Source organism: Solanum lycopersicum, chromosome 7 (assembly GCF_036512215.1).
Source record: "Solanum lycopersicum chromosome 7, SLM_r2.1".
Lineage (NCBI taxonomy): Eukaryota > Viridiplantae > Streptophyta > Magnoliopsida > Solanales > Solanaceae > Solanum > Solanum lycopersicum.
In genome coordinates this window covers 56,496,380-56,640,558 of record NC_090806.1, presented here as the reverse complement: position 1 = coordinate 56,640,558, position 144,179 = coordinate 56,496,380, and the positions used below count along the sequence as shown (strand labels likewise).

General features: G+C 33.3%; 4 protein-coding genes, 1 long non-coding RNA gene and 1 pseudogene across 6 annotated transcripts; 4 read left to right on the top strand and 2 right to left on the bottom strand.

The window, feature by feature from the left end:
* Window positions 1-1,639: 1,639 nt before the first annotated feature.
* Window positions 1,640-4,588, top strand: LOC101252200 (cysteine proteinase 3-like). The gene is made up of 7 exons (XM_004243659.5): window positions 1,640-1,865; window positions 1,947-2,074; window positions 2,159-2,277; window positions 2,574-2,647; window positions 3,645-3,909; window positions 3,988-4,119; window positions 4,187-4,588. Exons 1-7 carry the CDS (start codon window positions 1,678-1,680, stop codon window positions 4,358-4,360), a joined length of 1,080 nt encoding a protein of 359 aa, XP_004243707.1. The 5' UTR covers window positions 1,640-1,677; the 3' UTR covers window positions 4,361-4,588.
* Window positions 4,589-44,006: 39,418 nt separating this feature from the next.
* Cyp-3 (cysteine proteinase 3) lies at window positions 44,007-46,291 on the top strand. The gene is made up of 7 exons (NM_001309384.1): window positions 44,007-44,210; window positions 44,295-44,416; window positions 44,674-44,789; window positions 45,024-45,097; window positions 45,178-45,442; window positions 45,581-45,712; window positions 45,817-46,291. Exons 1-7 carry the CDS (start codon window positions 44,023-44,025, stop codon window positions 45,988-45,990), a joined length of 1,071 nt encoding a protein of 356 aa, NP_001296313.1. The 5' UTR covers window positions 44,007-44,022; the 3' UTR covers window positions 45,991-46,291.
* Window positions 46,292-49,478: 3,187 nt separating this feature from the next.
* Window positions 49,479-52,756, bottom strand: LOC104648441 (uncharacterized). 2 transcript variants are annotated; one of them, XR_742469.4, is made up of 3 exons: window positions 52,290-52,756; window positions 50,940-51,065; window positions 49,479-49,906 (listed from the first exon to the last, which is right to left on the bottom strand). It is a non-coding gene; the product is annotated as an uncharacterized lncRNA (long non-coding RNA). The 2 variants fall into 2 exon arrangements; XR_742468.4 differs by having other exon boundaries at window positions 52,328-52,755.
* A 17,077-nt stretch (window positions 52,757-69,833) lies between these two features.
* LOC101264950 (uncharacterized) lies at window positions 69,834-70,815 on the top strand. Its single transcript, XM_004243883.1, has 3 exons — window positions 69,834-70,166; window positions 70,296-70,441; window positions 70,689-70,815. The coding sequence occupies exons 1-3, from the start codon at window positions 69,834-69,836 to the stop codon at window positions 70,813-70,815; spliced, it is 606 nt and encodes a 201-aa protein (XP_004243931.1).
* A 15,811-nt stretch (window positions 70,816-86,626) lies between these two features.
* On the top strand, window positions 86,627-134,659 carry LOC109120708 (protein FIP1-like; annotated as a pseudogene).
* A 141-nt stretch (window positions 134,660-134,800) lies between these two features.
* On the bottom strand, window positions 134,801-141,227 carry LOC101252792 (uncharacterized). Its single transcript, XM_004243661.5, has 15 exons — window positions 140,692-141,227; window positions 140,321-140,563; window positions 139,892-140,016; window positions 139,528-139,738; window positions 139,199-139,324; window positions 138,875-139,131; window positions 138,230-138,337; window positions 137,309-137,450; window positions 137,057-137,222; window positions 136,701-136,858; window positions 136,290-136,613; window positions 136,057-136,131; window positions 135,852-135,921; window positions 135,583-135,740; window positions 134,801-135,357 (listed from the first exon to the last, which is right to left on the bottom strand). Exons 1-15 carry the CDS (start codon window positions 140,956-140,958, stop codon window positions 135,208-135,210), a joined length of 2,580 nt encoding a protein of 859 aa, XP_004243709.1. The 5' UTR covers window positions 140,959-141,227; the 3' UTR covers window positions 134,801-135,207.
* Window positions 141,228-144,179: the final 2,952 nt, after the last annotated feature.

Sequence of the window (144,179 nt, the reverse complement as noted above, 5' to 3'; positions counted from 1 at the left end):
GACGCACAACTTGAAAGGTATGTAGAAGGAAAAACACACCATTCCCTTATAAGCAGAAAATCAAACAAGATTTACCATCTGTTAGTTTTTTATTTGTTAAATTTTGACTTATTACATTTATTAAAAAAATAATGATTGATAGAGTAAATTTATCATTTTATCCCTATTAATTAATAAAGTCTTATACGTATTGATTCATTATGTTTTTCAAATGTATCAATAAATAGCTGACCCATAGGTAACCCCTTAAAACTGCAACCTATTTTCACTTATACACCTCAAATAGGTTTTGTTCATTTTAAACAACTCAAGTAGGGCTCCGCTGTGTCATTTTGACAACAACTAAAATTACTAAATGTGTGTGTAATACACTTCCGGATAATATGACATGATGACTAATTTGAAGTTAACTCTTCAAACATATGAAATTTAAGTGTAAAAATAATAATTTTAAAATAAATTATTAAAAGACTACAATTTTTCAAAAAAATAAAATAAATAAAGTTACATATTTTCTACTATCCCACCCACCTTACGTTACCCCACCCCACCCATCAGCCTTACTTTCGTCCCTTATGCCTCCCGGGCAAATTTTTTGGTTCTTCTTCCATTTTTTTAAAAAAAATTATTAGATTTTAATTCCCTTTTTTTTTTGTTGGAAATTTAATTTTGAGAACCATTTTATCAATAGCAAGGTGAGATTCTGACAAATATGAGATTCTTCTTCTACTTTTTTGAAGAAAAAAAAGTGTTAATATTGTAAAAGATGTTTTCAAAATTAGTGTCATGATTTTTTTGTAATTTGTTCTTATAAATGTTTTTAAAACTAGCGTGATAGTTCTTTTATTTCAATTTTTTCATATTTTTAAGGGTTTTCATCATTCCGAAGAAGGAGGAGGGAAAAAATATTTTAAAATCCAAAAAGAACTCCTCACGCTTTCATAATGGGTGCAACACATACAATATGTCAAACCAACAAAAAGTGTCAAATGACACAGTGAGACTCAACATGAGTTGTTTAAAATGAACAAAGTATAGTGAAAATATTTAATTGAAAATTGGTGTCAACTTTAACCGGTTTCTGATGAGCTCAACCTTAATAAATTGAGAGTATAATAGCAAGAAGAAAATTTGTCCTTGTTTGATTTGTCAAAAGTGATAAGTAAAAAAGGTGATTACACAAATCTCATAGTGATAAGAGTTAATTACATCATATCACTAATCTTTTCCAAATTGCAAAATCTCTTAAATTAGGCCGAATTCGAATATATTCCAAAAGGTCTCACTACATCATGTCCCGATTCGGATACATCGCTCAATATTTTGATACATATATCGTGTTTCGATTTAAGATATTTCACTCAATGTCTTGTTACATCATGTATGTCTCGATATATCGCATAATGTGATGTATCTGATTGATATATCGCATAAAGTAATGTATTTTAGAATAGTAGTTATGACTTTATGTAATTTTTCCAAATGGTAAAGAAATTTTAAAAATATAATCAATAAGTTGTGTATTTAGGTAATTTTTTGAAAAATTAAATTATAAAATATTTGATAAGTAAATAGAGATAGAGTTTGTATAGGACAAAAAAAAACCTCAATAAATTGGCCAATGTTCCTACCAGCTTCATTCATCCAATCCTATTTCCGGTTACAATTACAATTACAATGTCACGCTCCTCAGTCCTATTGGTTCTCATCGCCGGCCTTTTCGCCGCTACGATTGCCGGAGCGGCGACCTTTGCTGATGAGAATCCCATCAGACAAGTCGTCGTTTCGGAAGAAGTGGAGAGCGGAATTCTTCAAGTGGTTGGCGAGAGTGACGACGCTCTCTCCTTTGCTCGCTTTGTTAACAAGTAAATCACTATAATAAATAGTAAATGAGATTGCTGTAATTGTATATGTAATAATAATGTATATTTGAATGTTTATAAAAGGTATGGGAAAAAGTACGACTCTGTTGAGGAGACCAAGCTAAGGTTTGAGATATTTGTGGAGAATCTGAAGATGATTCGATCACATAACAACAAAAGATCATTAGTATCATACAAACTCGGTGTCAATAGTATGTATAATTGTAGTTAAAATATATATGAAGTTGTTTTGTTATAATGTCGGCTCCTCATATATACTATGTTTTGTGTGGCAGAGTTTACCGACCTAACATGGGATGAGTTCCGTCGAGTGAAGTTGCAGGGGACACCTCAAAACTGTTCTGCCACCACAAAGACCAATCTTAAGTTCACTAACGGTCTTCTACCAGAGAAGGTACGTTCAATCAGCAGAATGAACGTACATGTTATATTATATTGTTGTACTTGAGCCGAGGGAAATTAATAGTCTACCTTCGCGAGGTAGCGTATATGCATTTTGCGTTGGATATTGGTAAGAGTTTCTAACTAAAAATTAAATAGGCGGTAGGTATACGTATCTGCACCATTTCTCATTAGAGTTAATGAAATGTTTACAAGATGCATAATGGAGTTGAATTATAAAGATAGGAACTTAACGCTAAACACGCAATGTATTTTTTAACTGCAAATTTCCAATTTTTGTGATTATAGAAAGACTGGAGGGAAACTGGTATTGTTAGCCCAGTGAAGGCACAGGGAGACTGCGGAGCTTGCTGGACATTCAGGTGAGAATCATCATAGGATAATTATCAAAAATATATCTAATTTTTTTTTTTTTTTTATAATCTAAACTATTGACACTATGAATTTTAATATCTAAATTGTCATTTATTAGTTTGAGATACACAGATCAATGGTATGTGTAATATACTTTCTTTTACGTGAAACCTTGACACATGACATTTCACATGAACTTGACAAAAAGTAAATAATAAACTATTAATGTTAATTAAATATTAAAGTATTACTATTCCAAAAAAATAATTTCTTTTAAAAAAAATTCAATTTTTTTTACCACTCTCCAACACCTCCTCCTCCCCGTCCTTTTTCTAAATTTCTTTCAAAAAATATTTTAAGAAAATTCATATAGTGGTTTTTAAAAATATATTATAAAAGAAATTCTATTCAACCCTATTTAACATCTACTCCTATATTTTTTTCTTTTCATATTTTTCTCGTTTTATGTTAGATATGAACATTTTTCTAATTGTGTATCGAATAAAACATAAATAAAAAATTAATTCTAGAAAAGTCTTGTGACGATTAGTAAAAAATATTTTTTGATATATATATATAACACAAAACGGAAAAAAAAAATAGAAGCAGGGAGTTAGTTAGGTGGAGTGGGTAGAATTTTTTTTCTTAAAACTATCTAAATAAATATTTGAGGAGGGAAGAGATGAAGTGAAAAAAAGAAAGTGATGGAATGGAATAAGAAAAAAATTTACATTTTATATTATACAAAAATGTGGGTATATTTTAATCTTTAATTTTATTTTTTTGTCCATGTAGAGCGATATTCTTTTTTAAAAGATAAAAGAAGTATATATTGGACGCACCATGATGATGATGATAGTGTTATAAAAAAAAAATAGATGTGTGTTTGTTAGATTAATAAATTCTAGTAACAGTTAGATATGAACGTCAAAAAAGTTTAGTTAGGACACACTTATATAATTAGATGAAATGGAAGGAGGATATAAGAGTGGTGTTTTGTTGCAGCACTACTGGTGCACTTGAGGCAGCGTATGCCCAAGCATTTGGGAAGGGAATCTCTCTATCAGAGCAGCAGCTTGTGGACTGTGCTGGAGCTTTTGACAACCATGGCTGTAATGGAGGACTTCCATCACATGCATTTGAGTACATTAAATACAATGGGGGTCTTGAGACGGAAGAATCATATCCATACACCGCCAAGGATGGCATATGTAAATTCAAACCACAAAATGTTGCTGTCAAAGTCATCGATTCAGTCAATATTACCGAGGTAATACTATTTTGAACATGATTGAGTTGACTTGTTTTTTCATTCATACATAATCAATTATATTATATTATATTACAGGGTGCTGAAGATGAACTGAAAATTGCAGTTGCATTCATTAGACCTGTTAGTGTTGCTTTTGAGGTGATAGATGGTTTCAAACAGTATGAGAGCGGAGTTTACACCAGCACTGCATGTGGAAACACTTCCATGGTAAGTAATTACGAATTTGATCACATACCTAGTAGCATTGGAGGATGATGTTAAATTAAATTGGCAGGACGTAAACCATGCTGTTCTTGCTGTGGGTTATGGTGTTGAAAATGGTGTTCCTTATTGGCTCATAAAAAACTCATGGGGAGCAGATTGGGGTGACAATGGATACTTCAAAATGGAGATGGGAAAAAACATGTGTGGGGTTGCAACTTGTGCATCCTATCCAATCGTGGCCTAATTATATGAATACTTGTATTTCCAACCGTCTCTCTCGGATTCTTCAAAAGTACACACCCAACCGTTTGACATTTTTAAAGAGTCTGAGCAACATCCATATTACTAAAATAAAACAATCCACATTATCGTCTATCTCTATGTATCCATATTACTAAAATAAAACAATCCACGTTATCATCTATCTCTATGTATGTGGACCAGAATAAATATGGAAAACTCTCATATTTGACATCCTTTTCTTTATTTTCAGTAATGAACTTATATTTATACTTCATTTTGTTACGTTGAATTCCTGCTTTTACTGGATTGCTTTTACTACGTACTTCCATCTGCCACCTGATTAATTTACAAGTTAATATATATAACAACATTATTATATATTGCAAACTAATTTATGTATCAATTTAATTTGATGTTTTCTTCCATGGTTAGTTTGAGTGTTTAAATTAAATTTATCGATAAGTTTAAGCAGCTACTAATGTGTTCGTAATGTTTATGTATATATTCTAACAATTTTGCTGAATGCATAAAAATTGCTTGATAGAATGTCCTTGAAAATTTATTCTGAAAACCTGCTTTTCAAAAGCTTTAATTCAAAGTTAAATTTTACTCCAAAAGGAAAAACAGAAGTCTAATTAGCTGCAATTAACTATTTATCGCACTGTTAATATTTTCTAATTCTAAGTTGAGTATTTTTTTATACAAAATAAATTTTAACGACTTTGCTAGATCAAATTTCTAAAGTTGAGTGATTTTATTGATATTAAAATCTAAGTTGAGAGATTTTTATTGATACAAAACAAACTTTAATGACTTTGCTAGATCAATTCCTAAGTTGAGTGATCTTTTAAGATTTAACTCCTAGTATATGTGTCTGAGTGTTTGTCACCTCATATGTACAATATAACTCGTTGTAGAAAATAAAATTCTCATTGAAAAGATAATAATCAAGACGGTAAATAATATCGCAATAATCATAGTATTTTATTTTAAATACTGATTATTACAATCTCTATGAATATTCTAATTCATCTTTTCAAATATAAGTTCAAGAGTCTTTGAGCTGGATCTTAAATTTGTGAATTTGATCTTCAATTGCTTTTGAATTCAAGGGATTTTGAGTTGGATCTTGAGTTGTGAATTTGATGTCTTATTTTTGAATCTAGTGATCTTGAGTTGTATCTTAAACTTGAGTATTTGAATACTTCAACTTGTATAACTTGTTGAGAAATCTTCAATGTTTAACTACGAGCTCAAAACGAAGACCCCTATTGTAAATTGTAAAATGGATAAGTTGCGATGAAAATATACTTTCTTTGGCCAATTAAATTTAAATAATGTAACAATATTTGATTGATCGGAACATATCACTAATACATACACATGCATGACACATTTTTATGACCCTTGATTTGGTTAGGCATGCTATGTCATGTATATGACATGATCTTATTGACTTCTCGGTTTGACTAACATACCATGTGACACCTAATTAGGCCTCTAGAATAAAATGACATCTTGAGCTTTGACAAAGTGGGCTCATCATTTATAATAGGGAAAATTTCATATATGGAAAACGGATGTTATGAAATTACATTCCATGGGTATAGTTTACATAATTACATTACATGAGTAAAATTAAGTTTGTTAGGTGACTCTAAATTTGTATAAAACCTTTTTTTTTAAATTAAATTTATACAAAAAAAATATTTTCAATAAATGGTAACAGTAGCACAAAAGATGCTAACAATAAATTTACATAATCCCATGATTTAAGAAAAACATTCAAAATCAAATATTTCACCAAAAAAGAATTCTAAAGCTATAGAAAGACAATACCAGTTCAAAATCAAATATTTTTCTAATTTTTTTTTAGATAAATCTATGAAAAACACACACACAAAAATGTATTTATATATAAATTGATTATATTGTATATATTTGTGAAATTGTATATAATTTTTATATAATATTTGTGTGTAATTGATTTTATGTTTTAAACTGTATATGACCATCATATATTCTTTTAAATTTTTTTGGATAATCATTTTGTATACAATATTTTATTATGTTCTTATTTTTTCTTTTTGTATAATTCTAGAAATTTGTATAATGTACAATAATTTTGGTATATATATTATAGTTATATATGTGCATATGTGATTTCATGTTTTTTTTAAAAAAAAAAAGTATTAATGATTAAACTAATTGTATATAATATTCATTTGTTAATTGTATATATAGTAAGCTTTAAATATGTTTCTATATTTGAGGGTGTAACGTTTATATATACAATATTTTATTATGTTCATAATTTTTTGTATATATCGACGAATTTGTATAATGTATTATAATATTATAGAGTGATTTACAAATTTCTTTATACAAAATTAAATAATTGTATACAAATAGCTATTGCCTCATAAGACTTTGTATATGTTACCTGAATATACAACCCACTATATACCTAACTTTAGTAATTGGTATACAACTAATAAAATATACAATTAAGAATTGTTTCATAATACTTTGTATATATTAACTTGATATACAAATCACTATATACATAACTTTGTAATTTGTATATAAATTACACTACCTGATGTTCCCGATATTCTTCATATTTTTCCAGTTCTTATAAGGCAGGTTCAATCTCTTCTGAATCAATGTTCATGACTTTTCTCTTACTTCCACCTTCAACAATCTTAATGCCGCTAGATTTCCCGTTGTTAATGACTTTATGAATTGCCATTGGGTCATTTTTTTTTCATGGATCTCATTCTTCAATAGATTGTTCAAGTTAAACTTGTTTATGTTTTGTCATAGACCCTACATTAACCCAGAATCATGTGTTAACCCAATTGAAACGAAGGTGATTATCAACAACATTGACATGCAATGACATACCTCTCGTAATCCTCATACATGGACAGAAATCATCTATTCTGATTTTGAAAGACTTGTAAATTAATAAGTAATAAAGATTTTTAAAAAAATATATGAAAAAACTAACAATCATACTACATATACAATTGTTGTAGAAGGAATCAAGAAAAAAAATATTGAAAGTCATGAATTTAACAGTTACCTACGAAAAGTGAAAGAACATCGGAGGAAGAAGGTCAAAATTTCCCCAATGGAAATTCAAATTAGAAGGGAAGAGTAATTTTAGGAAAAGATATGGAATGAGAATAGGAGAGATAAATTTGATTTTGAATAAAATTATATAAAAAATTTCGGATGACTATTTTTATTCTGTATACAAATAGATAGTGGGTCCCATTAATTATGGCAAAAAAATTGAAACTGCATTTATTGACCGTAAATGAATTAAATTATACTCTTATTAACTAATTACACAGGGATGTTTGCCATCCCATGTAATTTTCCCTTTATAATATTAGCCCAACAAAATTGAAGTCCATACTTTAGATTTGTGTCTTGAAGTTCAATTGTTATGATTTCAAATTTAGGCCATCGATCATATAAGAAAACAAATTAAGGAGCATAAGAAAAAAATAACATTAATAGTGACCAACTTGATGCAATTTTCTTATGATTGGTTATGTCATGACCCAATTATTTTTTATCGTGATGACATCTAACCCCAACCCGTTTGGCAAACCCTAAAATCATTTTCCAAAACAAAACATAAAATTTAAGATACGTGAATAAATCCAGTAGTAACTTCAAAGGATAAAAGTTTTAGAAATAGTGTGAAAATACCAAAATAGCCCAAAATATGGCAATAAAATTCATAAGGTTGTAAGACAACAAGAGGGTAAGCACTGGCCCAACATGTCAAACATTTTAATTTTTTCTTTAACATAATACTTAGTGGTGCAGATGCAACATATGGTTCAGCTAGAGATAAAACTTGACGTATATTTTCAAATGATTTTTCTATTAAAAAAATATCAAATGATTTTTCTGTTAAAAAAATATAAAGGATTCTACATTACTACAAAGCAAATGCCCATTATATGTTGAAAAACTTTTTTGTAGTAACTTGAAATTTTCCAACCTAGCTAGTTCAGATTTGAACGAAATTGGAATTATTAAGGTGTAGAAAAATCTGCTAACAATCAGCTGATTTATTTATAATTTTGATTACATGAGGAGACAGTTAACTCGTTAAGAAATATGTACGATTTTACGGAACTGAATTCAGGCCAGCAAAACTCTCGAAATCGATCTTAGCGTAAAGGGTATTTTTTGAGTGTCGTTGGTTAGAGGTGTGTTGTGAAATGTTTTCACCGGTTTCGTGCAAGCCGTCCTGGCAGGATTTTGATCGCTCTGGCGGGGCTGCTGTAATGGGCTCGACGCGACTTAAGGTCGTTAATAAATCTCTAAACGACTTTATTATGCACTTTTTGACCTTTTGAGCTAAGGAACAAACACTAGGCGAATCTTACTCATGTTTCACCATTCTTGAGGCTGAATGTAAGTTTTTCACTCCCCAGATCCATTTTTTCAATCCGTAAAATGTAACAGAATGAAAAATTAATGGTGGTTGAGAATTATTGATCTAGTTCTATAGTGGAAACAATCCTATTTTGAATACTTAGGATCATGGTATGATCTAGGATTCATAGAATTGTTGAAAATACGGGTAATTAGTGAATGTATATTGATTATCGTTTTTTTATTGATTGTTTGTGGCCAAGAACAAGCAAAATGAATTCGGAAAGGGGAGGATAAAGATTCTAAAGATTTCAAGCTTGTCTCGAGGTAGGTGATGGTTGTGTTTCTATGATTCTTTGATATATGTTTGTTCTTGCTTCGTTATGATATTTTTATGTATATGAATATTGCATTATTGATCACACTTGTAGTAAATAAGATGGACGAATGACCATATACCATGAATCATTTTTTGATTATATGACTTGAGAGTATACTTGTGTTTGTTATTGTGTTGTGTTGAAGGATTGAATTGTCACGTTCTGACATAACTAACTGGGATCAGTTGCCACATTTTGACATAAAAAGGGGATCGGATTGCCACGTTTCGGTAAAACTACGGGATCGAGTATCACGTTCTGATATGCTTACAATTTGGGTTTGGGTTCCATGAGAGGACCAACTACTTGACATAAATGTGTATCTTGAGCATTGTGAAAATGTGTGCCGCTCATAAATGTTAATAATATTGTATATGTTCAGTATATGCATGTGTTATAATGTTGTATTGACTTGCTTATGTTACATTTAATGGGATAATCGCGTGATCCTACCAGTACGTTGTGGTTGTGTACTAATAGTGCACTTGCTATTATATTTGTTAAGTACATGGCATCTTCAAGCGACTATTGACAGACCTTGTTTAGAAGACCATTGATCGTTCGAATTCAAGGGTGAGCTAGTTCTTATGGGCTGCCATGGATTCTCTTTAAGTCTCTGTCCACATATTCAGATTTAGACTATTTCTTAGATGCTTCTTAGATTGGTTGGTTGTACCCATTTTTCCTTTTAAACTTTGGTTTATTGTTTAGATGTTTTGGTACATTGACTTTCAGGTTCTAGGTTAATTCTTCCGCATTTATTTTAGTCGATAGACTATTGTTAGACTTTATAGGAACTCTATTTATTTTCTTAGTATTTAACTTACTTCCGTAACTTAAATGTCTTAGTTTTTGATTTAGTTGTTTGGGTTGGGCTGTAATAGTGGTTCTCCCACCATAGAGTTAGTGTGGGTGTCAATCACGACGGTCGGGATCGTGACATTTATGAGCTATAAGTTCAAAGACATGATTTTTCTAAGTGAAAAAAACTATACTTGAATAGTGCATTTTATTTGGCCAATAATTTAAAATGTCTGCACTACATGACATATATGAATTCAAGATTCTCGTTGCCATTTATAGCATTAAGTGCTACTTCATATCAAAGATACCACCGACTGTCATTTGATTTGATTCCAATACGACACAACTTATTGAGATCTCTTCATTTTTTATCATTTCAGGTATCTGGATATTTTATGAAGTGGTATGTTGTAGTGCTCTTTAAAAGCACTTACCTCATTATCAAAAACATTTTGATAAACTCGTCTCCTTCCTCAATAAGTTTTACGTTTGAAATCGATTGGTATATTACGCTTCTTGCATATCATAGACTCTGTCCTTCAACTATATTTATTGGAACATTTGTAGCTTAATTAAAATATTGAGTCAGCAAATACATCTGACAAATTATTTGCAGCATTTTGCAACTGAATTATATCTTGAACTTCAAGTTCATATTTTTTAACGAGGATCTAGATACTTCACCTCACACATGATTTTCAGCTACTAAACATATCTCTCCCTAATGTTAAGAAATCTGACATTTACCCCCAACCTCATTTAGGGATCCATCATTGTGCATGGTGGAGCAATAAATTTATGTACATATATCAAATTTTAAGTGAAAATTATTTGGTTTCTGATCCTGAATTAATTGTGATGGAAGAAACAGGTCGGCTTAATACGCACACATTAAATAAATTCATCTCATACCAAATTTTATTTAAGAGATTTTTCTCATAATCAATGGTCGAGCTATAATTAGAGGAAACCAACCAGCATTATCAACATAATTTTATAATTTAAAACTCTGCTCGTAATTTTAAAATTCAAGCAAATAATCTTACGAAATCAATTTATAAATTGATACAAATGCACATGTTACCATAGCATAAATGCATCGATTAAATTATAATAGTAAGATGTCCACATGACAAGTGAACGGGCTCATATTCACTTTCTATATATTTAAATAATGTCAGAAAATACAATTCCAACCTTAGCTAGTACAGTGATCATTTCATCGTAAGAACAAGCAACACAAACGAACTGTTGAAGAATCTTTTATTTCTTCAAACATATGTTGACAACCAATTTCTACCCTCCCCGGTATAAATTAGTTCTCGAGCTTCTTAAATTTTTCAAACGGTTTAAAATAATTAGTTTTATAAATTTTGCGAAGAAAAATAATAATGTATGAACTTTATGTTATTTTGAATACTTTTGTCATTTCCTTATATTTCTTTTTAGATAATATATATATATATATATATATATATATATATATATATATATATATATATATATATATATATATATATTACATAATTATGTATATAGTTGGTAAATTTTAAGATTATTTCTCAAAATATTTTAAATTTTAGTAGGTATTCTATTTAACTAATTTAGTTTAAATTATGATTTTATTTTGAATCACTATTTTACAATCAAAATAATTATATTACTAAAATAAAGAAGCTCATCGATTAATTAATACAAATTCATTTTATTTAAGGTTTAGCCAAATTTATTATCCTAACTCAATTTGGCTATTTATTAAATTAACCCCTCTTAAAATTTCAATTCAATTTTGGGCCATTTTTGCATTCCAACCCATTCCCTTTAAATTAATTTTCAGCCCATTCCCCTTAATTTCCAGCCCAAAATTCATTTCCTTCCTAGCCCGTTCCCTTTTAATTTAATTCCCAGCTCAAAACCCAATTCCCCTTTTCCCCTTAGTACCCAACCGACCCCATTTTCTTCTTCTTCCCTACACGACAAAACCTAACAACCAGCATCCTGTCGTGTCCCTTTCCCCTCAACCTTATCCTCTCGTACAAGAGCCGTTTGAGATTCGTGAGGTGTCAAAATCTCGTAGCTTCATCGTCCTTGCTCCAAGATCAAAGGGTTGTGATTTTGATTCCGTTGGAGGTCTGTACGATAACAGCTTGCATCCTTGTCCCTTTAGGGGATTTCAAATTCAAATGGGGAGGGAGAATCTCGAATTTTCCCCAGGCCCTCCTAAGACTTCCTCCGCCCTCTCTCATCCAAAAATCCTAAGGCTCCTCTATATAAACCCCGCTCGTCTTCTTGAAAAAGGGGTTGGAGAATTAAATAAAAATTTTGGGGTGATTCCTGATGAGAAATTTGTAGAGAGTTATAAGTTTTCTTTGAAAGGATTCATTGTCAAAAGAGAGAAAATGTATCAAACATTTTAGGTCGAGTGTAAGAGAGTTTAGCCTTCGAGCGAAGAAACAGAGGGAGCCTTTCATTATTTGGGGTTGTGCGTTAAAGCGCTGCTTTGCTCGTTCCATCTCAGTTTGCTGCTCCGAAGAAAGTATACTCCTCCATTCTCTTTTTCTTCTCTTAAGTTCATTCATGTGTTTTTTTTAGCTTAGCCTACTGCTAGAGTAGTATTTTGCTTAGAGTTGTTCGTTTCACTCAAATATCAAAGTCCTAATTGCCAGTGGTATAGTATTTTGTTTATGCCTTGAGTATGTTGCTTTGATAAATGATTTTGAGTTTATGGAATGACTTTACTTTCTTAAGCCAAATGGTTATGACCCCGTTGTCCTATTTCTTTGTGTCCTTTTCCTACTCTTTCGGCCTTTCATTTTCATTTTTTTTTCTAATGTTCTTGTAATCTGCAATTTATTCGGATGGATAATGATGTGTGAATCGGTCCGTTTTTAACTATATGCTACTTACCTTCTGTATCGCTTTGTTTTTCTTGCATAAACACCCTTGAATGAGTCACAATGACTCCATTCTCGCATATCCTTGAGTCATATCGAGTCAGCCTTTGACGTTCAGGGAGGGCGGAAGCAAAGCCAATGCCGAAAACAGCAAAGAATACATTGCAGAAATTTGACTGCAGTTCTTAAGAAGCTGTATATCAGCTGTATACATATTGTATACACTAATATACAGGACAAAAGATGTGCACAGGAGGCCAAATCCGAAATATGGGTAGAAATCAGCAAAAAAGTGCTGTTGTAAAGGAGTTTTTAACTTTCGAAAGTTGAAAAACAGGTTGATATACAATATGTATACATATGTGATATACCTTAAATACATGTAAAAAATATGAATTGCAGGTTAACGTACAGACACACCAAATTTGAGTAAAATACAGGAATAGTCAATGAATACGTACATAGGGTACAGTCCGTATACATTGGTATACATTTTTGGGCAGCGATATAGAATTGTTAAACATGTTTAAAAATGGTACAGGTACAAATACGCCGAATTAATATGGGAAATACAGGTGGAATCATGAAAAATCGTATTCGAAATAATACAGGGATCAAACAGTCCAAAATGGACTGGATATGCACAGTATACATCAATTTGTATACCCTATTGTCTCTTTTCAGGAAATTGGGCCAGGGCCCTTTTGCCTTTTTTTTATGGGAAATTTTTCAAAATGTAAATATTTTAGCATTTAAGAGGACTCATTAGCAACAACTTCAATATTTAGTAATGTCATTTTAGTTTGTTATGTATGTTTTTATTATTTATTTTTATTTAAAGAATATAATTATTTAATAACAAAAAGGAGAAAATTAAGGGGGGAATATTTCAAAAAAAAAGCAAGCATCCTTAATTTTCTCATCAGTTATATTTTCAAATAAAATTTAAATTTTATTTTTTTTCTCCAGAATTTTTACCTTTTTAAAATTATATTCATTCCACAATATATTCTTATATTTATTATAGTTTTTTATTAGTTTGTATTCATTCCAATAGGTATGCCGAATTTATCTATATAGTCATTTAAGAAATATATTTGTATTTTTATATATTTTTTCCCTATATAATTATTTTTTTCTTCAAAAATCCTATATGTATTCATTTCAATATGTATTTTATTTGTATTTCTATTTATTCTAGTTTTTATTTAGAATTTTGTATAATAATATATAAAATACAAAAAATTAGTATGATGAAAAAGTGAATGAAATATAAAATTGAAAAGAAATAATTGAATATTTGGTGTACTCATTCTTAAGTAAAATACATAACTAGTTGAAATACATTTAGAATAAATACAAATTAGAAAAAAATATCAAATTCAGTTGACATACCTTTATTAGTTTGTATTCATTCCAATATGTATGTCAAATAAAATGTAGCTATTTATGAAATACATTTGTATTCGTATATATTTTTCACTGTGTATTTATTTTTCTTTTCAAAATCTTGTTTCCTTTTCTAAGTCGTATTCGTTCTAATATGTCTATTATTTGTATTTGTATTCGAATACAAATAAACTAATAGAAAGTTGTTCTTCTTATAAATAAAATACATAACTAGTTGACATACATTTGGATAAATACAAATTAGGGACAAATACAAGATTCATAAACCATGCAACATGAAATTTTTAATAAATACAAATATTGATAGTATACATAGTGATTTGAATACAAATTAAGAAAGCATACCAAATTCTAAAAAAGAACTATAAATACAAAACAAACTAATAGAAAATTGTTCGCGATCTTCGTCGTCTTTTTCAAGATCCTCACGAGTAGACAAAGATTTTACATTTGCGTTCTGAATTTGAGGAAGGTTTTGCACACCAATGAGTCTTGTAAATGTTCTTACCCTCTTTCTTCCCTCATTTTAGCAGCGGATCATACATTATACACTATTTGTTAAGTAATAAATAAATAAAAGGATGAAAAATCACCAGAAATTGGTTGATTAAGATGAATACCTCTAGTAAGCCTCTTGGATTCAGCCTTTGGAGAGTAAATCATAACGGAAATTGAAAAATACAAACAACATTTTTTTAAGATTTAAACAAAAATAAAATTAGAAAAGAAATCGGAAAATAGGATAAAGATTAGAGATACCTTAATCAAAGAGATTCTTGTTGATTCAATTTTGGATTAAAAAAACAACCAAAATATATGGCAAAAAAATATTTGCAACTTGAATGTTGGAGGAAAATCAGAAAAGATAACCATAAGAGAGAAAAAAAATTAAATAGGAGAGAGAATTAACAATTTGAAAAGATAAATATGAGAGAGAATAATTTTTTTTTTTAAAAAAGATATATAGAATTAATTGAAAAAGAGAGATAAAATAGGAAGAAAATTGAGACACATAAATTTTTAAAAATAATGACATTTTTGACATTATTGCTAATATTTATAAAGTACGAATATTTTTACTAAATATGTTATTTATTTTAACTAGTTTACTAATTTTTCCTTTTTTTTATTAACAGGACCAAAGATCATTTGTTTCTGCAGGTTTTTAAAGAGAGCCCAATTATAAGAATTAGTTTAGGACATGTGGGTCAAAGCCCAAATGAATGAATTTGGGCAATCAAGCCCAAATTCAAATATTTCTCTCTCTATTATTTATTTGTTTGAATTATTTAATATTTTGGTAGCATTTTAATAATCTCTTAAAGGGTAGCCATTTTTCATTATTTTAAATTTTGCTATTTTTGTTTTATTTACTTTTATCGCCATTTAGTTTTCCCTAAATTAATTCCCTCTAAATATTTTCCTTTAGAAGTAAAAAAAAAAATGAAACAAAAAATATCAAAAATGAATTTTCTCTTTAATTTTAAAAAGTCATTTAGTCAAATCGTCGGTCAACCGCAAGTTAGCGGGCATCCCGAGGGTCTAACACCTTCTCGGGATGTACATTGAACTTCAAACCTTTTTCAATTGATTTTATCTGTTTTAAATTTTTTTGAAATTTTTTCTTGATTTTATCAAAAATCAAGTGGCGACTCCGTAATTTGAAAGTCGAATTTTCTTAAATAATAAGATTAATTGATTTTTCGAAACCTAGTCTTTTTTTCACCATTTTTTAAACCAATAGTATATTTTTAAAACGTAAAACAACATATAGCCACATGAATTCTCAATTTGTTTTGCATCATATTTGAATCGGAATGGCCAACCAGTTATGTCAACTAATATTTATTCTAGTAAACTTCTATTTTACTTTTGCATGTGATTCTTTCATCATGCCCATATTTTTATTCAACAAACAAGAGAAAGGCGGGTTACCTTTTACATAAATATTCAAAACCCGCTTTGATTGTAATAAACTAAAGATAGTTAATTTTCAATAATTTATCGTCTCAACATAATAATTTTTTTCAGTTCCTCCGAAACATAAAAATTTTCTTTTGAAACTTAATACAAACCCAATATTATGAACTATTTCATTTTCTTGATAGTAACAAATTAGTCCTTCCTAAACTTTCAATTAATTTTGTGTACTGCCACAATTTTTATAACACCGTTCTTATGGAAACTATCTCCTTCAAGGAGAAAATCATTATTATTGTCATGAGTTGAAATGATTATATGTGAGACTTATTTCTTAACAATCAATGACAAATTTGTGTTGCCATACAAGAATAATTATTTTGATCATGGTCACAATCTTAATAGGAAGAATTATTTCTTTCTTTTGTCCTTCAATATTTTAACATACCACAATATTTGTATAGTAGTCTAAGTATATGATTATATGATCATTTATGTCAAGATATTTCTTTTTTCAATCTATCAAACTTTCAGTGGAGGTAAGATCTGACATTTATTCAACCATACATGCACATCTCCTTATCCATAGGAATACAAGTCACATTTTCTTCAAGAAATAAACTGTAACTATTTGTACATGCTCCGTAAGTTTTTATTAGAAATTCATTGTCATACTTTGACATTATCAAATATATTTGACCCACCTCAACATCACTTCAAAAGTACTAACTACCACTTTGTAGTTCTTTATTTTGATGGAGGATTTACAAAACTTTTCAAATTGGATTGCACCAAGAACAATGTGCCCAATAAATTATCATACCACTTTGATGAAATAAAATTACCTTCACATTTGAGTGACCATCTTAAGAAATAATGTGTCCAATAAATTTTCATACCACTTCGATGTATTTCCTTTTAATTATCGAAATGATAATCATTAACATTTTTACCACACTCAAATTCATAGATTCAACCACTTGTTATTTTTCAAAGATATTACGCATTGCTACCATATTCACATAAAAGAATGGACTTTTAGTCAATAGTATATTATTTTTTCTTAAACATCTATATCATCACTATGACGAATCTATATATATATAAATCTAAATCTTGATCCGCTGATGTGGCGCCCTCCAATGGCCAGCATTTGCCAATATCTATTTTTATCTTTTTCTGATTTATTTTTTATTTTTATCTCAAAACAAATACATAAATGAGTAAAAATATCACACTAAATACTATAACTAATTACTTGCTCATTTATAGCCCAAAAAATGCAGTCCAACCCATTTAAAACTCAGCCCACTAACATCATATTAATTACCCAAATTAAATAGATTTTAAATCAATTTTTTTAAAAAATTACTCACTCCTCAAATTTGAAATTGTTATAAAGAATTATTTGTTGAATTGCTATCTTTAGACTTCATGGCAACATTTATTGTTATTTCAATTTAAAAACACATTATGATTTTGTTAAAATATTTAAAACTTATTCAATCCATAAAAGTTATAGTTATATATAATATAAAATTATTTCTTTCATCTCCTTTATTCGTTTTTATATTTATTATTTTCCTCTTTTATTTATTTTTACAGTTTCATATTTATAACTTATACCTATTAAATTTCTACTTTTAATACTATCATTAACTCTTTTAATATTAAATTTTCATATTCATAACCCCCAAGTATTTAATTACAATATTTAAGACACTTTATGATATATTCTCAAATTTTACCTTTATAAATTCATAATATTTTGTACCATGGATCCCAACTTAAAATTATTCATTTTATTTCAATGTTAATCTTTATATTATTATGGGAATGGGGAATCCCATCTTATTATTATAGGATCATATATTCATATTCAACATAAGTTGATGAAGAAGACTCTTTGATAAGAGTTTCAAAAATATGCACTAATTCTGTATTTCTATTTTGATGTATTCTCTTGTAATTAATGTGTGTTCTCTCCATGTAAATTAAGATTTTCTCAACTTTCATTGTTAATCTTTATATTATTATCGGATCGAATTTATCTTGTGGCATAACTTGATAAAAAAGGTTTTTGAATGTTAATTAGTTTGTCAAAAGGGATGTTGGATAAGAGTAACAAAAATTGTGCATTGATTATGCATTATTACTTTCATGTGTTTTCTTATGATTAAGGTCCTAAGGAAAATGTGTGTTGTTTGTTCTCTCCATGTAAATCAAGATTTTTTTTTATTTCATTGTTAATCTTTATATTATTGTAGGATCGAATTTATTTTGTGGCATAACTCAACGAAGAAGGCTCTTGGATGTTAGTTTGCCAAAAGGGATGTCGGATAAGAGTAACAAAAATTGTGCATTGATTATACATTATTATTTTTATGTATTTTCTTATGATTAAGGACCTAAGGAACTAAGAAAGATAGATGTGTTGTGTGTTCTCTCCATGTAACTCAAGATTTTTTTTTTATTTCATTGTTAATATTTATAAATATTATTATTATTATAGGCTCACATTCATCTTTTAGTATAACTCGATAAAGAAGACTTTTAAATGTTGATTAGTCTGTCAAAAAGGATGTTGGACAAAAGTTCAAAAAAACTGTGCATCGATCTATATTTCTATTTTTCATTTATTTTCTTGTGATTAAGGTTAAGGAAGATGTGTGTTCTTTTCATTTAATTTCTTTGGATTGAGTTTTCATTATTTCTACTCATGACTATTCTTTTCACTTCATATTTGAAGTAGTGTTTTGCTATTATTATTATTATTATTATTACTACTACTACTACTACTACTACTACTACTACTATTATTATTATTATTATTATTATTATTATTATCATCAAATTCTTATGCTTGACTCGGTAAAGAAGACTCTTGATTGTTGATTAGTTTGTCGAAAATAGTGTCGATAAGAGTTTTAAATTTCTACATTAATTTATATTATTCTTTTCACTATGTTCTTATGATTAAAGTCATAAAAAGATGTGTGCATTATGTTTTTTTCATGAATTTTATTATGTTTGAAGTTTTATGAATTTTTTATTGTCACAAATATGTACCTTTGTTAGATACAAATTAGTTATTGTAATTTTGTCTAGAATATGATAAAAACTCACCTATGTTCAAACAATATTTTGATAATTTTAATAATATATATTAAATGTTAAAATATATCTCTTTTTATGGTATTTCTTATGGCAATAAGTAGTATCATTTATGTTTTCTTCTAATTTGTTCAAAAAATTATTGGTAAGTAGAATAAAGAAAAATAATAACAAAGAAATATATATATATATATATATATATATATATATATATATATATATATATATATATATATATATATAACAAGGACAAATAAAGGATAAAATATATTTTAAAAAATCTAACGGAAAAGATTATTTAATCAAAATTTTACCGTTTGATGAATCAATAATTTATTTCCTAAATACATATATTTAAACTATATTAAAATAAAAATATATTGTATTAACATCATAATATGAATTTTTAAATACAAATTAGTCTTTTCATTTTAATAAACTTCAAATGATAAAAAATTTTAATTCATTTAAGCTCTATCTACTAAACATCTAAAAATAAATCGTAAAATTCAAATACTAAAATTAAATTAAATTTAACACTATGTAAGAAAATAGCTCTCAATATTTTAAAAATATATTTAATAATATAAATGAGGACCATAGACAAGGTGATGTGGCACCTCTCTATGGCCTCCATTCTTTTTTTTTCTCTCTTTTTGACATTTTTTCTTCTTTCTTTTCATGAAATAATTTGTTTATTAATTAAAAAATTCAAGTATATTTATTATTTTAATTATATATAATGAGTTACAAAAAAACCCCATCTATTGATATTCTCACTTAAATAGCATATTTTTTCAATTTTCTTCTAACTATTTTTATGGCTTATCCAATCTATAAATATCTATTATATATAGAGATGTTGAATGTTCATTTTCAATTTTTCATTTTTTCTTTTTAGTAGTATAGGTTTTAAATTTTTTTTTCTTTGTCTTTTTATTCATCAATCATGTGCATAATAAAAAGAAGACATAAAAAAGATGATGTCACAATATGACCTTCACTTTGATGAAGATCATAGATATACTCTTCAAAGATTCATCACATTATTTGGTATAAGTTCAACAAAATGAAGAAGGAAGCATAATTATCTTGGTGATTCCGGAAGATAGAGTCATAGTAGTATAAAAGTTTGAATGATTTTCAATCATTTTGAAAATTCATTGTTGTATTATTTTGATTTCAATTAATATTATTCTATTCTCTTTTATTTTATTTCTTTGATTTGAACAAAAAAATGAATATTCTATTCATTGTTGTTGTCGTTGAAGATGAAAAGATGCACATTTTTTTATTATTTATATATACGTCAATCTATAGCTAATTAATATTTTAAATTTTGCCATGATTGAATTAAAAGTATACTACCTATTGTACATTTCTTTTTATATCTACTGGATATTGTTGCCCCTTATAATATATGATGTGGTCTATCACATTTAATCAATCACAAAATAAATGAATAAATCTTATTTTTAGTATTAAATTTTTCCATTTGTTTATTCTTCTTTTTTTTGTCTTTTTTTTAAAATTCTTTTCATAAAATATTTTTTTATTAATTATAAAATTCAATCATATTTAATATTGTAATCATATGAAATGAGTTACAAAAAAATCTCATCTATTGCTATTCTCTACTCAAATAGTATGTCTTTTCGATTTCCTTTTAACCATTTTTATGACTTATTTTATCTATAAATACCAATCATCTATGGAGATGTTGCATGTTCATTTCCATTTTTTCATTCCATCTTCTTAGTAGTATAATCTTTTAATTTTATTTTCTTCATCGTTTTCTTCATCAATCATGTAGTTAAGTAATCAAAAAAGAAGATATAGAAAAGATAATGTCACGATATGATCTTCACTTTGATGAAGATCATTTTTATATTCTTGAAAAATTCATCACATTATTTGGTACAAGTTCAACAAAATGAAGAAAGAAACTTAATTATCTTGGAGATTCATGCATAGAGAGTTGCAATAGTATAAAAGTTTAATTGATTTTCAAACATTTTGAAGATTCATTGTTGTACTATTTTGATTTCAACTAATATTATTTTGTTCTCTTTTATTTTATTTCTTCATTTTTGAACAAAAAAATGATTATTCCAGCCATTTTTGTTGTTGTTGAAGATGAAAAAAATGATTATTCCATATATATATATATATATATATATATATTAGATTTTTCCATGGTTGAATTAAAGGTATATTATTTATGGTACACTTTTTTAATATCTACTGAATATTTTTGTCCCTAAAAATATATGATATGGTCTATTATATTAGTAATCAATCAAAAAATAAATGAATAAATTTTTTTTTAGTATTGAATATTTTTAATGATATATTTTAATTGAGCACACCCGGTATCACTTTGTAAGAATACACTAAATTGTTGTTGTTTTAATCAAACACATAAAGTTTGTATTTTTTAAGTTAGTAATGAAACCGTATGAGAATATATGTAAATTTGTGACTAATAAAATTAATTTCGATTAGAGATCTTTTTTTATTGTAATTTGTTATTAATAACATTTTAAGTTTCTTACCTTTTCATTTTCTCCTATTAAATAGATAAGAGAGAAACTAATCTTACAAACATAATTGGAACTTTGGATTTATGATTCCCTAAAATTAATCTCATTAATTTCCCTTCTTAAACTAAGAAATATGTATCTCTTTATCTTCATAACTTATATTTCTATAATTTCTAACTCCTCATAACTCTCAAATTTTAAATGTGTAAACTTATGATAATTTATTTTGTTTCTCAATGAATATCTAAATAAATGTGTATTGTAAGACAATCCTTTATTAAGCAAATGTTATTGTATTCTAATTCATATTTTATGTACTCATGATAGAAGAAAATCTTATGAATTATGTATATTGATTTTTTCTTGCTTTTTACTTAGTCATGTTCAAGAGATCAATTCTTGACCACAAAATCTGAATCTTAGTCTCTAAAATTTATATTTCCATAATCTTTATAACTCCTCGTAACTCTCAAATTTTAAATGTGTAAATTTATGATAATTTATTGTGTTTCTTAATAAATATCTATATAAATGTGTATTGTAAGACAACCCTTTTGAGGCAAATGTTAATGTATTCTAATTCACATTTGATGTACTCATGATGAGGAAAATGTTATATATATATATATATATATATATATATATATATATGAACTATGATAGAAGATATTTAATTTATTTGCCAAAATAAAAAATAACAATTGAAAAAATACTATAATTTGATGAATCATGTTTTTGTTATTTTATTTATTGTTTTTTTAAACTCACTTTAGTTTATCTATTCTTTATTTCACGTTTTATTAGAATTAATTGAAAAATAAAATCTAATTAATGAAAATATTGATCTCATAATTGAAGATTTTGTAAATTTTTTAGTCAAAATTGTTCTCTTTTTGCTTTGGTTTACTTATATGTTAATTGTGCTCCATGCAAATATTTTGTAATATTAAATACTTGTATTTGATATACTATGAAAATCATATTCTGTAACTCTTTTGAAGTATAATTAAATATAGATCAAAATAAATAAAATAGTGAATATAAATATTTAATATACATTTTATGAAATTTAAAAATAGGACAAACATATATGCCAAAAAAGTTTATTCATGCAGTTGATAAATTAATTTATTTTTATTAAATATGTATCTTTTGAAAATTTAAAATAAAAGATGAATACAAATGACTAAGTAAGTTGATTTGATTTTTAATATATTTTTTAAAAATAAACAAAATTTTGTACATAAAAATTTTCCATATGAATTGACTAAATAAACACAAAAGTATGATTAAAATTTTAAATTATTTTAATATACTAAGTAATGAATATATATCTTAGGGTGTTCATGTATTAATTTTATATAGAAAGAGGTGCAATTATTGATTTGAGAATGCAAGAAATATATTTGAAATGAAACATATTATCAGAGTATTCAATTTAATTAACTTTTGAATTTTATTATTCTATACACATAATATGTGAAGATGTTTATTATCTATCAAATATTTTTACGTAGTTTATATGAATCTTTTATCTTTATATTTCATATAAAAGATATAGATTAAAATATAGTAAACGAGTTAATAATTTTTTTGAAAAAACATATTCTCATTCGAGGTTGATTATATTGAAATTTAATAATAGCGTAACATTTTGGATAACATCCTTAAAAAACAAATTTGACAAATGATAACAATTATCTTTGATATATGTGCAGCTAAAGAATCTAAAATACCAATAGATGTGATTCATGCAAAAATCATACAAATTTAAATAGCATATTTGAAAAAGGAACAAAAACGATTGAAAAATGAAATATTCAAATGAGTTTTATCGTATCAATATGAAAAAGGATAACAAGACGTGTAGATGTATTTTATTAGTATTTTTCAGTTATTTATAATATAATTCTTATGTACTCAAGAAAAAAATTACATCGGAGTATATGTTGTAATATAAAGATTCAAACTCATTGATATTCCAATAAAATGTAGAAAGTGACATATTAACTACATGTCCAAACAAAAAAATTACTAAGAAAATATATATTGACAATTGACATATTGATTAATAGTGTACTATCCCTCATTTAATAGATTATAGATGTTAAATTTGTTAAGTTTCATTTCAATCATCATCTCAAAACGATATTCATAATTAATATATAAGTAAAAAAAACAAAGTGATAATATTACGTTTGAAAATAAAGAGAGCTATAGAATTAATTAAAAAAAGTAATCCTTTAATATTTATTTTAAAGACCGCGCGAAGCGCGGCTAAATTCCCTAGTTAGGACTAAAACCTAACCTCTTAAATATTAGGCCATGAATTAATGGGACTTGAAATCAACATATTATTATCGTGATGCATCAAAACCTTAATTCGATGTCATACCCACTTAGTGTTGTAAAGCTTGTAATCACCAGCTTACCCTCAATCAAAATCTTAATAAACAAAATGTATTACCAAAAAATAAATATCAAACACCATAAATATAATCTGAATTTGACTTACCTTTACCTTTTCTTATCACAAACGAAAAAAATCAAGTAGAAATTTAATTTGAAAAAACAAAAAATCGTATTAATAACGTGTTGTAAAACTTAAGAATAAAATAACAATATAAAGAGGAAGATAAGAAGGATATAATATTCAAGGAACAATATAAGATGGCTTTCTTTCTAGTATTTACTAAATCGTCAAGTGTTTACAGTATGAACTCTAATGCCTCTATTTATAGTGTAACATAGAGGTATATAAAAGATTAGTCATAAACATGACATTAACATGAATATAATGGAGGAGGTTATGGAGGTGAAAGGTTATAAAAATAATGGTCATAAAGGTGGAGGTTATCTTGATAATGCATGGAAGAAGTAATGGAAATAATTAGTAATAGTAATTCTTGGTGTAGTGGACATCCATACCATAATATTTTATAACAATCGATATGTTGTTTTGTATGTTAAATAAATATTTTCTCCATTAACTTTTATTTATTCATTTTTAATACTTTTTTATTTTTTTATTCTTTTAGCATATTTAAGAGAAAACTATTTTTTCTTTCATGTTTTATCGTTAGCATTAATTACTTATTTCTTAAATTATTTATTCAAATATAAAATAATGTAATGACCCGTTTAGTCGTTTTTAGCAGCAGATTTTATTTCTGGAAAAACAGGCTGAGGCGACGGACCCCACGACGGACCGTCATGGGCACGACGGACCGTCGCAGGGTCTCGTTTCAAAACACTTAGAAAAATCTGAAATTGGGTACTGAAAATTGACTCTCTGAACTTCGTGACGGAATGGCAGGACGGACCGTCACAGGCGTGACGGACCGTCACAGAGTCTTCAGTGAAAATCCAGTCTCTGAACCTTGCGACGACCTGCAGGACGGACCGTCGCAGGCACGACGGGCCGTCGCAGGTTGCGTAATCCCAGTCTAGGTCGGATTTCTTATTACGTTTTAAGGGACGTTTTTTACTATTCCTGCTTTAATTATAAAGTTAGTGGGTTAATGTTAATAAGTCTAATTACTTGGGGGTTAAAAGAGGTAACCTTAAGTTAATTAGTGGGTTATTATTGCCATCTTTTACTCTTAATTATATGCTAATTAGGGTAAAAGAAAGAGGGTTTGAATAAAGAAAATAGAAAGAACAAAGAGAGAGAGAGGATTTATCGAGAGAGGAGAAACGAAGAGAAAAACACAAAGCTTTGGAGATTTGCTTGCTTGATCACTAATCTTCGGTGGAGGTAGGTTATGGTTTCTCTTACGATATTCGTAGTAAACTCTTAATAGAGAGTGATATGTATTGATAATATTGTAAACCCTGCTATGTGCTTAATTGTGTGCTTGCATGAATGTAATTATATAATTGTGATTATATTAAGCATGATGAAGTTATTGAATCCCAAATCTTGATAAAAACCTAATCTCTTTTTAATGATGATGCCTTGGTAAGGGAGAAGGCTTGATGAATTGATAGAATGAGATTAGGGGATCGGGTGTCACGAACCGACACGTAGATTTAGGGGATCGGGTGTCACGAACCGACACGTAGAATTAGGGGATCGGGTGTCACAAATCGACACGTAGATTTAGGGAATCGAGTGTCACGAACTGACACGTAGATTTAGGGGATCGGGTGTCACGAACCGACACGTAGAATTAGGGGATCGGGTGTCACGAACCGACACGTAGATTTAGGGGATCGGGTGTCACGAACTGACACGTAGATTTAGGGGATCGGGTGTCACGAACCGACACGTAGATTTAGGGGATCGGGTGTCACGAACACGTAGATTTAGGGGATCGGAGTGTCACGTTCCGACACATAGTAGTAGGGGATCGGAGTGTCACGTACCGACACAAGAGGATTAATGAATATGAGGGAGCGGAGTGTCACGTACCGACACAAGAGAAATAAAGATAATGAATCTTGAAAGATGTTAATATACTCAATCTAATGAACATAATTCCCAAATGAGTATGGTACTGAGGCTTGAGTCCTCATGTGTGAACTTGACGGTAATTGTTAATGATATAGTACTTGCTGTTGCTACATGTTGAGTATCATAGTTGATTTTATGATATTACTTGGTATATACTGTTTTTTATTTTGAGTTGGCCGATGATATCTACTCAGTACCCGTGTTTTGTACTGACCCCTACTTTTATGTTTTCTTCTTATTTATTTGTGGAGTGCAGCAAACGTGCTGTCATCTTTGACTTGACAGTAACTCTAGCCAGTCTTCATTACTCCGGATATCAGGGTGAGCTAATGCTTCTAGCTTGGACTGGATCTTCCTCTTCATATCTTGATGCCTTGAAGTTCCGGCATGGACTAGCTTTTATGTATTTTTAGCTTCTTAGAAACTCTTAGATTTAGTAATTTGAAATAGATGTTCTTGTGGTGATGACTTCCAGATTTTGGGGAATAATAGATGTTGAATTTTAGAAGTATTGAATTGGTTTTTAATAATGAGTTTAAGTCTTCCGCATTGCTTTCTGTTGATATTATATTGAAATGTTAAGGTTTGGATTGGTTGGTTCGCTCACATAGGAGGGTAAGTGTGGGTGCCAGTCGCGATCCGATTTGGGTCGTGACAAACTTGGTATCAGAGCATTAGGTTCGTTGGTCTCATCACACAAAAACGAGTCTAGTAGAGTCTTAAGGAACGGTAGGGGGACGCCTTTACTTTTCTTTGAGAGGCTATAAGACTTTAGGAAAATTCCATTCTTTCCTTCTTTCTTTCGTGCTATTACTTGGGTCCAATTGGTATCTAGGTGATACAAATTGGTATCTGACCATCTTCACTCTGTTTCGCAGATGGTTAGAACTAGAGCAACAACTGCGCCAACACCAACATCGACAAGACAGGAAGCGTCCGAGCCAGCCACTGGGGCTGTAGCTCGAGGAAGAGTAGCGGCAAGAGGCCGTGGTAGAGTTCGTGTGAGGACGTCCTCTAGAGGAAGAGGACGAGCACCTAGTCCGTCTGATACTAGGGCGGTGACTCCTCCACCGACTGAGGAAGTGGTAAGAGAGGGTGAGGAAGGGGAGAATGAACAAGTGCAAAATGAGGAATTGCCACCCCAACCTACCCCAGATATGATCAATCAGGTTCTCGCTTATCTTAGTGGGTTTTCTGATCAGGGTCAGGCACCTCCAATGTTTTCTGCACCAACACCTCCGGTTTCAGAGGTACAACATGCAGCCACTATGGCTCCTCGTATGGATGCCTCATTGGACATAGGCACGTTTCCACGTCTGACTACTGGGCCTATAATGACAAATGATCAGCATGAACTTTTCAGTAAGTTCTTGAAATTGAAACCTCCAGTCTTTAAGGGTGCTGAATCTGAGGATGCTTACGATTTTCTGGTTGACTGTCATGAGCTACTACACAAGATGGGTATAGAAGAACGATTTGGTGTTGAGTTCATGAGTTATCAGTTTCAAGGGAACGCCAAAATGTGGTGGCGGTCACATGTTGAGTGTCAACCAACGGAGGCACCACCTATGACTTGGGCCTCATTCTCTAGCTTGTTTATGGAGAAGTATATCCCCCGGACTTTGAGGGATAGGAAAAGGGAGGTGAGTTTAATGGTTCTTACTCTAGAGGACAGGGTTCCGGAGGTTACTCAATTTGACCAATTCAGTCTTCGCTACAGACTGTAGTTGGGGGTCCACCTCAGACCGGTCAACACTTCTCTGAGAGACCTATGCTTGACTCTAGAGAGTGTTATGGATGTGGGGAGACTGGACATATTAGGAGGAATTTTCCCAAACAGAGTTATAGACCCCCAATAGCTAAAGGTGGTCATGGTAGAGGCCGTTATGGTAGAGGCCGTTATTCTGGAGGACGTGGTGGTCGAGGTAATGGTGGTCACCAAAACAGCCGGGGTGATGGGCAAACTGGAGCCACTACATCACAACATGGTAGGGGCAACGGACAAACAAACGAAAGGGCCCATTGTTATGCTTTCCCTGGGAGATCGGAGGCGGAGACATCTGATGTTGTCATCACAGGTAATCTTCTGGTTTGTGATTGCATGGCTTCTGTATTGTTTGATCCTGGATCCACATTTTCTTATGTATCTTCCTCATTTGCTAATGGTCTAAATTTACATTGTGAATTACTTGATATGCCTATTCGTGTTTCTACTCCGGTGGGTGAGTCTGTGGTAGTTGAAAAGGTATATAGGTCTTGTTTGGTGAACTTTGTGGGGAGCAACACTTATGTAGATTTGGTTATCTTAGAAATGGATAATTTTGATGTAATTCTGGGTATGACTTGGCTTTCTCCGCAATTTGCGATCTTAGATTGTAATGCTAAAACGGTGACGTTAGCCAAGTCTGGGACAGATCCGTTAGTGTGGGAGGGTGACTACACTTCCAATCCGGTGCGTATCATCTCCTTTCTTCGTGCTAAGAAAATGGTTAGTAAAGGGTGTTTAGCTTTCTTGGCACATCTCAAGGATGACACTACCCAAGTACCTTTGATTGAGTCGGTTTCGGTGGTCCGTGAGTTTCTGGATGTGTTCCCTGCAGATCTTCCTGGTATGCCACCAGATAGGGATATTGACTTCTGTATTGATCTTGAACCGGGTACTCGCCCCATTTCTATACCCCCTTATAGAATGGCTCCCGTGGAGTTAAGAGAGTTAAAAGCCCAACTTCAAGAGTTGTTGAGCAAAGGCTTCATTAGACCAAGTGCATCTCCTTGGGGTGCTCCGGTTTTGTTTGTAAAGAAGAAGGATGGGAGTTTTCGGATGTTCATAGACTCCGGCAGTTGAACAAGGTAACCATAAAGAACAAGTATCATCTTCCTCGCATTGATGACTTGTTTGATCAGTTACAAGGTGCTTGTGTCTTCTCTAAGATTAACTTGAGATCCGATTATCATCAATTGAAAATACGGGCAACGGATGTGCCAAAGACTGATTTTAGAACCAGGTACGGGCATTACGAATTTGTAGTGATGTCTTTTGGTCTTACGAATGCCCCTGCTGCGTTCATGAGTTTGATGAACGGGATTTTTAAGCCATATTTGGATCTCTTTGTGATCGTATTTATTGATGACATACTGATATACTCTAAAAGTAGGGAGGAACATGAGGAGCATTTGAGAATGGTATTGGAAATGTTGAGGGAGAAAAAGTTTTATGCCAAGTTCTCTAAGTGTGAGTTTTGGCTAGATGCAGTGTCCTTCTTGGGGCACGTGGTTTCCAAGGATGGAGTGATGGTGGATTCTTCTAAGATTGAGACAGTAAAAGAATTGGGTAAGACCTACTAATGTGTCAGAAATAAGGAGCTTTGTTGGGTTAGCTAGCTACTACCGCCGATTTGTCAAGGGATTCTCTTCCATTGCTTCCCAATTGACGAACTTGACTAAGCAGAATGTCCCTTTGTATGGTCGGACGAGTGTGAAGCAAGCTTTCAAAAGCTCAAGACTTTGTTGACTACCGCACCCATTCTCACCTTGCCAGTGGAAGGTAAGAATTTCATTATCTATTGTGATGCATCTTATTCGGGTTTGGGTGCAGTTCTAATGCAAGAGAAGAATGTGATTGCTTATGCTTCAAGACAATTAAAAGTGCATGAACGTAACTATCCAACTCATGATTTGGAATTGGCCGCGGTAGTGTTTGCATTAAAGCAATGGAGACACTATTTATATGGGGTTAAGTGTGAGGTCTATACGGATCATCATAGCCTACAGTATGTCTTTACTCAGAAAGATTTGAACTTGAGACAGAGGAGATGGATGGAACTACTGAAGGACTATGACATCACTATTTTGTATCATCCGGGAAAGGCGAATGTTGTAGCGGATGCTTTAAGTAGAAAGGCGGGAAGCATGGGAAGTCTAGCTCACTTGCAAGCTTCTAGGCGCCCATTGGCTAGAGAAGTTCAGATTTTGGCTAACGACCTTATGAGATTAGAAGTAAATGAGAATGGAGGATTGTTGGCTTGTGTGGAGGCAAGATCTTCTTTCCTTGAAAAGATTAAGGAAAAGCAGTTTAATGATGAAAAATTGATCCGGATCCGAGATAAAGTGTTGCAAGGAGAGGCTAAAGAAGCGACAATCGATGAGGAAGGTGTTTTGAGGATTAAGGGAAGGGTATGTGTACCCGCGTCGATGATTTGATCAACACTATTCTGACAGAGGCTCATAGTTCAAGGTATTCGATACATCCGGGTGCAACCAAGATGTACCGTGACCTAAAGCAACACTTTTGGTGGAGTAGAATGAAGCGTGATATTGTGGATTTTATTGCCAAATGTCCAAACTGTCAACAAGTAAAGTATGAACACCAAAGGTCCGGAGGAACACTTCAGAGAATGCCCATTCCTGAATGGAAGTGGGAAAGGATTGCAATGGATTTTGGGGTTGGTCTTCCAAAGACATTGGGAAAGTTTGATTCTATTTGGGTAATTGTTGATAGGTTAACTAAGTCTGCTCACTTCATTCCGGTCAAGGTTACTTACAATGTAGAGAAGTTAGCCAAACTTTACATCTCGGAAGTGGTGCGATTGCATGGGGTTCCACTCTCCATTATATCAGATAGAGGTACGCAGTTTACTTCTAAGTTTTGGAAAACATTGCATGCGGAATTGGGTACTAGGTTGGACCTTAGTACTGCGTTCCATCCTCAGACCGATGGTCAGTCTGAGAGAACGATTCAAGTGTTGGAGGATATGCTTCGTGCATGTGTGATAGAGTTTGGTAGCCATTGGGATAGCTTCTTATCCTTAGCAGAATTCTCCTACAACAATAGCTATCACTCAAGTATTGATATGGCTCCATTTGAGGCACTATGTGGGAGAAGATGTAGGTCTCCCATTGGGTGGTTTGATGCATTTGAAGTTAGACCTTGGGGTACTGACCTTCTGAGGGAATCGTTAGATAAAGTGAAATCTATTCAAGAAAAGCTTCTAGCGGCGCAAAGTAGGCAAAAAGAATACGCAGATCGAAAGGTTAGAGACTTGGAGTTTATGGAGGGTGAACAAGTCTTGTTAAAGGTTTCGCCAATGAAAGGGGTGATGCGGTTTGGTAAGTGAGGTAAACTTAGCCCAAGGTATATTGGTCCATTTGAAGTACTTAAGCGAGTAGGGGAGGTGGCTTATGAGTTAGCCTTGCCTCCAGGGCTGTCCGGAGTGCATCCGGTATTCCATGTGTCGATGTTGAAAAGATACCATGGGGATGGAAACTACATTATCTGTTGGGATTCAGTTTTGTTTGACGAGAATTTGTCTTATGAGGAGGAACCTGTTGCCATTCTAGATAGAGAAATTCGCAAGTTGAGATCAAGGGAGATTGCATCCATCAAAGTTCAATGGAAGAATTGACCCGTTGAAGAAGCCACTTGGGAGAAGGAGGCAGATATGCGAGAAAGATACCCACATCTGTTTACAGATTCAGGTACTCCTTTTCGCCCTTGTTTTCCTTCTTGTGATCGTTCGGGGACGAACGATGGGTAAATTGGTATCTATTGTAACGACCTGTTTAGTCGTTTTTAGCAGCAAATTTTATTTCTGAAAAAACAGGCTGAGGCGATGGACCCCACGATGGACCGTCATGGGCACGACGGACCGTCGCAGGGTCTCGTTTCAAAACACTTAGAAAAATCTGAAATTGGGTACTGAAAATTGACTCTCTGAACTTCGTGACGGAATGGCAGGACGGACCGTCACAGGCGTGACGGACCGTCACAGAGTCTTCAGTGAAAATCCAGTCTCTGAACCTTGCGACGACCTGCAGGACGGACCATCGCAGTCACAACGGGCCGTCGCAGGTTGCGTAATCCCAGTCTAGGTCGGATTTCTTATTACGTTTTAAGGGACGATTTTTACTATTCCTTCTTTAATTATAAAGTTAGTGGGTTAATGTTAATAAGTCTAATTACTTGGGGGTTAAAAGAGGTAACCTTAAGTTAATTAGTGGGTTATTATTGCCATCTTTTACTCTTAATTATATGCTAATTAGGGTAAAAGAAAGAGGGTTTGAATAAAGAAAATAGAAAGAACAAAGAGAGAGAGAGAGGATTGATCGAGAGAGGAGAAACGAAGAGGAAAATACAAAGCTTTGGGGATTTGCTTGCTTGATCACTAATCTTCGGAGGAGGTAGGTTATGGTTTCTCTTACGATATTCGTAGTAAACTCTTAATAGAGAGTGATATGTATTGATAATATTGTAAACCCTGCTATGTGCTTAATTGTGTGCTTGCATGAATGTAATTATATAATTGTGATTATATTAAGCATGATGAAGTTATTGAATCCCAAATCTTGATAAAAACCTAATCTCTTTTTAATGATGATGCCTTGGTAAGGGAGAAGACTTGATGAATTGATAGAATGAGATTAGGGGATCGGGTGTCATGAACCGACACGTAGATTTAGGGGATCGGGTGTTACGAACCGACACGTAGAATTAGGGGATCGAGTGTCACAAACCGACACGTAGATTTAGGGGATCGGGTGTCACGAACCGACACGTAGATTTAGGGGATCGGATGTCACGAACCGACACGTAGAATTAGGGGATCGGGTGTCACGAACCGACACGTAGATTTAGGGGATCGGGTGTCACGAACCGACACGTAGATTTAGGGGATCGGGTGTCACGAACCGACACGTAGATTTAGGGGATCGGGTGTCACGAACCGACACGTAGATTTAAGGGATCGGAGTGTCACGTTCCGACACATAGTATTAGGGGATCGGAGTGTCATGTACCGACACAAGAGGATTAATGAATATGAGGGAGCGGAGTGTCACGTACCGACACAAGATAAATAAAGATAATGAATCTTGAAAGATGTTAATATACTCAATCTAATGAACATAATTCCCAAATGAGTATGGTACTGAGGCTTGAGTCCTCATGTGTGAACTTGACGGTAATTGTTAATGATATAGTACTTGCTGTTGCTACATGTTGAGTATCATAGTTGATTTTATGATATTACTTGGTATATACTGTTTTCTATTTTGAGTTGGCCGATGATATCTACTCAGTACCCGTGTTTTGTACTGACCCCTACTTTTATGTTTTCTTCTTATTTATTTGTGGAGTGCAGCAAACGTGCCGTCATCTTCGACTCAACAGTAACTCTAGCCAGTCTTCATTACTTCGGATATCAGGGTGAGCTAATGCTTCTAGCTTGGACTGGATCTTCTTCTTCATGTCTTGATGCTTTGAAGTTCCGACATGGACTAGCTTTTATGTATTTTTAGCTTCTTAGAAACTCTTAGATTTAGTAATTTGAAATAGATGTTCTTGTGGTGATGACTTCCAGATTTTGGGGAATAATAGATGTTGAATTTTAGAAGTATTGAATTGGTTTTTAATAATGAGTTTAAGTCTTCCGCATTGCTTTCTGTTGATATTATATTGAAATGTTAAGGTTTAGATTGGTTGGTTCGCTCACATAGGAGGGTAAGTGTGGGTGTCAGTCGCGATCCGATTTGGGTCGTGACAAATAATATAAGTAATACCTTAAAACATTCATATCAATTATTATTTCCGAAAGAAGGTGAGATGTCAAAATTGGACGAGTAAAATAAAAGAGGAAATAGATATAATATTTTGACACATCTTTGTGAGTTCATTTTCCTTGTCTCATTCCTCTTGAAAGCAAGTATGCGAAAGGAACCTTCATTATTAGTTATTTCTTTGCTAATTGGAAAAAAGAAAAAAATCTATCACAAATGGTCCATCTTTTTCTACGTGTACTAGTGCTCCACCAAAAAAAATGATGTTATAATAATCTTCTATGTTGCGTGAAGAAATCGACTTATAATGGTCTAGGGCGATGGTTTAGTTTGAGTTCATTTTCTTTTAGTTAAAAATAATCACTTAAATTGACTTTTTATTTGTTTAATTATTTATGACTAACATATTTCAAGCATAGTACTATAAAATTCAACATGTTTTAGTTAAAAATAATTATTAAATCATCACTTAAATTGACTTTTTATTTATTTGAGTATATATGACAACATATTTTAAAGCATAATTAATACTATAAAGTTCAACATGTTTCACCACAATTTGAGGAATGAAACGAACAAGGCGGTAAATGAAGACATTAAAAAAGGCAATTATTGTTGAAGAAAAGAGAGTCATCGATTAGGTCCTAATTTTAAATCTTGAGTTTGAGTCTGGTTAAATATAAAATTATTTTTATAAAAAAATTATTTTAATATAGATATCAAATATTTTATCGCACCAAAAAAAATAAAAGAAAGAGAATTAATATAGTGGAATATGTGTCCAAATAAGTGTAGAAGGAAACAATGTCACATGGACAGTTGTATATACGAATATATTGGCACAATTATACAAAAGAATATTTAATTAATTAATTAAATTGTTAAATATTCGATTAATTTTTTATTTTTTTTGGTTTAATTTTTCATTCGATATTTGTACTTCATATTAGACTTTCAATTAAATTTGGATCATGATGTGCAAGGTTCATCAGGAGTAGTGTGCTCAATGGAATTTTTCTCTATATCTAATTTTCAAACTCAAGACCTCTGATTAAGGGTGCAGTACTTCGATCAGTGCATCACAACTTATATTGATAGTTAATTCTTATTATTATACATATATTTATTTTTATTTTATTTAACAGGAATAGTGATAAAATTGCATTCTATCATTGATTCGAGATTTTGCGAGATTTATGTATGGCTGAAAAAATATCTTATGGTAATTGGTGTTATCTACCTTTAATAACTTCAAAAGAGATATGAATATAAAATAATTGGTAATGAATATCAAATATTAAGTGTGAAAAAGAAAATAAAATATATTGTAGATATTGTATCGTCAGTTGTGTTGTGATATTAATTTAAGTATAATATTATTTTAATTGTTGTTTAATTTATTATTTTGTATTATTAAATTTATTTTTGTAACAATCCGTTTAGTCTGATCATTTATTGTCTTATATTTTTTTTTCTCATTTTTTCTTCATGTATTATCTAATTAATAATCTTATTTTATTATTTTTATAATAATTTTACCAACATGTATTATTTTTTTTTTGGAAAATGTATGATTCAAATTATTAATCTATGTAAGGCCAAAAAAAGATAATGTATTTAAATATTATATTAATCAAAGATAATAATATAATATATCAGACAACCCTCTATTATTGTTATTTTTTCAGTCAACAGAAAAATTAGCAAAATGACAAAATTGCTCCATATATTTGACGGTTTCATCGGATAAATATAAATAATGTGTCCTTAGATATCTTTATCCTCTAAAAAAATCCACCATTTTTTTTCTCGTTTGATGTCCTGAGGTTTTACTTTGATCCGGTTAAAATGTAAATTAAATTTAAATCGCGCATTATAAGATTTAAGAGAATATTTTTATTAAAATTTTTTTGATATTCAAAAATTAAATTTAAATTTTTTAATTAGAAATAAAGAATCCTATTGCTAAACTACAATCTTCGTGAAAAATGTCCACCATATATTACTTCTTCAACTCGATTTGAGTTCCTTTATTCATTTCTCGTAAAACTTGTGCTTAATTTTCCGTAAACAAAGTTTATTTGCTATAAACACAATTGCTTTCAATTTTGAGAAAATAAAGTAAAGTCTCGGAATCTTTTTTAAATCCAAACATGCGATCCAAAAATGCATCATGGGATCGACTAAATAATTGTTAAAAAATTTAACATAAAAATAGTATCTTTTATATATAATACTAGATACAAATATTCGTGCTAGCACGAGCCCAATATTTATGTGATATAAATAAAATTTAAAGAGAATTAAATTTTAACATAATTTTTAAATATTTTAAATTGTTAATTGTTAATTATTGTAATTTATAGTACTTTTTATGTGATTTTGAAATAATATGTTACTTTCCTTGTCCCAATATATATAGTATCTTTTATGTAATTTTGAAATAATATATGTTATTTTTATGTAGTTTTCAAATTAAATAATTCATGTTATTTTTTTGTCCTATTTTATGTGATACACGTGGATTGATTTTATGAATCAATCAGATATTTTTATAAGCAATAGTATCTTTTATCTATTTTTAAAAAATATTTTAAGTTGTCAATTATCATAATTTATAGTATTTTTTGTGCAATTTTTAAATATATTAAAAAAATAAGACAAATAAATTAAAGTAGGAAGATAAAGTACACAAATGTATATTATTAAACGTTTTTTATAAAAAAATAAAAATGTGAAATTAGAGAAAAAAAGTTTATGCATATAAAGGTGTAACTGATATTGTGAATTTGTGAATGTTAATATTTTCTTATTTGATTGGTGAAAATCTTTGAAAAATATTTTCTTTAGCACAATAGATTTTTTGTTCATTCCCATTTAACATTAACACACCTCAACTTTACGTCATCCCTTTGAACTTTCCATCCCCATCCCCACCATTACTACATTATCCTCTATCTAATTCATCTCTCATAATATTTGTCTAAATTATAAACAAAAATTTTTAAAATAATTATTTTTATTTGTGCAATATCAAATATAAGAAAATAAGTAAGAAACATACTTGTTATTCTAAAAATTATTTTCTAAAAAAGTGATTTTCGTCATATCGAATACACCTAAATACTTACTGATTATATAAACATAGTATTGCATCCTAAGAGTTGAATAAATTCTTGATTCATGAATGATGGATAATTGTTAAATGATAAATTATTTATACAATAAAAACATTATGTCATTAAATACTAAAAATGATACTTATACAGATAAAGTATACTATTTATATATTGATGAATTTATTTTAAAACGATATTAATTTATTAATTATATTATTATAATAAATTTATAGAATTCAAATACACTTGGATATGAATAAGTAATTGTCCTTCACGAGATTTAAATGATAAATATGTGAAGTTAATTAAAGCAAGGTAAAGTAATTTAAATATTTTAATCTGAATCTTTATACATTATTATAGAAATAGATAATTATATTTCATCAAATTCAAATGCAAATGAAAAATATATGAAGAAAATTACAAAATAAGTATTATGTGTCAGTTGGAAAGCTCTATGCATGGGTCCTACCATACTTCATGACTTTTCACTTTTAGGGTATGCTTCGTAATTTAAATGGAAATGATGACTTTTTTTTGGAGTTAATAATGAGGTTTAAATAACTGAGCATAGAGGACAACCAGCTTAAGCAAGCAAATCTTGCAATAACGTGTCAAGGACTATGATATCCTCAAAATTTTTATTAATGACTAAAAACTACCATGTTTAAACTCTCCTTTCTAATATGTAGAAATAATTTGTTACAAAAACGAAAAAAAAACATAAAGTGCTCCACTAAGGGTAAAAATTACCTGCACGAGGTGTTCATATCAAGTCAATACATGTCGTGTGTTTAAATTTATAGTTCATTTTACTTCATTAAATCACGTAAATTTATCAATCAATCACATCATTTGTCAAATCCAAATCCGAGGTCGAGCAACGACGACGGAGTGAGGGACACTTTTTTCTTGATCCTTTAAGAAGTAAATGAAGTGTTTCCTAGTATAAAGACAACAATTTATTTTATTCTACCAATATGGGAGAAATGACTTTTCATTTGCACTTTAGAAATGACTTTTCATTTTCCCTCCAAAATTGGTTCCCTCACTTTTACGTTTTTCTCCACTTTTCCCATTCATATTTTGCTAAACCCAACAGATGGTGCACAAGTTTAAAATGCGAAGATTCAATTTTTTGAATAAATATTCGCATTAGGGGGAGTTATACAGTTGTAGTGTTGCACTTTTTCTTCCTTATGAGGTTTTGTCCTGCTAGATTTTCTTTGTAAGGTTTTATTGAGATAGCCTAGTTGTGTATTATTAGTGTAATCTTTTTCCTTCAATAATTTTTAGTAAAGTTTTTAATGAGACATATCATCTACGAATTAGATATTCAAGGGGGTGGGGGTGTTATAAATCTAGTGAATGTAGACAATTTAGGAATTCTAACTTTCTCACCAAGTTAATTTTTTTTAAAGAAAAATTATTAGTAATATTTTAACTAGACAAATTATCTACGAATTAGATATTCAGGGGGGAGTGTTATAAATATTGTGAATGTTTATCTTTTAAAAAAATTTAGGAACCCTAACTTTGGGACCAAGTCTTTTTTTTTGGGAAAAGGGTCAAATATGCCCCTAAACTATTCGAAAAGGTCTAGATATACCCTTCATTAAAGTTTGGTTCACTCATGCCCTCAACGTCCAACTTTTGGTCCAAATATGCCCTTATGGGCGTTAGTTTCCATGTTGGACATATCCAACTCATTTTTCATTTCTTAAATGCCACATGGAATTGTTATGTCATTTTGACCTTACCACATGATATTTATATGAAAATGAAAAGATATTCGGACTCATAAAACCTAATCCGACTCATAAATCAACTCCTTTTAAATTTACTATTCGACCCATTTTTAACAATTTTGTTTAATTTTTATTTTTCGGTAAATCCCGAAAATGAGTAATTGATTAATAAAGAATAGAAAAAATATGTAAAATATATACAATTAATGCCAAAAATTCACAAATAAATATAGTAACCTTAAATCTAACATTTGAATATTTTTTTAAATTTTTTATTTTTTCGGTAATTCTCGAAAATGAGTAATTGATTGATAAAAATATGAAAAAAATATAAATTAACGCCAAAAGTTTACAAATAAATATAGTAACATTTTATTATACAATTTTTTTTAATTTTTTTATATTTTTGGCAAATCCCGAAATGAGTAATTTATTAATAAAAAGGGAAAAATATGAAAACAAAATAAAAAATTTACGTCAAAATTCACAAATAAATTTAGTAACCTTAAATTCAACAGTTTAAAAAAATTTATTTAATATTTTTTTCATATTTTACTATTTTTTATTTGTGAATTTTTAGCATAATTTTTTATATTTTTTCATATTTTTTTAATGAACTCATTTTTGGGATTTTATGAAAAAATTAAAAATTAAAAAAATGTTGAAATTGTTGAATATAAGGTTACTGTATTTATTTTTTAATTTTTGGCATTAATTTTATATTTTTTCATATTTTTTATTAATCAATTACTCATTTCAAGATTTATCAATTTTTTAAAAAAAAAAAGTGTTTAAATTTTATTTAAGGTTACTATATTTATTTGTGAATTTTTTACTTTAATTTTATATTTTTTCATATTTTTCCTATTTTTTACTAATCAATTCCTCATTATTCGGATTTACCAAAAAAATAAAAATTAAACAAAATTGTTAAAAATAGGTCGGATAATGAATTTAAAAGGAGTTGATTGATGGGTCGGATTAGGTGTTTATGAGCCTGAATATGTCATGTGGTAAGGTCAAAATGACATGACAATTCAATGTAGCATTTAAAGAAATGAAAAATGAGTTAGATATGTCCAACATGAAACGAACGCCCATAAGGGCATATTTGGACCAAAAGTTGGACGACGAGGGCATAAGTGAACCAAACTTTAAACGGAAAATATATCTAGACCTCTTCAAATAGTTTAGGGGCATATCTAACTCTTTTCCTTTTTCTTTTTGTATAAATAGAGGGTTCTCTTCATTGTAAAATCATTTCTTCAATTAAAATACTTTCTTCTCATTGTTTTACATATTTTCATAATACTAAAAATTTATGAATTTGTATTTTTCTAGATCTTTTTGCCTACTTTTATATTGTAATATATAAAACGAGAAAATGAAAAGAAAAAAAAAAGACTAATGAAAATGGGATACTCCCATATTTCTATTATATAAACACCAATTTTAACATGTTAATTTTTTGGCATTGAATCAAAGTGTTAAGAGTATTAAGGTTTTTACAATAAAATTGAAAGATAAACTTGTTTAGAAAAATTGTATGTTTGACTTTGTCATTTGGACTTCAGCAAAAGCTTTTTAACAAGTTCATCCTTTTTTATTTATTTACAAACCATGCTGAAGAATATGATGGATTTCACTTTTTTGTTTCTCATAAATGTCATAAGACGTGGGTCCTGATGAATATTAAGTTCTTATTACTTTTTATTGTCATAAATAAATATTTTCAATTTTACTTTTATTTGTATGTTATTTAAGAATATTTGTCTATTAATTTTCATATATTAAGAAATATGACTTTTAAATCTACATTTTGTTTTAGCATTAATTACTTTTTATTTATTTATTTTTCAAGATCTACTATTAACGCCCAATTAATAAAAATAGTGTAGTGAATAGTCATATCAATTAATATTTTTTTAATTGGTGTTTCAAATTTAAATATAAAAAATAAAAATAAATAAATAAATTATGTAATACATGTTATTAGCTCTTATAATTAATTTTTTTCACTTGCTTATTGTGATAAATTAAGAAAATTAATTATTTTCAAGTAATTATACAAAATACTAATTGTTAATTCAAAATTTTAAAATATAATAAACAGTTTCAACATGTGAGCTTTTTTATCCTAAAATGAAAAGCTGGTGAAAAATTAAAATATTTTGCAATATTAGATTGCTTGAAAAAATTGTTAGTTTTGCTTTATCACGTAGACTGTATCAACAATTTTTTTTTTAAAAAAAAATCACGCTTTCAATTAAATTGTACATTGTTCTTAACTCTTCGTTCTTCTTCTCCTTCTCCTTCTCCTTCTCCTAGTCTAATAATGACAGCCATTCTAATGTCCTTCTCCTTCTCCTAGTCTAATGATGATAGCCATTCTAATGTCTTCCCTATAATATTTCTCATTTGAATCATGTGAAAAGTAAATAATTTTTTCATTTTACATTTCATTTGAAAACTCAGATTATTATCACTATTAAATTTAGTATTCCATAAATATAATATAATTAGGTCGCTTAAAAATGATAATTTATATTAATTAAAATTAAATATTCAATTTAAATAAACATGATATATTTTTAATTTGGTTTTATATCAAATTATATATATATACATACACACACATATATATATATATATTAACAAATTAAGAGAAATTTATTATTTTTCCCTAATATTGACTTTATGATTAAGTAACTATTTTAAAATACAAGAATTTTCTTATGGCTTATGTCAATCGAGTTAATATGAACCAAGTAAAATAAAATTGAAGAAATATTTACTGAGTTGGGTTCGTAACTATATATTTCAATGTATAAGATCTTGATAAAATAAAATCTTCAAAATTAAATGATATATTTTTTTTTGTAATTAAAATTTAAATTATCAAATCATATATAATTATTTTATTTTAAAAAATGAAAAATATATCATATAAAATTAAATGAAAAGGACAATAAATTTAACTTTTTCAATGATAAGGTTGAAAAATATGTTCCTATTTTTATATTTCTTGGGTAATGAATAGTATAGACTTTTTGACTTGATATTCGTTGTCTTAAGAAAAATATATTAATAATTTAAATATTTTATTATATTGGGTTCGTATCAGAAGGCTATTTCCAATAATATTATGTAGGAGTAACTAATTTCAAACTTCAAACCGATAACAAAAATGTTAGGTCATCTCGTACGTCATGTTATTCATGTTTGTGAGCATAGTGACGCATATAATCCCACTTGAATCCCATAAGATATTTATTTACAAGTTTTTATTTTTTACTCACTTAAATTTTGCTTGGTTAGGATCCTAGTTTGAGGTACAAGCGGAGCTGTAGCATCTCAATGTGTCTAACTGCACACTCTTTAACGAAATATTATATTATATATGTCAAAATAAATATTGTTTTTGGTAACTGTTGAAATTTGTATTTAAATAATATAAAGTTAGACACTTTTAACAAAAGTGGTACCTTTGGCGATAGTGATAATGACTGTCCATTTGAATGAAGAAATTTTGGATTTAAATTCTAAATAGCTTTATTTTTTTTACAGCCACACATCATTATTCTTGAACATTCTTAATAAAATTTCTAATTTTCCACCAATTTCAAGTATAATTTTTGTATTCTGGTAATTATAAAATGTAGAGTACTATAAATTCTTAAAATGATTCTTCAAAATGTGCAGAAATAATTATCTCCAATTTGGTTTGAAATGTATTGGCTGCATAGTTGTCATGTGACCTCATTTGATAAGGTTTATAATTTTTTCGTAAAATTAAAGAAATTTAAAGTGATGGCGTACGTAACTTTAGAGTGATCGTTGATGTGTGTCATTCAAATACACTAATTCCAAGGTATAAAAATGAATTTATAATTATGAAATACGTATAAATAATTTAATCTATTCCTTAAAGAGAATAAAATTTATAATAAACATATTGAATATTTCAACATTCTTAAGAAAGAATGTGTTGATATATGATAAAAGTTATAGATAAAAACGTGCTCGGATAAATATTATATATAACTCACTTGTACGAAAAGTTTGAAAGAAATAAAAAATTACTTTTATAGAAACGTCAGTAATTAATTACTTTTTATATATAACAAATATTATGATATATTTTATTATAAACTTTTGAATGATTAAAAAAAAATTCTTTAATATAAAAATTGTCCTTGACCAAATGAACATGAGTTGGTGATCACGCCTTTGTTTATAGGTTAATTACTACATATTAAATTTATAAATATGCTTTTCTACTTGGCACGTAGACCACTGTTTAATATATAGCTCAATTATTTTCCCCCGTCCCTTTCTATTTGGTCATCAATCACTATTCGGCGTTGCTTCACTAACTTCTTTATTCTTTAGTCTTTTTTTTGTTTTTTATATGAGTGGTGTGGAGAAAGAAAAATAGTAAAGAGGAGAACGATTTGGAGATGGCATGAGGAACTGGCCACGACCGCAAAAAGGTTTGCCAGCTCGGAGCTGGTGATATAACCACTTACATTGCGAAGATGAAAGAAACTGTGCACACAGGAGCCCAGATTTTACTTTAAGAAATAAATTATTTTTTTTATCTTTTATCTACTAAATTTAGTTAATATTTTTTTCAAATAACAATTACAATTAGTGAAGATAATATTATTAATTTAAATGACAAGAATTTGACATGTCACATATTTAAAGGAGAGTGAGCTAGACAGCTAAGAGGGGTTTATAAATCATTTTTTGATTGAGTTTAAAGATTTATTTGATAAATGATTTACAATACAAACACGTACAAGTATATGATTCAACATACTCTTTTGGAATCGATTAGATCATAAAATTAAGGTTCCATCGACAGACAGGAATTTACATCTCTGATACTTTCACGTCTTGTTATCAAACCAACTACTCTAAATATTATAAAATATCTCGCTTGCACATATAATTGAGCTTTAAAATATTTAAAAAGAAAAAAGTAAGAAAAAAAAGACTATGCTCATATTATGTAAGAGTAACTAATTTCAGACTGGCAAGCGAATTCCATAACAAAAAAATTAAGGTCATCCACTACTCCATTTTTGCGAGCACGTCAAGTTGAAGATCGGATTTTTTTCTAACAAATTTTAACACCTTACACCCTTAGATATTTGTCATATAATATACAATATATAAATTTAAATGAATTGATGATATTAAACGTAATAAAAATATCTGCAAGGGACCGGGTCCCTACTTTTCAAATGGGGCCCATCAACCTCAATAAATTCTCCTCTATTCCAACAATCCTTCCCACATTACAATAATTACAATGTCACGTCTCTCGCTCGTATTGATTCTCGTCGCCGGCCTTTTCGCTACTGCACTTGCCGGTCCGGCGACCTTCGCTGATAAGAATCCGATCAGGCAAGTCGTATTTCCCGATGAGCTGGAGAACGGGATTCTTCAAGTCGTCGGCCAGACTCGCAGTGCTCTCTCCTTCGCTCGCTTTGCTATCAGGTTATTAAATTCGAAAATGCGGTCGATTTCTCTTTCGTTTTGCTTTAATACTAATATTGTTCTATATTTGAATGTTTATAAAAGGCATCGGAAAAGGTATGACTCCGTTGAAGAGATCAAGCAAAGGTTTGAGATATTTTTGGACAATCTGAAGATGATCCGATCGCATAACAGAAAAGGACTATCATACAAACTCGGTATCAATGGTACTATACTTTCTTATTTATCTTCAAATAGGGGAACAAGTTCACACTTATTAATTAGTTATTTAAATTATAAAAACTCAATATGAACTACTTATTCATGTTGTAAGTTTTAACATGATGATGTAAAAAAAATCAATTTGTACAAGTTAAGTTATTTCTTTACCATTCTTAATTGAATTCTTATAATTATCATATATGTTTGCAATTTAAGATCAATCTAATTGTTGTTTATCGATTACTTTTATGCTTCATGGCAGAGTTTACCGACCTAACATGGGATGAGTTCCGTAAACACAAGTTGGGGGCATCTCAAAACTGTTCTGCCACCACAAAGGGAAATCTCAAGCTCACTAACGTCGTTCTGCCAGAGACGGTATATCCAATCAGAATGAACTCTGATCGTTGATGGTTATATATATCTCGAGCTATTCAGTTAATTAAACTAGTTTGTTTATTATTTCTAAGATGGTAGAGTGCACTGAGTTGAATTATGCTATAATAGAGATAGAAACACTAAACATCCATTGTGTGCTGTGTACAATTGGTTGCAGAAAGATTATTTTTTTTAATCTTAACAAACACCAAATTTCCAATTTTGTGATTGTAGAAAGACTGGAGGAAAGATGGTATTGTTAGCCCAGTGAAGGCACAGGGCAAGTGCGGATCTTGCTGGACATTCAGGTGAGAATTAGTTAAAATCATGTTGGACTCTTAAAATTGAAATCTAATGGAGCAGGCATATATATGTGGGGTTTTGGCAGCACTACTGGTGCACTAGAGGCAGCCTATGCCCAAGCATTTGGGAAGGGAATCTCTCTGTCAGAGCAGCAGCTTGTGGACTGTGCTGGAGCTTTTAATAACTTTGGTTGCAATGGAGGGTTGCCTTCTCAAGCATTTGAGTACATTAAATTCAATGGTGGTCTTGACACTGAAGAAGCATATCCATACACCGGCAAGAATGGCATATGTAAATTCTCACAAGCAAATATTGGTGTCAAAGTCATCAGTTCTGTCAATATTACCCTGGTAATTAAGATATCTTTATTTTCCTATGGATGGAACCAACTTTTTGCCAATGTTATTCAGCCCATTTGTTTAACTTATTGAGCTGCTGCTTTTACCAATTACACATATGACTCCTGATTAACATATGTGTTATTACAGGGTGCTGAATATGAACTGAAATACGCAGTTGCATTGGTTAGGCCTGTTAGTGTTGCTTTTGAGGTGGTAAAAGGGTTCAAACAGTACAAGAGCGGAGTTTACGCCAGCACTGAATGTGGCGACACTCCCATGGTAAGTCATCTGTCCCGAGTAACCTGAGAAGATGCAATAAAAATATTATCACCTAAATAGGCCTATATGGACAATATTACAACCACTGGCTGTTTCATTGGCAGGACGTAAACCATGCTGTTCTTGCTGTGGGTTACGGTGTTGAAAATGGTACTCCCTACTGGCTCATAAAGAACTCATGGGGAGCAGATTGGGGTGAGGATGGATACTTCAAAATGGAGATGGGAAAGAATATGTGTGGTGTTGCAACTTGTGCATCCTACCCAATCGTTGCCTAAGCTTTGGAGTTTTGTGAAAAAAATCTGCATAAATCCGTGTTGTCCCAGTTAATGATTCAGCAGCAGCATTCAGGCTCCATTCTCAGATTTATATTCTGAACATGTATGGATTGTTATACATATAAAAATGGTTTAGGCTACTTATATGAAAGAAACAATAAGATCAAAATATTTAGTTCACAGAGTTTATTATGCAGGAAAAAACCCTATGTAATTTATACCATTATAAGTAATGAAATGGAAGAAGAATTTCTTATTGTAAACATTGTTAATAAGGTGTTGTCCTTAGTTCGTGTCTTTTTGTCAAAATTGTTAATGGATTTAATGTCCTGTCCTTAGGTTATCTTTTTTTTTCTTTTTTGTTTCGCAGACAAGGTACAGCTATAATTTATATAGATTCTACCCCTCATTAGTGGGAATAATACCAACAACAAACAATAACATAGTTAGTGAAATTCCACAAGTGAAATCTAGAATATACTTTATCATTACCTCATGAAGATAGAGAGATTCTTTCCGAAAGATCATCGGCTTAAATATAACTATTCAAAATACAAAGAAGTAAATATAGCACATCACAAATAAACAATGTAAAGTCTACTAGAAAGGAGCAACAACAACAATAAGATAGTACAATGATCTAAACACAATAAGCAATCTACTAGGATAGATTATCGATAACAACAATAAATACTTATGGTCTATGTGGATATCAAAACAAGAACTATAGTAAATACAACTAGTACATAGACAAACACCAACTGTTCTAAGCATTAAGCAAGATAATACTACACTGTTATCTCCTGTATTCAGATTAGTAAACCATAAAAAATAAAAGTTGAAAAGAAAAACACAAAGAACTATTTGAGTCCAGAGAACTCTTTGTGTGTCCAAAATAAATTTAATCCACTCAAGTACCTGAGGATACAAATTAATTCCTCCCAAGATAAAATGGATTAACCATTAAAGAAGTAGTGGTACCTCAAACTTCAATAATTTCAACGAATTCAATATGACAACAACGAATCACACACACAGACACGATCGATCGATTTCGTTTTATAAGAAATGTATGCATAAGAAGGGAAGAATTCGATGCAGAAAAATGAGAGAAAACCTCTCTATTTATAGCCAACAAAGGGTAAAGGTTGCAATTCTTTGGAAATAAGACAACCTTGAAAGGTCACAACCCTTTGGAAAAGACACTACCTTTCAAACGGTCACAAACCTTTAGAAAAGACACAACTTTTCATAAAGGTCACAGCCTTTCGGCAAAGTCACAATCCTTCAGAAGAGCCACAACCCTTTATTTTCTGTTCATACCTTTAAAACCAACAAAATCCCCCACATGAATACGGAATGACTATTGTTAAAATATATGCATGAAAAATTGTGTGATTCGTAAATAAGGATTGGTCGCATCTGGATAAGTGGCTTTCCTTTTGAACTTTCCATAGTAAACATATATCGGATATACTTGGTCAATCGATAGATTTAATATCTTTGAACCGTCGAGCTTTGGTGTATACCTAATCAACATAAGTCACACAATCAACCCTCTAACGATTTTTGGTTCTGATTGTTTTATTCGTTTCAACCATGAATACGTCTTGGTTTATAAGTGCGTAGAGAACCGGCCTTACCGGATTCCCCTTAAATTGGCATACACTTCACGCTTACATAGGTAATTTCTAAATTTGTTATTCCGTAGATACAAAATTTGATATACCCTGTATCAAACTTAGAAACTACTAAAAAGTCTTAATGCCTTTATCCTTGTTACTTAACATTGTTTTATCATGAGAATAGACCATAAAAATATGTTGACAATGTTGAATCATCACTAATGACTTTGTTTGATCTCCTTGAACCTAGATCTTGGGATCTCCAGTCTTCTAGGTAGAGTTACTGCTGTCACAATGACTTGTCCTCGGCCATAGTTTCATTTCCTTTGATAATCTATCAACTCCCTCTCTAGTTAGACTTTTTATAAGTGGATCCGACACATTATCCTTTGACTTAACATAGTCAATTATGATAATTCCACTAGAGAGTAGTTCTCTAACGATGTTATGTCAACTTCATATATGGCGATACTTTTAGTTATACATCATGCTCCACGGCCTAGCTACTGCAAATTAACTCTCACAATATATGCATACTAGAGCTAAAGGTTAGGACCAAAAATCTTTTAAAAAATTTTGGATTCATTCAACTTCTTCACCGGCCTTATCTAGAGTGATAAACTCGTATTTAATAGTAGAGCAAGCGATACATTTCCGTTTGGAAGATTTTCAAGAGGCTGCTCCTTCACCAAAAGTAAATACATATCCATTCGTGAATTTTATTCATTTGACCCGGTGATTCAATTTGCATTACTATATTCTTCCAATACTGTTGAATATTAGTTATAATGCAAAACAAATAGTTTTTAAGTATGTTTTAAATATTCCAAAACTCTTTTTATTGTCATCCAATGAGTTTTATTGAGATTACTAGTGAAGCAACTCAGTTTACTAATAGAACATGTTATATCTGATCGCGTACAATTCATGATATATATCATACTTCTCAATACTCTAGCATAATCCAACTGCGAGTCACTTTTTTCTTCATCCTTTTGAAGTACAAAACTCACATTTATTGGAATCTAGTCAATATTGAAATTCAACTACTTGAACTTGTCAAGTACCTTTTCAATCACATCAGAAACATCAATTTCTTTCATATCGAAGTTACTTTCTAGCATATGATTAGTATCATTTATGCAAGATATGTCTCTTTTGATAATCAACATGTCATTAACATAAAAGCAAATAATGACCTTGTGATTTGAAAAGTCTTTAATGTAGAATATTTATACATTGATTAATCTAGAATTCATTTGCCAAATATAGTTTGTTCGAATTCGCATGTCATTATTTGAGCGATTGTTTTTAGTCCATAAAGTGATGTAACAAGTTTACATATTTAGCGATCGACGAAATCCGTCGCTAATCTATGCTACTTCGTCGCTAAATCAAATTTGCGATGGATTTGCAACGAATTGTTGCTTATTTCTATTTCGCTCGTTAGTAATTTCTTAGCGACGAAAAATGAGTTCCATCGCAAGTTTAACGACGTATTAGAGACGAATGATATCCGTCGCCAATTGTTAGTGATGGACAGATCCTTTGTTATACTTATATAGTTCATTACTAATTTCATAATTAATTTCGTCATTTGAAATAAATTTGCGATGGAATTTTTGTTACTTAAATGTTTCGTTGTTAATCCTTTGCCAATATTTTTTTATAGCAACAACCAAATCATCATTAAATTTGTTGCTAAAAATTTCTTATAAAATAATTTTATTTATTTATTTTAAATATACATTGCTTTAATAGATTAAATAACAATTACTAAATACCTCTAAAATAACAAACATTCATATAAAATAATTCTTAGAGGGTTCAAAATCTATGGATAGCAAAATCCAAATCACATACTTTCGATGCAAAACATCAAAAACAATTTATCTACTATTCTTAAGAGAACATACATTCCTCAACTATTGTTATTGCACAGTTTTTACTTTTCATAAAAACAGAAAACATCAAAAACTAAAGTATAGATGACTAATTAATGGATACCATCATACTTGAAACAAAGGGATAAACCTCGTCCTCATTAGTAGTAGCAAGAGGAGGCCCCATGGTGTCACAAGTGATGAATTCGAGAGTAACTAGTTGTTGTACCCGCTTCATAATAACAAGAAAAATGATTATAAAGAATCATTTGCTTTACAAATATATCCATTTTCCGAAACCGCGTATTCTTCGCTTCTTTATCCCTCGGTGGCTTGGTAATATTCTTCACATTGATTAATATCGGATTGAGAGATTGTTTTTTACTGTAATATTTATTCATATTTTTTCTGTAATAATAAATTGAGATAAAGAGGAAACATTAGTGATTAAGAATAAAATTCTAATGGAAGAAAAAGACAGAAACATACATAACCTTTTAACTTAATTAAATGTGCTATACTTTTTTAGCCAACTTACAATATACATTTAAGCTTAAATTAAACATCATCACTGGAAACTTTACAAAACACATTTGGGAACTTTGCAAAATAGATCATATAATATTTTTTTCATATCTCTTCAGTGGTCCACACATCTATGTAAGTATCATAGTATCTCCTACATTTATCTTTGAACTTGGACGTTTTTGACTGGCTAACACTCTAACCCCTATAATAAAGTCGATTTAACCACCACTCTGTAGAAACCGTTTAGTTTATACGATTATGATAATTGGTGTCATCCTAAAATCTGAAACAAGTATGATGCACCCCTAAACACATAGACAGTCATCTCATTTCATGCGACATAATACATACTTCTACTAATTTGATTATTCTGACCTTTCCAGGTGTCACCCTTGTTCTCCACTATTCTACTCTTTATGAGAAGGTGAGTCCTTATTAAACTTTTTATAAAAAAAATTATGACTATTGTCTTCGTTCAACTTTTGAGCAACTTTCAAAGAATTCTAAATAAAAATACAACTTACTGTGATAAAGTAATAACCATGCTATTTCACTTGAGATTTATATAGATGGTTATTTCTTGCCAAACAGTTAGTTTTCGACATACTTAAAAAGGTAATATTGCATAAAAAATAAAAATTAAGCATCGTACAAATATGTCGTGGACCAGTTCAAAATGACCATCCGAAGTTTGGAAAAACACACCAATCCGTTAAGCAAAGCATAACCTAACTCGATAATCTGGATCGCGTAGCATCGGCAACAACTTCTCAATCATGGACAACTCAAATTTGGAGCAGGTATCGTGAAAGAAAATGACCGTTTTGTAGATTAGAAATTAAATTGAAACTAGACAAAAAGGAAAAGTGATCTCCTTTAAATCTTTCCTTATCAAGATTTTAGAAGGTGATACCTGTCTAGTTTGAGGATCCACTAAAATGGAATTGCAAATGCAATCAATAATCTTAGCCCGTCCAACCCAATCAAAGAGGTCATTGTCTGCAATTTTGTTCATCAAGTCTCCAAGAGAAATCAAGCCCTACAACCCAATATCAAGGTGCATGCAAATTGAGAAAGTTATGTCAGAAACAAGAAAAGAGATTCTATTTGTCAAGTAACAACTCCAAGGTAAACAACTTTCCACCCGATTAAAAAAGAATAATACTAAAACATCAAGTGAATAAGGCTGTAAGCTGCATCACAGATCTAGCAGTGATGTTAGTAGAATATATAACCTTACTACCAGAGCAAATAATTAAGAAGAGCGAGAAACAAGTACAAAAAATAAAAATATTTTTTATCCTGAGAATATTCTATCTTTGATAGGAGCCGTATCATTCCACTTTTATCGGATGTCCCCAAAGGAAAGGAAGAGATTAATGAGAAATAATTAGTAAGATGTCTTAAGCAAGGTTCTATCAAGGAGAGACTAGGTCAGTAACAAAGTAATCTGTTAAAGCATTGATTAATTTATCATGTCAATAAATAACTATAAGAATCTTAGGGAACTTAAAGGAATTTAACAGTGTAAACAGACTAGTTTTGTCCGATTGTAAGTTTGTCAACTATCTGCTATAGAGGTCCTAGTGAATTATCTTTCTATCAATGACATCCGGATTCACCATTTTATTTTATCTTGAGGAATTTTACTCAATACGAATAGACAATTATTCAAAATGGAGTTTTGATGTGCTAAACGATCTTTAAAATGCATGAAATAATAAAAGCATACAATAATAGAAGCGTTACAAGAGTAAATTGTGGAAAGAACTCCAAGATCCTTGTTATGTAAATGGAATGTATTTTAGAATACATAGCATGACTTAATTAAAACTAAGTTTAGCACAATGTAATATGCAGATAAAATCTAAGATACATCAATTATACCTCTTCAAACAATTTTTCCCATGAAGACATAGTCCTCTTTTGGGTCTTTGCAACACCATCACAGGATAAGAGACTCCTACTGTAATGATCTAGTTTAAGAAAATCACACCAATAAGCAAATAGTGTTGGTGCTTCTTAAACAAAGTTGCAAGCAGATTATTATTTTGATTGTTTATTAGGAGTCTTTCTCTAAGAAAATGTTACTTTAATCTGCAGGTAACAATACAATACTTTAGTTAACAATATTTACACCATTAAAAAGTGTCGAAGTTAGAACAATAAAAAATTACCGCTAATTCAACATTCTCACTATACAGAGGAGAAAACATCAGACACTTAAAGTAAATTACAACAAGAGAAAAAAAGAAATTCATACCTAAAAAAGAAGATCAATTTATAAAAGTGATGGCTTACAATCTGGAGGCGACTGTCCATGAACTTCGCTGTTATCTTCGCCTCGCTCTCCGGCGTTTGCTGATGTTGCTCGTTGGAGCTGGCTGTTGCCGGTGCTTGCAATCGCTACTCACTGCATGTAGCTAATGTTGCTATCATTTTCGCCGGAGAGGGAGGCAACTGGTGGCGCTATCTCTGTGCTACTGTTGGTTCCGATCGGAGACCACCTGATCGCCTGGTTGCTCGCTGATTGGAGCTGGTGCCAGCGATGCAGATTAGCTGATGGTATTCGCGCGTCTTTCGAAGCTCGCCATTGTTTTTCACTACTCTTTCTCCAGGCTGCAAAGGAGGACCAAGGAAGGAGAAGAAGGAAAAAAAGGCCTGGGCAGCGGGCTTGGAGAGGAGACGAGGAGAATGAAGAAAATTAAAAATTTGGGGTCTTTTGTGTAAGATAGGAAAGAAAGGGTCTTAAATCAGGACCATTGATAAATTCAGATGAGCGATGATATTGACTCTTGAAGTTTGATGAATCATGATCGACGAATGAGATTAAATGAGAGTAGAGGAAATCGTAAATTAGAGTTTGCAACCGAATTAGTGATGGATTCTAAAATTCATCGCTTTCAAATAAATATATTTAGTTAGAAAAATTATATTGATGGATATTTTCGTCACTATATAATATAATTTTTGGAAAAATATATTTAATAGTTTAGCAACATTTTTTTCATCACTACTTCAGTCACCCAGTATTAATCAAATTTGTCACCACTACTTTGTTACTAAATACGTAGGGAAAATTAGGCGCCAAAGTTTCGCGCTAATATTTAGCGACGTATTAAATATTCCATTGAAAATTTATTGCAATATCATAAATCAAAAAATTATTTGTTAATTTTGTAACAAAATGGTTATTCCGTCACAAATTCATCATTATATAATGACAAAATATTGTTTGTCGCTAATATCTGTCACTAAACACTATTTTTTTAGTAGTATTATATGTCAAATTAATCAAGGATTTGTTATTTTCTAAAACCTATGACAACAAGTCTTGCTTTGTATTTGTCAGTAGTTTCATCAACTTTCTTTTCCTTTTGTAGATTCACTTTGAACCTAAAATTTTATTTGCTGGATTAAGATCAATCAACTCTCAAGTATGGTTACTCAATGTTGAATCTATCTTACTATTGACAACCCTCTTTCCAAAAAGGATGAGTCCACAAAAGACATATCTTCTTCGACTATATGGACTCATTTTCAATAAAAAATATTATAAACTGAAATCCGGAGGAAGTAATTTGTCCATTGACATTTACTCCGAATCTCCTTATTAAGTACATTCTCCTTTGGTTCTTTTCAAGGTTGGTTAGACCCTTTACTTGACTATCCCATGGTTCACACTTATGAACCATAAATCAACATGCTTTACTAGTTATACCATATCCAATGAACATACAATCGACAGCCTTAGGTCCTATTTGATATGTTTGGGAATAGTTCCCTTATATCCATTTCTCTTATGGAATAAACTGTATTGAAAATTGTTAGATCACTACCTTTCAAGAGTTATTGCTTGTATATACTTTAAGGGATGACAAACAATTTTCTATCAGGATCCAACAAAGTCTGATAAATTTTTTGTTGCTCCCTTTCTTAACAAAGAAAAGTTTTCTATTTGTTGCTCTTTTTATTAACAAATAAAACTTTTTGTTTCTCTTTTTGAAAATGCAATTTTTTTTGTTATTCTCTTTTGCTATAATGAGAGCATTCCCCCACAAATTTTGTGGTAAATCAGAACTTATAAGTAGGACATTCAACATTTCCTTCAAAGTTCGATTTTTTCCTTGTCAACAATTTCATTAGATTGAGGTGAGTATGTACAGTAATTTAATGGATGATTCCATTTTCCAAATATATTTATGCAAAAGAATATTCATTTTATCCACATCTACCACTTCTAATCATGACAATCTTTTTATCCAACTGATTTTCAATTTCAATTTTATATTACCTATATGTTTTTATTGTTTCATCCTTATCATCCAACAAATAAGCCTAATAGTATATAGTGCAACTGTCAATAAAATCTATGAAACATTTTTTTCCACTATAAGATGGTGTTAACTGCATATCACAAATGTCAGTGTAAATCAATTCTAAGGGATTTAGATTCCTTTGAACAACACATACTTAACATTTTGATTTATTGCACTAGAAGTATTCTAAGTTGATCAGCTTTTGCAAGGTTTTGTAATGGACATATCTCAAGCGTTCAAGTCATAAACAATTTGATTCAAGCAAGTAAGAACAGACAAAAATACTGAGTTTGAAAAGACCTTCAATGAGGTAACTTTTTCTTACAAATATTTTGTTCTTTACTTTTTATAACTTTGTCAAATACAAACATTGTTTCAAAATAAACATCTTGATATATGTCCTTTTAATAAGGACCATTCCATAACATTCAATTTGTTAAAGAAATTACTAATGATCATAGTTTTATACGTCCAGTAAGGGCATATGACCCTATTTGTCTTACAAAACAAACATAAAAGTACATTTTCCTCAATGTTCATGTCTATATAAACAAATTTATTTTAATAGTATATCTTTTCATGAAAAATCGTAATATTTTAAGTGACACTTTTTCATCAAAGAATACAATTCTTTCGAACAAGTGATATAATTTTGTAATTTTATACTAGTCATATCATATATACTACTAAAGAGAGACTCAACGGCCGCAATATTAAATATGCTTTAAGAATTTGTGAGTCTAACATAATACAAGAATGTCATTATATTTCATATCACGTTCTTTCAAATTTTATTTAGATAGTAAGTCTAATTTGTCTTTATCATAAGTGAAGAACCCCCCAAATTTTAAATATGTTCTCAAAAATATTTTCAAGTAGTTGAAATTGTTTTTCAAATATTTTTTTCATGCTTTCAAATTGCATACCATCAAATACACACTGGCAACACCGAAACCTTCTTTTGCAGATTTAATCCATAGAAACACCCATTACAGACACAAAATCACTAGTGTTTTCCCCCTTTTTGTCACAATTAGACAAACCACTTAGTATTTAAACTACTAAAAATAAAAATTCAATCTTTAAACAACTTATTTCTAGTTTTACGATGAAGTTTTTTATATTTTTCTAATCGTTAATCGAATGAATCTCGAATTCGAAATATTCTTCAAATTACTTTCACATTCAGATAGAGTAGTAAACTAAAAATGTTTTAATCTCCAGAAACCTCAAATACAACACAGTTTCCAATTAACGAAGACGATATTATCTTTTTTGAATTCTTTAGCCTTAATATTCCTGATGAAGATTTTGTACTCTTCAAGTGAGAATATTCATTCAAATTGAGTATTTAATATATTGGTGAAGTTTCTATATTCTTCGAACCAATGCACAATTTCATTTGTTCATGAAGTTATATTCTTCATACCAATGGAGAGAAAAAAATCCAGAAGATTTTAGTCTCAAAATAATCAAATTTCACATGGAGTAAAAAACTAAGAAGTTTTTTTCAAATCCTTAAACAGAATACATATTTCTAATAATAAAGATATATTCTGAGATCATCACATAATGACAATCTATCCTAACATTTATAAAATAAATCTCATAACTTATAAAGGATAGAAAAAATAATAATCAAAGGAAATAAAAATGAACCTGATTTTTTCTCTCATTGAATCAAATTATATAATTTCATGTAAGTCACTTTTCTTGCAAATTATTTCTTTCTTTCCTTAATTTCATCATATTCCAATTTTCCTTAGAAGACATTGGATTTCAACTAAAAAACTAAACTAATGTTCAAATATTGTTAGAAGACAACATATGTGCATTAAGGTGCTCATCTTAGCCTTTATGCACAAAATAACTTTCTCATTGAAAAGAACTGAAAGATGCAATGCTTGAATGCAATTGGGAAGTAAATAAGATTAATCTTACCCATCCAAGAAAAACTTACTACAAAAAATATACTTGAACATATTAAAGTAGTACTAATTCATCTCAAATCTCTTTTATCATCTGATAACATGATTTTCTTTTTCTTCTTCTTATTTCCAACAAAAAGAACATAGAAAATAGAAGTAATTTTCTTATCACACAAAATACCATCATTATTAAATTTCGTAAGCTTTTTATCTCCTTTATGCATAAGCAAACCAGAAGAAATAGAAGATGAAAATGAAAACTCAAAGAACTATCCGAGTCCACATAACTCACTGTGTATCCTTAAGAAATTTAATCTCCTCAAGTACCTGAGGTTACAAATAAATTCATCACAAGATAAAACAGATTAACCATTAAAGAAGTAGCGGTACCTTAAACTTCAATAATTCCAACGAACTTAAAATAACAGCAACGAATCACGCACGCAGACACGATTGATCGATTTTGTTTTGGAAGGTCATCTCCAACCCTCTACTCTATTTCACTTTCCAAATATAGAGTTCTCTATTTTTTAATACAATCATCTCCAACCCAATTCTCTATTTTGATCTCTAAAAATTATCTATTTCTCTATCCTCAATATTGTATTATTATTTTTACTTCATTCTTATTTTCTTATTTCATAATATAAATTTCTTCTTCCTTTATTTTTTCAAAATAATCACTTTTATATAATTTTCATGTAATGTAAATTTTTGTTATACAAATTCTTTTTAATATAAAATTATATTTTATTCTAAATTTCTAAATAGAATACCTTAGAAGCAAATTCTATATAATATACAAATTAATGAACAATTCAAATAAAAGTGAAATCATTAATGAAATATGATTATATAAGCATTACATAAATGCCAAACTTTCAAGATTATTACGTTGCTCACATAAATGCTCTATTAAAGCATTATGGAGTTCAAATGAGCACTCTTGTCCGTAATTTTTTGTGTCTAACTAAAAATTGTTCAAATCGAAGATTTTCATTTACCTCCATTTTTTGTCGTTGCAATTGGAGCATTTACGACATCTTGAATTGGTTCATTAAGATTACGTTCATCCTCAATAATTATGTTGTGCAACATAATTATTGTAGTCATTATATCATGTAGCACTTCCTTTTTCTCAAAATGTAATTATCCTACAATATTTGGAAAATGTGATTGCAAACCTCCGAATGTACGTTCAACATCTTTCCGGCTCGATTATTATTTCATCGTGTAATATTTCTTCTTTTGAGAACGTGAATTACAAATATTTTGAACAATTGTAGTCCATTTAAAATTGTGCATTCTTTATAGTGAAAAATCAAATTATATTAAATTGACAAAAAAATTTTAAAATTAAAATATTATTAATTCGAGATAAAATAGTATATATTAAATAATATATATTTTAAAAAATAATATAAAAATTAAAAAGAATCACAAATATTAGAGATTTAATTCATAGCCTTATATGAAAATAATATGTTAATTACAAAATAATAAAAATAATAATAAAATAATGAAAAAGTGAAATAGAGAGTGTGAATAGTGGTTCTCCAAATTTGGAGAACTACTATTCAACTCTCTCTATATAGAGAATAAAGAGTGAAATGGAGGGTGATTGGAGAACTCATTCTCTATTTTACTCTCGAAATATAGAGAATGGAGAGTAAAATACAGTGGGGTTGGAGATGGTCTAAGAAATATATGCATAAGGGAAGAATATAATGCAGAAAAATGAGAGAAACCCTCTCTATTTATTGCCAACAAAGGGTAAAGGTCACAACTCTTTAGAAATCAGACAACCTTTTAGAAAGGTCACACCCTTCGAAAAAGGCACAAACTTTCAAACGGTCACAACCCTTACAACTTTTCATAAAGGTCAAAATCTTTTGGCAAAGTCACAACCCTTCAAGAGAGTTGCAACCCTTCATTTTATATTGACATCTTTAGAACCCAACATACACTACTTAATAACCTTCTATCCTAGTATGTGTCCTGTACACCTTTTTATCTAAGGTCATATCCTCACTAATCAAAAGTAGCATCATATCTTATCTTATCACTTCTCTCCAAAACTTTTTCAGTCCACCCATGTCTCTCCTACATTTGAAAGACAAATTTTCCTTGTGTTATACAAAATACATAGCACCATTCGTAACTTAAAAAGTACATTTTTTTATTATTAGAACCTCTTTTACCTAAATGACATTTTCCGTTAGTTTAACATTTGTTTTATGACTTGCAGAGACGAACATATACATGGGTCCCTCAAGATCCAAATGTGTTTCAAAGAAGAAGAAAAAATAGAAGTTGGAAATTTAAGTGTTGCCCCAAAAATAAGTTGTTTTATGAATTTGATATGAACTTGCTTAACATCGTAAAGTCCTATTTTGAATAAATTAAACTTGTTTTACACATTAAGTTATGGTAAAACTTTTGATAGATTAAATTTTCTTTCAAATCTATACATGTTAAGAATTTCGAGACTTCGATACTGAAAGATATTTGTTTTTTTATAAATAATGCTAATTAGAGTTTGAGTAACGAAGGGTGTCATTAGTGAGTTCACGAACGCCTATACAATTATAATGTGATAACTTATATGCATGATTATTTAGCCGATTTAGTTGAATATGTAATTATTTTATCAGTTGCATGTTATGACACTACAAGCAATAAACATGCAAATATACATATATAGAAAGCATATAATCATCACCTACATCGAATCAAGCCCCTTGAAAACTCTAAATAACTTAAGCTTTCCCTTTAAGAAGTGCATTGTCTTGTGCTTGATCTAGAATAAACAATACTAACAAATATCATTCATAAATGACCTAATAATTCACCCAGATAACTAACAAATCCCAGCCCGTCTAAAATATGATCATCTTTTTCAACTTAGGTCTCCTTACCCATATGAATTCATGCTCAAAACTCTTTTCCAACGTCAACCACCTAGTTTCTATGTCTTAAGAAATACTTTACAAGATTGGAGAGTCAAACTCTTACCTTTACCAGTGAATTTCATGGGAAAAATGATACAAGTTGTCATAAATCGCTCAGTTATCCTAAATCTCTAACGCCTCTAAAACGAACTAGGTTGAGATAGAGTTTCGCATGTGTATCATGATTTAATTTTGTGCTAATATGGTTAATAATGATGTTTTGAGACATTTTCTAAAGTTTGGTGATGTTTGGAGGTCAAACGTCCAAGAACGTCTATGACGTTCGAAAGATGTGCCTTGAAAAGTGTTTGTGTGTATTAGTCTATTTTAGCGAGTTTAACGTGTTCGTTTTAGTTGAAATTGATGTGGGATGATCCTAAGATCTAGATGAAAATGTTTAGGTGTTCAACGTCTGGGTACGACTCTACCTAGGACCCACGAGGGGCCCTAGAAGAGGACTCTGTCTCTTTGGCAGGATGCTGCCAAGCAGTGACCAACGACGACCACAAGGGATGGACCGTTGGTCAAACGACGGCCCGTCGACCTTGGGCATTGATTGGACCTGCAAGGTCTGCATAAAAGGGAGGATCAAACCCAAACGATGGACCCCATCTAAGGGGCGTAGTCTGGACTACGGTCCGTCGTTTGTAGGGCGTAGGTGGTGCCTGCAAAAGCTACTAAAAATCTGTCAAGGCTTAAGGTATTTGGTAAATTTACCACAAGTCTTTTATGAACCATGGATGATTATTTTAGGGTCTTTTGTGTATATTAAGAGGGTTCAAACACTAAGACCTAATTTTAGATTTCATTTTCAAAAATCCAAAACCCCTCCCTCAAGAAAGATTTTCTCAAACTCCATAGAAGCTAGAACTCAAGGAAGGGATAGAAGGGGTTGGTTGTGGACGTTTCTTCATAAAAAATAGTGTGTTTCTTCTCATTGAGGTATGTTAGTCATCCTTGAACTTCCTTTCATTCAAGGAGCCACTTTTACATGATTTCAAAAAGGGTTTCAACTACAAACTTCTGTATTCCTTGACTCTAAGTATGGGTCTTTGTATGAGAACATTTTAATGATTAAAATGAGTTTTTCTTAGTGTTAAATGATGATTTTTATGTCAAACCCCCAATAAAAACATGTTTATGCTTTTTATCAACTTTTAGCTTATGAAATGGTTTAATGAGCATGATTAGATAGAGAATGTCAGAAATATGTTTTATTTTATGGTTATATTGTATTTTAGTTACACTTCCCTAAGGGATATTTTATGATGATTTGTTGGATAAATTATGAATAGATGGTGAAAGCTTGGATGAATAGTAAGTTGGTTATATTGTTTAGTTCTTATTGTGAATTGTCACTGAGTGGTATGACCCACATTTGGTGGCGGTGTTTACTTGAAGTATGTGAATATGTATTTATATATTGTGAGTATGGACATGAAGGCTTGATATGTGAAGTAATATGATAATGATGATATTCTTGTTGATGTGTTTCATAAAGCTTGTTAGGTATAATTTGTAGAAACTATGCCTAATTGAAGTACATGTTTATGTGAAGTATGCTAATGTGTGTAGTGTGATGAATGAAGATGTAAGCACGTTTAGAAGTTAATGTTATGAAAATGGTGATTATGTGAAAGGTGTGCTTACATGTACACACACACACACATTTTGGATGAATGAAGCTAACGAATGTGAAAGTGGAGTTTTGGGGTGAACACTCTTCGTGATTTGAGATAGTATTTAGTAGAAACTTCACTACCTCCCAAGAGCTTTTCTAAGATAGGTTAAGGGATGGATTACCCTTAGTGAGTTGAGATGTGTTTTCCAATAAGTTATTCTTTAACCTATAGTAATGAATGTTTAAGTCTCCGTGGGGGAGTTATGCTTAGCACCGAGAGGATATGAAAAAGAGGTGGATACACTTCGTGAGTTGAGATGTTGTATCCAATGTAACTCTTGAGATGAGTACTCCTCGTTAGTAGAGAATGAGTTACTTAGAAGCAATTTCCTTATCCCTTAACTATGCGCCCGCATAGGTGTAGCTATTGGAGAATTTATGTAAAGGCTAAGAAAATGACCCTACCCTAGGCAAGTGGGGGCCTCTCATCCGATAGGGGTTAATTTCAGGATCCCATGTCTACCTCTCATGGTCTATGTCGATTAAATCTAACTCCCCACAAACTAATTTTATTAACTAAGTCTCCTAAAGAGTGTACTACTTAGGGTAGGTGGTGATATCAGACGGTATTTATCCATTGCACAAATAAACACTTGAACGGGGAGTCTTGGTGTGTCTTTATCTTTAATGTATAAATGTGTCATTATGAAATGTAAGTGATGTGATGTGATTAATGTCTAATGTTAATAAAGCATGTTAAGGTTATGTCTTGTGTAATGATGTTTTGAATGATGAACGTGGTGTACCTATCCTCATGGAATTAATCCTCAAGGAGTACAAAGTGGGATTAGTAGTATGAGATGTTATTCTCACATTTCACTTTGTGTAACTTACAAGTCCACTTGGGGAAAGGTACCTAGATTAAGTTCTAATGCAAGTATGTTCCTCTAATGACTAGTTATAAGGTGGTGGACTTGTTACCTTACGAAGTAAGCCTATAATGGGTAGTCTTGAGGGTCATTAGGGTGTGCATTGAAGGAATTGTATGGGTGGTTCCTTCATGTCTTAACTTAGTGAATCTTAGGGTAACCTTGGTTAGGGAAACTTCTTGGGGGTGAGTTCACTATGTGTTTGTTTTAAATTTAGAGAGTTCAGTACAGTTCCTTTGAGTTCATTGTAAAGTGACTCTTTGTGTTAAATTCTTGAAAATCCTTTTCTATGTGCTAAATGGTGACTTATATGTTATTTCATTTCTATATTCATGAAAGTTTTACTTAATTGTCATGAAAGATTATTTCTACTAAAATGTCCCTTTTCTCATGTTTTTGCATATGTCATACTTAGTACATTGTTTGTACTAATCCCATACTTTTCTATACTCTATAAGTATATGTTAGAGGCAAGTTGAAGGTCTGAAAGCAAGCTTGGGAATCGACTCTCTCAAGACTAAGTATGTACTCATATATTTGATGGCATAGTGTTTATTTCCTTAGTTTCTAGTATTAAGACTTATTATGTATCTTTCATTCAATGTGTAGTGTCCCTAAGATATTTAAGTTGTGTCATGAAAAGTTTTACTTCTGCACGACTTTTCATGTCTTATGTAATGAATGATAGCAAAATGCTAGTACAAGACATCCGAAAGGTCAAGTACGCAATGGTTTTGACCTAAGGATTTCCCTAACTTCTAGGGGTTACTTCTGGGTCGTGAAAAAATCGCTCTTCTCTGTTTCAAGAACTCAATTTGCATAAAATAGGAGTTTGGGGTAGTTTTCTACGTACACAAAATAACGATTCGCTTGCCATATCGACCTTAGCCTTGCTATAATGGTATGAATGGCGCTATAGCGAGAATCCGTCCATTATAGAAATGTCTACCGATTTTATGCAACTCAACATTCGAAAATAGGCCCCTTTTACAACATAAATCTTTCTTTGACGTCCCGACTCATACCGTTAATGCCAAAGGAGTTCTACTTACCCGAATTTAATTCTCAATTGGTCGTGTGAATTTCTTAATGTCATGATGTCATGACTACAAGTATACATCTTTCAAATCTCAAAACAAGATCCCACCCTTCCACTGATGACCCTAAACCTCACCTAACCCAAATTTCATCTAAGGCTGGCCTGACAAAAAAAATTCAATCTACTATTTCTAATGTTTTCTTGCCCAAATTCTTTTTCTGTGGACCTATTTGTAACGACCGATCGGTTTATTACAAATAGCAGAATATACTTTCAATTATAAAATTTTAGTCACACAAATCTCAAATCAACTCAAAATTGTTGCTTCTGAAAAATTTAAATCAAGTATGCAATTGGACCTAGATTTTGGCCAGTAAAAATATCAGATAATATGGGAGTGAAATTCTACATATTAGTATGTAAATAAAAAAAATACAAAAACAATTCAAAATATTCTCAATTTTAGGTTTATAATCAACATCCATTTTGATATATAATTTGTGTTGTGCAAACAATAAGAATAAGCAATAATTACAATGCATTCATATATTGTCATAGCATCATTAAGGGACTATCTAGTCTAAAGGGGGCACGCAGGATAATTACTTGAGGTCCGCATGAATAAAGTGAGTTAATTAAGGATGAATTATGAGTGTGTAGTTAGTTTGATATTTGTGGCTAGTAAGTGTATTTTTCCCTTAAAAGAGTTACTTGTAAGGTATTTGCTATTCTTAATGGTGTGATGTCTTTGGAGAAAAATCTTGTAAACTTAGCCTAAAGTAAATAATATCACATTGTATTAAGAGTGTTTTGTCACGCCTCGAGACTATTTCTAGATACGACACAGTGCTTAGAGCCACAAGTGACTTCAAGTTAACCTCATGGCATGACATGACACTAAGATTGACATAAATCAATAGAGACTAGAATGTAAACATGAAAGTTAAATCTAAAATATCTTAATAAAGCCAATAACACTAAGATATACTACTATCTAAAAGAAATAACAAAATCTCAATCTATATCTAATTATTTGAAAGCCTCTATTAATATGAGTTGTTAGGACAAACCCTAACTAACTCCAGTTGTCTGAAAACTGAAGTAACCATACTGAAAGAATGATAAAGGTGGTCCTCAAAGAGTGAGGACTTACAAAGGTACTGCTGCAACGTCGTCTGAATTTGTAATAACCGTGGTTTGGATACTAAGCATTAGAACCTATGTCATCAAACAATATATGCAGAATGTTTGCAGTCAATACTTTGATATTCTGAATATGAGGACTATGCATAAAAACATGATATTTAAACATACTGCACCAGTAAAACATGGAGATGCAACGACCAAGTAAAATAACATGAAGTTGAGATATACTGATTTGAACTGCATAAGTACAAGGTCGTGCTATAACTGAAATTTTGATTGTGGGAGATACTTAAATAAACATTAACCATGTGAGTTACTACATGAAGTTTAATATACTTCCCCTACACAAAAAAAGAGGGTGTCCTATAATTGCCATCGTAAGGGACTTGATAACTGAGCTGAGATGGAAATAGTTATGATTTGATAAAATTGAATCATACTAACAAATTGATACATACTAAGTAACTCATAAATCATGATAACTGAAAGGCAAGTTTAGGATCCAATATATGTATTATGCCTAACTGAAATTATAGTAAGAGATGTTAGCTTAAGTCATCGATAGCCACTTAAAGTTGTCCGCAAATTTCACTTAGACACCTCTTCTTAGGCTTGTTCCAATTGAACACCTAGACAATAAAATTTTTTACCTATTAAACCCTTTTTGCTGACATGGCAAAGCGTTTGTAGTACACACAAAGAAAGGAGCGTGAAAGCATAACTTTTCAATAAAAAAAAGAGATTTTATATCGTCTTCTTCTTTGAGAAAGCTCATCACCATTTTTCCATGGCAAGATTCAACCATCACCGCTCATAATTCTGCAACCATCACCACTCATAATTCTTTCTCCTTCTTTTTCGATTTTCAGCCATTCTCTTTCTCCAATACACCAGTTTATTAAATCGGTTGCTATCATTCACAAGTCTATCATTGTCAAACAACCTTAGCCTTTCAAACAACCAACTACACATTCAAATTACCCACCGTAAGTTTTTCAGCCGTAAAAAATGTTAGCTCTGCTGCTATCAAAAGTATCTAACCTTGTTCATCTATTTTGTCAAATTAAACCCAAACATAAATTAAATAAAAATCTTAAAACAAAAGAAAAACAAAAAAAGGAAGAAGATGAAGCAGAGATTCCTTTCCTTTGAAATGGGATGTTAAGCAAATTTCATTAAATAAAGATTAAAAAAAATTAAAATAACGAGCAATTAGTGATCAATCATCTTTTTACTTTACTTTAGTGTTCATTATTTCCGGCAAACTCCATTTTTTGGGCAAGAATAATATGAATTTGAAATTATTCTTTGAAATTGTTAATTTATTTAAATTTTAAAGAACTGACAACACAAGAAGAAAAAAGAACATCAATAAATCTAAATGAAGTTTGAGGATAAGAGTAAGATTTAAAAATGGTAGTCTATGGTGTATCTGGGGAAGGTTATGGAGAAAGAGGAGAAGGGTAATGGTGATTTTCTTTTTCTTTGATTTCTAAAAAAATATATAATTTTTCCTTATTATTTTTTTAGTTATTCTAGGTCCAATACCACGTGTCTTTTTTTAATTAGTTACTATGCCACATCACCAGCAAGTGTATAACACACACTCTCTTATTTCAGCTGATTGTCTATAAAGTGTTTGATAAGTAAATTTTTTTATTAGTACGGGTTCAATTGGAACAAGCCTAAGAAGAGGTGTTTAAGTGAAATTTGCGGACAACTTTAAGTGGCTATCGATGACTTAAGCCAAGAGATGTTTTATCTCAAAGAATGTTATATCATGATATCTGGAAACAATCTGGAAGGTATTGTAGCTAAAAGCATATAAATCATAAAAATATGTTAATATGAGAGATGCATATGAAATAACATAATTCTGAATCATGAAAATACTTGCATGCTATAGGTTCATAAAATTAACATTGAAAACAAGAAATTATACTTGAAATCATGGAATTCATGAGCAAACATGCAATTAGCTAGGGTCTGATCATGAAGAAAACTAGTTTATAATGAAAAGTAATAAAGATCATAGAAATTTATTGCTTGTAGGAATCATAAACTTGTATTTTTGATGGGGTACCCATTGATGAAATCCCACATATCTGAAATAAAAATCTTGGCTTGATTCTTAAAATGAAAACTTGAAGCTTTGACACCTAGGTTTAACTTTGAGAGAAAATTTAAGAGAGAAGAAATCTAATTCAAAGAGGTTATCGGTGAATGAAGAGTTTTGGGATGATAAAAAATCCCCCTATTCCCACTTAGAATTAGTAAATATGACATAGTATAGAAATTATAGGAATAGAAAAATACCAAATAACTCTGACTTAAAAATGACAGAGGTCAATTATGGACGTCCTCGAATGAAGGCATTCCTACTAGACTAAGGGTAGTAACATTAAGCTCAAACACCCAACAAGCAAATGCAATAATAACATGCTTACTCATAACGTAAAAAGTACTAAGTAGAAAATGAATATCTTCCTATACATTGTCTCCGGATTCACGTCCAATGGCAGCTCTTGACTGGTATTAGATAGCTGCCAGAAAGAATGACTTTAGTTCCTCTTCAGCTTCTGTGACTGCGGGCTAGGCTTAATAACAAGATGGGAAACCTTTTTTCCCAAATCGTTGCATCGAATGACTTTTCAGAAGTGCTGAGTAATTTTAATGAAGACCGTATAACACTTTACAACTGCGAAGATGCCATAAAAGCAGAATAAATCTTGAGTTCTAAAGGTCATTCTATGGATGCTTCTACCGTTTGTGGATTTGTTCACGGGCCGTACAAATGTCCATAGAAAATGAAAATTTTGAGCTATGAAGTCTGGGTTTACAAATTGATCCACGTTCTGTGAAAAGCTTTCACAGTTTGTGAATATGTTCACGAAACTCTCTTCCAACTTTTTCATTTTTCCTAAGCTGTGGTTTATGGTTCGTTTTACGGTTCATGAAATAGTACGTACCAATACTTTTATGTTGATATTTGTTCTTTCGAATTTTTAATGTCTAATCTAGACTTAGAAACTTTTGTATTATTATAATATTCTTTGACCATTTCTTCTAACAAACTAGTATCAAATCAATGATTTGACAGACGAGTATGAAGATGGTGCAGTGGGGTCTATATGAATTGATTTACAATTTCTCATCTGTTGCTTTGAAATTAGAGTTGGAACGGTAAGATATATATCAAGAATTTTGATTTCGTGATTTTGATATTATGATGTTTGATAGAGGTATAAAAAATGAGTCCAATTATAGGTAATCCACCTAGAATTTTAAGGGTTGAGCTCGAGATAATTTGAGTTGGATTCAATCTCAACCCATTAGATCCTTAACCCATTTTAAGAGAATCTTCAATTGAGGCCCATTTAATATCTAATTTCAAAACCCGTTCTGGATTTTTTATTTGCATTGATGTAATGTATGTTTCTATATTGAAGGTATGCGTTATTATATATTCTATATCTTTTAGGATCTATCTATATATTTGTAGCTTCATTTTTTAAAAGGAAAAATACACAAGTACCCCCTATACTATGACCGAAATTATAGAGCCGCCCCCCCCCCCCCCCCCCGAACTTATTTTTATTTTTTATAATTTTGTGCACCTTTTGTCTTACGTGGCACACTTCGTAACTCCACGCAATTGAGGCGAGTGGATGATATTTGGATGCCACTTAAACCTTAATTTAGTTAAGGCGTCTCTCTAGGATTTTGGTGATAGTCTAGGGGTGTACTTGTGCATTTTTCCTTTTTAAATTATCTCGGGTTGAAATTCAAATTGTGTTATAAAACTTAAATAACAATATATTAAAATTATTGAGATTAAGCAGGTCAAATTGAGCGGGTCGAGATTCAACTCATTTAAAGCCCATTTAAGACCAAAGTAAACTTGGGCGGGTCAGGACCCAACTCAATTTCTATTTTAACTCATTTTTATAATCTCTAATTTCAACTTAACTCGCGCATTTGACACATCTAGTATAATATGGTATATGATATATATTTTTATTTTTATTGTGTTCCATACGACATTTGGTACTTGATGCTCATCAAAATTTTAATCTATCTCGTTCCATTTTCGGTGTCATTTTCTTTAAGTAAAAAGATTGAGAAATAAAGAATGTTATAAGTAAATTATCATTTATTTTAAAAATCAAATTTAAACTTTATCTAGCAAAATTACCAATAAAGCAGTTCATTTGATGTTTGTCATTTACCATCGTTGTGATTCTTTTATTATAGTATTTGTGAAGAATCAACTTTCACTTAAATGAATGATTAGTTTGAAGTTTAACTATGAAAATGAGAAATTGTATATAACTGTCGAATTTAATGAAAGTTTGAAGGTTATCATTCATTGAATTCACCCTTCTTTAAAGTATACATAATTGTTGAGAATGAAAAAGTTGGTTCGATAATTAAAAAAATTAAATATGGCAACAATTATGTACTTCTTCTCACTGCAACAAAAATGACCATTAACAACATTTAATTCTTAAGTGCCGTTAAATATGTATTTTTAGCGACAATTGTCACTCTTTGTATATGTCTCTAAAGCCTTTATCGACATTTATTCTAATGACACTTAACTAATGCCGGTAAAAACTTTAGTACTCTTTATTAATGTCAATATTTAATTCCGCTAAAAGTTGTTTTTGTTTTAGTGGATCCATTTCATATTAATTGAATTTTAAGGTGTTTTTAAATTTTCAAATTAACTTAATTGTTCAATCTTCAAGACTATTTTTAAAATATTCTTCCAATTTTACTCTTTATTTAATGTGATGACTTCAATGAATTTGACAATAATTAATAAGGATAAAAATGAAAAACTATATTGAATTTAGGGAAAATGCACAAGTACCCCCTCAACCTATGTCCGAAATTTCAAAGACACACTTATACTATTTGAAGGTCCTATTACCCCACTGAACTTATTTTATATGTAATTTTCTACCCCTTTTCAGCCTACGTGACATTAGCTTGAAAAAAGAAGTCAACCAACGCTAGACCCACAAGATAGTGCCACGTTGGCCGAAAAGAGGTAGAAAATTATTAATAAAATAAGTTAAGGGGGGTAATAGGACCTTAGTATAGTATAAGTGTGTCTCTGAGATTTCAGGCATAGTTTGAGGGGGGTACTTGTGCATTATCCCTTGAATTTATGTCTTAATCTACTTTTCTTAAAAAGTGTGGAACACCTCAAAAATTCAATTAATATGGAAAGGAGTGAGTATAGTTTTTCTTTTGAATTTTCTATTTTAAAATGATTTGTCTATTAAAAAATTATGTGTCTAACGTGACACTTGACATTTTTTTAAATTAAAAATTTAATTTTAAAATTGCTAATTTTTTTGGTGACACGTGACACTTTTTACGTCTCATATTATATATATGTAGTTTTTCAATTTTTTTTTTAAAAATAATAATTTTATTTTTTTTATCGTGGTGACACATGACACTTTTTGCATCTCCTATTATATATAAATAGATATATAGTGTTGTAAATCCATTGTATAGTATATGTGGATTATCCATTAGATTTATCCACTATTAAATGGGGGATTCATGTAAGGTGCTTCCAAGGTGATAAGAACTTCCAAGATAACTATTTATCTAATAATTAGATGACTTTTGGAGTGATATCTCAACATTATAAATAGAGAATCACTCACCATTTAGATGAAACACTTGAATAAGAAGATTTCTTTCATCTATCTTATACTTATTGTCTTTTTCTTATTATTATTCTTATAATATTCTGAGTTTTCTTTATAATACGTTATCAACACGAAGTTGCTACTTGAAAAGGTATTATATAAATATTTTTATTTAATTCACATATTCTCTCATTATCTCATTATGTCGAATTTATCCAAACTTGAGTTTGTGGCATTAGATATTTCTGAAAAGAATTATCTTTCATGGGTACTCGCTGCTGAGATTCACTTAGTTGCTAAAGGTCTTGATGCCACCATTACTCAGGGAAATGAAGCATCAAGCCAAGATAAGGCGAAGGTTATGATTTTCATTCGTCATCATCTTAATGAGGGCCTGAAGATTGAATATCTGATGGTAAAAGATCCACTTGAATTGTGGATTGATTTAAAGGGGAGATATGACCACCTAAAGGCAACAGTATTGCAAAGTACTCGTTATGAGTGGAACCATTTACAGTTTCAAGATTTTAAGACCGTAATTGAATACAATTCTGTTGTAATCAGGATAACCTCCCAATTGAAATTATGTGGGGAGACTATAAAAGATGAGGACATGGTGGAAAAGACACTTGCTACTTTTCATGTCTGAAATATGATATTGCAGCAGCAACATCGTGAAAAGGATTTTCAGAAATATTCTGAATTAATTTTATGTCTTTTGGTGGTTGAGAAACATAATGCTCTTTTAATGAAAAATCATGAAGCTCGTCCTACTAGAGCTGCTCCATTAAGGAGGCAAATGTGGTGGAAGTACGTGATCAATCTGATGTAAAAAGAGATGATCATCGGGGCTATAATAATGCAGGGGACGTGACAAAGATAAGAGGTAATACATCAATCGTCGAGGTGGTGGTCCTAATAAAAGGGAGAACAACATGAGTTCTCATAATAACCCCTCAAAAAGTAATTGTTATCGTTGTGACATGAAAGGCCATTAGAAGAATAAATGTCGCACACAAGAGCATTTTGTTAAGCACTACCATAATTCCTTTAAAAGGAAAAGAAATAAAAGTGGTGCTTCCTCTTCTAATGCTCGAGCTGAGTCACATATGACTCTTACAAATGATGATAAGCCGGAAACATCTCAGAAATATGATAAGGAATTGAAGCAAAATTGGCTTTAAAGGATGATGTTTTTGATGGTCTTGGTAACATTACTCATATGGAAGTTGATGACTTCTTTGGAGATCGAAATTGATGTTTGATCTTTTAGCTGGGGAATGAAGTCTGTTAATATTTTACTTATTTGCTTTTTAGTTATCATGTTCTTCATGTTGAAGTGCTTAAATTTTCGTTGTTAGTTTTGTTTCGTACTTCTTTTAATGTATTTTTTTTAATGAAAATGAATAGAAATCCCCAGTTGTCAGTTGGATTCAAGATGAGTAATGGAGATGTATGCCTTCTTGATAGTGCTACAATACCTACAATATTAAAAGAAAAGAAATACTTTTCTAATTTGGTTATGAAAATGGCATATGCCAACACAATATCAAGTAGTACAAAATTAATTGAGGGATCTGGAAGAGCGACCTTATTACTACCTAGAGGAACAATATTGGACATTGATAAGGCATTATATTGTAGTAAGTTCAAAAAAACTTATTAAGTTTCAAAGTTATTCGCCAAAATGACTATCACGTTGAGACGACTAATGAAGGAAAGGTTGAATACCTTTACATTACTACAATTAATGTAGAAAAGAAAATTGTGCATGAAAAATTACCTGCATTTTCTTCTAGGATGTACTATACAAGTATAAGTAAAGTTGAATCACATGTCGTAGTAAACAAAAGGTTTACTAATTTTAATGATTTTATTATTTGACATGACCGGTTGGGCCATTCCAAATTTAATATGATGCGCAAAATCATTGAGAACTCACATGGGCACACCTTAAAGAGCCCAAATATCCTTCAATCAAAGAAATTCTCTTGTGATTCTTGTTCTCAAGAAAAGTTGATCATTATACCATCAACAGTGAAGGTTGAAATTGAATCCCCAGTGTTTCTGGAACGTATACAGGATGATATATGTGGACCAATTTAACCTGCATACGGACCCTTTAAATATTATATGGTCTTGATATATGTTTTTACAAGATGGTCACATGTGTGTTTATTATCAACTCGCAACATGACTTTTGCGAGATTGTTGGCTCAAATAATAAGATTGAAAGCACAATTTCCAGACTATAAAATAAAGACAATCCGTCTAGATAATGCTGGTGGGTTTACATATCAGACATTTAATGATTATTGTATGTCTACTGGTATAACAGTTGAACATCCAGTTGCGCATGTTCACACTCAGAACGGTCTAGCAGAATCATTGATTAAACGTCTGTAATTGATAGTAGACCATTAATAATGAGAACAAAGTTAGTTGCGTCTATGTGGGTGCATGCTATTTTTCATGCAGCATCACTTGTGCGCATAAGGCCGACCAATTATCATGAATTCTCCCCATTACAATTGGCTTTTGGTCAAGGTCCAAACATTTTCCATATTAGAATTTTTGTATGTGCGCTGCATATCCCAATTGCTCCACCACAACACACAAAGATGGGGCCCCAAAGAAGGTTGGGGATATATGTTGAGTATGAATCTCCTTCAATCATAAAATATTTGGAGCCTATGACTGGAGATTTATTTAAGGCAAGATTTGTTGATTGTCATTTTGATGAATCACTATACCCAACATTAGGGGGAGGACATAAGCAGCTGGGAAAAGAGATAGATTGGAATTTATCAACTCTATCTGATCTAGATCCTCGAACAAATCAACGTGAAGAAGACGTTCAAAGAGTAATTTATTTACAAAACCAAGGATTACTAAATCGCATATTTCAGCTGCTAATGCTCCAGTTCGAGTTGATGTTCCAGCAGGACAAATAGTTAAGGCAAATGAGTCTAGACCACATTTGAAACGTGGTAGACCAATTGATTTCATGGATGAAAATCCTCGAAAGAGAAAAGGAATAAATGATCAAGATGATCACGGGTTGAAAGAAATATCTCAAGATGAGACCCAAGTTATAACATATGATGAAATATCCGAGGAGGTTCAAACTTCTGAAAACAATGAAAATTCAATGAATTATGTCTCGATGAGAAAGTTGTGGAATCAAAATAATATTGTGATTGACAACATATTTATATATAATGTTGCTATTGATATAATGCAACAAGATGAAGATTTTGAGCCAAAATCTGTTCACGAATGAAGACAAAGAAACATAGGCCAAAATGGAAGGATGCAATTCAAGCCGAATTGACTTCACTAGAAAAACGTGAAGTTTTCGGACCAACAATCCAAACACCTAAAGGTATCAAGCCAGTTGAGTACAAATGGGTTTTTGTACGAAAAAGAAATGATAAAGATGAAGTCGTGAGATATAAAGCGCAACTTGTTGCTCAAGATTTTTCTCAAAAACCTGGCATTAATTATATGGAGACATATTCTCCTGTGGTAGATACGATTCCTTCAGATATCTCATAAATCTGGCAGTTCATGAGAAACTGAAAATGTGTCTAATGGACGTTGTCACAACCTATTTATTTGGCTCACTGAACCACAATATTTTTATGAAATTCCTGAAGCATTCAAAATATCTGAAGCATACAATGATTCAAGAGAAACTTGTTCAATAAAGCTTCAAAAATCATTGTATGGATTTGAAACAGTTAGGGAGGATGTGGTAAAATCGTCTGAGTAAATATTTATTAATGAAAGGATACAAAAATGATACGATTTGTCCCTGCATTTTTATTAAACGCTCGAAATCTGATTTTGTTATAATAGTTGTGTATGTTGATGATTTGAATATCATTGACACTTGTAAAGAACTTTTAGAAGTTGTTGAGTGTCTGAAAAGAGAATTTGAAATGAAATATCTCGGCAAGATAAAATTTTGTCTTGTCCTACAGATTTAGAATTTGTCAAATGGAATACTTGTTCATCAATCAACTTACACAAAAAAGATATTAAATCATTTTTACATGGATAACTCACATCCATTGAGTACTACAATAGTGGTAAGATTGCTTGACGTCAACACAGATCCATTTCGACCTCAAGAGAAGGATGAAGAGCTTCTTGGTGATGAAATTCCTTACCTTAGTGCAGTTGGGGCACTAATGTACCTTGCTAACAATACTCGATCAGATATATGTTTTGTAGTAGGTCTACTGGCAAGATTCAGTTCCTCCCCAACAAGAAGACATTGACATGGTGTTAAACACGTTATTCAATATCTTCAAGAGACCATGGACATGGGTTTATTCCATTCCAATAAATCCAAGTCAGACCTGATTGGTTATGTAGATGCAGGGTATTTATCTAATCCGCATAAAGCTCGATCACAAAACGGCTATTTGTTTACATGTGGAGACACACCAATATCTTGGCGATCAATGAAGTAACGTTGGTAGCCACTTCTTCAAATCATGCAAAAATAATAGTCATCCATGAAGCAAGTCGAGAGTGCGTCTGGTTGAGATCAATGACCCATCATATTCAGGAAATGTGTGGTTTTTCTTTGAAAAAGAATACATCAACCACAATGTACGAAGATAATGCTTCATGTATAGCTCAATTGAAAGGAGGATAAATCAAAGGAGACCGGACAAAGCATATTTCACCAAAGTTCTTTTTCATGCATGTTCTTCAACAAAATGGCGAGATTGAAGTTCAACAAATTCGTTCAAGTCATAATCTTGCTGATTTATTCACTAAGGCATTGCCAACATCAACGTTTCAGAAGTTAAGATACAAGATTAGAATGCGCCGTCTCTGAGAAATCAAGTAAAGTTTTCATCAGGGGGAGTCAAATACGCGTTGTACTCTTTTTCTTAACTATGGTTTGTCCCAAGTTGAGTTTTCCTTATAAGGTTTTTAACGAGGCAACATTCAAAGCGTATTATGAGATATGTGTACTTTTTTTCCTTCACTAGGCTTTTTCCCACTAAGTTTTTCCTAGTAAGGTTTTAACGAGGCTCATAATCTATAGATATCCAAGGGGGGGGGGGGTGTTGTAAATCCATTGTATAGTATATGTGGATTATCCATTAGAGTTATTCACTATTAAATGAATTCATGTATAGGTGCTTCCAAGGTGATAAGAACTCCCAAGATAACTATGTATCTATTAATTAGATGACTTTTGGACTGATATCTCAACTCTATAAATAGAGAATGAGTCACCATTAGGATGACATACTTGAATAAGAAAATTTCTCTCCTCTATCTTATACTTCTTGTCTTCTTCTAATTATTATAACATTCTGAGTTTTCTTTATAATATATAGATGATTATAGTTACTATTCTTATTATTATAACATTCTGAGTTTTCTTTATAATATATAGATGATTATAGTTACTATTTTTTGATAATTATTATATCCTAATATAATTTGTGCACAACTCAACTATTTTATAAAGTATCTATTACCATCTACTTAATATAAACGTAGTACTCTGTATAATTTCTAAATTATACGAACTTTTTTTTTTTAAAAAAATATATAAAATATTATATTTGAATCACATCAAACATTGATTAGTTTGACTATACTCTAAATTAAGCCAAATACTTGATATGAGAGAGTACTAATTATGGAGTAACATAAATACATATTATCTCTTATTGACATAATACAAACAAATAACAATTGAAAAAGAAATGAAGAGGAGAGTGGCAAGCATAGGAAAAGAAGAATGAACATATGATAAGGCATTCATATTATACATTTTAGATACAAATTTTTTTTGTTCAATGTCTACTTAAGCATCTATCAGGTAATTAAAAATTAATCTATTGATGTTAATTCATATAATTAAATGAGTTGACATATTTAATTAGTTAACTTATATATATATATATATTGGACTCTTAAAAGTTTTCTCTATAATTTCAGAAAAAAATGCTCTATAAAATTATTTATCAACGTTCACGTGTTCAATCCAAATAAGTACTAGTGATTCAATATATCAATGAAATTTTAGGAATAAGATATAAGTATCTCTAGACCATGACTAAAATTTCAGAGGCACATCTAATTAAACTAAGACTCTATTACCTCCTAATTCAATTTTTAGGTAATTTAATATACCGTTTTGACTTATGTGACATTCAAATATCGCTCACGTGCCTCAACATGGAGTCATTAAGTGTGCCACATAAGTCAAAAATTATATATATATATATATATATATATATATATATATATATATATATATATAAAGTTCTACTTTACTAAAAGTATGTCTCTAAGATTTTGAGCATCGTCTAGGAGTACTTGAGTCTTAACCCAAATTTTTATGACAAACATAAGTCATTTATATATATTTTATATTACCTTAAAGGCATGACTGTTAGGATCGAATTCACGCACACACACTAGATGAATGAAGAACACAAGAACTTTCAAGAGAAAGAGATGAGAGATCTAGAGAGAGAAAGAGAAAACCCAATATTTCGTGGTAACACCCTGTGAGTAAACTTCCACGGTGGTGAGGTATATTTATATTAATAAATCAGAGTATTTTTGGTTACAGAGAATAAATAGGAGAACCTAAAATAGAGAATAAATAGGAAAGCCTAAAATAGAAAATAAATAGGAAAACCTAAAATTAATCAGGCTCCACTACCTAACAATTCTCCCACTTGGAGACTGACTCAGTCATCCAAAAAATACATTCTCAAAAAAAATCTCTTCATCATCAACATCTTTACCGTACCGCAACATCTGTAGCAACAACTACAGAAGACCAACCGAGGTTTTACATAACCTCAGTTTCCCAACATCAACACATTTTGTCAACATGTCTGCCGGGTTCTTTGCACCTTCTATCTTCTCCAAGCACATATCACCATCCTCCACTGCCCTGCGAGTGAAATGGTATCGCCTTCTGATGTGCTTTGTCTTCGAATGATAGACTGAATTTTTCACCAACTGTATGACACTTTGGTTATCTGAGTAAAGAATCTTCTCGCTCTGCTTCTTGCCCAATTCCTCAAGATAATCTTCCAGCCATATCATCTCTTTCCCAGCTTCAGCTATTGCCACATACTCAGCTTCAGTAGATGAAAGAGAAGCACACTTCTAAAGCCTGGATATCCAACTCACTGCTGTTCCACCTATGGTGTAAATGTACCCTGATGTACTCTTGCTCGAGTCAACATCCCCACCAAGATCAGCATCCACAAAACCCTGTAGAGTCACCTTGCCTTTGCCAAAACAATGTGAAGTACTGGATGTACCTCTCAGATACCTCATAAGCCACTTCACAGCTTCCCAATGCTCTTTCCCAGGGTTCGCCATGTACCTGCTAACAACTCCCACTGCATGTGCTATATCAGGTCTAGTGCAGACCATAGCATACATCGGACTACCAACTTCTGAAGCATATGGAACAAGTGCCATGTGATCACGCTCCTCGACAGTCTTGGGTGACTGCTCTTTTGACAATTTAAAGTGATTTGCCAATGGAGTAGTCCTTGGTTTAGCATCATTAACCCTGAATATGCTCAACACCTTCTCAATGTACAACTCCTGAGATAGATTTAAAGTGCCAGCAGATCTATCCCGAGAAATCTTCATTCCCAAAATCTGTTTTGCTGGACCCAAATCTTTTATCTGAAACGCTGCAGACAACCTTGTCTTCAGATTGTTAATCTCCCTCATACTAGATCCTGCAATCAACATATCATCCACATACAAGAGTAGAAATACATATGAATCAGTGTATTTTTTGAAGTAACAACAAGGATCATTTTCAGCTTTGCAGAATCCACTCTTGGTCATGAAGGAGTCAAACTTCTTGTACCACTTCCTTGGTGCTTGCTTTAGTCCATACAAGCTCCTGGTGAGCTTGCACACCATGTGTTCCTTGCGTGGAACCACAAATCCTTCCGGTTGCTGCATATACATCTCTTTGTACAGATCTCTATGTAAAAATGTTGTTTTTACATCCATTTGCTCTAGATGCAAATTCTCCGATGCAACAACACTTAACATAATTCGAATAAAGGTTAACTTCACAACAGGAGAGAATATTTCAGCATAATCCATACCTTTCCTTTGTGAATATCCTTTAACCACTAAACGAGCCTTGAACCTTCTTTTGCCATCTGGTTCAGTCTTGATTCTGAACACCCACTTGTTCAGCAAAGCTCTCTTCCCGGAAGGTAGCTCAGTCAACACCCCTGTGTCGTTCTTCTCAAGTGACCTCATATCATCATCCATGGCTTGCTCCCACTTGATTGAATCGTCCACTTGTAGGGCCTCATCAAAAGACTCTGGTTCCCCCTCATCAGTCAACAATATATAGTGTAATGAAGGTGAATACCTATCTGGTGCCCCTATGAATCTGGATGATCTCCTTAACACCTGCTCAGGTGTAACTTGCTCCACTTCAGATTCTTCAGTAGGAGGTGGTTGAGTATCTGCTTCGACATCTCTGGGGTTACTCTTCTCCAACTCAACCTCAACTCCCACTTGCTTTGTAATCTCTAGAACCTTCTGCTCTCTGTCCTTGTACAGGACAGACTCATCAAATGTCACGTCACAATGTCTCAGGATCTTTCTGTTCTTGTCATCCCAAAACCTGTAACCAAACAAATCAGAACCATAGCCTATGAAGTAACACTTCACAGCCTTGGCATCAAGCTTGTCTCTCTTTTCTGGGTCAACATGACATAAGCAGTGCAACAAAAAGTCCTCAAGTATGAGTACTTGAGTTCTTTTCCTGTCCACACCTCCTCTGGAATCTTGAACCCTAAAGGAACTGATGGTCCCCTTTTGATCAAGTATGCAGCTGTGCTCACAGCATCTGCCCAAAGTGTTTTGGGCAGCCCACAGTGTATCCTCATACTCGTTGCACGCTCATTCAATGTTCTGTTCATCCTCTCAGAAATCCCATTTTGCCTTGCCTTACTAGGAACTATTCTCATCAATCTGATTCCCTCAGCTGCACAGAATGCCTTGAACTCTAATTTGTCATACTCTCCTCCATTGTCAGACCTTAGGCATTTGACTTTCAAATCGGTCTGATTCTCAACTTCAGCTTTCCACTTCTTGAAAGTTGCAAACACATCTGACTTATGCTTCAAGAAGTAAAATCATACCTTCTTGCTGAAATCATCAATGAAGGTAACATAGAATCTGGATTCTCCAAGTGATGATACTGGAGATGGTCCCCAAACATCTGTATGGACCATTTCCAACCGCACTTTCTTTGGCTCTCTAGGAATCATGGTGAAGCTTACTCTTTTCTGTTTGCCCGTAACACAGCTCTCGCAAAGACCCATATTAACAGACTTCAGACCCTCTAATGCTCCTTTTGCAACCAACATCTTCATTCCTTTAGTACTCATGTGTCCAAGTTTATTGTGCCACAGACATGAACCGAAAGCACCTTCAGCAACAACAACCATGTTTATACAGCCTGCAGTGGTGTACAAAGTTCCAGATTCGGTGCCACAAGCTACTACCATAGCACCTTTCACGATCTTCCATGAACCTTTTCCAAACTCTGCTGCATATCCCGTGCTATCCAACTGACCAATAGAGATCAGATTTTTCTTGATCCCAGGAATATATCTGACATCCTCCAATGCCCACTGGTTTCCCGAGGTGGTCTTTATGCAAACATCCCCCTTTCCTTCAATCTCTAAGGCTTTATTGTCATCAAGATATATTTTTCCAAAATTTCCAGATTTGAAATTTTGAAACAACTCCTTGCTTGGAGATGAATGGAAAGATGCACCAGAATCCAAAATCCATGATTCAACCGGGCTGTTCACACTAAGGATTAGAGCATCCCCAATGTCCTCTGCTGAATTTACAGAATCATTGTCATCTCCAAATTTCTTATTCTGTTTCTTCTTTGGCTTTGTATATTCTGTCCGAAAGTGCCCTTTTTCTCCACAATTCCAACAAGTCACATTTGATCTTTTCAGGGATTTTCCTCAATTCTTTGATTTTGATCGACCATGTTGATTTTGGACTTTCGTCGTACTTCTCCCCCTTTGATCAACGCTGAGAGCACTGCCCGATGAATCTCCCACTTCTCGTTTGCGAATATTTTCACTAATAACAACATCACGGATTTCATCAAACTTCAGTTTCTCAGATCCACTTGAACTGCTAATCGCAGCAACAACAGTATCCCAAGACTCGGGCAGAGATGACATCAAAATCAACGCCTTAATTTCATCTTCAAAATTAATATCCACAGAATTGAGTTGACTCACAATCATATTGAACTCGTTTATATGATAAAAAACGGATCCAGTTTCAGACATCTGTAAATTGAACAATCTACGCATCAAATCTACCTTGTTCATAGCCAATGATTTTTCATACATGTTTGATAGTGCCTTCAACAGATCTGACGTAGTCTTCTCCTTCACGATGTTCAACGCCACGTTTCTTGATAAAGTCAACCGGATCAACCCTAGAGCCTGGCGATCCTTGAGTTTCCACTTCTCCTCCGTCATGGATTCCAGCTTCACCCTGGTAAACGGTTCGTGAAGATCTTTCTGGTACAAATAATCTTTGATCTGTATCTTCCAGAAACTGAAATCAGATTCATCAAACTTCTCGATTCCAAGCTTCGAACTATCCATCTTCAGTGATCGTGTTGAATCTCCTTTGCTCTGATACCAGTTGTTAGGATCGAATTCACGCATACACTAGATGAATGAAGAAAACAAGAACTTTCAAGAGAAAGAGATGAGAGATCTAGAGAGAGAAAGAGAAAATCCAATATTTCGTGATAACACCCCGTGAGTAAACTTCCACGGCGGTGAGGTATATTTATATTAATAAATCATAGTATTTTTGGTTACAGAGAGTAAATAGGAGAACCTAAAATAGAGAATAAATAGGAAAGCCTAAAATAGAGAATAAATAGGAAAACCTAAAATTAATCAGGCTCCACTACCTAACAATGAACTCCTAACTTGAATGTTAAATTACTATAATATCTCTAACTTAGGCTGTGACTTTTCTGATAACTTGTGATTTTCTATGAGTTGTAACTTTTTCAAAGAGTTGTGCCATTATCAAATAATTGTGACTTTTTTAATAAGTTATTACTTTTAGAAAGGATTCTGACTTCTAGGAAAGGTCATGACTTTTCAGATAAGACGCAAAAACCGCTGTTCATACTATCTTCTGTTGACTATAAATAGATGAGTTTCCTTTTATTTTTCAACCACAATTTTTTTAAATAATCTACTCTTCTTCTTCTTCTTTATTATATTCGAGTGAGTTCGAAAATCTGCGAATATGAGGTACCACTATTCTGATGAATTAAATTGTTCTATCCTAAGAGGTATATTTCTTAACCTTAAGTACTTGAGGAAAATAATTTTGAAGATACAATAATTATTTTTTTGCTTAGTAATATATGGAGTTAAGGTGATGTAGTCTAAATTCATTTATTTTTGTTAACAATTCTCTTGTGATGTAGATATATGCTTCTGAATATCTTTTTCAAAAGTTATTAAAATTCTCAAGAGTTAGAGAATTGTCACAATTTATTTTTGGATGCTCAAGACAAAAAAATGAATTTATTTATCAATGCTACTGATGTGATTTAGATTCTCAAGAAGTTTGCTTCAAAATAGTTATTACTATATAAAAATTGCCCTTTTGTTTTACTAATTTACTATTTCTTGGTATTTAAGTATTTTCGACGAAGAGAAGTTTATATGACTTGTAATAACGTTAGTTGAAGTTTGTATTGGTTTAATTTTTATTGTAGTCTAAATTCATTTGTTTGTTTTTTAATAATTTCTCTTGTGATGTAAACATATGTTTCTGAATATTTTTTTCAAAAATGAATAAACTTATCAAGAGGTTGAGAATTGTCACAATTTTTTTTTATGCCCAAGACAAAAAAATGAATTTATTTATAAATGCTACTTATATGATTTAGATTGTAAGGAGTTTGCTTCAAAATAGTTATTACTATATAAACATTGCTCTTTTGTTTTACTAATTTACTATTTCTTAATATTTCAGTATTTTTTATGAAGAAAAGTTCATATGACTTATAATAACGCCAGTGAAAGTTTGTATTAGTTTAATTTTATTGTAGTCTAATTAATTTATTTTTGTTAACAATTTCTTTTCTGATTTAGATATATGTTTATTAGTATCTTTTTCCAAATTTATTAAATAGAGTTAGAAAATTATCACAATTTAATAAACTATTAAATATTTCCAAGTAGTTAACTTAAAAATCATTATTACTAGTAAATATTACCCTTTTGTTCTACTAATAAACTATTTTTTTTAACATTTCAGTATTTTTTATGAAGAAAAGTGCATATAACTTCTAATAATGCCAGTTGAAGTCTGTATTAGTTTAATTTATATGAGATATATATTTTCACAAATGTATTATCAAGTTAACATGATTTTCTAACTCAAAATATATTATTTTAAAATATTCTGGGTTATTCTATAAATAAAATCACGATAAATGTGAAAGTATGTGAATCTATATGAAGTTAAAATCTAATAAACAAATAAAAAATAATAACATTAATTCAAAATCCTATTTATTTATGTTATTATAAAATTTATTAGTAATTCATTTATTGCACATTAATTATTGCAAATGTTATTCACACTCTTTTATTTGCATAGTTATTACTTGAATTACTTCTAACTTTCATCTTTTCCTAGTTAACTTTTGATCAATAATTTTTTATATTATACCGTCCCTATATATGTGATAATACGATGTTGTTATTTTTCCTTGGACGAATCATGCTTGGTTGAATAAATTGATAATTGTTTACAGGTATATGAACTATATCTGTGTTGGTTACAGAATAAACATGTGACTATATATACAGAAAATGGTCAAAATTACCTTTCAACTATTTGAAATAGATCAAATATACCTTTTAAGTATATTGGGCTTGAAACTATCCCTTTAAGTTAGACTACAGGGGTAGTTTGAGCCCAAAAATACTTAAAGGGTATATTTGATCTATTTAAATAGTTAAAAGGTAATTTGACCATTTTCCGTTATATATATGATTTCATGATAGATTATACGGATAATGATCAAAATTATCCTTGAACTATGCAAAATAGATTACTTATACTCTCAATTACATTTTGAGAAAAAAAAATACCCCCATGTTATCTTAGGAGACCACAAATACCCTCAAGAGTTACACCCAAATTTTTTAGTGACATGACATGACACATAAGACTAATCCCTCCACTTAAGTGTTTCCAACTAAGATTCACTACAAAAAAACTTGATCTTTAGCGGCAGCAAAGTTGCCAGAAAATCTCAAAATATTGTCACTAAAGGTTATGAGTGACTTTTAGTGACGATTAATAGTAAAACCTATTTTTTCAAAAATAAAATATGATAATTAATTTTCAATTGCAGCCTTATTTTCTAAAATAAATAAATTACAATATTAATATTCAAAACACCCAATATTATTTTGAAAAATCATGAAAATTACTTCTTTATCCATATCTCCTATTGTATATTGCATCATGGTATATTTTATACATTAACATATATCATAAAAATAAATCATACAGTGTCTTTAAACTCCTACTTAATCAATATCATTTTTTTTCTTAAATTTAAAGAAGAAGAAAAATTGAAATTTAATGTTAAAAATTTTTAGTTACGATTTTTTGGGCTTTTGTGGCAACTATTGTCACCGCTGAAGGTCTAGTTCTTTTATAATGAATCCTAGTTGGCAATGCTTAGGTAGAAGGATTAGTCCCACCTGGCTTGCCAAGTCAATAAAAATATGGGGTGTTAACGCTTGAGGGTATATGTGATCTATTAGGATAACAGTAGGGGCATTTCTGATCCCAAAATGCAACCAACGATATAAGTGGTTCACATAGTTCAAGGGAAATTTTAACCATTTTTCGTATATTATATTCATTTTTCTCCACTGATTTCACCATTTCCCACCTAACCCAAATTTCCCAAAAAAATAGAAAAACAAAGCAACTGTCGGTTAAATGTGTAATATTCAATTTCCCCTATAAAATAGGAACTAAAAATACTTTTTTTTCATCTATCAAATACATACACACCTAACTTTATATTATCTTAACTACTAAATAACCCCTAATGTCGGGATTAAAGATTAAGGGGACAGTGCAAAATTATGAATGTTTCAAGCTTTAATTTTAATTTTTACTTTTTTCACAATTTTTTTTGGGTTAACTGTGGACAGTTAGATAACTATCTTTGATTAATGAACATAGACTGTGAAGAAGTTAAATATGAGAGCGAACAAAAAAAACTCATCTATTATGTTATAAATTATAAAACAAAAATTAATATGCATAAATAGTTCTAAAAAACTAAAATGTAGTTATTCTCCACATATTCATATGAATACACGCGCAAAGTATATCTAGTTAGATGACAAGAAAAATACATAACAATTATCGTCTATAAGGTAATATTAGTGAGATACAACTGATTATATGAGAACCTCATAAAATTGAAATTAATATATTATTGCATTTAACTAATAATTTTATTATTGATCATCGTCATAGGTTCGTGTGAATAAGAGATATATACAATGATTCACATTGAACATTTATAAAAAAATCTGCAATATTATATGATGCAAAACTTGTTATTCAAACTTTACTTATATTTACTGAATTGATAATCACGTGTGTGTCGAAAATCTAATTTAGCCAAAAAAACAACAATAAATTAGAAATAAAATAAGGAAGAGAAAAAAAACACCCTTGCATAAAACGAAACACAGTGGTTTGTTTTGAAGTGAGAGTTTTGCAAAGGGAATTTTTCAGAAAGAAAATGTCTATGTATGACGACGAAAACAATTTGTAAGCGCTCTCTAATCACATAATTCTCAAATTCTAACAATCTTCATCCTAAGTATTTCGATTTTCTATTGCGGATCTTTGTTTCCGTATTAATTTTCATGTTTTACTGCCTGAAAATTTTGTAAATTCATGCTTTGGCAATTTCTGTCAATACCTAATTGTGTAGAGTGGCTAACAATTCCGATAAGCTCTATTTCTATAGAATAAAATGTTGTTTGTTTAGTGACGCTGTCTTAATAGGATATTTTGTGTGGATTCTAGCTAAGTTTTCAGATATTTTGATTCTTCTTCCTTTTTCTATTAACTCCAGCGATTCTTTCGTGGAATCAACTAAATTAATATATTTGAGGGTCATAATCTTCAGGTTGTATGTGATAACCCGTCATGTCATCATGCCACTTAGGCTTTCTGGTACAAAGTTGCAAGTATATAGTGGATTATACTAGAGAAATAGGGAGGTTTCCCATGATAGATCCTAGAATTCCATGGATTTGCATGGAAGAGTCTTGTAACTTCTTAGCTAAATAAAAATTCTAAAAGAAAGCCCTTATTTGTAAATATTAAGGGACTTGAGCAACAATTTATATTTATACACTAGTCCCTAGATGATTAGTATAAATAGATGGTTATTCATTTGTAAAGACATCTAGAAAAATGATTCAACTTCTCTACAACACAAAAAGTTTCCTTTAGCAAAATTTTCTTCTTCCTTATCTAGCATTGAGTGTAGTAATCTAGTCTGACTTGGTATAGCAAAATTATGAGCAAGTATTCAAGTGTTGCATGTGCGCTGAGTTGAAGACTTAAAAAAGTGACAAAGTGGTGTCCGAATGAAGGGTGCGACTAGGGAATGACAAATAATGGAGAAACTAATGTAGCTAATAACTGAGGATACTGTTGGCATGAAGGCTCGTAAAAAAAGAGGAATGTCGCTAATAAGAGCTAGGAGGTGCCGTCCTAGGTATTGTCAAGCAAAAGGCTTATGTCCGAGGAATCATGTGCCGTGGAGGAGAGCAAGGATAAAGTGGGGTCCTGTTCAAGGACATCTCGCTTGGTAGAGAGTAGGTTATGAAGGTTAATGAGGGATGAATGTAATTAATATATTTGGCCAACACATTAGGAAACTTGAGGGCACCTTAGCATTCTCGAAGGGCATAATGTCAAAGAGATTGAGAGCATGTTAAATAACTTGGAAGGGTGTATATAGGTTGAGATAGGCAAAGGCAACCCATCACTACCTTAGAATGCAGACTCATGGAGGCATTGAGCACCATCTATACCATGAAGCCAAAAAGGGAGGCACCCACGGAGCATGTCGACGATAGTGCGGTTGAAACAATCAGGAATGTTATTGCGATGAGCGAGGCTAAGATAAAGGTCCCAAGACACCAATGATCAAAGGTGTTCCTGATGCAGAATATGTGGAGAACTTCCTTTTGAACTTAGAGAACTACTTCATACATGTCAAAATTAGGTATGATGACACGTAGGTCAACACTATTGTGTTATACCTATCAAAGACTATCATGCTATAGTGGAGAAAGAAAATGGCCGATACCGAGAGAGGTTTGTGCACCATTAACACTTTTGATCAATTCAAGATCAAGTTCAAGCAACAACTCTTCCCAAATAATGTCTTTTACGAGGCAAGATGCTAACCTAGAGAGTTGAAGCAAACAAGGAGGATAAGAGACTATGTTAAGGAGTTCACTACCCTTATGATTCAAATTCTAAACCTCACTGTCAATGAATTGTTTCAATTCATATATGGGTTGCTGAATCAAACTAAGAAGGTGTTGCAACACCAACAAGTCACAATTGTAGACCAAGCCATAGTAGTGGTCGAGTCTTAGATGGATTTCAGTCATGACAAGTATGATAAAGGCAAAGGCGAGGAGTCAAAGGGTAGTAATGGACTAATGCCAAAGGTGGAGGAGACCGTGCCAAAAACAAAAAGACCAACCAACAACACCCCAAGAATAAAGATTACTGTAAGTCTGACTTCAAGAAGTCAAGTGGCCGTTAGAGCTTAGCTGAAAAGTAAAGGCCCAGTCGGGAAAAATGGATGCAGAAAGCAACATGATGTGTGAAAGAAAGAAGCAAGCACAAAGAGAAAATTCGAGTACAACACAATTGGGTATGGTAGGACTATATGGCACTATCAAAAAGCAATCTACCAGGTCAAACGAGAACAGAAATCAGGACATGGACCTCACCATCAATAACAAGCCTGCTCGCGCATTGGTGTACATCGACACTAGAGCAACTCACAGTTTTGTGATTGAGGCCGCAAAAAAGAATGTCGGGTTAAATCTCACTCTAATTAACTCCCATGTCAAGACGGTGAATGCAGAAGCAACATAATGCTCATTTTATAGCCAATAATGTTGATGTCAAATTAGGCAATTGAAAAGTACCTGGCATGGTGCCTACAGTGACTAAGGAGACTAAAGATGTTATGCCCGAGGATCTACCTAAGCACTTCTTCCAATGTTGAGGTGGATTACATGTTTAAGTTGGAGCCTAGGGCTAAGATACCTGCATTCACCCCTTATCTTATAGTACTACCTAAGACGGAGGAGCTTAGGAAACAATCGAAAAAGCTATTGCATGTGGTCACATTAGCCCATCAAAGGCACTCTTTGGTGCATTAGTGTTGTTCTTAATGAAGTAGGATGGATTGTTGTGCTTATGCATAGACTATCGACACTTAATAAGTAAGAACAAGTTTCGAATCCTACTTATTGTTGACTTATTTGATAGACTAGGGAAAGCAAAGTACTTTACCAAGCTAGATCCTTGCAAAGGATAAGATCAAGTTTGTATTGTAGAAGGGGATGAGCTGAAGATAATATGTGTATGATATGTAGAGCCTTTGAGTGGTTGGTGATGCCCTTCGGCTTAACCAACACATATGCTTGATTTTGTACCCTCATGTGGAAGATTTTTCAGATCTACCTTTATCAATTTGTGGTAGTCGACTTGGCTGTCAGTCATCTACAATAATTCCTTGGAGAAGCATGTTTTACATTTATGAAAGGTTTTCCAAGTCTTACGGGAGTATAACTTATACGTTAAGATGGAGAAGTCAAGTTTGCACAATCAAAGGTACACTTTTTGGGCCATGTCATTAGAAATGTTGAGCTACACATGTATGAGGACAAAGTACATCTTATCCAAAAGTGGGAGGCACTTACAAAGGTAACCGAGTTGAGATCATTCCTTATCCTTGTTAACTACTATAGTTGGTTCAGTAGTGGATATTCAAGAAAAGCCAAACCATTGGCCGAGTTGCTAAAGACGAACAAATCAGGGGTTTGGGCCTAGTGAGGGTTACCTCTCCTATGTGGTTTGTGAGCTATTGCATAGGAGTGAGGGTTTTGACCTATGCGCACCCAAAGGGTAACGACTACGTGTTACTCTTATTATAAAAAAAGAACAAATCATGTGTTCGGACGGAGCATTGTCAAAGGAGCTTGAAGATCTTAAGGCAACCATGATAGAGAAACCAATCTTGTCATCCCGACTTCACTAACACATTCAAGGTGCATACATTTGCATTTGAAATTTGCCATTGGGGTGTCATAATGCAGGATAGGCATCCCATAACATTCGAGAGTGTAAGTTGAACGAGAAACGACATTACACAGTACAGGAGAAATAGATGACTATTATTGTGCGTTGCTTTTGCACACGGTGACACTACATGCTTGGGTCAAGGTTTGTGATTGATTGACAATGTAGCCATTAGCTACTTTCCAACGAAGAAGAATCTTACACCTAAGCAAGTCAGATGGAAGGATTTCTTGGCCAAGTTTGGTTATAGGCTAGACTATAAGCCGGGGAACGGTAACGTTATGGCTGATGCTTTAGTCGGAAGGCCAAACTTGTTGCCATCACTTTAGAAAGTTGTGAATTAGGAAGCTATAAAGGAGGACAAGAAACTTTTTGGTGGAGGATGATCTATTGCTCACCACTGGATAGAGGGTCTAGGTGCCAAAGTTTAGAGATATTAGACGGTGTATTATGGAGAGTAGTGAAACCTTGTAGGCCGGTCATGAAGATAATAATGATCTGAATAGTGTCCAGTTGAGTCGAGCATTAATTACTATCATTGTGTCACGTAATCGGGAGATTGAGGCTAGCATTGACTACCGGGCCAGGTGAAGACAAGGGAAAAAAGCCATTGTCATGTTCCTCGTCCACTAGAAAGGACAATCACTGGAGGAAGCCACACGGGAGAGATATGAAAGACTTGTGGAAATTCAAAGACAAGATTCGAGAGTTTATGCAGCAACAATGCGCCACGGTCGTCACAACATCAGGTGGGGGAGAGTTTGATGACCCGCTATCAAGCCACATAGGTGATACATGGCACAAAGTTGACAATTTGGTGGAAGGCTTACAAAGGAAAGAGCCTAGTCCTTAGTGGAATATTATAGAGAAATAGGGAGATTTCCCATGGTAGATCTTAGAATTCCGTGGATTTGCAAGGAAGATCTTTGTAACTTTCTAGCTAAGTTGAAAATTTTAGAGGAAGCCTGATTGTAAATATCAAGGGAATTGTACAACAATTAGTATGAATACGCTATCTCCTCGGTGACTCGTATAAATATAGGACCACTCATTTGTAAAGGCATCAAGAATAATAATTCAAGTTCTCTACAATTCAAAAGCTTCCTTTAGAAATTTTTTGTAGTCTTCCTTGTCTAGCATTCCTTTAGCGATCCTTAGTGTAGTAATATAGGCTGAATTGGAATAACAATATGGTGATCAAGTTGTAAAGTGCACTTAGTTGAAGACTAAGGATGTGACATGTATCTATATAACGAAAAGGAAGGAGGTTGATATAAATATGTTGTCTTAAGAAAAAATGAGACGTTTATGGTCAATTGTGTGACTTGCCAATGAAATGTTGTGTCAAAAATGAAAGTTATGCTTCTTTTTGACTTAATTTAGAGCTTTCTTGCTTATAAATATTTGTCTCTGCTGCCTGTTTAACTGCAGGTTCCTGGACATACCGGATGAGGCACCTTTATTCAGTAATAGGAGGCCTACATGCCTTATTGGGAGTGTTTTCTACTGTATCATATTGGCAAGTAATACTACTTCAGTACCGCATGCAAATTAGTCACTTATATGGGAGCTGACTAACAAGAAATTCTACACAGGTTTTGCTGTTTTGGCTATGGGAGCTACATGGATATTTCACCCTATTCGAGGATTAGTTTTCCAGCTTCTTTGCAGTTGTAACATTGCCCTCTTAGTTATCAGCGGTCTGCTCCAGTGAACTTATCCTCTCTAGTTATATTTTTTCATCTTGGCCAAGTTATAAATTATAAATCTCTTTCATCATTTATATTGTTCCTGTTGTTGACTTCGCTCTATTTGTTTAACATAAGTGCTAAATATCAGTAGGTATTTTTTAACAATATCTGGTATACCAAGTACAGAAAATACGGTTGCAGGTTGTTTTCCATTATACATTTTGATAGAAACCGAAGTTCCATATTCGATAAAAGAGATAGAAAATGCAAAGAGAGACAAGTATCTTGTATCTCCAGACTCCAGTATAATGTATTACAACATGCCTACACATTACTGGATGTATTATTTATATATAGCTAACTACCACTACTTCATAAACCATTTAGGATAAAGACACATAACTTCTAGTAACCATAAGAAACTAACTGTAAGAAACTGCTCAATCTTCCATGTGTGAAACCTCCAGAAATTTGAGAAGATGCAGATCATTATATTCTCCTGTCTTTCTTTGCATTTTCCTCCTTGAAAAAGTATTGCAGATACGTGGCTTATCACATTACTTGATAATTTGTAGTTTTTGATGTCACAAATGACATTTTTCTGTTGAACTATAAAATCATGACTTAGAGGTCACACAAAGTGGATGAAAATATCACAGGGGGTCAATGATTAATATCAGACACTACCTCATTGGACATAGCTTCTTTTCTCTCCCTGATGTCCTTCTTCTGTGTCGTTCCCCAACCGACATTTACAGAAAAAAAGGATACTTAAATCCATCTCTCCTTATATCAGTTTGATTAATATCATATTCCCGTGAGGCGTTGTGCATATATCATAGGCTGGTATGGTGCCAAAGCGTGCATAGCATTAAAGTTGCTACATTTTCTGGTGTAAGCAACTGTGCATTCTAGGGATGTTCTTAATATGGTGCCACCAGAGACTTAGATAACCTGACACATGTAGGAAGAAAACCTTATAACCAAATTATATGAGACTAACAGTTGGCTTGTCCACTAGGAGTATGAAGGAGTAAAAGTCAGTTGGCCAAGGTGATATAACTTTTTAGTCTTCTGGGATCTTTCTTGCCTAGAATGGGGGGCTTCTAATTCCACTATTTGGCTAAGGATTACACATTATTGAAATATTTTGCTTATTAAGATCGACAATGTCTGTTCCTTTTTGTTTACCATGATCCAAATCATATGTTGTGAAGTGGCAAAATATTTAAGTTCACTATGGTTTAATTTTGTAGGGAACTGTGTTTTCAGCCAGAAGCTGAAGCATATTATTCATTTACCGTTTGCAACAATTGCATATCGTATATCTCTACTTGGTTCTTTATGTGTCAGCTTAATTGTCTACTATGTATTGTTTTAATTAGTTCTCATCTCAAGATATATCGTCAAAATAAGTCTTGTTGTAGTGCCAAATATATTGTTTACATGCAGGACTGGCTTATTATAGTTGACTTGTTGCGTTTCAGCAAGGCAGTACAATCTTTTCCTTTTCACGATTACTAATTTGAACTTGTGAATATTTTTTAAATCATTCATATTTTCTACCTTCTCAATGCCCCATCTCTTACTTCCTGAAAAAGGAGGTGAAAGGACGGTCACAAATCTTGGTTAATCTGAATATTATTATATTCTTCTGAGAAGCTTGCTAATTTGCAATAGTGAGTCATAAAGATAATATCCATAGCCTTCTGTTATTATAGAAGGAAACTTCTGGAAGTTCTAAGTTTGAATTGCCGACTGCCAATTATTTATATTTACAATCTGTAGTTCCTACAGAAGTGAATATTCATTTGAAGCACTCTTTTTCAGGAACTGCTTCAATGCTGCTGGTCATGGTTTTGGATCCAGATATTAGCATTCTTTCCATATCCACACTACTCAAGTGACCTGCCGAGAACGCTTTTGGTTTTTATATCTTGGTAAATGCAGCTTCCTGAATATTGAGATGCTGTTTAGCCATTTTTTAAGCCGAGAAACATGATATGGAGACTTTTCCTTCTAAAATAAAATTTGTCATACCATTTGCTGCACAGTGTAAACTTTTGTGCATGGTGCATTAAAGTCATGGATTTGAATTTAAGAACACAATTTTGTCATATAATTTTAAGTTAAGTTTCTTGGACAGTCAAATCAACCTGAATAATGATTAGAAATAGTGATTTTCGATACACTCGCTAGGTAAGGGATACCAAACATACCATGAAAGAGTTGATCGATATATCAAAGCCTCTTATTTTGAGAACATACAGAGAGATCAAAACTGAAGTCTGAAATGGACTTTCTTGGAGCTTGGTTGTATTGTTTGATGGTTTAAACCCAGGAGAAACTGATGTGAAGTAACTGATTTTCAGAATATTTTTTTTTGCTTGTGTTTGCTTTATTTGGACTGGAAAAATACAAAGAATAGTATCTTCTACTCCATACCTGAAGTATTTAGACAGAGACTGAATGATCCTCAGAATATAGTGAGGAAGAATCACTTTAAATTCAAACTACCCCAAACAACTGACGAATGATGAATTGTAAAATAAGGCAGAGGGGATCCCTACTTATACCTTTGTCGCTTCAGCTTTGTGGATCCATTTCAAGGACTGAAATTAAATTAAAGTGGATACAAAATATTGAATGGTTCTGTTGATCCAGGCAAATAGAATGGGCCAAAATTGTCGATTGGTCCCAAATCTTTGGGTTGTCTTTTTTATAATAAAGAGTCAGGACCTAAGATCAGGCCGAAAGGCGTGTAGTGATATGCAGGACAAACATCATTGTAAGTTTTTCAAGAATTAGTTCCTTATGCACAAGTATGAAAACAATGTCTCATTCCATATATCAATTCTTAAAATTTTCTCGGCATGCACCATGTTCAATGGACCTTGCTAATATGCAATACTGTTGAATCATGTCATTTACATGTGTAGTAAATCACCTGACGGTTGAACCTTAGGGCTAGATCTAAAGGCAGTTTCAATTTTCGAAGCCACAATCTCCAAAATGTTCTAGGCTTCAGCCACATGTCAGGTGTATCCATTCACACATTGATTATATAGTGAATGTTGAAATTGAAGGTTATATTTTCCATTGTGGTGATCTTGGAGTAGCTTCCTATAACGTGATTACTTCGTTATAGTCTTGTCTTTCTAAGAAGAGGTTTAATGCATTTTCCACCTTTTATTGCAGGATAATCTTGCTGGCTGAAGTAGTCTGTGCTGCTTCTTTCATGACTCTCTATATTGGTGAGTGACCTCTGTGTCACATCCTCCAAAATAGAGATTTGTTTTTCTAGACATATTTTATAGTAAACTCCACTTGTCTTAGAAAGCAATTCCATAAATTTGCTTGGTGAAGTTGAGTCTTAAACCTTCGTGTTTGACAACTAAGAATTTTTTTTAAGGCTATTAGGTGGCTATTGTAAATTCCAAAATTTGTATATTATTCAGAAACATATTTGCGCAATAACATTTCTGAGTGCAACACCTTCAATTGTCACAGGCTATGTTCATCAATACAATTCATTTGATTCCCAGCCCGACGTTTTGAAGTCACTTTATTCTCCACTTCAACCTTCAAATTCTTTGGAAGGACCGAGGTACCTCATGGGATTTATGTTGTTGAATTTGCAGAAACTTTTTACTAGTTATTTAGTCCCTACATCTCGAAACAAACTAGTTGACATTAAATGGTTCATTAATGTCTGGCTCTTCCAAGAGTCCCTGCAAAATGAAGAGCTTTGCAGACACAGTTTCTTGTTCCACATTTTTTCCACATTTTTTGGTCCTCAAAGTACATTACCGTTTTCGAGTCTATTAAGTATGGAAGCATTAATATGCATATTGAAAGGAAAAAAAATAACCCAAGGAATCATTTTTAGTGTATACAAAGGCACGACCAAACTACTCTTTTAATACTTTTTGGATAACTGTGAAAAGCTTATATCAGTTAAAATCTTAACAATTGGAAGCCATAACTAGAAAAGGTAAATATATCAGGATGACTAGAGCAGATAGTAGCCTAATAAATTGGGAGTGATAAAGTAGTTGTATATGTTTGGACACATTGATATTGAAATATAGCCATCCTATGCAAGGAGCTTCTGTGGAATGTGTTGAGAATATAATTAACTAATAAAAGTGTGCTCTCTCTGAAAGTTTAAGCTTTTAGATGAGATGGTGACAAACTTCAACAGAATTCAAGGTCGAAAGCTGCATTGTCTTCTAAGATTATTACATCTTTGGTTGTTTTTAGAAGTGGCAAAGTTTTGGTGGAAAAACTGATGCAAAAGAATAATCAAATCTCGTTGTGTTTCTCAAATGCAGTTAGAACTGAAGATGTGTAGTCATGCTCAGGGTGATGAGATGTCATCTTCTCTATGTTCCTTGGAATAAGACTTTTAAGAATAGATAGAACACAGATTTTAAAAGTTGAGTACAAGCTGCCTCTGGATAATGAATGATTTTCATATGTTCACTGGGAGCCTTTTCTTATATCGGTATCAAGATGGTGGTCCACTATTTGATCAGCTCATGGACTTATTGCAATATCATCAAGAAAATATACACTTTCTGAGTGAGGAGGTATGGGTTGATAAAGAAAGCTCTGATTATTTTTTCTGTAGAAATAAGGTTCCTGCCATGTTTCATTGCAAGGAGAGTAAAGCTGCAACAAGACTTTGAGCAGATATAGTTTTACTAATTTGTGCCTCAAATTAGTTAACAACACATAGATGTCTTCTTCTTATTTTTTCGCGTTATCTCCTGTTAATCTTTGGAAAGGAAGATAGAGTTCTACACATTCCTTGATCTTGATTGCCGCAGGATGTGTCAATTTCTTGCGGCCAAAAAAGAAAAAAAAGCATTTTTGATAGGATTTTAGTCATTGTTTCTCGTATTTTATTTGATTAATCTCCTTATTTTGTCTAAATTTTGATGTTTTTCTTCTAGCTTCTTGGATTACAGGAATCCTTGAGAAAATATGAAAGGTCTAATGATGGGAGACCCCGCAGGTAAGCTTCTCTTTATTGAAGTTGCTTTGCTACCGGAATCTCCTTCTTCTATTTCTAGAAAAGAAAGGAAGTGACTCTTTGACTGTATAGTGAGTTGTGTGTATGCTCTTAAGCTACAAGTCAGAAAGGAAACCTAAGAATTTAAGAAGGATAAACGTATATCAACATTATAAGTCTGAAAGTGGTACACAATCTTCCACACTTTCCACTTTAAAAGAACTTCGTGAAAATATTAGGAAATTAGGGTTTCACTTCTATTATTGTTGTTGACATCCAGCTACCTGGTAATAACTGTCTGAACAAGTTTCTCAATGACAAAACCAGGTAAGAGTGAAAAAAAGTCATAGATGCTGAGGATGACAAAACGCACACCAACAGTTGCATGTTTTATATTCCTGTGAGAAATATATTGGAAGAATATTATTGAATTGTGTATATTAATTGTTACATTGAGACCCTATTTATAGACACCACGTTGGAACCCTTTTCCGATTAGGATTCCTATTCCTATTCCTATTTCTATTTCTTATTCCTATTCCTATTCTAAGTAGGAAATACTTATAAATACTTATTTCTATTCTTAACACTCCCCCTCAAGCTGGTGCAGCTTGTTACAGATGTAATTAATACGTGAACATGTGAGAGACTTGGTGAACAAATCTGCAAGCTGATTATTTGACTTCACAAATTTTGTAACAATATCTCCCGAGAGTATCTTTTCTTTGTCAAAGTGACAGTCAATCTCAATGTGCTTAGTCCTTTCATGAAACACTGGATTTAATGTAATATGAAGAGTTGCTTGATTATCACAGACAAGTTCCATCTGATCAATTTTGCCAAATTTTAGTTCTCCCAACAATTGTTTGAGCCAAACTAGCTCACAAGTTGCTATCGCCATTGCTCGATATTCTGATTCTGCACTAGATCGAGCAACCACATTCTGTTTCTTTCTCTTCCACGACACCAAATTACCTCCAACTAAAACACAATATCCGGATATCGAACATATATTAGAGGGTGATCCTACCCAATCAGTGTATGTATATCCAATGATATATTCATGTCCATGATCCTCAAAGAGTAGTCCTTTACCAAGAGCTGACTTTATATTAAGCAGAATGCAAACAACTGCTTCCCAATGAATATCACAAGGGGAAGTCATAAACTGACTTACAACACTCACAGGAAAAGAGATGTCAGGTCTAGTCACTGTGAGATAATTCAACTTTCTAACAAGCCATCTATACCTTTCAGGATTACTAAGTGGCTCTTCCTGTCCCGGAAGAAGTTTAACATTCGAATCCATAGGAGTGTCAATAGGTCTACATTCCATCATTCATGTCTCCTCGAGAATGTGTAAGGCATACTTGCGTTGAGAAATAACAATACCTGATATAGACCGAGCAACCTCAATACTTAGAAAATACTTCAGTCTGCCAAGGTCTTTAATCTGAAAGTGCTTAAAGAGATGTTGCTATTAATCGGTGATACCATCTTGATCATTACTAGTGATGACAATATCATCAACGTAAACAACCAAATAGATACATCGACTTGGTGTAGAATGTCAATAAAACACAGAGTGATCAGCTCCACTATGAGTTATGCCAAATTCCTGAATTACTGTGTTGAACTTCCCAAACCAAGATTGAGAAAATTGTTTCAGACCATAGAGTGACCTATGCAATCGACATACAAGACTACTAGACTCCTCTTGAGCAACAATACCAGGTGGTTGCTCCATATAGACTTCTTCCTCAAGATCACCATGCAGAAAAGCATTCTTAATGTCCAAATGATAAAAAAAAACCAATGACGAATGATAGCCATGGATAGAAAAAGACGAACAAATGCTATTTTATCCACAGGAGCAAAAGTGTCACTATAATCTAGCCCAAATATCTGAGTAGGAGCAGCATCTGGCGCATGACATCAATCATCTGAGACTAGGGTTGGAAGTGGACAGCGATGATAAGTTAGTAATGGTGGCACAAATACTGGAGATGTAGAAGTAACTGTAGATTCCTCAAAGGTTGACACAGGTAAAACTTGAGGTATGGGTAAGACCATAGATACATCAGGATGATTAAAGATGTATAGTAAGGCTTAGACTTAAAAAATGTAACATCAGCAGACATAAGGTATCAATGCAGATCATGTGAATAACATCGATACCCTTTTTGGACTCAAGAGTAACCAAGAAAAACACATTTGAGGGCACGAGGAGCTAATTTATCTTTTTCTGGGGCTAAGTTATGAACAAAGCATGTGGTCCCAAAGACACGAGGGGAGATAGGATAGAGATGTGACTGAGGAAATAGTATGAAATGTGGAACCTGATTTTGAATAGAAGAAGAAGGCATCCTATTTATCAAATAACAAGACGTAAGAACTGCATCTCCCCTAAAACGCAGTGGAACGTTGGATTCAAGGAGAAGAGTACGAGCGGTCTCAATAAGATGCTGATTTTTTCTTTCAGCTACACCGTTTTGTTGAGGGGTATATTGTAACGATTCAAAAAAAAGAGAATTATATAAATAAGAATAAATAGGTATTTAAGGGCATAATTGTCCTTTCACGTTTTAAATAAATAAATAAATAAATAAGTAAATAAATAAAATAGATTTGTATTTATTTATTTTAAATGTTATTTGACTAATTCTTTAATTAGTCTCCTAATCCAAATAGTCCTCTCTCTCTCACGCTTCTTAACTCCCTCTCTCACGTCCTCCATCTTCCTCACATTATTTCTGACAAAACATCAACAGTTTTCATGCTTGAAGAACTAACAAAAAAAAATTTTTAAGCAAAAGAAAAAGTAATCAAAACGTCAAGGCTAAGAGAGGTTTGTCGAGAGAGGTGTACGTTGAAGTGAATTGGGAGTGGTTTGGAGGAGTTTTCCGGGCAGCAACATTAAAGTTTGAACATCGATTAAGGTATGGGTTTCTCTCATAGAATTCTTTCTCCAAGAGTACTTTCTTTCGGACGTTTCTTAAACTCTTGAAACTAAGATTGTTCCCTTTCGTATGTCCTTGTCCTTAGCTCCCTAATGAATTTGTAGGATGGGTATGTTGTGCTGCTAGATTTTTGCATGAATGATGTGTTTAAATTAAATATGAATGTGTCTATGTGCGGGAAATCGTGATAATGATCATCAAAATATGACCGGAAAAGGTTGATGTATGGGTGTGTATAGGGCAGTGTTTTAGGCATTGTTTTGGGGTATATAAGTTGTTTATTTATCATGTATTTTATGTGTGAAATGGGTGTGCAATGTGATGTTCATTTTGATGAAGCATAGTGAAGTGAATGAACCATGAAATCTCCCTAAGAACTAATGTGAAACTTGATGAAAAAGTGCAGAAAAATAGTGGAATAAATTTCCAAAAACTTAGAAATAGGTTTAAAAAGAATCTGGAAATTTTTGGATGTCAAAGAATTAAAAAAAAACGTTTTGAGGCCTGCAGGGATCGAACCCAGGACCTCCCTGCAGCTGCCTTAACAAAAAAAAAGAGATTTAAAAAAGGAATGTTGGGGGCGGGGATCGAACCCGCGACCCCCATTCGCGAAAAAAAACCAGAAAAGGGATGCTGGGGGCAGGGATCGAACCCACGACCCCCGTTCGCAACAAAAAAAATAAAAAAATAAAAAGGGGGATGCAAGGCGTGGGGATCGAACCCACGACCTCAGGGCTGAAGGGGGATAAAAATATTAAGGGAATAAAGGTGAGGCTGTGGGGGTTCGAACCCACCACCTCACAGCCTCCATTCCCAGCGAAATTAAGAGGAAAATAAGGGGGGTTGTGGGGGTTCGAACCCACAACCTCCCTATTCAAGCGAATTTAATTAAAAATAATAATAATAGTAAATTAAAATTCTAATTAAAGTTGGAAAATTAATTTTCTTATGTAAACATTGAGATTTAATTTAGAATTTTAATTAAAAATAGAATATTAATTCTTTTATGTAAATATTGAGATTTAAATTGGAATTCTAATTAAATTAGAAAATTATTCTTTCATGTAAATGATTGAAATTTAATTTAGAATTCTAATTAAAATAGAAAATTTATTATTTCACGAAAATGTTGAGACTTAACTTAGAGTTCTAAATTTATGAATATTAGAACTAAAATCAATGAAAAATATAAATGATATCCAAATAATTCAAAATTTGGGTTCTCGTGTCCAAACCTCCGTATTGATACATAAGTCATACGTGAGTGAAATATTCAAGAATAATGTCATCTACTTAGATCAAAAATCAATGATCTTGGCATATATACAAGATACATAAGTCTTGTAATACATAATCTTAGAAAAATAAGAATTCACTTAACGAACTATAAATGAAGCCTCATGGCTTGTATGTATAGATATATAAGTTTAACATACGTTCAAGAATAAGTGAACCTAAGATATACGTAATGAAATGAAGAATGTGGTGACAATCATGATGTGAGGTTAATGCATATGATGAGAGCAATCTTAAATGAGCCTAAGTAAATGTTACCGATACATACTCACCAATGAGAGTGTAAGATAATGAAGAGACCAGTCTCTATGAATACTCTAATAAAAATATTGAGTTTAAAACACTTAATACTAATGATGAGATGAGAAATCATCTATTGAGCTATGATGTCCTCATACTAGAAGCAAACTTCTATGATGTATGAGTTGAATGTAATGGAACTTTATACCGAGCACCGATAGGCTAGCTATGAGTGGTGATGCCTTCTTTCGAGAAGGGCGGAGGTTCACGTAATTCTCATGAGATGAGACTGTCCGGCTTGCAGGGTATGGGTCTCCATACATCTCCTAGTCTTTGAACCTATATTGCCACTATAGGGATCTGGCGGGGTTAAATTCCCATATACGCTAGCATGTTATTGAATCGCTTTGGCCGGTGATTCCACCTCTTTTCGGTGTGGGGAAGACACTGGATTTCATGATGCTCACATGATCTATGTCGGTTAAAGTTAAAGTTCCCAATGAATGAATGAGGCCAGCCTCAAATGAATCATATAAAGAAATGAATGATACCGAAGGTGTTAGGATAGGATAATCAAGAGGTGAGCTAGATTCAGGTAATGACATTAGGTCATTCCTGATCATTGCATAGCAAACCCGATGAAAGTCTTAAACTACATCCTAGGTATAGCTGGTGTTCGCACTGGCCTATGAATGAATTGAAATGAAATACGAATGAATGAGTGAAGCAGACTCTGTGTTTGCTAAAGAAGGTTCCCTAGTTGAGGTCCCATATGTTGAGCCCTCATTTTGGAAAGTCTTAAAGTTAAGTCTATGATAATAAGGTCTCATGGTATACGAATGAATAATATGAAAGAAAGTATGTGTTATATGTTATGTGCTATATGAATATGTTATGTTTTGTGTGCCGTACGATAATTATAATGATGCATGTCACTCTCATGGCATAACTTTACCAATCTCATTTTGGCAAGTCCACTGACTTGACTTCCAAAAATCATGTTGTTAGGAAAGAGCTATTCTTTCTCATGCATGTCCCTGGTGTGTACTTGCATATACCCATACTTAGTACAAGTGTGTACTAATTCCATACGAACATCTACTTTTAGGTGCAGGCACAGGTGGACGCTAGAGCTACAGGTTCGTTGTTGCAGCTATCCGGACGTCAGTATTCATCCGGAGTTTGGTAGGTCCTCATGCTTTCGAGGATGCTACTGTTTTACATTCTAGCGTAGTTTTAGAGTTGAACTAGTGGAGCATGTTCCACTAGCGTTTCTTTCCTGTTTTGGTTCAAACTTTGTATTGGTGCTATTTTGGCCGATATACAATTAATACTTAATGAATTATTTCTTTCAGTTGCTTATCTCTTAAATGTTAGATGGTTGATGATGAACGATTTCGAAATGTTAAGAATGTTCAGCAAGTATGATTAAAGAATCAAAAATTTCAAATTTTCCGCTAAAATTAATCTATGTAAAGTAAGAATGACGTAAGTAGGCTTGTCTGCGTCCTCTGAGAGGTCAACGACGCCGATTTCGTCTGGGGTCTATATTCCGTTCGTGACAAAGTTGGTATCAGAGGGCTAGGTTAAATTCCTCGAATAATGAGTTCACATCAACCACATTGAGTAGTTTCTAAGTCATGGTAGTGAAGTGCACCACTATCCTGGATTAGAGACTGCATGATGCGTAGGAAAGACTTCCCTTCTTCTGATCTTGTTGTGCTTTTCCTAATGTTTCAATTCTTGGTGTTACGAACGTGTCTAACATCAACCTTGTTGTTTTCAGAGAATGAATACTTGGGGAACTAAGGGTCTGAGGACGGGAGCAGCAGCAGCTAGGGGTAATCAGAATCCACCCCAGGCTCCAGCTAAAGGAGTGGCCATGCCAGTGAACCCAGCTGGGTTGACTGATGCGGAGGTGAGGGCATCTCTAGCCCAGATGGCACAGGCCATCACGATGCAGGCCCAAGCTATGATTGCCCAAGTCAACCGGCAGGATGTTCTGAGGGAAAACCCACCGGTTCGCAACATAGCTGACAGACTGCGAGACTTCACGAGGATGAATCCTCCAATTTTCACAGGGGCTAAGACTTCAGAAGATCCTCAGGAATTTATAGACGAGTTGCATAAGATACTGGTGGCCATGGGGGCCACTGATATTGAGAAGGCTGAGTTGGCTTCCTACCAGCTCAAAGATGTTGCACAGACTTGGTGCAAAATGTGGCGAGATAGCCGTGTCCTAGGAGGGGTGCCAGTCACCTGGGAGTTGTTCAAGACAGCATTCTTGGAAAGGTTCTTCCCTAGAGAGATGAAAGAGGCCAAGGTTGAGGAGTTCATCAACCTCAAGCAAGGATCCATGACTGTCAGGGTGTATTCCCTGAAGTTCGTGAAGTTATCAAGGTATGTACTTCCCTTAGTATTTGATAACAAGAATGATGAGAGTACTTAACTTTGTTGAAATTATCCAGGTATGCTACTCCCTTGGTTTCTACCAGCAGAGAGGAGATGAGCAGATTCCTCACAGGAATCAATGGAGACCTGGAGGAGGATTGTCGGGCTGCGATGCTCCATGATAATATGGACCTTTCTAGATTAATGATGCATGTCCAGCAGGTAGAGGACAGCCGAAAGAGGAGAGGTGTACGTGTTGTTAGGAGGCCTAGGCCTCAAGATCAGGCAGGTCCCAGCCATGGAGGCCATAGAAACAATTTTGGCGTCCGCGAGCAGCCCAAATTCAAGAAGGGGCAACAGAGTGCTGGAAATTCTGACCCTCAGAGAAATACAACGCCTAGAGGAGGCAGACCCGAACCCAAGAGGGGCAATGGAGGTGAGATGCAGCGTCCAAGGAAGACTTGTACTAAGTGTGGCCGAACTCACCTTGAAGAATGTAGACAGGGCACTAATGCCTGTTTCGGTTGTGGTAAGAGTGGACACATGGTCATAGACTGTCCCCAGAACAGAGGTCAGGCTGGGGGTAATGCTCAGCCTAGGCCTACCCCACATAATGCAGCAGCAGCCGAGCCTCCGAAGAGGAACAGATTTTATGCCTTGAAAGGTAGGGAGGAGCAGGATAAGTCCGCTGATGTGGTCACAGGTATGCTGCAAGTATTCTCAACTTCTGTTTATGCTTTACTTGATCCAGGGTCTACACTTTCCTTTGTGACTCCTCTACTTGCCCTTACTTTTGAAGTACTACCTGAAGTCCTGCATGATCCTATAGTGGTTAGTACACCTTTAGGAGAAAATGTGAAAGCTGATAGGGTATACCAGAATTGCCCAATAGTTGTGAGTGGCAGGGCTATGTGTGGAAACTTGATTGAGTTACCCATGCATGATTTTGATATTATTCTTGGCATGGACTGGCTTCACAGCCATTATGCTTGCTTGGACTGTCGTAGTAGAGTGGTGAGGTTTCGTTTCCCTAATGAAGAAGAGTTAGTCTGGGAGGGGTACAATCTGACTCGCCCTAACCCCTTGATTTCAAATCTTAAGGCCAATAAAATGATGGCCAAAGGGTTACTATGTCATCTAGTGAGTGTTAATGATTTAGATCATGATGTTCCTTCCATAGACTCGGTGCCTGTAGTAAATGAATTCCTAGATGTGTTTCCTGAAGATTTGCCTGGAGTCCCTCCCCTTCGAGAGATTGACTTTGGTATCGACTTAGAACCTGATACTAAACCAATCTCAATTCCTCCTTATAGAATGGCTCCAGCAGAACTCAAGGAGTTGAAGGTGCAGTTAAAAGATCTCACTGATAAGGGTTTCATTCAACCGAGCATATCCCCTTGGGGCGCTCCAGTGTTGTTTGTAAAGAAAAAGGATGAGACCCTTAGAATGTGTATCGATTATCGGCAGCTCAACAAAGTCACTATAAAGAATAAGTATCCACTTCCCAGAATTGATGATTTGTTCGATCAGCTCCAAGGGTCTAGTTTCTTCTCTAAGATTGATCTTCGTTCAGGGTATCATCAGATTAGGGTTAGGGATGGGGATGTCCCAAAAACAACTTTTCGTACCCGTTATGGTCATTATGAGTTCTTGGTTATGTCATTCGGTCTCACGAATGCACCTGCTGCATTTATTGACCTCATGAACAGAGTCTTTCGTGAATACCTTGACTCTTTCGTCATAGTATTTATTGATGACATTCTCATCTACTCTAAGACCAAGGAAGAGCATGAACAACATTTGAGACTAACCTTGCAGGTACTTAGACAACATAAGTTGTATGCCAAATTCAGCAAGTGTGAATTCTGGCTGAGGTCAGTGACCTTCCTGGGCCATGTTGTGTCCGATCAAGGTGTAGAAGTGGACCCCAGAAAGACTGAAGCAGTTAAGAAGTGGCCAAAGCCTCTTACACCCACCGATATCCGTAGCTTTCTGGGATTGGCTGGTTACTACCGCAGGTTCGTGGAGGGATTTTCTTCCATTGCTGCCCCACTTACAACCTTGACAAAGAAGAAATCCAAGTTTGAATGGACGGATACTTGTGAGAAGAGTTTCCAGGAGCTCAAGGACAGACTCACTTCAGCCCCGGTGCTTACTCTGCCTAAGAGTGGCGAGAATTACACTGTTTATTGTGATGCATCTAGGGTCGGTTTGGGATGTGTTCTTATGCAAGCTGGTAAGGTGATAGCTTATGCTTCCAGACAGCTCAAGGTTCATGAAAAGAACTATCCCACTCATGACTTGGAGTTGGCAGCTGTGGTGTTTGCGTTGAAGTTATGGAGGCATTATCTGTATGGAGTACATGTGGATGTGTTCACGGATCATAAGAGTCTCCAATACGTGTTCACGCAGAGGGAGCTGAATCTACGGCAACGCAGATGGTTGGAGCTGCTGAAGGATTATGACATGAATGTGCACTATCATCCAGGTAAGGCTAATGTTGTGGTTGATGCTTTGAGCAGGATGAGCATGGGGAGTACAGCCCACGTTGAGGATGAGAAGAAGGAGCTAGTGAAAGAGGTACACAGACTGGACAGACTGGGTGTGCGGTTGGTTGACTCTACTAGTGGAGGTGTTTCAGTTCACCCTAGTTCTGAATCATCCCTGATAGTGGAAGTCAAAAAGGGTCAGCATCTTGATCCTTTGTTGATGGAGATGAAGGACTCAGTGTTGTTAAAAATGAATGAGTCTTTTGCTTTGGGAGATGATGGCATACTTAGATACCAGAACCGGTTGTGCGTACCAGATGTAGATGATTTACGGACCAAGATTGTGACAGAGGCCCATGGTTCCAGATATTCCATACATCCAGGTTCCACAAAAATGTATCATGATCTTAAGCAGATTTATTGGTGGGATGGCATGAAGAAGGATATTGCAGACTATGTGGCTAAGTGTCCTAATTGTCAGCAGGTTAAGGCAGAGCATCTTAAGCCTGGTGGTCTGACTCAGATTATTGAGGTTCCGACTTGGAAATGGGAGGCCATGAATATGGACTTCGTAGTTGGTCTTCCGAGGACTAGGAGGCAGCATGACTCTATATGGGTTGTTGTGGACAGATTGACTAAGTCTGCCCACTTTATCCCTGTGAAGTCTACTTACAGGGCCGAGGATTACGCGAGACTCTACATTGATGAGATTGTGAGATGGCATGGGATTCCTTTGTCTATTATTTCAGATAGAGGAGCTCAGTTTACTTTGCATTTTTGGAGATCTTTCTAGAAAAGCTTAGGCACGCAGGTGAAACTTAGCACTGCCTTTCATCCTCAGACAGATGGGCAGGCAGAGCGTACTATTTAGACATTGGAGGACATGTTGAGAGCGTGTGTGATTGACTTTAGAGGTAATTGGGATGACCATCTACCTTTGATAGAGTTCTCGTACAATAATAGCTATCACTCCAGCATTGGGATGGCACCGTTTGAGGCATTGTATGGTAGGAGGTGTAGATCTCCAGTTGGGTGGTTCGAGGTTGGAGAGTCATCTATTTTGGGTCCAGAGATTATTCATGAGGCCTTGGAGAAAGTTAGAATGATTAGGGACAGGTTGGCTACTGCTTACAGCCGACAAAAGTCATACGCAGACAACCGAAAGCGACCCTTAGAATTTAACGTTGGTGACCAAGTTTACTTGAAGATATCGCCTATGAAAGGGGTGATGCGATTTGGTAGAAAAGGGAAGCTTAGTCCGAGGTATGTGGGGCCATATAAGATCCTACAGCGCGTGGGTGAGGTGGCCTATGAGTTAGCATTGCCTACGGAGCTAGCTCCTGTTCATCCAGTCTTTCATGTCTCTATGTTGAAGAAGTGCCTAGGTGATCCAGCATCAATCCTACCTATAGAAGGTTTGGGGGTTGGTGAAGACTTGTCCTATGAGGAAATACCTGTTGAGATCTTAGACAGACAGGTCAAGCAGCTGAGAAACAAAGAGATTGCCACAGTGAAGGTATTGTGGAGAAACCATCTTGTTGAGGGTGCTACGTGGGAGGCTGAGGCCGACATGAGATCCCGATATCCACATCTTTTCAACTCTTGAGGTTAGACTTCCTACTCGTAAGACTATAGTTCCTTATCTCTTCGTATTTGTTGTTATTGGCTGATTGTACATAGCAATTAAGTTATGATCTGATTGGCATTATGAGGTGTAATGGTAGTGTCATTCGGGGACGAATGTTCCTAAGGGGGGGATAATGTAACGATTCAAAAAAAAAGAGAATTATATAAATAAGAATAAATAGGTATTTAAGGGCATAATTGTCCTTTCACGTTTTAAATGAATAAATAAATAAATAAGTAAATAAATAAAATAGATTTGTATTTATTTATTTTAAATTTTATTTGACTAATTCTTGAATTAGTCTCCTAATCCAAATAGTCCTCTCTCTCTCACGTTTCTTAACTCCCTCTCTCACGTCCTCCATCTTCCTCACATTATTTCTGACAAAACATCAACAGTTTTCATGCTTGAAGAACTAACAAAAAAAAGTTTTTAAGCAAAAGAAAAAGTAATCAAAACGTCAAGGCTAAGAGAGGTTTGTCGAGAGAGGTGTACGTTGAAGTGAATTGGGAGTGGTTTGGAGGAGTTTTCCGGGCAGAAACATTAAAGTTTGAACATCGATTAAGGTATGGGTTTCTCTCATGGAATTCTTTCTCCAAGAGTACTTTCTTTCGGACGTTTCTTAAACTCTTGAAACTAAGATTGTTCCCCTTCGTATGTCCTTGTCCTTAGCTCCCTAATGAATTTGTAGGATGGGTATGTTGTGCTGCTAGATTTTTGCATGAATGATGTGTTTAAATTAAATATGAATGTGTTTATGTGCGGGAAATCGCGATAATGATCATCAAAATATGACCGGAAAAAGTTGATGTATGGGTGTGTATAGGGCAGTGTTTTAGGCATTGTTTTGGGGTATATAAGTTGTTTATTTATCATGTATTTTATGTGTGAAATGGGTGTGCAATGTGATGTTCATTGTGATGAAGCATAGTGAAGTGAATGAACCATGAAATCTCCCTAAGAACTAATGTGAAACTTGATGAAAAAGTGCAGAAAAATAGTGGAATAAATTTCCAAAAACTTAGAAATAGGTTTAAAAAGAATCTGGAAATTTTTGGATGTCAAAGAATTAAAAAAAAACGTTTTGAGGCCTGCAGGGATCGAACCCAGGACCTCCCTGCAGCTGCCTTAACAAAAAAAAAGATTTAAAAAAGGAATGTTGGGGGCGGGAATCGAACCCGCGACTCCCATTCGCGAAAAAAAAACAGAAAAGGGATGCTGGGGGCGGGGATCGAACCCACGACCCCCGTTTGCAACAAAAAAATAAAAAAAAATAAAAAGGGGGATGCAAGGCGTGGGGATCGAACCCACGACCTCAGGGCTGAAGGGGGATAAAAATATTAAGGGAATAAAGGTGAGGTTGTGGGGGTTCGAACCCACCACCTCACAGCCTCCATTCCCAGCGAAATTAAGAGGAAAATAAGGGGGGCTGTGGGGGTTCGAACCCACAACCTCCCTATTCAAGCGAATTTAATTAAAAATAATAATAGTAGTAAATTAAAATTCTAATTAAAGTTGGAAAATTAATTCTCTTATGTAAACATTGAGATTTAATTTAGAATTTTAATTAAAAATAGAATATTAATTCTTTTATGTAAATATTGAGATTTAAATTGGAATTCTAATTAAATTAGAAAATTATTCTTTCATGTAAATGATTGAAATTTAATTTAGAATTCTAATTAAAATAGAAAATTTATTATTTCACGAAAATGTTGAGACTTAACTTAGAGTTCTAAATTTATGAATATTAGAACTAAAATCAATGAAAAATATAAATGATATCCATATAATTCAAAATTTGGGTTCTCGTGTCCAAACCTCCATATTGATACATAAGTCATACGTGAGTGAAATATTCAAGAATAATGTCATCTACTTAGATCAAAAATCAATGATCTTGGCATATATACAAGATACATAAGTCTTGTAATACATAATCTTAGAAAAACAAGAATTCACTTAACGAACTATAAATGAAGCCTCATGGCTTGTATGTATAGATATATAAGTTTAACATACGTTCAAGAATAAGTGAACCTAAAATATACGTAATGAAATGAAGAATGTGGTGACAATCATGATGTGAGGTTAATGCATATGATGATAGCAATCTTAAATGAGCCTAAGTAAATGTTACCGATATATACTCACCAATGAGAGTGTAAGATAATGAAGAGACCAGTCTCTATGAATACTCTAATAAAAATATTGAGTTTAAAACACTTAATACTAATGATGAGATGAGAAATCATCTATTGAGCTATGATGTCCTCATACTAGAAGCAAACTTCTATGATGTATGAGTTGAATGTAATGGAACTTTATACCGAGCACCGATAGGCTAGCTATGAGTGGTGATGCCTTCTTTCGAGAAGGGCGGAGGTTCACGTAATTCTCATGAGATGAGACTGTCCGGCTTGCCGGGTATGGGTCTCCATACATCTCCTAGTCTTTGAACCTATATTGCCACTATAGGGATCTGGCGGGGTTAAATTCCCATATACACTAGCATGTTATTGAATCGCTTTGGCCGGTGATTCCACCTCTTTTCGGTGTGGGGAAGACACTGGATTTCTTGATGCTCACATGATCTATGTCGGTTAAAGTTAAAGTTCCCAATGAATGAATGAGGCTAGCCTCAAATGAATCATATAAAGAAATGAATGATACCGAAGGTGTTAGGATAGGATAATCAAGAGGTGAGCTAGATTCAGGTAATGACATTAGGTCATTCCTGATCATTGCACAGCAAACCCGATGAAAGTCTTAAACTACATCCTAGGTATAGCTGGTGTTCGCACTGGCCTATGAATGAATTGAAATGAAATACGAATGAATGAGTGAAGCAGACTCTGTGTTTGCTAAATAAGGCTCCCTAGTTGAGGTCCCATATGTTTGAGCCCTCATTTTGGAAAGTCTTAAAGTTAAGTCTATGATAATAAGGTCTCATGGTATACGAATGAATAATATGAAAGAAAGTATGTGTTATATGTTATGTGCTATATGAATATGTTATGTTTTGTGTGCCGTACGATAATTATAATGATGCATGTCACTCTCATGGCATAACTTTCCCAATCTCAATTTGGCAAGTTCACTGACTTGACTTCCAAAAATCATGTTGTTAGGAAAGAGCTATTCTTTCTCATGCATGTCCCTGGTGTGTACTTGCATATACCCATACTTAGTACAAGTGTGTACTAATTCCATACGAACATCTACTTTTAGGTGCAGGCACAGGTGGACGCTAAAGCTACAGGTTCGTTGTTGCAGCTATCCGGACGTCAATATTCATCCGGAGTTTGGTAGGTCCTCATGCTTTCGAGGATGCTACTGTTTTACATTCTAGCGTAGTTTTAGAGTTGAGCTAGTGGAGCATGTTCCACTAGCGTTTCTTTCCTGTTTTGGTTCAAACTTTGTATTGGTGCTATTTTGGCCGATATACAATTAATACTTAATGAATTATTTCTTTCAGTTGCTTATCTCTTAAATGTTAGATGGTTGATGATGAACGATTACGAAATGTTAAGAATGTTCAGCAAGTATGATTAAAGAATCAAAAATTTCAAATTTTCCGCTAAAATTAATCTATGTAAAGTAAGAATGACGTAAGTAGGCTTGTCTACGACCTCTGAGAGGTCAACGACGCCGGTCTCGTCTGGGGTCTAGATTCCGGTCGTGACATATATGGATAAGTAGTCTGGTGAATAATGCCTTGGTGAGTCATAAACTCCCGAAATTGAAAGGATAAGTATTCTAAGGCATTATCACTACTAAAAGTACGAATAGAAACCCCAAATTGATTTTGTATTTCAGCAAAGAAACTTTGGAAAATAGAAAATAACTCAGAACGATCTTTCATTAAAAAAACCCAAGTACATCTTGAATAATCATCAATAAAACTAACAAAATAACGAAATCCTAAGGTGGAACCTACTCTACTAGGACCCCAAATATCAGAATGAACTAATGAAAAAATAGTCTCTAAACGACCCTCAGTGCTATGAGAAACGTAGCATGAGTGTGTTTCCCAAGTTGACACGACTCACGATCTATTGTAGATAAACTAGACAAACTAGGCACCATCTTTTGCACTTTGGATAGACTTGGATGTCCCAAACGTTTGTGAATTAGATCTAGGGGATCTGTAACAGGAGCATGTTGTTAAGGAATTTGAAGAGGTAAGATAGTTAAGGCCTTGTGATTCATGTCCTGTTCCAATCATCTGTCCCAAACTGCGGTCCTACATGAGAAAAAAATCATCAAAAAAGGTTATGCTACAATGTTGGGCTTTCGTAAAACGACTAACAGATGCTAGACTAAAAGGAGAACCATAGACATAAAAAGGGTGACAGAAGATAGGGGTTTGGCTTTTCCAACCCCTTTTGGTTTTGTCTAGATCCCATTGGTTAAAGTAATAAATGGATGTCTGTCTTTGCTCTTGTTGCTTGTCCACGTTTATAGTGATAGGCCTCAATGTTTCAAATACCACCATGACTGCCTGTACTTGTCCCAAGTAAGTAGGCATATCAGATTCTTGTTTCTTTAAGTTGGTTATCCGAGATATCACATCATAGAATTGAGATATGTTATTAGTGTATAAAGCACGTACCTTTTCCCAAGCTAAATAACATGTCTGGAATGGGCGAAATAAGGGCATCAACTTAGAATCAATAGAGCGTCAAAGGAGACTACATAATTGGGCATCCACTTTCTCCCATTGTGCTTTGGCTTTTGCACCATCGTCACTAGACTTTTTCTTTTCATCTATGACACAAGCATTGTTTGTTAAGTGATCTTGAACATCTTGGCCCTTGCACCACAACTCACCTGAAGAAGCCCAAGCTTAATAGTTTGAACTTCCCATTAATGGCTCTGAAGTGATTGTAAGGCTTGAACTTCTAATCCCGGTATTTTTGGAGCCAAAAACATCACACCCGAAAGACATATTTTTATTTATTTATTTACTTATTTTGGCTTGAAAAGAGTAAAAAACTTGCTGGAAACTACCGGAATCTAGCTAAAGTAGCCTAAAAGTTCTGATTTCACCGGAAACTGCCTGAAAATCACTGGAACCCTAACTCCGGTGATCAGATCTGGAGAAAAATGCCCAGGTTCTGGTCGGAAATACGGGGCAACCCAACGGAAAAAAATAACGCGAAAAAAAATGGCCGGAACAGCACTCACGCGTCGGCGCGTGAGCAGATCTCGTCAGAAAATTCCCACCTCCGATCGGCGCGTGGGGACGCGTGGTAGGGTATATTCCGGTGGGTCTGGCTGGTGTTTGGTCACCTGAGCTTCCCGAGCCTCGTGAAGGTGTTGTGTTTTGCACAACAACTTCAGAATGAAAGATGACACAAATCAGTCCCACCGTCTTCACCGAAATTTGACACTGGTGACTTGAAATTCTCACCAATGCTCTGATACCATGTGAGAAATATATTGGAAGAATATTATTGAATTGTGTATCTTAATTGTTACATTGAGACCCTATTTATAGACACTACATTGGAACCCTTTTCCGACTAGGATTCCTATTCCTATTCCTATTTCTATTATTATTCCTATTCCTATTCTAAGTAGGAAATACTTATAAATACTTATTTCTATTCTAACAATTCCGTAAGATGATAATTTGGAAGCTAATGCTATTTTAGCTCGTTGACTGGAATTGTTCAGTAATGAAAAACAACCATCTTTGTATAGTAATCACTCAATTGTTAGTGTGTAGTAATGAAAATGATCAGCTGCTTGGTTCTGCAGGTTGATCTGGCCCATTTACTGGCTGCTCGAGACCAAGAATTGCGCACACTTTCTGCTGAGGTATTGTTTTTAGCATGTGGTCTTTTGTATCCACAACTTTCTTACAAAACTAAGTGTCTGTAGAGATGGAACTACCAGAACTAACATGTAAACCATTAACCAATTGCTTTAAAAAACAGACTTGTCTGTATAGCTCTCTTGATAAAAAAATTGAACTTGTATATCCAAGTTCAATATCCGCATAGTTTAGTCATGAGCATGTTTGCATTTTTATTATTGCTGAAAGTCAGAGAAAATTAATAAAGTTATAAATGTCTAGTTTCATATGTCATGCAGAACTTATGTAAGGCGAAAATAATAGAATACCATTGAATATGTTGCATTTTCTCTTCTTTTTACAAATGGTAAAAGCTGTTACAATCTAGGTAGAGACTCGAGCAACTTCTACCTTACATTGTCTGGTTGGTCAAAGTTTTAAAAAATAATAATATTCTTGTCTGTTTCTAGTGATTATTCTGGTGGCAATTCTTATTTTCGATGAATGCTCTAATATCATCATACTTGTTTTCGTCATTCTAAGAACACTGTCTCCTCCAAACCATCATGGTGGTCATTTTTCACATAAAACTTCTCTGTCTCGTCTTTTTCCTCATGACATTGCAGTCCCATATTGAGTTCCTCCTCAGCTCTTCTAATTGAAATTTTTGTCACCTTCACGGAGCTCATTCTTTTCATGGTATTAGAGTTGAGTATTGAATTCCTTTTCTAAGCATTACATTACTGTTCACTTGCTCACTGTTCCATTAAAATCTTCTTCTTTTCTTTTTCTTAGTTAGCGTATGGAATTCCGCCTTTGAATATTGAAATTTACAGATTTGTAACTGTCTTCTCTTATTTTTTTCCTTGTGATATCAGAGTCTGGATATTGAGATTTGAGACTTCTAATTATTGAATTTTTTATTACTATGAGAAATCTTCTCTTTTCTTTCTTTATGGCATCAAAGTTTGAGAGTATTGAGTCCCTCCGCTGAAACAACTATTGAAAAGAAGTTCTTTCTTCATGGACAGAGTACTAAGTCTCATGACAGTGACGAGGAGATAAAAAGTCTAGCCACCATACTCGACTTGATTTTTTGATCTTTGATATGCAAACTGAAGTTATTTCACAGACATGCTGAAAATGAAGTTATATGTGTCTTGATTTTTTGATCTTTGATATGCAAACTGAAGTTATTTCACAGCATAGAGAAAAATCATGTACCATATGTACGTAGAGGCATAGCACACCACTATATATAAAGAGTCATCTTCTTGTTTATCGTCAATTTGACAAGTTTCTCATCTTATGTGTAACGATTCAAAAAAAAAATTTATATAAATAAGAATAAATAAGTATTTAAAGGGCGTAATTGTCCTTTCACGTTTTAAATGAATAAATAAATAAATAAATCAAAAACAGATTTGTATTTATTTATTATTTGACTGATTTTTGAATTAGTCTCCTAATCCAAATAGTCCTCTCTCTCTCACGCTCCTTAACTCTCTTTCTCACGTTCTCCATCTTCATCACATTATTTCTGCCAAAAATATCAACAGTTTTCATGCTTGAAAAACTCACAAAAAATTTTCAAGTAAAAGAAAATAAGTAATCAAAACGTCAAGGCTAAGAGAGGTTCGTCGAGAGAGGTGTGCGTTGAAGTGAATTGGGAGTGGTTTGGAGGAGTTTTCCGGGCAGCAACATTAAAGTTTGAACATCGATTAAGGTATGGGTTTCTTCTCTCTTGGCTCCTTTCCCAAGAGGCCCCTTACGATTCAAGTTATTCATCTCGAAACTAAGGCTGTTTCCCGTTGCATGCCCCTGTCACTAGCTCCCAATGAATTTTAGGTTGGGTATGATTGCTGGTAGATTTAGGTGTATATTATGTTTTCGCGATGAATATGATTATGTTTGTGTACTTGGAATCGTATGAAAGGCAACCATGTTTTTCTTGAAATTATGTGTAAGTATGTTACAGTGAATGAGGTTCTTTATGTAATGCTCCAAAAGTTTAATGTAATATGATTGTATATTTTTCGTGAATAAAATGGGGTAAGACGTGAAGTTCATATGAAATGTTAGGTGGCTTGATTGAGGGAGTAATTCTTGGTTAGACGAATCTATAAAAAAAAAATATAATGTGTAATTAAAACATTATGAATGAACCATGAAATTTCCCTAACAATTAATGTTAAACTTGATGAAAAAGTGAAGAAAAATCGTAGAATAAATTTCCAGAACTTGAAAACAGACTTTAAAAGAATCTGGAAATTTTTTGAACATCAAAAGAATTAAAAAAAAAAGTTTTGAGGCCTGCAGGGATCGAACCCAGGACCTCCCTGCAGCATGCCTTAATTAAAAAAAAAAAAATGGGGCTGGCAGGGATCGAACTCGCGACCCCAGCCACGCGCAAAAAAAAAAAAGATTTAAAAGGGAATGCTGGGGGCGGGGATCGAACCCACGACCCCCAGTTCGCGAAAAAAAAAAGGAATAAAAAGGGATGTGAGGCGTGGGGATCGAACCCACGACCTCAGAGTTGAAGGGAGGGGTACAAATATTAAGGAAATAAAGGTGAGGCTGTGGGGGTTCGAACCCACCACCTCACAGCCTCCATTTCCAGCGAAAATAAGAGAAAAATAAAGGGGGCTGTGGGGGTTCGAACCCACAACCTCCCTATTCAAGCGAATGTAATTAAAAATAATAATAATAATAAATTAAAATTCTAATTAAAGTTAAAAAAATTAATTCTCTTATGTAAACATTGAGATTTAATTTAGAATTTTAATTAAAAATAGAATATTAATTCTTTTATGTAAATATTGAGATTTAAATTGGAATTCTAATTAAATTAGAAAATTATTCTTTCATCTAAATGATTGAAATTTAATTTAGAATTCTAATTAAAATAAAAAAATTTATTATTTCACGAAAATGTTGAGACTTAACTTAGAGTTCTAAATTTATGAATATTAGAACAAAATATCAATGAAAAATATAAATGATATCCAAATAATTCAAAATTTGGGTTCTCGTGCCCAAACCTCCGTATTGATACATAAGTCATACGTGAGTAAAATATTCAAGAATAATGTAATCTACTTTGATCAAAAATCAAGATCTTGGTATATATACAAGATACATAAGTCTTGTAATACATAATCTTAGGAAAATAAGAATCACTTAACGAACTATAAACGAAGCCCCATGGCTTGTATGTATAGACACATAAGTTTAACATACGTTCAAAAAAATAAGTGAACCTAAGATGTACGTAATGAAATGAAGAATGTGGTGACAATCATGATGTGAGGCTAATGTATATGGAGAGAGCAATCTCAAACGAGCCTAAGTAAATGTTACCAATACGTATTCATCAATGAGGGTGTAAGATAATGAAGAGACCAGTCTCTATAAATACTTTAATGAAAAATATTGAGTTTAAAAATCTTAATACTAATAATGAGATGAGAAATCATCTATTGAGCTATGATGCCCTCATACTAGAAGACAACTTCCATGATGTATGAGTTGGATGTAATGGAACTTTATACTGAGCACCGATAGGCTAGCTATGAGCGGTGATGCCTTCTTTCGGGAAGGGCGGAGGTTCACGTAACTCTCATGAGATGAGACTGTCCGGCTTGCCGGGTATGGGTCTCCATACATCTCCTAGTCTTTGAACCTATATTGCCACTATAGGGATCTGGCGGGGTTAAATTCCCATATACGCTAGCATGTTATTGAATCGCTTTGGCCGGTGATTCCACCTCTTTTCGGTGTGGGGAAGACACTGGATTTCATGATGCTCACATGATCTATGTCGGTTAAAGTTAAAGTTCCCAATGAATGAATGAGGCCAGCCTCAAATGAATCATATAAAGAAATGAATGATACCGAAGGTGTTAGGATAGGATAATCAAGAGGTGAGCTAGATTTAGGTAATGACATTAGGTCATTCCTGATCATTGCACAGCAAACCCAATGGAAGTCTTAAACTACATCCTAGGTATAGCTGGTGTTCGCACTGGCCTATGAATGAATTGAAATGAAATACGAACGAATGAATGAAGCAGGCTCTGTGTTTGCTGAAGAAGGCTCCCTAGTTGAGGTCCCATATGTTGAGCCCTCATTTTGGGAAGTCTTAAGGTTAAGTCTATGATAGTAAGGTCTCATGGTATATGAATGAACAATATGAAAGAAACTATGTGCTATATGTTATGTGTTATATGAAGATATTATGTGTTGTGTGCCATACAATAACTATAATGATGCATGTCACTCTCGTGGCATAACCTTCCTAATCTCATTTTAGCAAGTCCACCGACTTGACTTCCAAAAATCATGTTGTTAGGAAAGAGCTATTCTTTCTCATGCATGTCCCTGGTGTGTGCTTGCATATACCCATACTTAGTACAAGTGTGTACTAATTCCATACAAACATCTACTTTTAGGTGCAGGCACAGGTGTACGGTAGAGCTACAAGTTCTTTGTTGCAGCTATCTGGACGTCAGCATTCATCCGGAGTTTGGTAGGTCCTTATGCCTTCGAGGATGCTACTGTTTTACATTCTAGCGTAGTTTTAGAGTTGAGCTAGTGGGGCATGTTCCACTAGCGTTTCTTTCCTGTTTTGGTTCAGACTTTGTATTGGTGCTATTTTGGCCGATATACAATTAATATTTAATGAATTATTTCTTTCAGTTGCTTATCTCTTAAAGGTTAGATGGTTGATGATGAACGATTACGAAATGTTAAGAATGTTCAGCAAGTATGATTAAAGAATCAAAAATTCCAAATTTTCCGCTAAAATTAATCTATGTAAAGTAAGAATGACGTAAGTAGGCTTGTCTGCGACCTCTGAGAGGTCAACGACGCCGGTCTCGTCTGGGGTCTAGATTCCGGTCGTGACAAAGTTGGTATCAGTGCGCTAGGTTAAATTCCTAGAATAATGAGTTCACATCAACCACATTGAGTAGTTTCTAAGTCATGGTAGTGAAGTGCACCACTATCCTGGATTAGAGACTGCATGATGCGTAGGAAAAACTTCCCTTTTTCTGATCTTATCGTGCTTATCCTAATGTTTGAATTCTTGGTGTTATGAACGTGTCTAACATCAATCTTGTTGTTTTTCAGAGAATGAATACTTGGAGGACTAAGGGTCGGAGGACGGGAGCAGCTGCAGCTAGGGGTAATCAGAATCCACCCCAGGCTCCAGCTGAAGGAGTGGCTATGCCTGTTAACCCAGCTGGGTTGACTGATGCGGAGGTGAGGGCATCTCTAGCCCAGATGGCACAGGCCATCACAATGCAAGCCCAAGCTATGACTGCCCAAGTCAACCGGCAGGATGTTCTAAGGGAAAACCCACCGGTTCGTAGCATAGCTGACAGACTGCGAGACTTCACGAGGATGAATCCTCCAATTTTCACAGGGGCTAAGACTTCAGAAGATCCTCAGGAATTTATAGACGAGTTGCATAAGATACTGGTGGCCATGGGGGCCACTGATATTGAGAAGGCTGAGTTGGCTTCCTACCAGCTCAAAGATGTTGCACAGACTTGGTGCAAAATGTGGCGAGATAACCGTGTCCTAGGAGAGGTGCCAGTCACCTGGGAGCTGTTCAAGACAGCATTTTTGGAAAGGTTCTTCCCTAGAGAGATGAAAGAGGCCAAGGTTGAGGAGTTCATCAACCTCAAGCAAGGATCCATGACTGTCAGGGAGTATTCCCTGAAGTTTGTGAAGTTATCAAGGTATGTACTTCCCTTAGTATTTGATAACAAGAATGATGAGAGTACTTAACTTTGTTGAAATTATCCAGGTATGCTACTCCCTTGGTTTCTACCAGCAGGGAGGAGATGAGCAGATTCCTCACAGGAATCAATGGAGACCTGGAGGAGGATTGTCGGGCTGCGATGCTCCATGATAATATGGACCTTTCTAGATTAATGATGCATGTCCAGCAGGTAGAGGACAGCCGAAAGAGGAGAGGTGTACGTGATGTTAGGAGGCCTAGGCCTCAAGATCAGGCAGGTCCCAGCCATGGAGGCCATAGAAATAATTTTGGCGTCCGCGAGCAGCCCAAATTTAAGAAGGGGCAACAGAGTGCTGGTAATTCTGACCCTCAGAGAAATACAACACCTAGAGGAGGCAGACCCGAACCCAAGAGGGGCAATGGAGGTGAGATGCAGCGCCCAAGGAAGGCTTGTACTAAGTGCGGCCGAACTCACCTTGGGGAATGCAGGCAGGGCACTAATGCCTGCTTTGGTTGTGGTAAGAGTGGACACATGGTCAGAGATTGTCCCCAGAACAGAGGTCAGGCTGGGGGTAATGCTCAGCCTAGGCCTACCCCACAGGGTGCAGCAGCAGCCGAGCCTCCCAAGAGGAACAGATTTTATGCCTTGAAAGGTAGGGAGGAGCAGGAGAAGTCCGCTGATGTGGTCACAGGTATGCTGCAAATATTCTCAACTTCTGTTTATGCCTTACTTGATCCAGGGTCTACGCTTTCCTTTGTGACTCCTCTACTTGCCCTTACTTTTAAAGTACTACCTGAAGTCCTGCATGATCCTATAGTGGTTAGTACGCCTTTAGGAGAAAATGTGAAAGCTGATAGGGTATACCAGAATTGCCCAATAGTTGTGAGTGGCAGGGCTATGTGTGCAAACTTGATTGAGTTACCCATGCATGATTTTGATATTATTCTTGGCATGGATTGGCTTCACAGCCATTATGCTTGCTTGGACTGTCGTAGTAGAGTGGTGAGGTTTCGTTTCCCTAATGAAGAAGAGTTAGTCTGGGAGGGGTACAATCCGACTCGCCCTAACCCCTTGATTTCAAATCTTAAGGCCAATAAAATGATGGCCAAAGGGTTACTATGTCATCTTGTGAGTGTTAATGACTTAGATCATGACGTTCCTTCCATAGACTCAGTGCCTGTGGTAAATGAATTCCTAGATGTGTTTCCTGAAGATTTGCCTGGAGTCCCTCCCCTTCGAGAGATTGACTTTGGTATCGATTTAGAACCCGATACTAAACCAATCTCGATTCCTCCTTATAGAATGGCTCCAGCAGAACTCAAGGAGTTGAAGCTGCAGTTAAAAGATCTCACTGATAAGGGTTTCATTCAACCGAGCATATCCCCTTGGGGCGCTCCAGTGTTGTTTGTAAAGAAGAAGGATGGGACCCTTAGAATGTGTATCGATTATCGGCAGCTCAACAAAGTCACTATAAAGAATAAGTATCCACTCCCCAGAATTGATGATTTGTTCGATCAGCTCCAAGGGTCTAGTTTCTTCTCTAAAATTGATCTTCGTTCAGGGTATCACCAGCTTAGGGTTAGGGATGGGGATGTCCCAAAGACAGCTTTTCGTACCCGATATGGTCATTATGAATTCTTGGTTATGTCATTCGGTCTCACGAATGCACCTGCTGCATTTATGGACCTCATGAACAGAGTCTTCCGTGAATACCTTGACTCTTTCGTCATAGTATTCATTGATGACATTCTCATCTACTCTAAGACCAAGGAAGAGCATGCACAGCATTTGAGACTAACCTTGCAGGTACTTAGACATCATCAGTTGTATGCCAAATTCAGCAAGTGTGAATTCTGGCTGAGGTCAGTGACCTTCCTGGGCCATGTTGTGTCCGATCAAGGTGTAGAAGTGGACCCCAGAGAGACTGAAGCCGTTAAGAAGTGGCCAAAGCCTCTTACACCCACCGATATCCGTAGCTTTCTGGGATTGGCTGGTTACTACCGCAGGTTCGTGGAGGGATTTTCTTCCATTGCTGCCCCACTTACAGCCTTGACAAAGAAGAAATCCAAGTATGAATGGACGGAGACTTGTGAGAAGAGTTTCCAGGAGCTCAAGGACAGACTCACTTCAGCCCCAGTGCTTACTCTGCCTAAGAGTGGCGAGAATTACACTGTCTATTGTGATGCATCTAGGGTTGGTTTGGGATGTGTTCTTATGCAGGCTGGTAAGGTGATAGCCTATGCTTCCAGACAGCTCAAGGTTCATGAAAAGAATTATCCCACTCATGACTTGGAGTTGGCAGCTGTGGTGTTTGCATTGAAGCTGTGGAGGCATTATCTTTATGGAGTACATGTGGATGTGTTCACAGATCATAAGAGTCTCCAGTACGTGTTCACGCAGAGGGAGCTGAATCTACGACAACGCAGATGGTTGGAACTGCTGAAGGATTATGACATGAATGTGCACTATCATCCAGGTAAGGCTAATGTTGTGGCTGATGCTTTGAGCAGGATGAGCATGGGGAGTACAGCCCACGTTGAGGATGAGAAGAAGGAGCTAGTGAAAGAGGTACACAGACTGGCCAGACTGGGTGTGCGGTTGGTTGACTCTACTAGTGGAGGTGTTTCAGTTCACCCTAGTTCTGAATCATCCCTGATAGTGGAAGTCAAGAAGGGTCAGCATCTTGATCCGGTGTTGATGGAGATGAAGGACTCAGTGTTGTTAAAAATGAATGAGTCTTTTGCTTTGGGAGATGATGGCATACTTAGATACAAGAACCGGTTGTGCGTACCAGATGTAGATGATTTACGGACCAAGATTGTTACAGAGGCCCATGGGTCCAGATATTCCATACATCCAGGTTCCACAAAAATGTATCATGATCTTAAGCAGATTTATTGGTGGGATGGCATGAAGAGGGATATTGCAGACTGTGTGGCTAAGTGTCCTAATTGTCAGCAGGTTAAGGCAGAGCATCTTAAGCCTGGTGGTCTGACTCAGATCATTGAGGTTCCGACTTGGAAATGGGAGGCCATTAATATGGACTTCGTAGTTGGTCTTCCGAGGACTAGGAGGCAGCATGACTCTATATGGGTTGTTGTGGACAGATTGACTAAGTCTGCCCACTTTATCCCTGTGAAGTCTACTTACAGGGCCGAGGATTACGCGAGACTTTACATTGATGAGATTGTGAGATGGCATGGGATCCCTTTGTCTATTATTTCAGATAGAGGAGCTCAGTTTACTTCACATTTTTGGAGATCTTTCCAGAAAAGCTTAGGCACGCAGGTGAAACTTAGCACTGCCTTTCATCCTCAGACAGATGGGCAGGCAGAGCGCACTATTCAGACATTGGAGGACATGTTAAGGGCGTGTGTGATCGACTTTAGAGGTAATTGGGATGACCATCTACCTTTGATAGAGTTCTCGTATAATAATAGCTATCACTCCAGCATTGGGATGGCACCGTTTGAGGCATTGTATGGTAGGAGGTGTAGATCTCCAGTTGGGTGGTTCGAGGTTGGAGAGTCATCTATTTTGGGTCCAGAGATCATTCATGAGGCCTTGGAGAAAGTTAGACTGATTAGGGACAGGTTGTCTACTGCTTACAGCCGACAAAAATCATATGCAGACAACAGAAAACGACCCTTAGAATTTAACGTTGGTGACCAGGTCTACTTGAAGATATCTCCTATGAAAGGGGTGATGAGATTTGGTAGAAAAGGGAAGCTTAGTCCGAGATATGTGGGGCCATATGAGATCCTACAACGCGTGGGTGAGGTGGCCTATGAGTTAGCATTGCCTGCGGAGCTAGCTTCTGTTCATCCAGTCTTTCATGTCTCTATGTTGAAGAAGTGCCTAGGTGATCCAGCATCAATCCTACCTGTAGAAGGTTTGGGGGTTGGTGAAGACTTGTCCTATGAGGAAATACCTGTTGAAATCTTAGACAGACAGGTCAAGCGGCTAAGGAACAAGGAGATTGCCACAGTGAAGGTATTATGGAGAAACCATCTTGTTGAGGGTGCTACGTGGGAGGCCGAGGCCGACATGAGATCCCGATATCCACATCTTTTCAACTCTTGAGGTTAGGCTTCCTACTCATAAGACTATAGTTCCTTATCTCTTCGTATTTGTTGCTATTGGCTGATTGTACATAGCAATTAAGTTATGATCTGATTGGCATTATGAGGTGTAATGGTAGTGTCATTCGGGGACGAATGTTCCTAAGGGGGGGATAATGTAACGATTCAAAAAAAAAATTTATATAAATAAGAATAAATAAGTATTTAAAGGGCGTAATTGTCCTTTCACGTTTTAAATGAATAAATAAATAAATAAATCAAAAACAGATTTGTATTTATTTATTATTTGACTGATTTTTGAATTAGTCTCCTAATCCAAATAGTCCTCTCTCTCTCACGCTCCTTAACTCTCTTTCTCACGTTCTCCATCTTCATCACATTATTTCTGCCAAAAATATCAACAGTTTTCATGCTTGAAAAACTCACAAAAAATTTTCAAGTAAAAGAAAATAAGTAATCAAAACGTCAAGGCTAAGAGAGGTTCGTCGAGAGAGGTGTGCGTTGAAGTGAATTGGGAGTGGTTTGGAGGAGTTTTCCGGGCAGCAACATTAAAGTTTGAACATCGATTAAGGTATGGGTTTCTTCTCTCTTGGCTCCTTTCCCAAGAGGCCCCTTACGATTCAAGTTATTCATCTCGAAACTAAGGCTGTTTCCCGTTGCATGCCCCTGTCACTAGCTCCCAATGAATTTTAGGTTGGGTATGATTGCTGGTAGATTTAGGTGTATATTATGTTTTCGCGATGAATATGATTATGTTTGTGTACTTGGAATCGTATGAAAGGCAACCATGTTTTTCTTGAAATTATGTGTAAGTATGTTACAGTGAATGAGGTTCTTTATGTAATGCTCCAAAAGTTTAATGTAATATGATTGTATATTTTTCGTGAATAAAATGGGGTAAGACGTGAAGTTCATATGAAATGTTAGGTGGCTTGATTGAGGGAGTAATTCTTGGTTAGACGAATCTATAAAAAAAAAATATAATGTGTAATTAAAACATTATGAATGAACCATGAAATTTCCCTAACAATTAATGTTAAACTTGATGAAAAAGTGAAGAAAAATCGTAGAATAAATTTCCAGAACTTGAAAACAGACTTTAAAAGAATCTGGAAATTTTTTGAACATCAAAAGAATTAAAAAAAAAAGTTTTGAGGCCTGCAGGGATCGAACCCAGGACCTCCCTGCAGCATGCCTTAATTAAAAAAAAAAAAATGGGGCTGGCAGGGATCGAACTCGCGACCCCAGCCACGCGCAAAAAAAAAAAAAGATTTAAAAGGGAATGCTGGGGGCGGGGATCGAACCCACGACCCCCAGTTCGCGAAAAAAAAAAGGAATAAAAAGGGATGTGAGGCGTGGGGATCGAACCCACGACCTCAGAGTTGAAGGGAGGGGTACAAATATTAAGGAAATAAAGGTGAGGCTGTGGGGGTTCGAACCCACCACCTCACAGCCTCCATTTCCAGCGAAAATAAGAGAAAAATAAAGGGGGCTGTGGGGGTTCGAACCCACAACCTCCCTATTCAAGCGAATGTAATTAAAAATAATAATAATAATAAATTAAAATTCTAATTAAAGTTAAAAAAATTAATTCTCTTATGTAAACATTGAGATTTAATTTAGAATTTTAATTAAAAATAGAATATTAATTCTTTTATGTAAATATTGAGATTTAAATTGGAATTCTAATTAAATTAGAAAATTATTCTTTCATCTAAATGATTGAAATTTAATTTAGAATTCTAATTAAAATAAAAAAATTTATTATTTCACGAAAATGTTGAGACTTAACTTAGAGTTCTAAATTTATGAATATTAGAACAAAAAATCAATGAAAAATATAAATGATATCCAAATAATTCAAAATTTGGGTTCTCGTGCCCAAACCTCCGTATTGATACATAAGTCATACGTGAGTAAAATATTCAAGAATAATGTAATCTACTTTGATCAAAAATCAAGATCTTGGTATATATACAAGATACATAAGTCTTGTAATACATAATCTTAGGAAAATAAGAATCACTTAACGAACTATAAACGAAGCCCCATGGCTTGTATGTATAGACACATAAGTTTAACATACGTTCAAAAAAATAAGTGAACCTAAGATGTACGTAATGAAATGAAGAATGTGGTGACAATCATGATGTGAGGCTAATGTATATGGAGAGAGCAATCTCAAACGAGCCTAAGTAAATGTTACCAATACGTATTCATCAATGAGGGTGTAAGATAATGAAGAGACCAGTCTCTATAAATACTTTAATGAAAAATATTGAGTTTAAAAATCTTAATACTAATAATGAGATGAGAAATCATCTATTGAGCTATGATGCCCTCATACTAGAAGACAACTTCCATGATGTATGAGTTGGATGTAATGGAACTTTATACTGAGCACCGATAGGCTAGCTATGAGCGGTGATGCCTTCTTTCGGGAAGGGCGGAGGTTCACGTAACTCTCATGAGATGAGACTGTCCGGCTTGCCGGGTATGGGTCTCCATACATCTCCTAGTCTTTGAACCTATATTGCCACTATAGGGATCTGGCGGGGTTAAATTCCCATATACGCTAGCATGTTATTGAATCGCTTTGGCCGGTGATTCCACCTCTTTTCGGTGTGGGGAAGACACTGGATTTCATGATGCTCACATGATCTATGTCGGTTAAAGTTAAAGTTCCCAATGAATGAATGAGGCCAGCCTCAAATGAATCATATAAAGAAATGAATGATACCGAAGGTGTTAGGATAGGATAATCAAGAGGTGAGCTAGATTTAGGTAATGACATTAGGTCATTCCTGATCATTGCACAGCAAACCCAATGGAAGTCTTAAACTACATCCTAGGTATAGCTGGTGTTCGCACTGGCCTATGAATGAATTGAAATGAAATACGAACGAATGAATGAAGCAGGCTCTGTGTTTGCTGAAGAAGGCTCCCTAGTTGAGGTCCCATATGTTGAGCCCTCATTTTGGGAAGTCTTAAGGTTAAGTCTATGATAGTAAGGTCTCATGGTATATGAATGAACAATATGAAAGAAACTATGTGCTATATGTTATGTGTTATATGAAGATATTATGTGTTGTGTGCCATACAATAACTATAATGATGCATGTCACTCTCGTGGCATAACCTTCCTAATCTCATTTTAGCAAGTCCACCGACTTGACTTCCAAAAATCATGTTGTTAGGAAAGAGCTATTCTTTCTCATGCATGTCCCTGGTGTGTGCTTGCATATACCCATACTTAGTACAAGTGTGTACTAATTCCATACAAACATCTACTTTTAGGTGCAGGCACAGGTGTACGGTAGAGCTACAAGTTCTTTGTTGCAGCTATCTGGACGTCAGCATTCATCCGGAGTTTGGTAGGTCCTTATGCCTTCGAGGATGCTACTGTTTTACATTCTAGCGTAGTTTTAGAGTTGAGCTAGTGGGGCATGTTCCACTAGCGTTTCTTTCCTGTTTTGGTTCAGACTTTGTATTGGTGCTATTTTGGCCGATATACAATTAATATTTAATGAATTATTTCTTTCAGTTGCTTATCTCTTAAAGGTTAGATGGTTGATGATGAACGATTACGAAATGTTAAGAATGTTCAGCAAGTATGATTAAAGAATCAAAAATTCCAAATTTTCCGCTAAAATTAATCTATGTAAAGTAAGAATGACGTAAGTAGGCTTGTCTGCGACCTCTGAGAGGTCAACGACGCCGGTCTCGTCTGGGGTCTAGATTCCGGTCGTGACATTATGGATGCAATTACGCTTCATAGTTTGACTCGTACATGTGGTGTTCTTGTTGTTGAATTTAATTTGAGAAATTAAGCATACATTAGGTGACAGAAACTACAGAAAGATACTTGTATAGTATCAATACAGATCTAATCAAAGATAAGAACATCATATGGGGTTGCTCTAATCATGGCATTTCGTATTTTAAGGTCTTAAGGATTAACTTAACTTGGGTGTGTGCTCCTGGTATCTTTTAAAACTCTTTAAGAATAATTGTATAGGGCTCTGGGCACCCCTTCAATGCTTGTAAAGTTTCCAACTAAACACCTTTTTCTGGGGCGGCTAAGTTTTTATTGCAAAGAATTGTTACTTGTCAGTTGTCTCAAAAAAGAAAAAGAGAGAGTTTTATCTTGGATCTGTCATAAGTGGGAGGCCATTGCATACAGCTCATGCCTTGATGGAACTATAATCTACTCCCTCATAGATCTTTACATGTGGTGTGACCATTGCTTTTGAGTTCATATTCTTCTGTTATTTCCCCCGGTTTTGTATCAGTATGAGTGGAGGGGATTGTTTAGAAAGAACGGATGTTATTTACTTGTCTCTGATATTTCTTCTTTCCAAGTAGAAGTTTACCTCAGTATTTGTTATCCTTTTACTGTTTTGCTATTATCTGCTGAAAGATTTCTGTTTCAGAGAGATCAATTGCAATCTGAGCTTAGGCTTGCTCGATCTCTGATAGATGAGAAGGATGCTGGGATGCATCGCATTCGCAGTACAAACAATCAGGTGTGTTAGAAAATTATTTGGAACATAACTTTTTTTTTAAAAAAATGCAAAATATTTGGTGTATTCGGAGATGGGTTCCCTTTTTCATGGAGAACTGTCATGTTATACGTAAGATGCACTTAGTGTTGCTCGTTTGTCTTCCTTGGCTGCGACTGTTGCTTCTTATCGATCAAGACAAGAATGAACTATGATGTGTATTTGGTTAGGATGTAGCCATTAACAACCTAAAAGAACAACAATGGAGGGGTGGAAGCGTAAAGAGAGAGTATTCAGAAAGATGAGAGATGTAAGGATGAAGGTGTGTCTTATTTATGAGGAAAGCTCCTCTATTTATACACATAAATTACACTGTCATACTATTTACTTTACATAATTGGCCGACAAACTTTTTACATGATTGGCCGACAAACTATTTACTTTATGATTTTTGTACATTTGGCTTTTTTCAGCCGACGCAAGACGACAAAAATAAAAAGACTCTTACTTTATACATATGGCTGATATTCAGCCGACACAATAATACATATAATACTTTATACATATGGCTATTATTCAGCCAAACAATAATAACTTTATTTTTTTTATCTATATTCTAAATCAACTGTAGGTATCACATTGTCTTCTCCGTTGCATTTGGAGCATTTGTGGTCTGGATATTTGTTGCTGATAAGTTTGCAATACCTTACTAATAATTCTTCTGAAATAAATCCTTTCTTCAAAGCTCTCGTAGATGGTTGTTCTTCTGGTTGTAATAATGACAAAATCCATCTTTGAACTTCGTCCATATCTGATTTTCTTAGTTCTTTGGAGTTTGCATATATCATTATCTGATCTCTTGCATAATAGCTCCAAATAGCATTGCCATTTAAATAATTGTTTGCTAGCTCTTGTATAATCGTAGCTATACCAATTATTCTTTTATTTGCATAAAAATTAGGTATTTCTACTTTTGGTATCTCATTACCTGTATTGGTGATTTTATCTCCTTGTATAATATCTCTGCTGGTGCTGTATAACATTTTATATAGAATAAATTTCCTTTGGTAATTCTTTTATATGTTAGAAATGCTCTATGTAATTCTGGTATTCCTACTATCTCTTCTCCGGTATATGTGTATACTGTATTTAGTAGTCCGTAGTTATAACATGTTTTTACTAGGTTGGGGTTAGTCTTAGGTTGTGCAATAAGTTTGTTATATCCTTGTAGTTTCTGGGTTATATAATCTTCTTCGGGATTTTTTGTTTGTATAGATCTTGGGTTTAGGTTTAGGTATGTTTGGATTTTGTATATGTTTTCAATGTAAGATTGGGTAATATAGTTATATCTTTTTTTGTCGTTTTGTAGGCTTACTGCATAGGTTGATGTTTGTGGTTCTGCTGGTATCTGCATTTATGGTTTTTGGGTAAATGGTTTTGCAAATAACTGGTTTAAGTTTGTGTTTTTTGGTTTTTCACTAGTTCTTTTACTTGTACCTGCAGCTGTATCTGAACAAACATTGTTATGGGTTTTCCGGAGTTTTCCAACTTCTCCTTCTAGCTCTGGCTGTTTTTCGTCTGCCGAACGACGTAGCTCCGCATGTTTATAGTCATGCTGCTGACTTGTAGATTCTACATTTTCTTCTAGCTTTTGAATTCTCAAGCCCATACTATCCACTTTTGTACAAAGTGTAGTTAGGGTTTTGAGTATGTTTTCCATAAGATTATCTTGTCCTGGCTGTGTAACTCTGTCTTGATAAGTAGTCTGCAATCATATTTTTGTCAGTTTTTATTACCTCAATCGTAAATGTATAATTTAATATATTCAATATCAATCTCCTTATTTCCTTTGTTGTAACTGAATCATCTAACTTTTTCGTTATCCACCATTTTACTTGTGTGTTATCTGTTCTTACAATAAATTTATTGTAAACAATATATGGCTCAAATGCTAACAAACATTTATATAATGCGAATAATTCTTTTCTATTTATTTCCCATTTTATTTGTGCTTCTGTATAAGATCCTGAATAATATCTACAATGGTGTTCTATTTTTTCTTTTTCATATTTGTATTTTAAAACTCCTCCGTAACTATGATCACTCGAATTTGTTTCAACAATGTAAGTAAATATTTTATTTTCATCAGGAAAATATAATTTTGGTAATTTTTTACATAGATTCTTAATAATTTTTATATGTTTTTATCTTTATTATCAAAATGATATTCTACATCTTTTTTAAGTTTTTTATGTAATGGTTTTAAATGTTCTGCTAATTTTGGTATATATTCTCTTACCTGGTTTACTAATCCTAGAAAGGATTGTAATTTCTTTTTTGTATCTATATTTTCATCAATATTAATTATTTTTTGTACTATATGTGTTTGCATTTTTATTCCATTTTTATCTATTTGTATTCCTAGAAATTCTATTTGTGATTTCATAATTTCTGCTTTTCTTTTACTCAAACTTATACCTGTATTTTTTACTATATATATAAATTTTTCCAATAATATTATATGTTCATCTTGTGTTCTAGAATATAACAATATGTTATCTATATATACAATACAGTTTTCTAGTTGGTTAAAACAGTTATCCATAAAATGTTGGAATCTACCTGGTGCATTTTTATATCCAAAAGGTAAAACATTCCATTCATAGAAACCTTGCGGTACTGTGAATGCTGTTAATTGTTTGGATTCTTCTTCTAGTTTTAGGTGGTAAAATCCTGATTTGCAGTCAAATTTGCTAAAATAATTATATCTTTGTATTTGTCTTATTTTTAGTATTTTGTTTGGTATAGGATAATTGTATGTTTTAGTTTTAGCATTTAGATTACGATAATCTATGACCATTCTACTTTTACCTGTTTTTTGTTCACTGTGTTTTATTACTATAAATGCTGGACTTGTATGTTTACTATTGCTTTTTTGTATGTAATTATTTTCTAACAATTCATTTATATGTATTTTAAATTCTTCTAGATTATCAAAGTTATATTTTAATGGTTTCTGTGTTATTATACTATTTTCATCTATTAATTCAATTTTTACTTTTGTTTTATGTTTTTCCCATCCTTGTAATGGATCTTCACTATATAATTGTTCTAGTTGTTCATTAATTAATTTGACTTTGTCTATAGCAAATATAATAATTTCTAATTGCGTTATTTGTTTATTTTTTATATTTTTCATTTCTTGGTTTATCTTTTCACTTCCTTTTATCCATTCCATAGGTTTTCGTTGTTTATTATTTACTCTTTTTACTCCTATCTTATTTCCACATGGTGTAGTAAGCCACCAATGTATTTTTGTTATTATGTGTGGATAATATCTATCTAGAAATGGCATTCCTAATAACATATCTTTTGTAGTAAATTCAAAATTATACATTTCTTCTATTGTTAGTATTTTATCCCATATTTGTATTTTTATATTTTTTGCTTTGTATTTAATCATACTTCCTTCATTGTTAAATCCCGTTACTACCATAGGTATTTTTAATTTTTCCCATTTATCTTCTGGTAAGCAATTATATTTACATATATTCGCTTCTGCTCCTGTATCTATCATAGGGGTATAATATCTATTGTGATATCCTTCTACTATAATTTTTGCAAGTATAAATATTTTCATTAATCATTTTGTCCTTTTTATAATTATTTTCTTATTTTGACAAGTTATTGTTAATTGTTCATTTTCTATATTGTATGGTTTGACTTTTTCTAACCATTTTATTCCTAATGTAATATTATGATTTCCTTGGTATATTTTAAATTGTATTGCTAAGGGTATTCCTCCAATAATTATTTCTTTTTCTGTTGTTTCTTCATTCGTGTTTACTATCTCACTAGGTAGTCCAGGGCATATATGTCCTGTTCTTATAATTTCTTCTTCTAATACTAACTCTCTTGTTATATAATTTTCTTCTGGTCCTGTATTTATTAATATTTTATATTTTCTTTGGTCTATTATTCCTGTTATGAAATAATGATATGGTGTTATTTCTTCTTTATCTAATAAGCTTTGTGGAATTTCATATTTTCTTTTAGATGTACTCATCCTTGATGAGGTAGCTCTTGTCAATGTATTTGGTACGCTTGAAGTGCTTAATCTTTCTTTTACTATTTCTAAATCTTCTTCTATATCAATTTCTTTATAGCTATAGTCATTATTGTCTATTACAGTAATTATTTTTTCAAAAGGATTTTCTATTTTTATTTTATTAATTTTATTTCTTGCTGTTATTTTATGCTTTGTTGTTAATATATATAAATTTTTACATCTTGCTGTAAATAATTTGCTCCCTGGTGCTAGTTCTATTCCAGACATTTTCCAATATAGAACTAATGATCTATCTATATTTTTATCTGTTAATGATACTGTATAATTAGCACTTATTGTAAACTTAAATTTTTGATATATTAAGTTTCCTTTTACTGCACTAATTATGCTTTTTTCTATAGGGTGTACAATTCTATCATCTGCCAAATATATTTCTATAGGTGTATCTATTCCTTCTCTAAAGCAGGCTTTTATTAATATTTCTGTTCCTCCTAAATGTACATATTTAATTGGTGTTTTAGCTTTTATATCTTGTATTTCTTTGTTTATCATTCTTTTATTTATTATAGGTATATATGCTTTTCCTCTTGTGTATTTACAATCTATGATATGTTCTTTTTGACTAACTACATAGTATTCTTCTTTGTCTTTTAAACCAATTTCTTAAAATAGGTATTTCTAGTACTTGTTTAACACTTAAATCTAATTCTTTTCCTTTTATTTGTTCAAATATCATATTATCAAATATAATTTTCTGTTCTGATGATTCTTCATCTTGATATTCTTCCTTAGATATTATTTTTATTTCATTTTCAGACATTATATTTCTTCATCTGTTTCGTTATTATCTATGTTAATATTTTCTTCTTCATTCTCAGTTTCTATGTCTGATACTTCATATATACTATCATTTTCACTTAATTCATAATCTATGTACTCTATTTGCATATATTTTTCATTGTCTATAATTAATTCTGCTATTTGTTTTCTTTTTGAATTTTTGGGTAATTTACAATCTTTAGCTATGTGTCCTATCTTTCCACAATTATAACAAGTACATTGAGATATTTTTCTTTTTGGTCTGTATGGTCTTTTTATTTTATGATTTTTTACATAATACCTCCGTCTTGGTTGTTTATATTTATATATAGTTTTGTTTTTTCTATAATTTTTATATCTTTTAGATTTTTGTTTTTTAGTTGTGCATCCAAATTGTGGTGCCATTTTATTTTTGCAACATGATAAATTTTTATTTAATACTTTTTCCATTTTTAATTTTTCTTTTTGGTTTTCACATAGTTGTATGAACCATTGATTTAAAAATTTTATTCTAGATCCTAAAGTATCTACCATTCCTTCATTATTCCAATCTTTTATTACGTTTGTACTAAATGGTTCTGGTAATTTTGTATAATATTGTCTTCTTATTTCTTTTGCTTCGTCTAAATTGTATTTAGCTTTGTAATAATATTCTTTAAATGCGCAAGTATATTCTTCTAAGTAACACATTTTACATATAGCTAATTTTGTCATAAGTTGTCTATTTATTATTTTTTCTCTATTTTGTTCTCTTATATCTGTAGTCATGCCTCCAAATTCATTTCTTATTGCTGATTCATATTTATCTAGTATATCTATATTTGTTGCTGATGCGGATCCATCCATTTTCTTATCATTCCTAAGTACTTCTAAACTTTCCGAGGGTAGATTTTATATCCATAATTTTGTTGTTCCTACGAATGTTCTTTCTACGTATCTTGGTGTTTTCGCTGTTTCTATTTTGTTATCTATTAACTGTTTAGACATATTTCCTATCCATAACAATATTGCTTTATTTATATTTGCGACACAATCTAAATCTAAGAAATTTTATTGTTCATTTGCTGGTTTAGGTGTCCAATTTTTATTTAGTCTACTGTTCCATATTGCATTATTTCTGTCTGATTGTTGATAGCTTTCTGTATAATAAGTTGGTGGTGTCCACCTAGGACTACTTCTAGGGCTATTTCTGGGACTATTATCTGGGGGTTTTACTCTTGACGTACTAGGTCTATTCATATCTCCTGTGTTTATTTCTAATTTTTTTGGTTTATTTATCTGTTCTAGAATTTCTGTATATGTTTCACTTATATCACTTATTTCTGATTGTTGGTCATTTTCATTTCCGTCTATTTCATTTACTTCAATATCTTCATTTAGATCTTTTAGATCTTCATTTAGTTTCTGTTCCATTTGTTTTATTTCATTTGTTAATTCTAGCTCTTTATCTTTTTGTTTTTGTTTATTTTCATATAATAATTTTAACCTAACTAATTCTTTTTCTAATTCACTTATTCTTGTATTTTTTATTTCTTCTAAATTTTGTACTTCTTGTTTTGCTTGTGTTTTTATTTTTTCAATTTCTCTTGATTTATCTATTTCTTCATTTTCTTTTGTTTTTCTTACCATAGCTGTTAAACTATCTTCTAATTTTGCTGTTTCTTTTTCTAGCATTAAGTATAAGTTATTTCCTATTTTCTTGTATCTTCTTCCTAAATTTGAAAATACTATTTTTATTATCATTCCATCTTGGTTTTCATATGTTTTTTCGTCTACTGCAAATTCTTCTTTATTCATTATGATCTATGTATTATATTATGTTGTAATTCATATTCAAGACAATCTAATTCTAATTCTAACATTAATATATTTTTTCTTTGTGCTAGTATTGATTTATTACATACTCATGCTAATGTATTTTCTTCTAACCTTCTTTTTCTATGTTGTAATTCTTGTTCTTTTTCAGCCATTTTTTCCATTATTTCTTCTATTAATTGTTGTTTATAGATTTCTCTGTTCATACTGTTTTTTCAAATAGCAGACATATTTATATTTTGTTTTTGAAATTATGTTTATCAATTGATCTTTTCTATCATTATGTTTTTTGACTAGTTGTGATAGTTCATATTCTGTATATAAAGATCTTAATTTTTTCCATATTTTTCTTACCTTTTTATCTATCTTAGTTCTTTTTATTTTAGTATTTTTATTTTTATTCACCATATCCTTTTATATAATATTTTAAAAAGCTTGCTTAATTTATCTGGATATCTAATCTTTTTTAACCTGTAATTTTTACCATATCGCCTTAGCCAATATGCAGTCATATTTAATCTCCAATATCTAAATCATCATATAAATCATACATGTCATAATAAAGCTTATCTTGTATACTTTGTATGGTTAACTTAGTCCAACCTTGGGTTGTTATTTCTATTATCTCACATGTTAATAATTTATTATAAATTTCTCTTTTTATATCAGTATTCAAATTTTTTAGTATATAGAGTAGTAATATCTTATAATCAACATTATCGTCTAATAGGTATGTTTCCATTTTTATTATTTTCATTTTTCACTAAAATTTTATTCCTTCCAACCTCTTAATAAATTATACTTGTTTATTATGCAAAAATAATGATTTAATAATCATCTCGTCTGGTCACTACTACAGCTTTCTTCTTTGATTAGTTACCCTAACAGCGCCTCGACTTTGTTTACTCCCCTAAACGGCCTTCTCTGCCTACCGGTTTCAACCTTAGGATGGCATGGTCTGGGCATACTTATTCGAAGAATGTTTCTGTAGCAAACTTTCTAAAGATGGTTATTATAACATTATTCAAACATGATAAACAATTATAATTAACAAGAGATTTTCAGGAATAAATTAATTTAGCTACTCATAAATATAAAATGGTATACCTGTTTTTGTAGATCTTCCGACATAGTTGGTTTCTTTTCCATAGTTATTTGTTTAACTAGCTCTGATACCAATGGAGGGGTGGAAGCGTAAAGAGAGAGTATTCAGAAAGATGAGAGATGTAAGGATGAAGGTGTGTCTTATTTATGAGGAAAACTCCTCTATTTATACACATAAATTACACTGTCATACTAGCTTCTTTTACACTAGAAAGCACCATAAGCTTGCTAGCTTCTTTTACACCAGAAGGTTGCGTGATATTTCCTTATATTGGGTGTTCTGTTACAGTACGTTGAGGAAAATGAGAGGCTTAGAACAATTTTAGGGGAATGGAACAGCCGAGCAGCGAATGTAGTGTTTTATCATTATTATTATCATGTAGCTAAGTATCATTTCCCTTGGGTTAAAAATTAATGCATATAGTATTGTTGTCTGAAAGCTTGAACGTGCTTTGGAGCTCGAAAGGATATCAAAGTTGGATTTGCAGAAAAAAGTAACAACACTGAAAAGCCAATCGTATGAATAAACTCCAACCAAACTGGCTGTTAGGATAGCAACTGCTACTTCTCAATAGACTAGCAAATTCTTTGTTTTTTTTTTCCCTTATGAACTGGGAAGGAAGTTGTGTTCTATGCTCAGACTACACCATTCTAGGTTTGATCATGAGAAGCAACATTTTGATCCTCCCAGCCAATGTATGTTCATGCACATTTTCATTTTGTTTCCTACAACAGCTAATGTTTACATTTACTGAGTTTCAAGTACCCTTTGTTTCTTACTATATGAAGAGAGTGCCACAAAATGGATATACCCAGCTAGAATTTACACTAATGGAACACACAGTAGGCGTTTAGTTCTCACGATGTTGTGATATTGTGGTATTGCAAACTTGCAAGATAGAAAATCGTAAAGAAAATCAGGGATTGTAAGAAGACAAGCTACTTCCACAGCTGGAGAGGTTACCTCCTTTCTCTCTTAAGTGAAACTTGAGCACATTGAAACAAAATTGTTACCAACCATAACTGAAAAGGCATTAAACTTTTTTGCAACTGAACAAAATCCCCAAACATGTTTTTAACCATGTTTACAGGCTACAGATGTGAAAAATCATACTAGGAATTTATGCTGGAGAATTTTCAAGACTCTAAATTACAGGGGTTAATAACTCAATAGACCATGGAGATATGGTGGTTCTCTGACTGCAAGAGTGTTAGGGAAGAGGCAGTTCTACAGAGCTCCTTGGCAGTGTGACAAACTAAAAGTGCTCTTAAATCCAAACAGCTCAGACTATTTCCATAGATTACGTTTCAACGCCATTTTGCTTGTATTTTCTCTTTGACACACTTGCATAACTCAAGAGTTATACTTTGGCATGCAAATTATGCGAAAGACCTCTAAATGCTCGGGTTCCACTCACAATTGGGAAACATGATTAGTTTCATTTAGAAAAAGACAGCCAAAGATATAGTTGTAGAACTCTTTTCCTTTAACAGTTTCTCCTCCACCGACGACAGCTTCAGTGTCATATGTGACTGCCCTAGTACAGTCTGGGCAGTAGGTAATCTGCATCCAAAAAGTATCCATTAGGTTTTAGAGTTCATCATTGCAGATTGTGCTGAACAAGAGGGAGGGTGCATTTTCTGTCTCAATAAGATCCAATGACACAGGCAAATCCAAAAGATTGACAAAAGCAAGATGACCAGTAGCAAGGTCATGCTTTGAGCAGTCATCTTTCAGGAACTACTTAACATTGAAAATGCTACAATTGAGGCAGTATAGCTGCCATACCTCCAATAATTTAGGCTGAAAATGGCTATCGAGCATGACATCAACCCCATACATTGCCCTAGATTTGCTATGATGCATTTCTGGATGCACAGCAGCTGCTGCTTCAAAAGCCGATTTGATCATATTTCTAATCCTTGAGTGGATATCCAGCCACTTGACTGCAACAAAGACAAGAGAAGACTAGTAACTAAAACACTATGTCCTGCTAAATTAACAATATATGGAAGGAGGAAATCAAAGTATTGATAGTGAAAAGGAAATACCCTCACCCTCATGTTCTTTCTCAAATTCTTTCACAAACTCTGGTGTGTTCATATGGTTCAACTTGCCTCTGTAGTTCTAAAGGAGAAAATTATGTGAAATGTCATGAACCAAGTCAGGGAATTAAATCATGTAATTACATCAATAAAATACTCAAATTAATAATGCAACTCCACAATTAACAAATAGGGGAAGCAAGTAATCATTCCTTACCATAACAGTAAAATGAGTCTCATATTGATCAAAGCTATGTTTCTCCAAAGTGTATGTGTTGTTTGCCAATCTAACCTGAAAGGAAAATGTGAACAAAATCAGCCAGAGACAAGAAAACAAATCTTAACGAAGGCATTTTATATGTTATGATGACAAGTATCTTAGTGAAACTGTCCTCTTTTCAATTTTTCGAGCACTCATGAGAACACCTACACCACTGAATATGTACATACCCAGAAAACTTCTGCAAGGAAGATCTCCAGGGGTTCTATACTGCGAACCAAGACAATATATCGGAGATCAAATTTTCTCCCTTTAAATAGAGCAGGATGCTCAATGTACTTCTGACAGATTTTTGGGCCAGTCTCCATGAGACGAATAATAGCAGATAGATTGCTATTTATTGTCGTATCAATAGTTCTTGCCATGTTCCATGGCTTCAAGATCCACAAATTGTCTAGATTCTCTATTTCACGTATATGAAAATCTCCAATAAGGTGACTTAGCTGTGTCTCAAGATTATAAGTAGGCTGAAGCCATTCGACCAACCCATGAGCCTGCTAAGTGGACAAATTTCAGCATCAGCATTCTGCATAAAGAACAAGTGCTCAACCACTATAAGTAAACATGATATCTATGATGACCTTCTGAATAGTTTCAGCCAAGTGATGTTTCATAACCACGCAAGCCTCAAATGGAAATTGATTTATGTATTGTTCATCATTTATTCCTGTTGCCTTCTTTGTCTCCTTGTCTATCTGCATGCTTGTCCATATAATGTCTGCATCTTTGGGCTCAGTTGCTACGAACACCACGAGTAATGTTCAAGATAATTTATGAGTAGAAATGTTAATAAAATTGCACTTAAACAATTAGTACACACTTTCTCAACTGCAAGTAATATGAGTGCACGTTACATTAAAGACCAAGTCCAGACTGATAACAGCACAGAAATAGTCAATAATCTAAAAAACAGGAAATTTTAGCAAAATAGACATACTGATAACAAACTCAGGACGAGTCAAATATTCCTCCACTTGAGGTATGTCAGCGTACACACGTAAAGCTCTTCCCTCACCACAAAACAGACTACTTGTAATTGATGACCCCTGTACTGGGCTAGCAATTTTGATTGATTGCAATTTGTTCTTGTATTTTTCATATTCCTGAAGAATAATGGAATCCAAATTTCATGTTGAGCATCTATATTCAGTTAACAAGAACATTCAAATATGAAAATGTCAATACATACTTTGATAAAATAATTTTTTGGTGTATGGAACCAAGCAGTTAGGCGAGCAGATCGTTGCTTCTCTTCCCCGATACCAAATAGGTAATCCCGAGTGCACTCATCACCTTCTCGAACATCATCAATCGGCCAAAGAATTGAATAACTAAAATCATTATTAAAAATTAGTGTAGTTTCAAAAATATATGGCAGTACACAGAGTTAAAACTTTAATTGCATAATAATTTCATCAGATAAGCAGAAGAAGTACATGGCAAACTCTGGTTTAATTTCCTCATCAGCCTTTCCATTGGAAAAGACCTTCATTCTTAGGCCATAGGGTAGACTATGAGAAGGATACTTCTCCACTATCTCGTTAAGTAGGATACACTTGCGTTCTACACTGTGGATCTCATTTCACTGCTATGCTTTTTCCAAGGAGAGTTACTTAGGATACTGGCTATCTGCTAGTTCCAACCAATCATCAATACATGGAATATCTCTTCATACCCAAAAAATGGTTCACAAAATAAGAATACAAAATCTCATTATGTAAGCAAGAAACAAAGTGTTTACGTACTTCTTTCAAAAATTCATTTATTACCAATTCATTGGAAACAACAATTTCAATTAATAAATTGAGAAACCTGAACAGACGAAGGACATATACTTTTTTTGTTTATTAGTTTCTTATTGGAAATGTACTTTTAGAGATTTATTTACAAAAAGGGCAAAGCCCTGAAGCCAAGAGGCATACAATCTCTGTACTTCAGAGATGGGCATTCCCTGCCACAAATTCCAAGTGGTCACCTACACAAGGTATTTCCTGTGAATTCCAATATATACAAAATGTATTTTTCCATAATGACTATATACAAAATGTAGTTTACAAAAGAAGAACATCCCAATATGTAAGCTAGAAAGCAGATGGTTTAAGAAGAGAACCTCATAGCTGATGCCAAATTGCCCTCTGGCATGTAGAGAAAAGGAGAGACTCTAAAATTTGGCTTGTCGCTGTGGCGCAAAGCAGAACCAAGTTCATCCATTACATACCTATGAACACAAAGAAACATGCACATAAGAGGATGTTACGCAGATGAGCGTGAGTTTAGAAAACATTGTCCAGAATTACAAAAGGATTGTATCGTGATAGTCCAGCAACTTCGGCACAACCAAGTTGACAGACTACTTAGTTGCAACAACGCTCACCAACTTAGCTAAACGTTTGACAAATCAAACAGAGGGATTCTCACGGTAATAGAACTAAATGTACCAAGCTATGGCAGTTTCTGCTCTCATAGACATTTTTTAATTCCCAATTGCTTAAAGTCCAAGTGCCTAATTTTCCACACCTGGAATTCCTGTGACTTAAGCTCACAGAAAAATGTGCTACTTTTTCTAGGCTCTATTGAGTCTACAGATAAAAATCTTCAGAACCAAGCAAAAGGTAAGCTAGAAACCCAAAGCTTCAGTTCAAAATGCCTAATAAACTGAACTATTTTATGTTGTTTAGAGCAGTTGTATAATGGAAACAGGACATCACATGGAGATAGCAACTTTGGAGATCATCATAATTTCTAGCTTGCATACCATACAGAGGTTTCGTCAATTTTTTCTTCATCGGCAAGTCTATACGTCATTAAGTACAACCACATAGCATTAATGACACGATCTGTTAGAGGTTCTCCAGCAGTCCATTTAGGAAAACGTGGTTGCAACATTGAATCAACCACAGACTTCCCGGACTCCATTATTTTCGATGTGTTTACTCCATTTAGTAGAGAAAGATTAGGCAGGGCTTCAACAATTTCAGCAGCACTTTCTCCTAAAGGCCCTGGGATATCCACCTGTTCCATAGTTCATATAAATATCATTGTGTGCTCACAGTAAAGAAGCAGTAATTAATAGAGGTACCTCCAGAGAATGCAAGCAACTGAATCGTTTAAGAAGCTGAAATAAATCACTAAGACAATTCTGGTCCAATGGATTTCCACGCAAGTTTAAATAAGAAAGAGATGTGATCTCTTCAGGATTAAATGCCTGAGAAAAAGAAGCAGCATGAACAGGGGAAGATTATTAGGATTAAGGACAGACCACAACATCCATAAAAGACAACCATAGTTTCACATTATCGCAAAGAAACTTAATATTCTTAGAGAAAAAAGGGATGGAAGAGGAATTTTCATAATAAATTCAATAGCACACTTGTTTGGGAAATAAGTAAACGTCTGAATAGGCCTGACCTTGTTCATCAGATTGCGAATAGACCTGTTACTAAGGTCTAGAGATGTCACAGTCTCCAAAGGATGATCTCTTTGATGAGCACAGTCTGCATTGTCTTTGTCATAGATTCCACCACAAAATCCTAATGCCCACTCTCCATAGTTAGATGTAAATTTTGAGTTGCAAATTTCCAAACTAGGACAACCCTGAATGATTGCAGCCTCCGAATTACTATCCAAAGAAGAAAAGGAAGAAGCATCAATTACTGTTAAAGCTTTGCCAAACAAGAAAATTGTTGAACCCAACATCAATTACTATTATTGAAAAAAGGATTTAAGCATCCACTGCTCCACTGGCCCAGTTATTGAGCTCTTGGCAACTTACCTATTCTCCAAAACCGGATTATTATTCAGCCAGAGAGCTTTAAGATTGTTGAGTCGGGTAACTTCCTTAGAAACAACCTCAACATCGCTCAGATTGTTGCCGCACAGGCTCAGTGCCAGTAAGTTCTGATGCAAGAAATTTTAAATTAACAAACATAATATAAAACAAAGGACCAACAAGAACATCGTAAGAAGTGTGAGGACAAACATAGTGAAAAGCACCAATCACTAAAGGTGACTCATTGCATACATATAATGTTTGCCCTACAAGATAGCTACTGTTTGCAGCTTCTAACCACTAACTAAAAAGATCTGTCATTATATGCATCTTATAAATATAATAAGGAAACCTAGGCTAGCTATTATTATTGTTTTTAGTTTCTAATTGACCGAATTGATATCACATTTTAGAGCAATAAAGAAAACGCACTGGAAATTTACTAGGCAAATCAAGAGATACAAGCATGTGATCATCAACGTCAAGTTCCTCAAGCTCCAACCATCTCGTATAATCCTGGCCTTCTTTTACTTTACACATTTCTCTCTCCACTATTTCCACTGCACTCAATTTGCTACTATCCTCTTCACCTTCCTGCTCAGTTGCTGAGTCCAAATCAACATCTACACACATTAATGCAGCCATTCTTTCTGCTAAACCCGGAACTTCACACAACTGCATTATGAAATTTTTAAAAAAATATATACATAAAAAACAGAAAGTATAGCCTAACAAAAAAAACAATAACTTCGTCACCAATTTTCTAGTGACGTGTAAATTCCAATGTGTATGTCACTTCAAACCTGCTTATAAGCATCGGATAGTCGAAAAGTCCAAGCATGATCAACAAGGAAGAGATTGGAGTGTTTGGCGATAAAACCAGAAGTGGAAAGTAGCCTTCTTTGGCGGCCATCTTCAATAGGCTCAATCTGGAGATAGTGGCCGCCGTCGAAAGTATCGGAAGAGAGCTTCTGAAAGAGAAGCTTGTAGAGTGACTGAGGGATGCCGGCGGCCGCTAGAAGTACGCCGTGGACCTTAACAAAATCGTCCAAGGATTGAAGTTTGTTCATTTCTACTGAGTTTTGACGTAAGCTCACTCGCTAACTTGACGAAGATAGGCAAAAGGGTTTTACAAACTAGGTTTTAGATGCTAAGACCATGTTTGGTTGTCTTCTTTTCAAAAAAATGAAAAAGATATATTATATATACAGAAAAGAAAAGGGTCAAATATACTCTATACTATTATAAATAGTTTAAATATATCATTTGTTATACTTTGGAGCTACATATATCTTTCCCGTTATACTTTTGGTACATATTCACCCTTATAACTAACCAAGCGACACATGAACAACTAGGAATCTAGGATTAAAAGAACTCATTCAATTTAAACCATACACAATTAGAAACTAACGCACCCACCCGACTCAATTTGCCCAATCCAATGTAAAATTCAAACATAAAAAAACTAAAATTTGGTCAAAAGCCGGTCAAAACTGTAGGAGAAGGCAAGAAACCTTCTAATTCAATCCGCAGTTTGGTGAAAAGTAGATAAATTGTTCCTAAATACTATAGATGTCTGGTCGCATTTCTTAACAACTTCCAATTTTGGTTAATTTCAACATGGCATCTCTTGGTTGTTGTAATGTAATTGCAATTCTTTTCTCGTCTTATAAACATTAAATCTGTCATGGACTTGATACAATCTGCTAAATTATTTTCTTTCAAAAAAGAGAATTACATAAAATTCTCCGGAGCTTGCAGAACAAAAATGAGTCGTGATAATATCTAGATGTGTAACTAATTGTAGCTCTCTTGACGCAACTCTTAGCAGAACCCAAGTTACAAGATCCAAACTCATCTCAACAAAAACTTGGACACTCTTCTTCAAATCTTAAACAAAATATAACACCTCCTTTAGATTTTTATATTTGAAGTTTAAATTGGGTCTGGTAATGTTAATGGTTTGGGAATGATTTGGTGGGGTGGATTAACTTATAATTGGGTATGATTTAAATTGGATGAGTTCTTTTAATCTCAGTCGTCCACGTGTCCTTCTGTTAGTTATAAGGATAGATATGTGCCAACAGTATAACGGGAGGGGTATATTTAGCCCGAAAGTAAAATGAAAGGTATATTTAAACTAACTCGTAGTACAAGGGAATATTTGACTCTTTATATATATATATATATATATATATATATACACACACACACACACACCCAACAACTGTTATAATCACTTGCCAGCATCATTTTATTATTTTTGTTTTAATTTCGATTTTTTTTAGTTTCAACTTATTTATTCGTTTGAGACTTTTGATATTTCGTATTACGTAAATATATTTCTTATTTATATTTTAGTTATTTCATCTTTAACATATAGGAGGCAGTCGACATATCTGCTTCACATATTGTTCCGCACTATAATTAACAACGTATTGACTCTTGAAATAGAAGTGATTCATGAAGGGTATTCCAAATAGTACTAGTACACTATTAGCTCTTATGAAGGGATTAAATATTGCCAAGGATAACAACTTCATCCCTTTGGATATCTCCACATACTCAATCAAGGTAATAAATTTTATCAGGAATGACCACGAATATTATAGCTCTATAAGTCGTGAATGCAGGTCATTGATACAACTATTGGAGATCCAAAACTCTCGTACCTATAGAGAGCACAACAAAGTAGTTGACTCTTAGATTAAAGTTTACAAATCGTAGAAGAAACCACAAAACATAAAGGGATCCATACATTATAGTTTATAACTGGAAATTGTGTTGAAGAGTTTCATGATTTCCACAGGCCATAGATCGATTTGTAAACCAAGACTTAAGATATAAGAAGACTCTGACTTTTACAGAGACTTCTACGAACACTATATCGATCTACGGACATTTGAAGGTGCCATATAATGAACCTTCAGAAACACATAATTCCTATATTTCTACTAACCCGTGTATTGTTCTACCGTCTGCAGAAGGCATCCGTATAAAGCTTTTAACAGTTTTTAAATCAGGATCTTTTTGATCTTCTCTCACACTTCTAATCCCTCTACTATGTCATTTTAATCTATTCTAAGTGAGATTAGGGGATTTTTAATCAGCCTAAACCTCACACGCACAACTCCCCAAATTAGATTTATTCTCTCAAAAGGTTCCTCTGAATTAAGAACTAGATATGGTTCCCAAGCTTCAAATCTCTATTCAAGAATTCAAGCCAAGGTTTCCATTCATGATATGTAGGATTTCATCAATGAGTTTTCTTTCACCCATTATGCCCCAAAGAAACCTCTAAATTTTCTAGAGGGTGATACCTTTTTTTGTTTTTTTAAGAGGAAAACTATCTAAGGGTAATTTCTGTTTTTTAAGAGGAAAACAATCTAATGGAAATTTATATATATGATACTTGTTAGATATATAAATTAGTATTTTGAAGACTGACAAAGATTCATGGAACAAGTTGTTTCAACATGATTTGTGTTCACTAAATATGACTAGGACAAGGAAAATAAAGAGAGTCGCAATCAAGTAGGAGTTCTGAACAAAGTAGGAAGCGTAGGTATAACCTTGTAAGGTTCCAAGTTCTAGAGAAAGAGGAAGAAAGTTCGAGTTGAAGACGGTTTGAGAAGTGGAGTTCAAATATATAAATAGGGCGAGCTTTTCTTTGTGGACATTCCCACACTTACGAGAGAGACAATAAAAACACTATCAATAATTAAGAGAGTTTTGATTACTTATTCTGAGTGTTACGAGGAATAACTGAGCGAAGTAGTTTAGGTGATTATGTGAGTGAAGTGTGATATTCTAGTTGGGGAAACCTGGAGATCTTCGGGGAACATAAGCCTTGGGGTCTTGTGTTTTGGGTTACATAATTAGAGATTATAATTTCATAGGATTACAGAGTTGTGTAATCTGTTGTAACTCAAAGTTGTTTATTGAAGTTAAAGTTAAAATTATTACATTGTTTGGTTACTATTATTATTAACTTCATATTTTCAATTCATTAAATGGTACATCACGTGTACGTGCTCCTTTGGAGATTAACAGAGGTCATAATTCAACAAATGATATCAGAGTAGGTCATCTTAACAAGAGTCTAATAACTCAAGGTAATATCACAATGAATTATGCATCTCCTTCGGAAAAACATCAACATACCATTACTTTTTAATGGCCAATACTACTGGTGGAAGGTAAGAATGAAGGACTTCATACAAGCTGAAGACTACGAATTATGGGTTAGAATCATTGACGCGACTCATGTTTTCCCCGAATTTCATCA

Excerpts from the sequence above, each read along its gene's own strand:
- LOC101252200 (XM_004243659.5), top strand. The coding sequence starts at position 1,678 with ATGTCACGCTCCTCAGTCCTATTGGTTCTCATCGCCGGCCTTTTCGCC. Across the intron at positions 2,278-2,573 it reads ACGGTCTTCTACCAGAGAAG|AAAGACTGGAGGGAAACTGG; the intron begins GTACGTTCAATC and ends TTGTGATTATAG. Across the intron at positions 3,910-3,987 it reads ATTCAGTCAATATTACCGAG|GGTGCTGAAGATGAACTGAA; the intron begins GTAATACTATTT and ends ATTATATTACAG.
- Cyp-3 (NM_001309384.1), top strand. The coding sequence starts at position 44,023 with ATGTCACGTCTCTCGCTCGTATTGATTCTCGTCGCCGGCCTTTTCGCT. Across the intron at positions 44,790-45,023 it reads ACGTCGTTCTGCCAGAGACG|AAAGACTGGAGGAAAGATGG; the intron begins GTATATCCAATC and ends TTGTGATTGTAG. Across the intron at positions 45,098-45,177 it reads GGATCTTGCTGGACATTCAG|CACTACTGGTGCACTAGAGG; the intron begins GTGAGAATTAGT and ends GGGTTTTGGCAG.
- LOC101264950 (XM_004243883.1), top strand. The coding sequence starts at position 69,834 with ATGTCGAATTTATCCAAACTTGAGTTTGTGGCATTAGATATTTCTGAA. Across the intron at positions 70,167-70,295 it reads AGTTTCAAGATTTTAAGACC|CAGCAACATCGTGAAAAGGA; the intron begins GTAATTGAATAC and ends ATGATATTGCAG. Across the intron at positions 70,442-70,688 it reads AGGAGGCAAATGTGGTGGAA|GAAAAGAAATAAAAGTGGTG; the intron begins GTACGTGATCAA and ends TTCCTTTAAAAG.
- LOC101252792 (XM_004243661.5), bottom strand. The coding sequence starts at position 140,958 with ATGAACAAACTTCAATCCTTGGACGATTTTGTTAAGGTCCACGGCGTA. Across the intron at positions 139,325-139,527 it reads TTCGCAATCTGATGAACAAG|GCATTTAATCCTGAAGAGAT; the intron begins GTCAGGCCTATT and ends TCTTTTTCTCAG. Across the intron at positions 137,451-138,229 it reads AATTTGGCATCAGCTATGAG|TTATTCAATTCTTTGGCCGA; the intron begins GTTCTCTTCTTA and ends TAATGATTTTAG.